The sequence below is a fragment of the Prunus mume genome, linkage group LG8 (assembly GCF_029339155.1).
Source record: "Prunus mume cultivar Tortuosa linkage group LG8, ASM2933915v1, whole genome shotgun sequence".
NCBI lineage: Eukaryota > Viridiplantae > Streptophyta > Magnoliopsida > Rosales > Rosaceae > Prunus > Prunus mume.
Window position 1 is genome coordinate 1,895,507 of NC_142705.1, and position 118,664 is coordinate 2,014,170.

The 118,664-nt window shown below is 37.4% G+C and overlaps 18 protein-coding genes and 1 long non-coding RNA gene across 25 annotated transcripts; 13 read left to right on the top strand and 6 right to left on the bottom strand.

Moving 5' to 3' along the window:
* Positions 1–24,288: 24,288 nt before the first annotated feature.
* LOC148914482 (uncharacterized) lies at positions 24,289–25,032 on the bottom strand. The gene has a single exon (XM_089043511.1). It carries the CDS (start codon positions 24,838–24,840, stop codon positions 24,454–24,456), a length of 387 nt encoding a protein of 128 aa, XP_088899637.1. The 5' UTR covers positions 24,841–25,032; the 3' UTR covers positions 24,289–24,453.
* A 1,845-nt stretch (positions 25,033–26,877) lies between these two features.
* LOC103341193 (uncharacterized) lies at positions 26,878–31,555 on the top strand. Its single transcript, XM_008244671.2, has 8 exons — positions 26,878–27,181; positions 27,550–27,680; positions 27,895–28,849; positions 29,324–29,415; positions 29,736–29,810; positions 30,253–30,314; positions 30,380–30,449; positions 30,622–31,555. The coding sequence occupies exons 1-8, from the start codon at positions 27,010–27,012 to the stop codon at positions 30,832–30,834; spliced, it is 1,770 nt and encodes a 589-aa protein (XP_008242893.2). The 5' UTR covers positions 26,878–27,009; the 3' UTR covers positions 30,835–31,555.
* LOC148914483 (uncharacterized) lies at positions 30,991–31,555 on the top strand. Its single transcript, XM_089042626.1, has one exon. It carries the CDS (start codon positions 30,991–30,993, stop codon positions 31,363–31,365), a length of 375 nt encoding a protein of 124 aa, XP_088898752.1. The 3' UTR covers positions 31,366–31,555.
* Positions 31,556–32,947: 1,392 nt separating this feature from the next.
* On the top strand, positions 32,948–35,834 carry LOC103341192 (Endomembrane protein 70 protein family). The gene is made up of 2 exons (XM_008244670.2): positions 32,948–33,305; positions 33,524–35,834. Exon 2 carries the CDS (start codon positions 33,545–33,547, stop codon positions 35,516–35,518), a length of 1,974 nt encoding a protein of 657 aa, XP_008242892.1. The 5' UTR covers positions 32,948–33,305; positions 33,524–33,544; the 3' UTR covers positions 35,519–35,834.
* A 617-nt stretch (positions 35,835–36,451) lies between these two features.
* LOC103341365 (adenylate kinase family protein) lies at positions 36,452–41,763 on the top strand. 2 transcript variants are annotated; one of them, XR_001678305.2, is made up of 19 exons: positions 36,452–36,770; positions 36,880–36,981; positions 37,122–37,250; positions 37,343–37,477; positions 37,769–37,915; positions 38,196–38,270; positions 38,376–38,469; positions 38,688–38,716; positions 38,807–38,935; positions 39,512–39,547; positions 39,613–39,693; positions 39,783–39,921; positions 40,283–40,362; positions 40,457–40,544; positions 40,838–40,867; positions 40,942–41,051; positions 41,152–41,289; positions 41,415–41,444; positions 41,532–41,763. XR_001678305.2 is itself a non-coding variant. In XM_008244878.3 (19 exons), the coding sequence occupies exons 1-19, from the start codon at positions 36,582–36,584 to the stop codon at positions 41,554–41,556; spliced, it is 1,764 nt and encodes a 587-aa protein (XP_008243100.3). In that variant the 5' UTR covers positions 36,459–36,581; the 3' UTR covers positions 41,557–41,763. The 2 variants fall into 2 exon arrangements, 1 of the variants encoding a protein (XP_008243100.3); XM_008244878.3 differs by having other exon boundaries at positions 36,459–36,770; positions 40,479–40,544.
* Positions 41,764–44,528: 2,765 nt separating this feature from the next.
* Positions 44,529–47,484, top strand: STP7 (sugar transporter protein 7). The gene is made up of 4 exons (XM_008244669.3): positions 44,529–44,914; positions 45,581–45,900; positions 46,180–46,806; positions 46,922–47,484. The coding sequence occupies exons 1-4, from the start codon at positions 44,770–44,772 to the stop codon at positions 47,381–47,383; spliced, it is 1,554 nt and encodes a 517-aa protein (XP_008242891.1). The 5' UTR covers positions 44,529–44,769; the 3' UTR covers positions 47,384–47,484.
* A 402-nt stretch (positions 47,485–47,886) lies between these two features.
* Positions 47,887–49,058, bottom strand: LOC103341189 (uncharacterized). The gene has a single exon (XM_008244668.3). It carries the CDS (start codon positions 48,953–48,955, stop codon positions 48,338–48,340), a length of 618 nt encoding a protein of 205 aa, XP_008242890.1. The 5' UTR covers positions 48,956–49,058; the 3' UTR covers positions 47,887–48,337.
* A 625-nt stretch (positions 49,059–49,683) lies between these two features.
* On the top strand, positions 49,684–52,233 carry LOC103341188 (uncharacterized). 3 transcript variants are annotated; one of them, XM_008244667.3, is made up of 3 exons: positions 49,684–49,841; positions 51,123–51,349; positions 51,770–52,233. In XM_008244667.3, exons 2-3 carry the CDS (start codon positions 51,167–51,169, stop codon positions 52,049–52,051), a joined length of 465 nt encoding a protein of 154 aa, XP_008242889.2. In that variant the 5' UTR covers positions 49,684–49,841; positions 51,123–51,166; the 3' UTR covers positions 52,052–52,233. The 3 variants fall into 3 exon arrangements, with proteins under 3 accessions (XP_008242889.2, XP_008242888.2, XP_088898446.1); XM_008244666.3 differs by lacking the exon at positions 49,684–49,841 and adding an exon at positions 50,334–50,792; XM_089042320.1 differs by lacking the exon at positions 49,684–49,841 and adding an exon at positions 50,804–50,825.
* A 1,223-nt stretch (positions 52,234–53,456) lies between these two features.
* On the top strand, positions 53,457–60,438 carry LOC103341187 (ENHANCED DISEASE RESISTANCE protein (DUF1336)). 3 transcript variants are annotated; one of them, XM_008244665.3, is made up of 22 exons: positions 53,457–54,009; positions 54,091–54,165; positions 54,302–54,355; positions 54,642–54,707; positions 54,890–54,948; positions 55,243–55,319; positions 55,647–55,772; positions 55,930–55,964; positions 56,102–56,202; positions 56,270–56,365; positions 56,585–56,649; positions 56,808–56,879; positions 57,172–57,342; positions 57,558–57,742; positions 57,873–57,909; positions 58,175–58,350; positions 58,525–58,626; positions 58,734–58,781; positions 59,017–59,160; positions 59,253–59,348; positions 59,703–59,804; positions 60,123–60,438. In XM_008244665.3, the coding sequence occupies exons 1-22, from the start codon at positions 53,716–53,718 to the stop codon at positions 60,213–60,215; spliced, it is 2,274 nt and encodes a 757-aa protein (XP_008242887.2). In that variant the 5' UTR covers positions 53,457–53,715; the 3' UTR covers positions 60,216–60,438. The 3 variants fall into 3 exon arrangements, with proteins under 3 accessions (XP_008242887.2, XP_016651894.2, XP_016651895.2); XM_016796408.2 differs by having other exon boundaries at positions 53,459–54,009; positions 56,270–56,353; XM_016796409.2 differs by lacking the exon at positions 57,172–57,342 and having other exon boundaries at positions 53,459–54,009.
* Positions 60,439–64,606: 4,168 nt separating this feature from the next.
* MOL1 (Leucine-rich repeat transmembrane protein kinase family protein) lies at positions 64,607–68,329 on the top strand. Its single transcript, XM_008244664.2, has 2 exons — positions 64,607–67,317; positions 67,763–68,329. The coding sequence occupies exons 1-2, from the start codon at positions 64,755–64,757 to the stop codon at positions 68,104–68,106; spliced, it is 2,907 nt and encodes a 968-aa protein (XP_008242886.2). The 5' UTR covers positions 64,607–64,754; the 3' UTR covers positions 68,107–68,329.
* A 107-nt stretch (positions 68,330–68,436) lies between these two features.
* LOC103341364 (uncharacterized) lies at positions 68,437–69,300 on the bottom strand. The gene has a single exon (XM_016796226.2). It carries the CDS (start codon positions 69,298–69,300, stop codon positions 68,437–68,439), a length of 864 nt encoding a protein of 287 aa, XP_016651712.2.
* Positions 69,301–70,471: 1,171 nt separating this feature from the next.
* DCL4 (dicer-like 4) lies at positions 70,472–83,494 on the top strand. The gene is given in 26 exon segments (XM_089043236.1): positions 70,472–70,953; positions 71,392–71,569; positions 72,150–72,260; positions 72,688–72,828; positions 72,943–73,015; positions 73,948–74,012; positions 74,653–74,796; positions 74,893–75,021; positions 75,212–75,269; positions 75,272–75,349; positions 75,539–75,635; positions 75,975–76,167; positions 76,271–76,431; positions 76,524–76,730; positions 76,868–77,133; positions 77,261–77,535; positions 77,610–78,040; positions 78,234–78,330; positions 78,882–79,091; positions 79,225–79,434; positions 80,009–80,473; positions 80,624–80,896; positions 81,312–81,638; positions 82,260–82,578; positions 82,649–82,775; positions 82,925–83,494. Coding segments are annotated over 26 exon segments (4,962 nt in total). The 5' UTR covers positions 70,472–70,786; the 3' UTR covers positions 83,085–83,494.
* Positions 83,495–83,892: 398 nt separating this feature from the next.
* MCM5 (Minichromosome maintenance (MCM2/3/5) family protein) lies at positions 83,893–89,319 on the top strand. The gene is made up of 18 exons (XM_008244663.2): positions 83,893–84,249; positions 84,357–84,500; positions 84,745–84,924; positions 85,031–85,129; positions 85,223–85,359; positions 85,457–85,562; positions 85,670–85,804; positions 85,886–85,963; positions 86,199–86,303; positions 86,424–86,515; positions 86,601–86,733; positions 86,828–86,923; positions 87,657–87,751; positions 87,849–87,939; positions 88,092–88,201; positions 88,374–88,503; positions 88,640–88,741; positions 89,132–89,319. The coding sequence occupies exons 1-18, from the start codon at positions 83,962–83,964 to the stop codon at positions 89,213–89,215; spliced, it is 2,205 nt and encodes a 734-aa protein (XP_008242885.2). The 5' UTR covers positions 83,893–83,961; the 3' UTR covers positions 89,216–89,319.
* A 141-nt stretch (positions 89,320–89,460) lies between these two features.
* Positions 89,461–92,169, top strand: LOC103341184 (FAD-dependent oxidoreductase family protein). The gene is made up of 6 exons (XM_008244662.3): positions 89,461–90,278; positions 90,587–90,638; positions 90,733–90,879; positions 90,985–91,096; positions 91,250–91,376; positions 91,546–92,169. The coding sequence occupies exons 1-6, from the start codon at positions 89,848–89,850 to the stop codon at positions 92,000–92,002; spliced, it is 1,326 nt and encodes a 441-aa protein (XP_008242884.2). The 5' UTR covers positions 89,461–89,847; the 3' UTR covers positions 92,003–92,169.
* Positions 92,170–93,241: 1,072 nt separating this feature from the next.
* Positions 93,242–93,856, top strand: LOC103341183 (uncharacterized). Its single transcript, XR_016122891.1, has 2 exons — positions 93,242–93,277; positions 93,409–93,856. It is a non-coding gene; the product is annotated as an uncharacterized LOC103341183 (long non-coding RNA).
* Positions 93,857–94,175: 319 nt separating this feature from the next.
* On the bottom strand, positions 94,176–101,804 carry LOC103341182 (uncharacterized). Of its 2 annotated transcripts, none has more exons than XM_008244659.3 (16): positions 101,587–101,804; positions 100,693–100,997; positions 100,436–100,564; positions 100,140–100,347; positions 99,636–99,782; positions 99,238–99,312; positions 98,785–98,856; positions 98,199–98,273; positions 97,876–97,947; positions 97,592–97,663; positions 97,030–97,101; positions 96,380–96,451; positions 95,920–96,063; positions 95,478–95,549; positions 94,914–95,060; positions 94,176–94,655 (listed from the first exon to the last, which is right to left on the bottom strand). In XM_008244659.3, exons 2-16 carry the CDS (start codon positions 100,888–100,890, stop codon positions 94,471–94,473), a joined length of 1,740 nt encoding a protein of 579 aa, XP_008242881.2. In that variant the 5' UTR covers positions 100,891–100,997; positions 101,587–101,804; the 3' UTR covers positions 94,176–94,470. The 2 variants fall into 2 exon arrangements, with proteins under 2 accessions (XP_008242881.2, XP_088899363.1); XM_089043237.1 differs by having other exon boundaries at positions 101,562–101,699.
* Positions 101,805–103,076: 1,272 nt separating this feature from the next.
* On the bottom strand, positions 103,077–109,271 carry TIP1 (Ankyrin repeat family protein with DHHC zinc finger domain-containing protein). The gene is made up of 13 exons (XM_008244658.2): positions 108,644–109,271; positions 108,124–108,264; positions 107,522–107,634; positions 106,788–106,867; positions 106,520–106,683; positions 105,990–106,128; positions 105,790–105,889; positions 105,070–105,127; positions 104,760–104,837; positions 104,565–104,663; positions 104,376–104,454; positions 104,118–104,266; positions 103,077–103,641 (listed from the first exon to the last, which is right to left on the bottom strand). Exons 1-13 carry the CDS (start codon positions 108,929–108,931, stop codon positions 103,210–103,212), a joined length of 1,920 nt encoding a protein of 639 aa, XP_008242880.2. The 5' UTR covers positions 108,932–109,271; the 3' UTR covers positions 103,077–103,209.
* A 2,451-nt stretch (positions 109,272–111,722) lies between these two features.
* LOC103341179 (uncharacterized) lies at positions 111,723–114,399 on the top strand. Its single transcript, XM_008244657.3, has 3 exons — positions 111,723–112,175; positions 113,626–113,684; positions 113,779–114,399. The coding sequence occupies exons 1-3, from the start codon at positions 112,062–112,064 to the stop codon at positions 114,122–114,124; spliced, it is 519 nt and encodes a 172-aa protein (XP_008242879.2). The 5' UTR covers positions 111,723–112,061; the 3' UTR covers positions 114,125–114,399.
* A 335-nt stretch (positions 114,400–114,734) lies between these two features.
* Positions 114,735–116,958, bottom strand: LOC103341178 (adenylate cyclase). Its single transcript, XM_089042909.1, has 2 exons — positions 116,058–116,958; positions 114,735–114,944 (listed from the first exon to the last, which is right to left on the bottom strand). Exon 1 carries the CDS (start codon positions 116,690–116,692, stop codon positions 116,063–116,065), a length of 630 nt encoding a protein of 209 aa, XP_088899035.1. The 5' UTR covers positions 116,693–116,958; the 3' UTR covers positions 114,735–114,944; positions 116,058–116,062.
* Between the last annotated feature and the right edge of the window lie 1,706 nt (positions 116,959–118,664).

Genomic DNA, 118,664 nt, shown 5'->3' on the forward strand with positions numbered 1-118,664 from the left:
CGGAGGCAGAGATAGATGAGAGACGATGGTGGAGAGAGATGGGAGGTGATGGAGGCGGAGAGAGGAGAGATAAGTGAGGTTAGGGTTCGTCCAAAAAAAGGTGAAGATATAGGGTTAGTGAAACACAGCGTTCTGCTATTTTAACTGGTATTTTCAGTTATATTGAAGAAAGGTGACAATATTGTTTAATTACAGAAGGAATATGTGCTCAGTAGAATTACACTTGGATGAAGGTAGAAGAAATCAAGAAATTAACCCCACAAAGCACCAATATTTCCTCAAAATCAATTTGATGTTTGAGTACTAGTGCTGGAGCAAGAATAAGATCATGAGAAACTTCACAATTCAAATTGCTTCTCACTTCCTAACTAACCTTTCAATTTCTTCTAACTCACCGGTAATCACCATATAATTCGAGCTAGCCTCTGAAAACCTCTGTCTATTGTCTATGTGACAAGGCAGAATTATGAACCCCATTCACACTTCCTCTGTTTCCTGTGGACGTGGACATGTCGTCTACTAGAGGAGAAGAGAATTTGGAAGAAGCTGCTGCCTGCATGCACAAGGAACCATCACTCCATGATTGTTTCTTGGGAAAAGAAATGTTCCTTTGACAAGCATTGGAGCAAACACCCCCCTCGGACTTGTGCAGAGCGCAACTGCAGTTCTTATGGTAAGGCCTTCTCTCAATTTCGGAGTCCCGCGCTGAGAGGCTTCCTTCAAACACACACTGAAACATCATCCCAGCAACTCCTGCGCTAGTCATTCTATTCTTCTCTCCTCTCTGAGTCTCTCAAGTATTTTATGTTAAGGCTGGCTGTGAACAAAGAGTGGCCACCAAGTGTTTGTGTATGGCTGTATGTTGTGTTTGAGTGTGTGGAAACTTTTGCATGCTCTCTAAAACATTTATATACAAGTTATGATAAATGGGGTGTGGGAGAAATCAAGAAAAATGTTTGTGCTATATATCATTGTTCCCACGAAGTTTAGTATGGTATTCTTGCCAAAGTGGAAAAAGAGCAAGCCGAGGGTTTTTTTCTATAAGCTTTGAACTCGACTTGGCTTTTTCTTTTGCAGCTCGGCTTTGGTATCTAATAAGTATTGGTCGGATTTATTGTTGGCTTGGCAAGAGCATAGATTGATACACAGAGGCCTTATTTACCTAACAGGTCAGAAAGGCTGCTCATTTTATTATATTATTGTGCAGGGTTGGTGGCTAAATCTATGCAACAAACTAACAAAGGTCTGAGTCAAGCATCACTTTTCGTTATACAACGACCCACTAATCACTCACGGGGAATTCTAATATGGTTGTGTGCTTTCATTATTATATTAAATTGCACCATTTAGTGTTGAGATGGTGGATCTCTTGTTTGTCAAGTTTCCATCGATAGTCCTTGCACTGCATATTTGACATCAAGTTCTAGGCGCGTAAGGGTTCCTTGACTTGGATTTTGTCTGTTTGGCATGGTATTGAAGCTACTGTTGGATTTTGGAGGCTGTTAACGTTTTTAACTTGTTTGATAGGGTTTTTATAGTTACGTTGTTAGTCTCGACAACGACTCTATTTTGAAGTGGTGTTAGTTTCTTTTATTTATATTTTTCTCTTCTGAAACCTTCTATGTGATTCAGTCCTTTGAGGAAAGAGACAGATTGCATTCAACTTAGAAATCAAAGTAGAACGTTGCTTGGTCTTGGTTTGGCTTTGAAACTCATTCTACGTACGAAGTTGTGAATTAAGTTAACTAACCTTGTTTGCTTCACCAGAAACAAATCTTTGTAACTTATTTGATTGGAACCGGGCCTTTGTTTAAACTGAAACTCCTTGTGCCAGTAGGATGACCTGGATTTATCTTTGTATGGCAGAGGGGTGACGTCATGCAGAAAAAGGAAATGAAGCCCGGTTCCATTCTCAAAAGAAGAAATTATGATGAGATGCTTTTTTTTATAACTTTTTATCATCGCAGCTTATTCTGGTGGCCATTCCTCCCTCCTACTTCTCTTTTTCCTAAGCTTTATGAGCAAGTGCAAATGAGCATATGTGTGATTTACTTTTCTTTAAAATCTTGCTTGCTGTTTTTTACATTTACATTTTTTGGAAGTGCTTTTGTTACGTATTTGTATAGAACAAGGATGGTCCCGTTGAACTCAAGAGAGGTTTACTGTAGGCACGTTGAACTCAAGAGAAGTTTGCTATGGTTGTGGTTCTTGCCAAAAAAACGTTGTTCTTTTTGGCTTTGTTTTCATGTGGTCTTGTCAAGGTAGTTAGGCAAGAAGCCAATTATGTTTGAGAAATTCAGCTCCTCAATGTAGGGACTTAAGTTAAGAGAGTCAAGACAAATAGATTGGCTTTAGCAGTCGTAATTGTGGAGTTTTAGCATAGCATTCTCCGTAATAACGTCTTTTAACTAATCTTGTTACCAATTATATCGTGACTCTTTCTATGCAACATCAATTTGGTTTTAGTAGTGTCTCTCTCTCTCTCTCTCTCTCTCTCTCTCTCTCGGCTTTAGTGAAGATCATTCTGTTACTTAATTCGAGTGGGAGACCCCACTGGTCAATGTCAAAGAACGAAAAACAAAGTCCACAAAATAATTCAAAAAATTAATAACTATTTACCAAGTAATTTACGAAATCAGTAAAATATTTAAATATTCACTAAATAAATCATAATTAAAACATAATTACTAATTAGAGTAATTTAAAAAAAGGCTAAAGTATTACCTAATTACAATTAAATTAAAGAAGTTGGTCAAAAAACAAAAGTAAAGAAACTAATTTTATATTTAAAAATTTTAAAAATAAAAAGCAAAACAAACTCTCCCGACGAAATTTCATGAACTTTCGCACAGTACAGACCTCTCCCAATGAAAATACCTTTGCTGACAAAATTTCGTCGGGAGAGGTTTTCTTAAAAAAATAAATATAAACTTAGTATCTTTAGGTCAATAATTTTTTTAAAATAAATTATTTTCAGTAATTGAATAATATCCTAGCCTGATTTAATTACTTTCATTAGTAATTATGTTCTAACTATTATTTCTCTAATGAATAATTTTTATTAAATACTAATTATTCACTAAGTAAACAATAATTAAAACATAAGTAATCAAAAAAGAGAATTTCAGATTATGGTATTTATAGAGTATAGCCGGGCGGCCGTACCTTTAAAATATTCTATTGTATAGTATCGCCTCGTGGCTATACTCTTTAATCATCTAATGGGTGCCTTTTTAAATAACTTTGGGAAAGTAAAAAATCAAAAGGGGACAATAGCTATACCTTGATAATGGCCTAAACGTAATGAGTATTGCTCCAGACTAAAGGAAAATCATGGAGAAAAAATTTAAAAAACAAAAAGGCACCGATTAGATATTTAAAGAGTATAGCCGCCCGGCTATACTCTACATATAGAATATTTTAAAGGTACGGCCGCCCGGCTATACTATAATCTGAAATTCTCTTTTTTAATTACTTATGTTTTAATTATTGTTTACTTAGTGAATAATTAGTATTTAATACAAATTATTCACTAGATAAATAATAGTTAGAACATAATTACTAATGAAAGTAATTAAATCAGGCTAGGATACTATTCAATTACTAAAAATAATTTTTTTAAAAAAAATTATTGACCTAAAGATAATAAGTTTATATTTATTTTTTTTAAGAAAACCTCTCTAGACGAACTTTTGTCAACAAAGGTCTATGCCGACAAAATTTGATGGATTAGGTTTCCCCCGACGAAATTGCGTCGGCATATGTATTTTCATCGGGAGAGGTTATTTTGCTTTTTATTTTTAAAATTTTAAAATATAAAATTAGTTTCTTTACTTTTGCTTTTTGGCCAACTTCTTTAATTTAATACATGTAATTAGGTAATACCTTAGCCTTTTTTTTAATTACTTTAATAAGTAATTATGTTTTAATTCATATTTATTTAGTGAATATTTAAATACTTTACTAATTTCGTAAATTACTTGATAAATAGTAATTAATTGTTTTGAATTATTTTGTGGACTTTGTTTTTTGTTCTTTGATATTGAATAATCATTAAAATATGTGCGTACTTGTACAATACATGTACTATATGTTTCCTTTCATTATAACAAGTCTTTAAGATGTATACGGAAAACATAAGTATTATTGAAAAATACGTATGTACGTGTATAATACGAGTATTAAATGGGGAAATGCAAAATTCTTTATCCGGGTAATAACTCTAAGAAAGTAAAAATCAAAGGGGGACAATAGCTATACCTTGGTAATGGCCTAAACGTAATGCATACTACGCAGACTAGTCTTATCGACAAAGGAAAATCATGGAGACAAAATTTAAAAAACAAAAAGGCACCCATTAGATATAAAGAGTATAGCCGGGCGGCTATACTCTACAAATAGAATATTTTAAAGGTACTGTCGCCTGGCTATACTCTATAAATACCATAATCTGAATTTCTCTTTTTTAATTATTTATATTTTAATTATTGTTTACTTAGTGAATAATTAGTATTTAATACAAATTATTCTTTAGAGAAATAATAGTTAGAACATAATTACTAATGAAAGTAATTAAATCAGGCTAGGATATTATTCAATTACTGAAAATAATTTTTTTAAAATTATTGACCTAAAGATATTAAGTTTATATTTATTTTTTTAAGAAAACCTCTCCTGACGAAATTTCATTGGCAAAGGTCTATGCCGACAAAATTTGCCGGATTAGGTTTTCCCAACTAAATTTCGTCACAGTATTTTCGTCGGAGAGATCTGTCTGTGCGAAATTTCTTGAAACTTTCGTCGGGAGAGGTTGTTTTGCCTTTTATTTTTAAAATTTTAAAATATAAAATTAGTTTCTTTACTTTGTTTTTTGGCCAACTTCTTTAATTTAATACATGTAATTAGGTAATACTTTAGCTTTTTTAAATTACTTTAATTAGTAATTATGTTTTAATTATTATTTATTTAGTGAATATTTAAATATTTTACTGATTTCGTAAATTACTTGGTAAATAGTAATTAATTGTTTTGAATTATTTTGTGGACTTTGTTTTTCGTTCTTTGATATTGAATAATCATTAAAATACGTGCGTACTTGTACAATATGTGTACTATACATTTGCTTTCATTATATGGCCTGCTAGTTTGGTATTGGCCAAAAATCACAGATCTATTGACCTAACGAGACAGGCAACAGAGACGTTGGCATGCCATTTGCATTTGTGAAAGAATTTTTAACATTGCATTATGTGATATGTGAAAGGATGTCAATGGTAACAATGAGTTTGGCTTACTGAGTGTTTCATGCAGGTAAATCCGAAATGTTAAAAATCTGCAGAAAGCTCAAACCCACCTACTTAGTGATGCTATTCAGTAGTAGACCCTTGTACGATTTCATTCGTGATTCACTGGCTTATTTACTTTTCACTCTCTCTGCATTCTGGTTTATCAATCTGCCTTGCTACATAGTTAACTGGTTTGGTGAGAGATGGCCACAGTAGAACTGCATTGGAAGAACCTCTAGAGAGGAATAGGAGTAGCCCACCACTTAAAGATACAATGTATAACAATTACTCGTAGGTCCTAGACTCACAAATTTGCTTTTAAATAATTTTTTGTCTTGTTTTGTTTTAGTTCTAGTTATATTTCATATTCTCTCTCCCCTGTTTTTTTTATTTATAAACGTTGTTTTTACCTCTGTCTCTGTCTCTGTCTCTCCGTTTAATTAGAAAACATAAAAGAAAGATAAAAACTTCATCGAACACTGTCCAGTTGATTGTATCTATGCATGAGAGAGAGAGAGAGAGAGAGAGAGAGAGAGAGAGAGAGAGAGGTAACTTGTATCAGAATGCTACAACATCAATTGCCACCATCGATCTTCTTTGTATCGTAGTTAGAAATTCTTGTCCATTAAACTAAAAATATTTGAAAGAACGAAAAGGAAAGGAAACTCCTTTCTTCTCCTTGTTTTGACTATATTTTATATAGAATTATAAAACGCCTAAAATTTTTTAATAACTCATGCCTGCATTTTGTCCATACATGATACATGCGTGTAGTTGAATTGCCTAAGCAATGCCTTGCTTTATTTGTTGTTGCCCTATGTAAATCTAATTAACAATGATCTTCATCTTGAAAACTGTGTGAAATACAATGAAGGCTAGAATATTTAAAAAGAACAAAACAAAACAAAATTTGCTTCGTTCAAATGCTAATGTTGTAGTAGAGGCATATACTGTGCCAGTGCAGAAAGAATGTTAACAGAGTAGAGTGTAGAATCAGGAATAGAAGAACATGTGAACTTCGATAGTCTGTTGTATGTATGCAGTTTGAGTTGCATTGTATTAAAGAGAGAAATGTGACAATGTTTAACTACAGGAGGAATATAAATTTACTCCGCAGAATTTACATTTGGATGAAAGAAGAAGAAGAAGAAACTAACCCACAAGCACCAATATTTCCTCAACATCAATTTGATGCTGAGTACTAGTGCTGGAGGAGTACTAATTATGGACAAGAATAAGATCATGGGAAACTTTAACAATTAAAATTGCTTCTCACTTCCTAATTAATTTCTTCCGACTCACCTGTCATCATCGAATGAAGCTAGCCTCTGAAAGGTGTCTATCTATAGTCCGTGACAAGGCCGAACTATGAACCCCCAGCCACACTTCCTCTATTTCCAGTGCATGTGGAAGTGGATGCTGCCTGCATGCACAGGGAACCGTCGGTCCATGACAGTTTCTTTGGAAAGGAAATGTTCCTTTTTTGAGGACAAGCGTTGGAGCAAACACCCCCCTTGGATTTGTGAAGCGCACAAGTGCAGTTTTTATGGTATGGCCTTCGCTCAACTTCCATGTCCTGCATTGATAGGCTTCCTTCAAACACACTCTGAAACATCATCCCAGAAACTCCCACTGTAGTCATTCTCTTTTCTTATCTGTTCTCTTGAATCTCTTGTATTAATTTGTGTAGAAGGCTGCGAGCAGCAGTGTGGGATGTGTAGCTAAATATGTTGTGTTCGAGTGTGTTGAAACTTGTGCATGCTTTCTAAAGCATTTATATAGAAGAGGGGATTAATGTAGGATAAATTATGTGTGGGGGAAATTGAGAAAGTATCTTTGTGCTATTGCTCCCACGTACCCTTGTTGAACTCGAACAAGTTTAGCATGGGATTCTTGTCAAAGTAGGGAGGAGACTAAAACAAGGTAGAAAGAGAGACAAAAAGGAGAAGTGGTCGACTTGGCCTTTTCTTTTGTGGCTTGGCTTTGGTATCAAATTATTAATTTGGTGGGGTTTCAGGTTGTTAGCATAGATTGATCCGTAAGACGTTACTTACCTAACTAGTTATTAGAAGCTCTGTTTATTTTATTGTTAAGCATGATTGGCGGTTAATTCTATGCCACTAAGTGACATAGGTCTGTGTCAAGCATCACTGTTCCGTTATTCAACCACTCAGAGTTGAGATGATGGATCTTTAGTTTATACTCCAATTTTGTTTGTGAAGTTTCCATATATTGTTCTCGCATTGCATATCTGCTTACCCTTTTCACCAATTTAGCATAAACTTTTATGTTGCAAGTTTGACATACAGTGTTGATCTATTACACAACACATTAAACTTATGGGATCACTGACATGGTATCAGAGATTCTTTGCAAGTGATCCTAAGTTCTACCCGTGTTCTCCACTTCTTTGTTGGTTTGCAATTGACGTATGGGGCTGCGCTTATATGTTTGTCCCTTTCTGGCCATACACTATTTGGAGCCTGTGCTTGTCTAATAATGGGAACTTTGAATTAGTTAGAGAATTTAGATTAAACTTTTGCATTTTGTACTACTAGCACATATAACTATACGTGAAGCAACAGATTGCACCTATATTTGTTTAATAAAACTGATATTTCCCCATTTGCCATTAAGGTTGACTTTTGAATTTGATATCTTCGTGTGGTGGCAAATGTTAATCTGTTTCTGTACAGACACAAGTGAGAAGTTATATAATCTGAAACATAATATAAGATTGTTTCTGATATCCTAGAAGAAAAGCATAGCATATGACATTTCGCAAGAGTGCCATGGTGTTTGTAGGTTTCACGTTCACCCAACTTGTGTGAGAGTTGGCAGCCTTGTAATGAGTCTCACACTTACAAAAACAATGCAAGAGGTGGTCGCATTGTGCCTGCCTCCATTGAAGACTTTTTTCGAGGGAAATGATTTTTAAAATAAAAAATATTTCATTTTGGTTCTATTTACTTTTCATCTTCTCTTATATCTGTTTTTTAAAATATAATTGAAAGCTTCTCAAAACTCTCGTTTCTCTCTCTTCTACCTCTCTCATTTAGTTAGGAAACATAAAACAAAAATAAAAACTTCATCGAAGTGATCAAAAGAAACTACCTTCTCTTCTTGATGGTATCTAGAGAGAGAGAGAGAGAGAGAGGTACCTTTCATCAGAATGCTAGAGCATCAATTGCCACCATCGATCATCTTTGTAGAGTTGTTAGCAATTATTGTGCATTAAACTAAAAGTATATGGAAAAAGAAAAGAAAAGAAAAGAAAAGAAAGAAGACACTTTTCTTCTCCTTGTTTTGCCTCTATTCTTTACATAGAATCTAGAAAGTTCAAATGACTAATGCCTGCATTTTGTCCATACATACATGCAGTTGATCATTGCCTAGGAAATGCTATGCTCTTTTTGTTGTTACCCAATGTAAGACTAATTAACAATGGTCTTCATCTTAGAAATTTTGTGCAATGAAATTAACGCTTGAATAATTCTGGTGTATGTAACGAAGCAATTTCAGTTGTATTGAAGAAAGGTGACAATGTTTAATTACAGGAGGAATATGTACCCTGTAGAATTTACATGGAGGAAGAAGGAAGAGGAAATTCATAAACTAACCCACTTTCGTCAAAATCAATTTGATCTTGAGTACAAATGCTGGAGTGGTAGTACTAATTAAAGGACAAGAATAAAATCATGAGAAACTTAACAATTAAAATTGCTTCTCATTTGCTAATTAGTTTCTTCTAACTCACCCGTAATCATCGTATAATCATAGCTAGCCTTCGAAAGGTGTCTTTCTATTGTCCATGTGACAAGGCCGGATTTTGAACACCATTCACACTTCCTCTGTTTCCTGTGGATGTGGAACTGGACGTAGACATGTCGCCGACTAGAGGAGAAGAGAATTTGGAAAAAGCTGCTGCCTGCATGCACAAGGAACCATCACTCCATGAATGTTTCTTGGGAAAGGAAATGTTCCTTTGGCAAGCATTCGAGCAAGCACCCCCTTTGGATTTGTGAAGAGCACAACTACAGTTCTTATGGTAAGGCCTTCGCTCAATTTCGGTGTCTCTCATTGACAGGCTTCCTTCAAACACACACTGAAACATCATCCCAGCAACTCCTGCGCTAGTCATTCTATTCTTTTCTCTTCTCTGAATCTCTCAACTATTTTATGTTAAGGCTGGCTGTGAGCAAGTGTAGCTAAGTGTTCTGTGTATGGCAATTGTGTGTTGTGTTTGAGTGTATTGAAACTTTTGCATGCTTTCTAAAGCATTTAAATAGAAAAGGGGAGTAATGTATGATAAATTAGGTGTGGGGGAAATCAAGAAAGTATTTTGTGCTATTGCCTTGACGCACCCGTGTTGAACTCAAGACAAGTTTAATTAGTAATGGGGTTCTTGGCAAAGTGGAAAAAAGAGCAAGACAAGCGTTTTCTTCTAGGGAGAGTTCATCTTTGTGAACAGGGCTCTAATTTTCCTGCAGAATGAGACAGAGAAATATGAAATACTCGACTTGGCTTTTTGTTTTTGCGGCTCGGCTTTGGTATCTGTAATAAGTATACTATTGGTGCGGTTTATTGTTAGCTTAGATTGATCCGCAGAGACGTTATTTACCTAACTAGTTAGAAAGGCTGCTCCTTTTATTATTAGGAATGTTTGGCGGTTAATACTATGCAACTAACATACATGTCTGGGTCAAGCATCACTTTTCGTTATACAAGTTATTGTCCTGCCAATCACTGACTTGCACACTTAACATGAATTTGTGCTTTCATTATTATATTAGCCTTCTCCACTTAGAGGTGAGATGATGAATCTTTATTTTTTACTGTAAGTTGGTTTTTCAAGTTTTTATCCAATGTTCTTGCTTTGCATATTTGCTTTCCAAGTTTCTCACCTCTTTGTTGGTTTCTAAGGTGCACAGTGGAGCTGCACCTATATGTTTGTCTCTCTCTTCTCATGTGGCTCTCCGCATGCATGACGGATTTGCACGTCTGGGATTTTAAGTTATCGGGGCAAGTGGTTGTCTAATAGTTGAAGCAGTGAATTAGTTCGAGAATTAAATCCAGCTTTGGCATTTGGTACTCGTAGCACATATAGTTTTGTACGTACAATTGAGATTTCCCCAGTTGCCACTAAGGCTGACTTTTGAATTGATATCTTTGTCTAGCTAGAAGTTATAGTTTGATACAATAAACAACTGAGTAGCCACATATTCTGATATGATCTTGCAATTTCGTCGTTTATAGCAGAAGAAAACTTAAATTGGGAGGAAGGAAGTGCTGTTGGGAATGCATATTATAAAAGTGAGCATCATTTCTCATTTTTCCACATTGCCTTTCTGTGCGTTTAAGCAACATTCTGCACAAATTGAATTGCATTTGGTTTGTCCAAGGATATTTGTCCTGTTTGACTGATCAATTTCATTCTTTTTTGGAGGTAATCTGCCTTTTGTCTCATTTCCATATTAAGAGCTGATAGAATTTCATCCTACTGTCTTTTTTTTTTGGTAATCAGGAAATGTCTTCTTTTATAGAGACAGTCCTTGCCAACAGTATACAGACACAAGTGACATAATCTGAAACAAGATTTTTTAATTTTTTTTATTTCTGGTATCCTAGAAGAAGAAATATATATGGCATTTTTATTTTTATTCTTTGGATTGAAAAAAAAAAGTGAGAAAGGAAAGGGGCTCAAAGATGTAAAAACACTGCGACAATGTGAAACTCACAATGTAAGAGATGGCTGCATTGTCTCCGCCTCCATTGAAGACTTTTTCGAGGGAAAGATGTGAAAGAATGTACAAAATAATTTTTAAATGAAAATGAAAATATTTTAATATTTCTTCTCTTACCTCTGTTTTTATTTTTATTTTTTATTGACATCTTCTCTTACGTCAGTTCTAGTTAGAAAACAGGAAACAACAAGAAAAACTTTATCAAAGTGATCAGGAGATTCCATCTTCTTCGTTTGAGGGTATCTATGCGAGCTAACTAATGATGAATTTGATCTTGGCAACTTTGTTGCAACACAAGGGACACTAGAAAAGAAAAGTCAAAATGGAAACCAAAACAAAACAACTTTGCTTGGCTAAAAAATGCTATTGACTTGTACTGTTCTAGAGCTGAAACGATGTTCACAACATACATTAATTGTATATGTGAAGATTGTATAGAATCTAGAATGTTATGTAAAGAAATAGTAGAGTGTAGAATGGGGAAGAGAAGGGCATGTTGTAGTTTCAGACAATTGTATTCAAATCTGAGAGAAATGTGACAATGTTTTATTACAGGTGGAATATGTACTCAGTAGAATTTACATGGACTGTGGTGGAAGAAATAATTCCCCAAATCAATTTGATATTGAGTAACTAGTGCACGAGAAACTAACAATTAAAATTGCTTCTCACTTCCTAATTAATCTTTTTAATTTCTTCTAACTCACCTGTAATCGTCGTATCAAGCTAGACTCTGAAAGGTGTCTGTCTATTGTCTATGTGATGAGGCCGGATTTAGAACACCACTGACACTTCCTCTGTTTCCTGTGGATGTGGAAGTGGACAGGGAGATGTTGTCTATGGGAGGAGAAGAGAATTTGGAAGAAGCTGATGCTGCCTGCATGCACAAGGAACCATCACTCCATGAATGTTTCTTGGGAAAGGATATGTTCCTTTGACAAGCATTCGAGCAAGCACCCCCTTTGGACTTGTGCAGAGCACAACTGCAGTTCTTATGGTAAGGCCTTCGCTCAATTTCGGTGTCCCTCATTGACAGGCTTCCTTCAAAACACACTGAAACATCATCCCAGCAACTCCTGCGCTAGTCATTCTCTTTTCTTTTCTCTTCTATGAGTCTCTTAACTATTTTATGCTAAGGCTGGCTGTAAGCAAGTGTAGCCAAGAGTGTTTGTGTGTGGAAATCTTGTGTTGTGTTTGAGTGTGTTGAAACTTTTGCATGCTTTCTAAAGCATTTATATACAAGTTATGAAAAATGGTGTGGGGGAAATCAAGAAAAATATTTGTGCTATTATTGTTCCCACGTACTCTTGGTGAACTCGAGACAAGTTTAGCATGGGATTCTTGCCAAAGTAAGGAGACTAAGACAAACGTTTCTTTCTAGGGTAGTTAAACTTTGTGGACAGGACCTTAGTTTTTGCACACACATGTCATAGACTTGGCTTTTTGTTTCACGGCTTGGCCTTGGTATCTAAGTATTAGTGGGGTTTGAGGCTTTTAAGCATAGATTGATCCGCAAGACGTTATTTACCTAATTAGTTATAAAAAGGCTGCTCAGAGTCATTTGATTATTAATTATGCATGCTTGACGACGGCTAAATCTATGCAGCTAATTAATTAACAAATGTATGAGTCAAGCATCATTTTTTCGTTATGCAAGTAAACGACATCCCCGCCAATCTAACGCAACTCTCGTCGAAACTTAATATGATTTTGTGATTTCATTATTATATTAGTTTGCTCCAGTTAGAGTTGAGATATTGGATCTTTAGTTTTTACTTCAATTTTGTTTTTCAAGTTTTCATCATTTTGTTCTTGCATTGCATATTTGCTTGCTGCAAGTTTGATATACATTATTTGTCCAACACCTAAGCTTTTGAAATGGTATCATATACTTTGCAAGTGGTCCTAAGTTCAGTTGCTATTCCGCATTTCCTTACTAGTTTGTATGGTGCACGTGACGTGAATTTGCGTGTCCTAACTTTTGGGACTAATGGTTGTCTAACAGTTTAGGAACTTTGAATTGGTTAGAAAATTGATTAAACGTTGGCATTTTCTACCCCTAGCACATATAACTTGCAGACAAGACAACTTATATTTCTGAACGCCGGAGAGCTGTTGTGTATCTTGTATTTTTGCACAGTTAGTTGTTCACTGATCGGTTGCTTTATGGTTGACCATGATAATTTTTTGTTTTTCAATTTTCATCCCACCCAGATGTGGCTTTTCACTTGTCTTGATCACTCTCATTTTGGCTAAGCGATTAAGGAGTTTATAAATGGCGTGATTAGCCACAGTTATCCATGGCATGATATCTTTGTTTGGACCATTTGGTATTGTCCAAAAAGCTCTGCTAATCTGTTTCCGCAGAGACACAAGTGATACACCCTTCAAGGTTTTTTTACCGGCGTCCTAGAAGATAAACAGAGCATATGACTTCTTTTTCTGTCGAAACTCACAATGGTTGAGGGTCCTAAATTCACAATGTGAGAGATGGTGGCATTTTCTATGCCCCCGTTGAAGACTTTTCGGAGAGAAAGATGTGAAATAGTACACAAAATGAGAATTAAAAATAAAAATAAAAGAAATCTTTTGTTTTTATTCTATTTACTTTTCATCTTCTCTTACCTCTGTTTTATTCATTGACATCTTCTCTCTCTCTCTCTCTCTCTCTCCTTCCTTCAGTTAGAGTTAGAAAACATAAGGCGCCTATACCGGTTTTATTAATTTTTCATAAAAATAATATCGCCGCGCAGCTCTACTTATTTTGACACATAGGCGCCTAAGCGCTGGTGGTTGTTCTTCTAGTTGCAGCTGCCATGTTCACCGTGCAGCTAGGTCTGGTCACAGCAGCAGCAGCAGGTATCTGTTAATATTTCTCATTTAATTTAATTTGGTGCATATATCTGATTCTATATATTAACTCATTAGTGTTGCATTGCGTTGCTTGCAGTTGCAGATGATAAGAATGTTATTATAATTAATACGGAACTGAGAGAACGGCGGCCACCTCCATTTCGTCCAAAATCACCACTTGCAAACCAACAACCAGGCATGAGACTTCCTGCTCCCGATCCTCCACCTCCTCCTCCTCCTCCTCCCCGCCCCGCCCTCGCTTCCAAACAACTTCAACAATAACCGTGGCTGATGATGACAATAACTCATCATCTAACATGTTGCTGCTACTTCATCCAAAACAACAAACATGTTGTTGCTATGCTATATGCTTTTCTTTTATTTCATATTTAGCAAATGGTGTTTCCTTGTTTTCTTCCTTCTGTAATTTGGCCCATAAATGGATAAGATTATTGCTGAGGGTTTTTTTTCTTTTCTTTTCTTGTCACTGGAAGCTAGGCGGGTCTTTTTTTCAATATATATATATATATATATATATATATATATATATATAGTACAGCCGACCTGCTATACTCGGTATTTTAATTTAATTTTTTTAAAAATTGTATAGCCGGGCGGCTCCACCTCTGTTGACACATAGCCGGCTAGGGCGCGTCCTTTTGGTTTTTAAATAAATAGTATCGCCGTGCGGCTAAACTTTATTTTTAATTTTTAAAATAAAATGGTATAGCCGGTCGGCTTTACTGGGTTTTGTTCTTAATTTTTCATAAAAATAGTATCGCCGTGCGGCTATACTTGGTATTTGTTTTAAAAAAATAGTATAGCCGTCCGGCGATACCCGGTTTTTTTTCAAATTTTTTTAAAATAGCATAGCCAGTCGGCTATACGAGTGTCCTAATTTTTGAAAAAATATGTATAGCCGCGCGGCTGTACTGTTTAATATAGCCGTTCGGCTATACTCGTTTCCATAATTTTTCGTAAAAATAGTATTCCCGTTCAGCTGCACTCGGTTTTTTTTTAAAGTATAGCCCACTCGGATTTTATCCAAATTTTTTTAAAAATCATATAGCCGACTACTTGTTTTGCCAATTTTTTTTTTTTAAATAAATGTATAGCCGCCCGGCGGTACCTGTCTTTGCAATTTTTTATAAAAACGTATAGCCGTTCGGCTCTGCTTTTTTACACGTGGCGCATTAGTGCTAGGCGGGTTACAATATTATAGCCGCACGGCTATACCCGGTTTTTAAATTTTTTTATAGCCGTACGGCTTAACTCGATTTTATTAATTTTTCGTGGAAGTAGTATAGCCGACCGGCTACACCCGATGTTAGCCTCTGCCATGTCCATGGTTTTTCCTAATTCTGAGATATTTGTAACAGATGGCGGGTAAAAACTTTGTCGAAGTGATCAGAAGAATCTACCTTCTCCATTTGACGGTATCTATGCCTCTGAGAGAAAGAGAAAGAGGTATCTTTCGTCAGTACCACCATTGATCTTCTTTGTAGCATAGCCTAGGTAGCAATTCTTGCAGAAAAGAAAAGGAAACTCTTTTTCTTCTTCTAGTTTTGCCTCTATTTGCATATAGCATTATCAATGGCCTAGATAATTTAAATAGCTCATGCCTGCATTTGGTCCATTCACATATGTAGTTGAACTGCCTAAGAAATTCTATGCCCTTTCTGTTGCTGCCCTATGGAAAACCTAATAAACGATAATCTTCACAGAATTTTTTCAGAACGATAGGAAAGCTAGATTGTTTTTAAGAAGGAACAGCAAAACATAGTTTCCTTGGCTGAAAATACTAATGACTTCTAAGCTATCTACCAAAAGGGAAGAAAATAAATGACTTCTAGAGCCAGGTATAAATTGTGGAATGTAGACTGTCACCAATACATAAAAGTAGACTGTCAGACTCTTTGGTACTTGAATAAGTCTGTTTGCATGTATGCAGTTTCAGTGGTATTAAAGAGAGAAATGGGACAAAGTTTAATTACAGTAGAATTTACATGGATGATGAAGGTAGAATACTAATTAAGGACAATAATAAGATCATGAGAAGCTATTCACAATTAAAATTGCTTCTCATTTCCTAATTGACCTTTTAATCTCTTCTAACTCACCCATAATCATAGTCGTATGATCAAGAAATCGTCTGAAAGCCTCTGTCTATTGTCTATGTGACAAGGCTGAATTATGAACCCCATTCACACTTCCTCTGTTTCCTGTGGATGCGGAAGTGGACGTGGACATGTCGCCTAAGAGAGGAGAAGAGAATTTGGAAGAAGCTGATGCTGCCTGCATGCACAAGGAACCATCACTCCATGACTGTTTCTTGGGAAAGGAAATGTTCCTTTGACAAGCATTGGAGCAAGCACCCTCCTTGGACTTGTGCAGAGCACAACTGCAGTTCTTATGGTAAGGCCTTCGCTCAATTTCAGTGTCCCGCATTGACAGGCTTCCTTCAAACACACACTGAAACATCATCCCAGCAACTCCTGCGCTAGTCATTCTCTTTTCTTTTCTCTTCTCTGAGTCTCTAAAGTATTTTATGTTAAGGCTGCCTGTAAGCAAGTGTAGCTAAGTGAGTTTTGTACGGCAATTGTGTGTTGTGTTTGAGTGCGTTGAAACTTTTGCATGCCCTCTAAAGCATTTATGTAGAAGAGGGGATTAATGTATGATAAATTATGTGTGGGGGAAATCAAGAAAGTATCTTTGTGCTATTGCTCCCACTGGAGACAAGCCTAATTAGTAGTGGAAAGCAGAGCAAGGCAAGCGTTTTCTACTAGGGCAGTTCAGCTTTGTGAACAGGACAGGACCCTAGTGTTTTCCACATAGAGAGAGAGAGAGAGAGAGAGAGAGAGAGAGAGAGAGAGAAGCTCGGCTTGGCTTTTTTGGTTTTCGGCTTGGCTTCGATATCTAATTAAGTATTAGTTAGTTGAGTTTCAGGCCGTTAGCATAGACTGATCCGCAGAAGAAGTTATTTAGCTAATTAGTTAGAAAGGCTGCTCATTTTATTATTAAGGCATGCATATGCTTGGCGGTTAACACCATGCAAATAACTAACATAGGTCTGAGTCAAGCATCATTTTTCGTTATGCAAAACAAGGGACCTACAAATCAATCGTGTGGAAACCTAACTAACATAGTTTTGTGCTCTTTCAATATTATTATATTAGATTCAACCACTTAGAGTTGAGCCGATGAATCTTTGGTTTTTACTACAGTTTATTTTTCTTTGCATTGCATATTTGCATACCCTTAGTTTCATTATTTAGCATCAAGTCCTAGAGGAGCTTTGCATAGGTTATAGCTTCATACAAGATCCAGCTGATTATTATTATTTAAACATACAGCAGATGTTAAAATGAAATTGCAAAGGAGTATTGTCATGTACTTGGTATTTGGCACAGATTTCTGCTGTCCTTTGATTATATGCTTTATTGACTATGAGAGTTTTATATTTTATTCTTTTATCACACCCAAATAAGAATTTCACTTCTCTGCACTCTATTTTTGGCTAAATAATTGAGGGTTTTGTAAAGAGGATGATTAGCCAAAGTTTGATGCTATAGATGATCTATCAAAGTACTTCACCAATATCCATGGCATGATGTGGCTTTGGTTTGTTGCCATTCCTTCTAGATTGTGTTATTCTGACATGCATAATCTTGCAATTTCATCTTTTGTTGCTGTGAGCTGCTTTGTAGCAGAAGAATTACTGAAATTGGAAAATGCAGATTATAAAAGTGAGCATCGTTTTCTCACTTAGTTTTGTGACAGAGACAAATGGGATTTCACTTCCACATTGCTTTTCTGTCCGTTTTAGCAGCACATTTACACTCCAGAGAGAGTACTAATTAAAATGCATTTTTACCTGCCCATTTTACCTGTTTGACTGCTCATTCTTGGCTTTGTGTCTCCCTTCCATATTAAGAACGGACAGAATTTTATTCTACTCTGAATTCTTTTTTGCTTTTTTCTTTTTTAGTCGGTAATCAGAAGATGCACGTAAAATGTTACGAATGAGACGTGAAGACTTTTGTGAGGGAAAGCTGTGAAAGAAAATGAAAAATTATTTGATAAGTTGTTTGAATGTTATTTACTTTTCACCTTCACTTACCTCTGTTTCTTCATTGACATCTTCTCTTGTTTCTATCTCTTCTTGTTTTTGAAGGAAAGAAAATAAAAGGGAACTAGTTTTCCTCTTCTTGTTTTTGACTACATTTGTGTATAGTACTCTAGAGACTTCAAATAACTCCTGCCTGCATTTTGTCCAATACATACGCGTATTTCAATTGGCTAAGAACTTTCTTTGCTTTTTTAGCTGTTGCCCTATCTAAGACTATTTAGAGATGAATTTGATCTTTGCAACTTTAAAATAAATTAAAAATATAAAAAACATAACAGAACATAACCATTTTGCTTGGCTCCTGCGATGCAATTATAAACTCAAACAGTCAGACTCTGAGGCACTTGAATAAGTCTGTTGTATGCAGTTTCAGTTGTATTGAAGAAAGACGACAATGACGTTTAATTACAGCAAGATTATGTACTCTGTAGAATTTACATGGACGAAGAAGGAAGAAGAAAATAACAAACTAACCACAATATTTTCCTCAAAATCAAAATCGAAGTACTAAATAAGGACAAGAATAAGATCATGAGAAACTATTCACAAATAAAATTGCTTCTCACTTCCTAATTAACCTTTTAATCTCTTTTAACTCACCCGTAATCATCATTGTGTTAGACAGACGTTATCTGCAACTTTGAAAGGTGTCTCCATATCTACCGTCTATGTGACAAGGCCGAATTATGAATTCCCCATTCACACTTTCTCTGTTTCCTGTAGATGTGGAAGTGGACATGGACATGTTGCCGACAAGAGAGGAGAATTTGGAAGTTGATGATGCCTGCATGCACAAGGAACCATCACTCCATGAATGTTTCTTTGGGAAGGAAATGTTCCTTTGACAAGCGTTGGAGCATGTACCCCCCTTAAACTTGTGCAGAGCACAAGTGCAGTTCTTATGGTATGGCCTCCGCTCAATTTCGGTGTCCTGCATTGACAGGCTTCCTTCAAATGCACACTGAAACATCATCCCAGCAACTCCTGCGCTAGTCATTCTCTTCTCTTTCAATCTCTTGTATAAATTTGTGTGTAAGGTAAGCTGTGTAGCTAAGTGTATTTGTTGTGTTCGACTGCTTTTAAACTTTTGCATGCGTTTCAAAAACATATATATTTATAGAAGTGGGGGATCCATCATCAATGTATGATAAATGGGGGTGGGAGAAATCAAGAAAAATCTTTGTGCTATTCCTCCCAGCCCAGGTACGTGCTCTTGTTCAGCTCGAGACAAGTTTATTGAGTAAAAGGGGTTCTTGCCAAAGTAAGAAAGACAACGTCTCTTTCTAGGACGACTGTTCAGCTTTGTAAACAGGGCCCTAGTTTTTCAACAGAGAGAGAGAGAGAGAGAGAGAGAGAGAAGGGCTTTTTTAGCATAGATTGATCCAGAAGACGTTATTTACCTAACTAGTTATTAGAAGTATATGCTGCTCTTTCTTATTTATTTATTATTAATTATGCAGGGGGTTGGTGACTAAATCTATGCAACAAACTAACAAACAACGGTCTGAGTCAAGCATCACTTTTTGTTAGTTATACAAGTAAGGCAAGTAAACGACCCACTAATCACTCATGTGGAAACCTAATATGGTTTTGTGCTTAATTAATTATTATATTAGTTTGCACCACTTAGAGTTGAGATGGTGGATCTTTAGTTTTTACTTCAATTTTGTTTTGTCTGTCAAGTTTTCATCGATGTATGGTTCTTTCTTGCATTAAAATTTGCACATTTGCTTACCCTTTTCATCACCGTTTAGCATCAAGTCGTAGAGGAACTTTGAGTTGATGAATACATATGACTGCATCTGCATGCAAAGTGTTTGATATTTCCCCTTTTTTCTTTAAGGTTGAGTTTCAAATTTGATATCTTTGTCAGTGGAGTTATAGCTTCAGACATTAATATACAAGATCTCACACAACAACTGAGTTTCTTATATAAACAGACAAACAAACAGCAGATACTCAAAAGAAAATACTGCAATTCAAGCCCTACAGAACTAGAACTAGGTATACGTACATTCAGATTTCTCTTAATGGTGCTGCTTTCACTGATCAGACTTAACTGGAATTCTTCCTTTTGTTTTGCAAATCTAGAAATATTATAAGTTCCCCACCAGACTAGGGTTCAAAACGTGCCAAGCAAGCATCAGAAGAAGAAGAACCAACCAAGGAATTGGGAGAGAGATTATAATCAGAAGGAAAGGAACAAGCGTCTGTTACTGTTAGTAGGGCACGTGAGACACCTTCTAAAACTTCAATTTAAATCAAATATTGTCCTCAATAGGCAATTATTTTCAGATACGACAAACGACCCTGGGGCCAATTCGCAAATATTGACAAGAAAAAAGAAACAAGGGTACTTTTGTCTATCCATACTTATTTTTTTACGTTTGCACGCGTGAACCCACGCGTGTTTGAAAATCACAACATTGCCCCTGCCCCCCTCTCTCTCCCCTCTCCTCTCAGTCGCAGCATCTCATCTCAACAGCCATTTTCTCGTCTTAGCAACTATTGTGTTGAGGTAAATAGCCTAGCCATGCCGAATACGAGAAAATGAGCAAAAATAAAGATTTTGATTTCGACTGCAGCAGCTGATCACAGCTCTGTTTTACAACCGACCTGACCTTTAGAGCACCTCCACCCCCAAAAGGTAAAGGCAAGGCAGAGGCAAAGGCAAAATAAAGTTTGTTACTATTTACGTGAATATTTGCTTTTTTTGTTTCCACTCCAAAGAGAAAGGGCAATTACTATTTATTTTAAAGTAAATTTAGGTAGCCTTTTTTGAAAACCAAAGTTTCAAAAAAGACAAAAATCTCTCAACTTTCAAATCAAAGGGAAAGGGAAACCAAAATAAATATGGGCAATTTTGTCCATTTACAAAATTTCCAAAGTCTCCCTTTAATTTATTTTCTATTTTTTATACTTAAACCATTAATTTTAGTGTGAAAAGTGAAGAATATGATTAAGTATTTATTTTTTGAAAAAATTATGAAATTATTGGTTTTTTTTATAGATTTGTTTCTTCTTCTTTTTTATAAAGTTCTGATGTCATTAATGACGTCAAGCAAACTTAGGCAATATTTGCCTTTGGCCTTGCTTGTGGATCCCACCACCCAGTCTTGTTGTTGCACGCTTGAGCCACTGGAGGTGCTCTTAGAGCACTTTCAATCATCATTTGGCACATAGATTCGGGGCCAATGGTGCCTAGCCCATCAAGAAAAGCTCGCCATTAGTTAGTGGACTAGGTTTGGACTAGAGTGTCCTCTCGGCTGATAAGGCCTTACTTGTAGATCATGGAGATGGTTGTAAGTGCTCTCCAGATGTTTGAAGAATTCGTCAATTGGAAGTTTATGGTCTTCTAATATTAGGATATTCAGTATTAATGTTATGTTTATCAACTTATCATATATTGTTTGTTTGTTTGTTTCTAATATCATCTAATAATATTAGGATATTCAAGAAATTGCTGAGATGAATGGGTTTGTTTGTTTCTGATATATTGTGTTTGGTATTTGAATAGGAATAAATTGTCCAGTGAGAATGCCGACAAAGTCTACAATACAATAGAAGGGTGATAAACATAGAAATACAGACCAAACCCAACAAAACAAGAAGAAGGCCCATGGCCCGACTTACTCGATGGAAGGCTAGCCCAAGCCTTCAAGCCATAAAATTTGAGTCATTTACAACCTCTTCCACCTATCTCCTGACAAAATGGGACCTAAGCTCAAAGACAACATCTACTAAGGAAAAATTATCATGACAAAAAGTGGGCCCCATAAAACTGAGCAAGCCCAAACTAATTCCCATTAACTTTCAGTTGCAGATTCATCACATACCAAGTTTTCCATTGATTTATAGCAAAGTCTACATCTTTCTATTATTTGATTGTTGATAGTTTTTATGTATGTCATATTATGTTACATGATATTTAGATTCTTTTTTTTAATATATAATTGGGGTTTTCAAATTGGTTAAATTTTGGTTAATCATTCTTAACAAATTGGTTAAATTTTGGTTAATCATTCTTAAACAATTTAATAAAGCTACAATGAGTCTGCATGGTTAGAGGAAAAAACAATTTGAATTGGGCAATACATGAATAGTTGTCTTTTATATGGTGAAAATTTGAGTTTAGCCCCAACATTGATAGAGATGGCCGTAGAGATATCATTTAGTTATAGAAATTGGCCCAATTTGTGGTTTCTGTGCTGTGTAAGTTGACTCTTCATTCATATCACTTATGGATAAACATGTGGGAAATAATTTGTAATTTTTTTCTATGTCATTGAGATGAAGTGTTCTAGAGGCTTCAATAGTTAGAATATGTTGTTTTTTTTACAAGTTGTTGGATTGTCCCTACATTTTCCCTTTAGTTTCTGTTATGTTGTCATCTAAGGCTGTGAATAGCATGTTGTTTGTTGACACTCGGCATGCACCAAGCCGGTTCGTCCAATAAAAACATTACATGTGAGCCTTGTGCACCACACCGACAGAAACGAGCAAATCTTTCTCGGCCTCGGACTCTGAGCTGCCTTAGGAAATTCAAGAAGATGCAAATCAGCCACGTCGATGACAAGACCCCCTCTTATCGCCGACCTGCCGTACCTCATCAAGAGTGCCCACGTCCCTTCAAAAGCTAGGTGTAAACTACCCAATTCACCACCTCACCAGATGAGACTACCGCCGTGCGCAACAGGCTACTCTGCCCACGTCCACCCCTAGTAGAAGTATAAAAGGGACATCATGAGCAGAGGATGTGGACGAACCCCGACCACTCATCGTCTAACAAATCTGATACAAATGGCTTGGCTCCGAGCCGAAGTGGTCGGCTTGTAAATTAATTCATTTAGATTTCTCCTATAAATAGAGTAGAAGTTTTATGTAGAAGGGGACGACTTGAACCCCTTCAATAAAAAGAGAAAAGCCTTGTTACTTCTTGGCAATCCATAACTCAATTTCCATTAAACACCTCCTCTCTTGGAGTTACGTTCAGAATAATTGTTTCTTCATATGTTAGCCAGTGGAATATCTGCGGTTCAAACACTGTTTATATTGAATTTGATGCAGAAACCAATGGCATTGGCATGGCTATTTGGTACTTCCCATGAGCACCTTTTGGCTTTACTTAAAAGGACTTAGATTGGATCCTCTTCTATATTAACATTCGCATTCCAAACATGCAGGAATTGAATATGAATATATATTTTGTTGGTAATGGTAATGAATTAGGGATTACATTGCAGTCAACAAAATGATGTAGTCCTCTCCTGTCCTTTGTCTTTGTGTTCTCCACCTTCCTATGTTGGATCATGTACTTGACGCCTTTGTCTATGATGTTTCCTTTGCTCACTACTTGTTTCAGTTTTGTTTTGGCAGCACATGTGACTCTGAGCTTTGGAACCAAGAACTATATTTGGCACCACCTGATTTCTAGTTTGTATCTTCAATGAACCATTTTCTTGATACACGCAGACAGTTTATTACAAAGACCCCTGCAATTCGAGAATCTGTGTATATTATTATTATTCATTATTTTTTTCATTGTTGTTATGTCATGTGACATTTTGTCCTTCTCTCTCTCTCTCTCTCTCTCTCTCTCCCATTCCTTGTGGTACCATCACCAACCAAGCCAGCTTCAATGAAGACTTTGAAAAAGATAGTATTTTCAATTGATAATAACAATAATCTGAATTCTGAAACGAGAGTGTGAGTGAGACCACACATGGACATCAGAACAGAACATGGATGCCATTTTCATTTCTTCTGTTTGCTTTTTATTTTCCTCTGTTTCTGTTTTTAATTTTTATTTTCCTCTGTTTCTGTTTGGTAAAAGCCGTTATGGATGGAATGGAACGTGTTGATTGAACATGGTAGTAGCCGACCAAATGAGACATCCAGCCAAGAATACACGTGTGTGGCTGTTGCTGCACCATTTGTATTCTATAATTTTATTCGCATTTGATTTGATTATTTGCTAAACACACACACACACACAATCAAAGGCTGATTATTACAATTTACAACCTGGACTGGACTGGACCACTACTCTAACTCTAGCCTTTCTTTTCTTTCTTCTACCTAACTCCACTGCAATTTAATCTTGGATCCAGGAAACTCCAGAAAAACCTGATCAAAGATCCCATCTGATCTGGGACATATATCCGTTTACATTTTTATATGTTTATGGCACTGATTCCAATGGAATATCAGCACCTAAATCCCCAGTTTTGGTTTTGAATCAAGGAGATTGAGGAATAAGAGGAGGATCCACCAAAAATCTAGAAAGTACTCAAAAATTAGATTCATAATTACAAAACTAGATTGTGAAATCTGTCAACTGGGCTCCGATAGTTATTAGAACAGAGTATATGTACTTATTTGTAATGAGGATCAAAAGAGTAGTAGTATTTAGTACTCATCAACATATATAGACTAGTACAAATCAAACCTTGAAGAAAACAATATTCTCATCTTCTTCCTCCTCCTGATCATCATCACACAAAGTACCCAATTGAGGATGCTGCTGCTGCTGCCTCCCCACCGCCACCACATGATGATGCTGAGCAGGTGAAGAAGAGGGAGAGGAGTGAGCTGAAGCAGCAGCCACCAATGCCAAAGAGCCCTCGCTCCAAGCCCGCCTCATTGGATATGACACCTTCTTGCACTTAGGCCCTCCGTGCGTACATTGTTTGTTACGTGACTTGTTATGCAGCGCGCACCCGCAGTTGCGGTGGTAAGGCCTCCGCTCCACCCCTACATCAGACCCTGCGATGCACCCCTCGTAAACACACCGGAATAGCCCGTCCGCGGCGGCTCCCGTGGAGGCCATGCGGAGGTCTTGATTTTTTTCCCTTTTGGAACAGGTCACAATGACAAAACAATAATGTTGTGCACCACCACCCTCTTGAAAAAAGAAGTTTTTAGGGGTTACTAGGAAGAGAGGTGGGCATTTATAGAATATGGCTATCGGGTAGTTATATAGTGAAAAACTACAAGGTTTCGGTGCCAAGACAAAAGTTGGTTGTCAGCTTTTGGGTTTGCTGTCTATGTATGTATGTATAATGTATCGGCATATGCGGCAGTAAATTAAGCGTTGAAGCCGTGTGTTTTGGTCGGTTAATGGACTCAGTACATGTCCACGAGGCTTGGCATGCAATTGTCCATGTGTCTACCAAGAGTTAGGAGAGAAATTAGGGTCTCAAGTTACCAACAAATACAAAACTCATAATATTAATTCAGGATATATTAATGTAGCTTGAAAATGAAGAAATGAAATGGTGCCTTGTGCAGAATTAAAGCAGATATATTCATGCATTTTAACATTTTGGTGCCTGCGCTTTCATTCCAGATTCTCAACTAACAACACCTAACAAGTTTTGTAGCATGAAAAACTGTCAAATGAGTTTTGCTTTGCTTGTTGGGATTAGGAGCCAGCCAACTTTCATTACTTAATTACATAGACGATAATGAAAATTAATATTCCTCTAAAGATAAATTAATTAGAATTTGGGATCGGATCTAGTCTAGAAACCAAGTAGCATGCAGCAGCAGCAACATATGGACGAATTGTTTATGTCATATCACGCGAGACTGGAAGCAAGCATTGTGAGAGCCACGGAAGAGGTGAGGCCAGGCCAACACTTCCTCAGGAGAGACACTTATATAATACGGAAATAACATTATTTTGTTATATTCAATTAATCATATATAATGCGTGATAATTTTTTCATATAACAAACTATAATTGACTGAAAATAACAAAACTATATCGTTTCCATTTTATACAAGTTTTTCAGCCTCAACAGGAGAAGGGGCTCCAGTGAGTCAATGCAATTTACATTTACTGCAGGACAAAAAATGGTTAAGAGTAATTGGGCCTGCCGAACCTACAAATTAGACGCGTCAAAATAAACACCCCAGTGGCTAGCAAAGTCAACATTGAACACTGATTGCAGATTGAAGTTGCCACCCCACCTGTCAGTCAGTCAGTCAGCCTAGTGAAAAAAACTTTGGAGTTAATAAAGTTGGCAAACATTGTATTTGTAGAGGGGAGGTTTTTGGGCCGTCTTATCATGTAATAATAAATTTATAAAAATATATAGTACCAATGTCAATATCTGCCCTGCCGTGCCAATATGAATCTGGTAATGCCCCACTTGGAGTACACGTCCATTTAATTCATCGGTTTTCTCCATCCAACCGCCTCTGCTCATCATTAGTCTTTACACCATTAATTGGCAACCACAACAAGTCACATAAAACGTACATGCAATATTAACAAACTAATAACCAACTAATTATCAAATCAAAGGGAGGAGAAGACCCATTTTTCTTTTACACCTCATCATCAATCAACTACCAATTTTGTGGTACGTATAAACGCCTTTGCATCTATTTAGCTGGGCTATGGTCCACTGCCCATTATGGCAGCATGATCGGATGAGATACATGCCTAATAACAATATAGTTATAGTTTGGCGAGGATAGTTTGCCGCCTCTTTCTTTGTAAATTTAATTAAGTTAGAGTTGTTTAGATTATCGCTTATATGAGAAAAAAAACAATAATAATATACTTCAATTTTAGTTGTGTGTGTGTGTTTAATAAAAAAATAAATAAATTAAGGGCAAAGAAAAAGCCGAGTACTGCTTCGGGCCAACCCGTACAGGAGAAGATTGCAGCCGCTAAATCCAAGAACGGTTCGCAAATTGAATTAGTCAGTACAGGCCCACTTTAATTTGGGCTCGGACCTTTTTACCTTGCCGGTAAGATTGGACCATTTTTCAGGCAGGCCTCATGGATTCTGCTAAGCATATTCTACTGCATGATTCTACAAGTCATCGACTGGTTTGATCTCCTCAACGGTCCAGATAGAACCGTACGCATGGGCTTTCACTGCGACTATAGAGATCCAGAAGACCCTTCTCTGTGTATCCAAAGCTCCAACTGGTCATATATCATCTGAGTTTCCGTTTCTCTGTGGAGGCAAAACGCGCAGCTATGGCGGGAGGAAGAGGAAGAAGAAGACCCAACACCAATGATAACAACAAAGTAACTTGGAGCAGCAGAAGAACATCATCGTTATCTTCATCAAAATCCAATGCTCGAGGAGCTCTGTTTGTGGATGGTGGTGTTTTATCTGATTGGTCATCCCCTCAAACCTCTCTTCGAGGTCCTTCCTTTATCTCTATCAATGATCATACTTTGCTAATTGATTCCCGGGAAAATAGAGGAAAGTGAGATGGAAAATGAAAGTTTTGATTCATTTTTAACCTATATTGAACTGAAGATTCTTACATCAGATAGCCAAAATTTGTTTGTTTTGATGAACTGGGTAAGAATTGATTTCATATTACCGTCCCAGATTGGAAAAAGTTCTTAGTTTTTTTATTATTCGTTTTTGTTGTTTCCTAAATTTTTCTGAGCGACCAAACAGGGATTTAAGAGATTGGACTTGTAATTGCTTCTATTTTTCCATTTGTTCTGATTCGATTTCCTCTGTGCTTCTGTTTTGGATTTCGTTTTGGTTTTGAATTTCAGGGAAAAATCCGAGTTCGAATAACAAATTTGCCTCAAAATCGGGAGCAAAAGTAGCTTCTGGTTCTAAAAGTGAGTCTCGGAAATCTAATGTTAATGCTATAGGATATCAGTACCCTTCCGTTGAACGTCAGGTGTGTCCTATTTCTTCTTCTTTTAAACATTTCTTTCACAGTTTATCTTGTTAAATACATTTTTAGCTGTCAGGATGCAACCTCAGCAATGTCAGAGAGCAAACGAGCTAAATTTGTGTTTAGAGGGAGACTGTTATGAGATTGAAACTGATTTTCCTGTCTTTCAATTTTTTTTTTAATGGACTTGGTTTTGATATGCTTTGATGGTGAACAGGAGGGTTTGCTTCCAGGACTACACGAGGGCAATGATGTAGGTAAAAGTATGGACGAGTCCTGCCCTTTGGTTTTAGTTGATTTCAAGAATACCCAAATTGTAGCTCATGTGGACCAGACAGTAGCTTCAAGTCCCCACGAAGTGGAATTTACATATCAATACGGTTCAAGTTTTGTGTTAGGTGAAAGCTCTCATAGAGGCTTGGGGTTCTATGATGAACTTGAGGGAACTGCAAGTGGCATTGAAGCTTCGTCAAAGCAAATGGAAGAGCCGGAAGATTCATGTTTTGATTCGTTGTCTTCTGAGAAAGACATGGATGTCAATGAAGGGATGGATTGTGAAGTTGGCGATGAGATGGCTGAAGAGCTGCCAACAAACATGTCTCCTATGAAAAACTCAGGATTTTTGTCAATTGGAGGCATGAAATTATACACCCAAGATATTTCTGATGAAGAAAGTGAAGAAGATGAAAATGGAGACTCGCCGTATGAAGGAAGCTCAGGCTCTTCTGAGCCAGGAGGAATACTTGGATCCTCTGAAAGTGAAGATTCTGAAGACACGTCTGATAGTGATTCAGATATAGATGATGAGGTTGCAGAAGATTATTTAGAGGGAATTGGAGGGAGTGACAGCATTTTAAGTTCCAAATGGTTGGTAGGACAGGAATTGGATAATCCAGATAAGCATAGCTCTTTGAGGAGTGGCTTTGATGAGACTTTACAGAAGTTGGGCGGAATTGCTCTTCAGGATGCATCTAGAGAATATGGTAGGAGGAAGGTCCATTCACAGAAGAAATACAATGTGACGGAAAGACATGCTAAGTCTTTGGCTATAGATGACATAATGCTTGTAAAGGATCCGAGAACTGTTTTTGCAAAAAAGAAGCCCGTCGCTAGGTTTCCTCAATCTTGGCCTTCAGAAGCTCAAAGGAGTAAATTCTCAAGACATTTTCCTGGTATAAGATTGCTAAGATATGCTTATCTCTATAAGTTTTGCTTTCATATATTTAACTTGGTTAACATGCGTCTCTTCCATGAAGGGGATGTGATATGGCTCTCTTTGAGCGCCAAGTTAATATGTCTCTGACATTTGCTCTTATATTCCATAATTTCTAGCAGTCCTAGTATCCTTTTTGAGATGGAATTTGATAAAAAGTAGATAGTTAGGATCTCCATTGAATTGACTGTGTGGGAAAATTTGCTCACCAACCTTGGGGTAATAAATGTCTGAGGACCTTTTGTGCATCAGAGACAGGATTCCTCTATGATATTGTAATTTTTTTGGTGGATTTTCCTTCATGCTTTTTCCTCATACTATTTATTGTTCTAACTTTGCATTCAGGTACGAAAAAGAAACGTTGTAATTTTTTTGGTGGATTGTCCTTCATGCTTTCGCCTCATACTATTTATTGTTCTAACTTTCCGTTCAGGTACGAAAAAGAAACATCGTAAAGAAATGATTGCTGTGAAGCGTAGGGAGAGAATGCTACGGCGAGGTCTTGATCTTGAGCAAATCAATTTGGTAAATTTTTTATTTTTTTTTCAGTGAAGATGTGTACCCAGTTATACTCATGTAGTATATATGGTGTAATGCGTTTTAGTTAGATTGTGAATATAAATAGAGCTGTCCACGCTGGTTCTAAACATTTGACTCTCTGAAAGAACTTAGGTAGTGTCCAGTTAACGGGAATGAACCTTGGATGGTACCAATTACATTCATTGGTGATTTTTAACTCTCTATGTTCCTTATTTTGATTCTATTTCATTCCTCTCAAAATTTCATTTTTGTTATTCATTCTAGCAATCACACACTATCTTACAGCTTTGTTCTTTCTATTGTAGAAAATAGAGCAGATTGTTTTGGATGGAGTGGATATGTTTTCTTTTCAACCTATGCATTCCCGGGATTGTGGCCAGGTACATAATTTTAATTTATCTTTTAAGTTGCAATTTGTAAATCCTTGCAGTCTCAATTTTTGCACTTTTGCTCGCATGGTTCATCTAGGAATTTTATTTAGTGGAATATTGTTTGAGGTGCTTAATTTTGTAACTTTTGTTGAAATTGAAATTGGTTTAACTCTCTCTCTCTCTCTCTCTCTCTCTCTCTCTCTCTCTCTCACACACACACACACACACACAGAGACGCAAAACTCATGCCAAAGCATTGAAATTTAGAGATTTCTTGTAAGCTTGAAGCCTAAATTTTTGTTACCATGTCTCAGATTCTTGACCGCAATATAACAAATGAAAGTTAGGGTTTAACCTAAGTTCTGTAGCCATTTTTGAGTGTGCTTAAAAATCCCTTGAAGGAGTGTCCATCAAATTCTTTCTTTGATGGATAGTGCTTTTGATATTTTAGGTGCAACGATTAGCAGCAATTTATCGCCTGAGGAGTTCCTGCCAAGGATCTGGCAAGAAGAGGTACATAATTTCCTTTTGTTTTCTACAAAAGGAAAACATGGTATTGATGTTTTTTCTTTTCCCAGATTTGTAACAGTGATGCGGACACAGCACACAGGCATGCCATCAGCAAGTGATAGACTTCGTCTTGAAAAGGTTCATTAGATTTCATAGTTATAATTACGTGTTGCCTGGTCTGGCTCTTTTTTATTCATATTTTATTTGTTTCTCATTGCCTTTCTGGTTCTGCTTTGAATTGTGTCACTATATGCTTGGATCCTATATATATCTGTGCAGCAAAATTGAATGATTATTTTCTGTATTTCAGCTGATTGGAGCTGACATGGAGGATGCTGATTTTTCTGTTGTTGAGCCCCGTGGAGACAAAAGCAGGTCAAAGAAAATTGGAAAAGGAATTGATTTAAAGCCACCAGAATCTAAACATTACACTCAAAGAAAGACACCGAAGATCGCAGCCAAGCGTGGCAGTGGCAGAGCCTATGAACAGAAACTTGGTGGAAAAATGGATTCATATGCCTAATCAACCGGTATCATTTGTGTCAAGTGGTGTGATGCAATCAGCGACTGAGAGCACAACTGTTGATTCAGTAGACCCAAGTTCTAAAAATAAGGATGTTGTTGAAGTGCAGCTGAGTTTCATTCGTTTGAGGTACACACTAAGGGTTTTGGATCAAAAATGTTGGCTAAAATGGGATTTATTGAAGGTGGTGGATTAGGAAAAGATGGACAAGGTATGGCAGCGCCCATTGAAGTGATCCAACGGCCTAAATCACTTGGGTTGGGTGTGGAATTTTCCAACACCGTTGACCTTCCAGTAAATAACACCCCAGTAAAGAGTAATCCAGTGAAAAACAAAGCTCAATCTCAAAGAGTTTCTCAACCTCAGAAAGTTGGATCTTTTGAAAAACATACCAAAGGATTTGGATCAAAGATGATGGCAAAGATGGGTTTTGTTGAAGGCATGGGTTTGGGGAAAGATTCACAAGGCATCGTCAACCCTCTGGCTGCAGTCAGGCTACCAAAATCGAGGGGATTAGGTGCCTCAGGTTAAGATATTATGTGTTGCTTAAATTGCTATGCTAATTTTAATTTCAATTTCAATTTCGTTTTCTTGTAGTTCTGCTAATTCTGCACATACATGTTTTACCATTATGTTAACTTAGTTGTCTTATACTCACACCAGAGATCTGTCTGTACGTTCTACTTTTATCATTGAAAAGAAAACGTGCTCGGTTTCGTTCCGTCTTTATTCGTGATTTTGAAGCCTTGTTGCAATTTGCAGCAAAGTTAATAAATCAAGGTCACATGGGCTTGTCTTGTGAGATATAAACATGGTCATGGAAGAACATCCGCTTTCTAATTTGACAAAATGTGAGGGAAGAATGTGTTAAACATTGGAAGGTGATTCAATCACAAATACAACACCAGCCTTTTAAAGAGAAATACTTACTTGCAACTGAGATATCATTGTTCTGCTATCTCCGATCAACGGGGAAGTCTTTTGCCCTTTAAAGGCAGTTCAAAGTGAAAGAAATATTTTAAATATTTTCTGCTGAATGCAAATAGAAAGTTGTTTTTAGCTCTTTCAGATTGCAATGGAAATATCACTATTTTGCTATTCTTAGTAATAAGATTTTCTGCCAAACGCCTTTTCAGACAGCTTTTTTCTCATAAGCAGTCTCAAATAGAATTTGAACTTTTATGTATTGCATCTTACTTTCAAATTCAATTAAAAAGAAGAAAAATTATTAAACCAGCGAGCTCAAATACTTATGGGGGTTTATCATAGTCGTGAATCGTATGTTAATGTGTGATTACTGGAATCATTTAAGATATACTTGCTATATTGTTCGATCTTGAGCCTTATTTGTCTTTACTTTCCATCTTGCCAGATTAAAAATAATTTGATCCACTGTCTCAAAAATTAAAAATTAAACAATGGATAGACGGCAGAGATACGCATTTTATATCGTGTAAAAATAGTGATTGAAGAAGTCAATATGAAGCGACTTATGGGAAAAAAAAAAAAAAAAGGTTAAATAAGATCTTCCGCCGTGACTTCCTGACAGATGGTAATACTAATACATGTAATTGTTTTAGAATTCTTCCCCTTAAGCTTCTAATTGAAATCAAAGTTTGGCAGTTTGGCATCTTGCTTTTTTTTCAAATTGATTCCAACTCACTAAAAGTTAGTCAAAAAGCATGCTTGATTAAGGAGTAAAAAGGGGATGTTATAGCATATTATGATGATAATAGGGAAATAGATACTATCATGAATATAATAGCGACTAATAAAAGATATATACTCACGTACAATGAGTGTTATGTAAAGAAAGAAATTGCGTAGTTCCGAAAACTTATTAAATTTTATTAATATTTATGTGTAGACGACTGATCGTAGCATATTTCAAGATGATTTGATGGTATATGTTGTAGTGCTAATGTTAAGCTTATGAATAACTTCACTAAACTTTTATGACACGAAAAGAAAAAGAAAAACCACAATTTATATCAACACCACACAATGACGTGTTTCATCCCAAAATTTATGAAAATGGTTTTTTTCTTTTATTTTATTCTTGTACTCTTTAAATGCCGTGTTAATGACTTACCAACAACGTTCTTAAATAATTAATAAAATAAAAAGTCTGATCCAGCCTCCAGGCAGGCAATTAGGCAAAATAGCAATTCTCGGAAAAGGACACGAATCAATGAAAATGCGACTTGAGGCGAGATCAGATCTGGCATTTCAGACATTGTGTAGGGGCATTTAGGATCCATATAGTAAAAAGGCCAAAACAGTGGCGCTCTCTCGAAGAAAGACCAACCATATATTGATTGGCTATTTGCATTGCGCCCCAATCCTCACTCCTATTTGGCCTTTTCCTTCCTAAAATCCCAAACCCAGCAGATTTCCGGAGCTCGAAGATCTCTGCTGCTTCACGTAGAGACGTCTTCTCTGGGTTGTCCATGTCTGACACTCTGCTAAAGGTCAGTTAGATCCTCACTTCATTTGAAAGAAAAAGAAAAAGAAAAAGAAACAAAACAAGTTATTTTGCTATTTGTATGGTTATTGCTGGATCTTTAATGCTGTGGCTGTTATAGTCTGATTAGATTTTGTAACTGAATCTTCCTTGAATTTGAAAACCCATATAGAGACTGCTAAATTTTGGTTTAATTTTGCTCATTTTCTCTTTTGGGTCTCCCAGATCTGACACAAACCTTGAAGAATGGAATTTTCTCATCGACTTAGGACCTGGGTTCTGACCATTTTCTTGATATTTCAATCGGGATATGGGTGGTACCTTCCCGGTAGTTACCCTCACAAGCACGTTGTCGGGGACACCTTAGGGGTGAAAGTGAACTCTCTGACCTCCATTGATACAGAAATACCCTTTAGCTATTACAGTTTGCCCTTTTGTCAGCCCCAAGATGGGGTTAAGGACAGTGCTGAGAATCTCGGTGAGCTCCTCATGGGAGACCGCATTGAGAACTCTCCATATCAGTTTAAGATGCACACCAATGAGTCTGAGATCTTCTTGTGTCACACGGGTCCATTGTCGGGAGATCAGTTTAATCTCTTGAAGAAGAGGATTGATGAGATGTATCAGGTCAATTTGATTCTCGATAATTTACCTGCGATCCGGTATACCAAGAAGGAGGGCTTTGTGTTGCGGTGGACTGGGTATCCAGTAGGAATTAAGGTTAAGGATGTGTACTATGTGTTTAATCATTTGAAGTTCAAGGTACTTGTTCATAAGTACGAGGAACCCAATGTAGCACGTGTGATGGGTACTGGTGATGGGGCGGAGGTCATCCCAACAGTTGCCAAATCAGATTCAGATGTGCCCGGGTATATTATTGTAGGATTTGAGGTGATACCTTGCAGTTTCATGCATAATGCAGACTCTGTGAAGAAGTCGAAAATGTATGAAAAGTACCCTGCTCCTATTAAATGTGATCCCACCACTGTGGCAATGCCCGTTAATGAAAAGCAGCCAATTGTCTTCACATATGAGGTTGAATTTGAGGAGAGTGACATCAAGTGGCCCTCGCGGTGGGATGCTTATTTGAAGATGGAGGGATCCAAAGTCCATTGGTTCTCTATTCTCAATTCTCTGATGGTGATCACTTTCCTTGCTGGTATTGTCCTTGTGATCTTCTTGAGGACTGTTCGGAGGGATCTTACTCGTTATGAAGAGCTTGACAAAGAGGCTCAAGCACAGATGAATGAGGAGTTGTCTGGCTGGAAGCTTGTTGTTGGAGATGTTTTCCGTGCTCCAAGCAATGCTTCCCTGTTGTGTATAATGGTTGGTGATGGGGTTCAGATCCTCGGGATGGCAGTGGTGACCATATTGTTTGCTGCTCTTGGGTTCATGTCACCAGCTTCTCGAGGGACACTTATTACAGGTATGCTATTTTTCTATATGATCCTTGGTATTGCAGCTGGTTATGTTGCCGTTCGTCTTTGGAGGACAATTGGTTGTGGAGATCACAAGGGATGGGTTTCAGTCTCATGGAAGGTTGCTTGTTTCTTCCCTGGAATTGCCTTTTTGATTCTGACCACTCTGAATTTCCTATTGTGGGGTAGTCACAGCACAGGAGCCATTCCATTTTCTCTATTTGTTATTCTCCTTTTGCTCTGGTTCTGCATCTCTGTTCCCCTTACCCTCATTGGTGGATACCTTGGGGCCAAGGCACCTCACATTGAGTACCCAGTACGAACCAATCAGATTCCTAGAGAAATCCCAGCACAGAAATACCCATCCTGGCTGTTGGTTCTTGGGGCTGGCACTCTTCCGTTTGGCACCCTATTCATTGAGCTCTTCTTTATCATGTCTAGCATTTGGATGGGCCGTGTTTATTATGTGTTTGGGTTTCTCTTCATCGTATTGATCCTTCTTGTTGTGGTTTGTGCTGAGGTTTCTCTAGTTCTAACCTACATGCATCTTTGTGTGGAGGACTGGAAATGGTGGTGGAAGTCCTTCTTTGCTTCTGGTTCGGTTGCCATTTACATTTTCTTGTACTCCATAAACTACCTTGTATTTGATCTTAAGAGCCTAAGTGGACCTGTCTCAGCCACGCTTTACTTGGGGTACTCGCTCTTCATGGTGGTGGCCATCATGCTTGCAACAGGCACAGTTGGATTCCTTTCGTCATTCTGGTTTGTGCACTACCTGTTCTCTTCGGTGAAGCTGGACTGAAGAACTTTAGCGACTCAAAGATTGGCACTTTAAAGAGTAGCAGTGAATGATATCATTAAGGGAAGAAAGAATGCAAACTCTACAGATGTGCTCTATCATGTGTTACTTTTTCATTTTGTTGTGTTAGGGAACTTAGTTCATTTTAATAACAATAATTCGTCCAGTTTTGCTAAATTCTTTAATAGACGGACATCATGGGTTATAGCTTTGATACCGAAGTTTATTTGCATTCTGGCGGATAGGAGAGTCGTATCGTTCTGTACTCGATTGGTTTATATGGTTTTTAGAATGCAAAAGCTGTTTATTATTATTTCTACATTTTGTGGCATTCTAGTGGTTTTGTTCATGTCATGCTTCTTTTATCTGATTTTTCTTCCCTGGGCGCATATCTGCCAGGCTATTTGTATGAATTAGAGCACCAATGTCTCAGTACTGGTGGACCCTTGATGGCCAAGTTGCTGCATCATAGTGCAATTTTTTATTTTTCCATTAAACATGTTCAACTATGGAGGACACAGATACAACGATAAACCAACTGAAGTTCTAACCAGTTATAGCCAATGCATGAGTAGGAAGAATAAATCGACATGAGGAAGTGTTTTTTTTTTAAAAAAAAAAAAATATTAGCTTAATGATATTTCATAAGAACCGATTAAACAAAATTGAAATAGAAGAAAATGAAGTGATGATCCCAAAATTCAGACTTTTTTGTAGAGATACCAACAACAGCTAGCTGTTCTTTCTAATTGAAGAGAGGGCTTCCCTCGGTTACAAAGCCTCGATCTTCAACAAAAAACGCAAGGCAAATAGCACAGGCCTTGCCTTGCCTTGCCTCCCAAAGGAGAGAGGCCCCTATCATATAAATGGCCAGCAGGACAAAACTGTCAAAAGCCACCAAAAAGACAGCCTTTCCAATAGAGAAAACATAACTCGTGGTGTCCGTTTTTCCGTTAGCATCAGCCGCTTAAACTTGTTGGCCTGCCTTTACCCCATTGCTTAAACTTCTACCCAAAACTCTCTCTCCTCTCTCTCTCTGTCTTTCATACACAGTGAGAGCAGAAGAATGTTGCCCACCTCACTCTCTCCAGTTCACTCCTCCAGTTTATATTCTCCCTCTCTGTTTCCTTTTTCTCCTTTTCCCTCTTCTTCTTCTTTTTCTTCTTCCTCTGTATCGCTTGAACCATCTTCTAATCGTCTCTGCTCTCTGCCACTCTACAACAATGCCCATTTGAGGATTACCTACAAATCCAATGTATAAGAAAAGAAAAAAAAACAGATATGAACCTTGTGCTTGATGTCAATTTTTTTAAAAAAATTAAACAAGAATATTAATTGTACACTTTCTGTTCTGTTTTTGACAGGGACTGAAACTCAACTGTTCTTTAAAAGAGCCTCTGAAGGTGATGATATCCGGTGCACCGGCATCAGGCAAAGGAACTCAGTGTGAATTGATTGTCCGCAAGGTAACCATTTTAATAGATATAAGTTACTTGTTCATTGTTTATGAGTTAAGTTTATATATAGAAGGGCCTGGTGTGTGTGTTTGGAATGGATAGCCCGTTTTCTATGACTGATGAGTTCTTTCTTTCTCTTGGTTCTTTAGTTTGGATTAGTACACATATCAACGGGGGACCTTCTAAGAGCTGAAGTGTCATCTGGGACAGAAATTGGAAATAAAGCCAAAGAGTTCATGAATGCTGGCCGTCTGGTCCCTGATGAAGTCGTGACTGCGGTATTCTATCAACTCATGACTCAAAATCTTACATGATGTAAGTTTCCCTTATCAAATAGTTGGTAATTGTATCGAAAACACTTGCTTTGTAGATGGTCACAGCACGATTATCACGGGAAGATGCAAAGGAAAACGGGTGGCTTCTAGATGGCTACCCCCGAAGTTTTAACCAAGCACAAAGCCTGCAAAGTTTAAAGATAATACCAGATGTTTACATTGTATTAGATGTATGTGAGTCTTGTATAGAATGGAAGCTTTCTACTTCTACTGAATTCCTTATGATGTATGTTAGCTGTTTCATTTAATTCCAGCTCATAATATCTTAGTTTTGACAAATACGGTTGGGTGTCTTTTGGTGAGTGACATTTGGGAAGGAAATTATAACTTTGCTGAAAAGAAGTAGTTTCATGCACGTGTATTTTTAAGAAGTTTTTCCCCTTAGTCATCTCAATTGCATCCATACAAGCTTTGTACAAACAGAATTGATCTTTACATAGTCGTTATTTCTTAATACTCAGGTTCCTGATGAAATTCTAATCGACAGATGTATTGGAAGAAGGCTAGACCCAGTTACAGGGAAGATTTACCATCTCAAAAGTTTCCCTCCAGAGACTGAGGAAATTAAAGCAAGACTTATTACCCGTCCTGATGACACCGAGGAAAAGGTATGGTTTGACATCATGAATTTCTGTCCTACATTGTTATTCCAAGTGATTTCTCGTAAACGTATGTAACTTGTAATTGATTTTCTAATATGCACATGTAACTTGATATTTTGTCCATTCTTCCTTTATATGTGATATGGCAATACTTTGGAGCAGATAAAATCCATTAGGATGTGTATAGTATAGTATGAAAGGATATAGGATATACTAAGTTCAGATTAGGTGAATTCCATCAAATAGGGCCTCAGAAGCTTTTGACTTCATTCCGTTTTCCATTTAGGTGAAGTCACGCCTTGAAATATACAAGCAAAATGCTGATGCAATCTCAACCACTTACTCCCACATAATGAAAAAGGTGAGTGTTTAGTGATATAGTGTTATCATTTTTCCTTTTCCGGTTTCTTTATATGAATCTGTGTAGAGGACTTCATGTTTTATACTAAAGCTCTTGAAACCACAGATCGATGGGAACCATCCTAAGGAAGTAGTTTTTGAAGTAATAGACTCTATATTGTCACAAGTGCAGAAAGATAAAGAAACGAAGATGAAATTAGGTAAGTCTGTTCAGGATCTGAAGCTCATTATATGAGTTTGTCCTAACTTAAGTGATTAATACTTATATGGAGCTGAGTTTCTCTCAGAATGTGTGCAAATTTTTTCTCCATTGATTTTGTAAGAGAGTCTTAAATCTATTTTTGTTGACGTTACTTGTTCCTAAATGAGTTTTCTAAATTACTGTGCATGATGATTTTAAGAATTTTCCATTTTCCAGGGAAATCAAATCAGTCAACTTCAGTCCAGGTATATGTTTAGTTATAGAATCAGTCATCTTTAATCCAGATAAATAATTTGTTATAGTTCCTTTCCAATTTTTCTTTTGAAATTTTACAGGATAACTGGAGGGGAATTCCTACTAAATTGAATAACATTCCACATTCTAGAGACATCAGGAAATATTTCTATGAGGATGTGCTGCAGGCCACCCAAAGAGCAATAAATGATGGAAGAACTCGACTAAAGGTTTCTTATTGGTCATTTCTACTTATAAATTATAATGCATAGGTGATCATGGATATTAACCATTGGGCCTGGTAAGGCATGTTAAGGCAACTTCAAGTACCAAGGTGAACTGTGCTTGTTACATATACAAATCTCTGTTGATTTTGTAACCTATTTTCAAGCTGGGTTGTGAGATGCTCCTGTACATTCTCAACCATTTATCATAGAGAATTATTCTTACTTTAGAAAGACGAAATTTGTCTTCCTACTTAGAACTTAGAACATATCATCTAATATAGTTTTGGAGCAGTGGACAAACTCGTAGCCTTACCATATTGTCTCTTTCTTGGGCATTTTATTTCTTTTTGGCCACTGCACTGTCAGGCGAGATGCTGTAGTTCTTGGGATCCCTTGACTGACATCAAATAACCTTGGTAAACAGGGGATTACAATTATGTCAGTTAGGACTTAGGGGTCTGGTTAATCCGGAGACATCATCCACTATGTTACACAAATTCATTTTCAGTCTTATTTTACTATCATCTTCCGTTTCGATAAGTCTATTATTTATCTTAATCAGTCTTTGAAAATTGGCAGGTGGAGATTAATATTCCAGAGCTGAACCCAGAAATGGTAAGGGACATTTACCTTAGTATTCCTAAATCTGTTTGGAGTTAACCATATCTTATGATGCACAGGATGTTTATCGAATAGGTACCTTAATGGAACTTGTTCGATCTCTTGCTCTTTCATTTGCCGATGATGGGAAACATGTCAAGGTAATTTAGTCCTGGTTGCTACTGATTTAGATTAGTGGCCAACGATAATGTAAGCTCTTCCAGGAGTCATCCAAAATTTTGCTTGTCAGGTTTGTGTTCAAGGCTCTATGGGGGAAGGCGCTCTTGCTGGAATGCCATTACAGCTTGCTGGTACTCGAAAAATCTTGGAGTTCATGGACTGGGGTGAATATGAGGCTATGGGGACGTTTATCAATATTGGTTCTATAGGTACAGAAATGTCATGCATTTGTCAGCTCGACAGTTGATGTTCATTTTACTGCATCTCTAGATATTGGTCCTCCAAATGCCTTGAGACATTTGGAATAATGCTTCTTCCATTATGAATTCGTGATGATGTGTATAACTCATTAACACAACTCTTCTCCACATCAATGATTGGTGCATTGGAGATTCAGTCCTTGTCTTCTAGTTGCTCCACTTAACATGAAAATTCTCCTCCTTTTTTTGTTTCACATATGTTCTATAGAATTTCCTTACAAAAAAATAAAAAAATAAAAGAAAGAAAGAAAAGTTCAACAGAACATGATTATGATATCCATACCCTTAGTCTCTCTTTTGGCAAGTGCAGGTGGCAAAGAGGTAGATGAGCAAGATGACCTGTTTATCTTAGTAGCTCCTCAAAATGCCGTTGGGAATTGTATTATCGATGTAAGCATCTTGATGATTGAATGTTCCACTATTATAGTTGGAGAGAGCAATTGTACTTGACATGCTTTATTTCTACCTATCTGTTGTTATTCAGAGCCCTTTTATTAAATTTACAGGATCTAAGAGCTATGACCGATGCTGCTGGGGACCGACCAGTAATTCTTATCAATCCCAGGCTCAAGGTTTAGTTTCTATGCTACATCTTGATGAAATGATTTGCAGTTATAGTTATGTGATATCCACGTGTCCAAGTAATTCTTATCCACATTTATTCCCTTTCCTTAAAACTTTGTAAAGGAAATCTAATTTAAAACCATGAAATTGTTTCACTTTGAAGTTATGGCTTATGAGTAGTACACTGACCGATCTAGGGTCTTTTCTGGTATCACATTATGCATTTGCAGAAAACCTTAAGCAACACTATGCAATTTCTTGTTTTTAAGTGGATATATTGATAGAGTTTTTTAAATTTCAGGATTTGCCTGCTTCGAGTGGAATCATGCAAGTAAGTTAAGAACTAGAGACTTCAATTAACTTGATAGAAACCAATCAATTTCTTGACTGTGTTTCCTTTTAAAGACCATGGGGCGCGACAAGAGATTGGAGTATGCTTCATCATTCGAAAATTGCTATTTCTTTCGGCTTCTCTATTATGCAGGAACCCAATATCCAATTATGGGTGCTCTCAGGTAAGCTTAGTGTCACTTGCTACTCCACTATGCCATGCCTGAAATGTTATGAACATTGACATTTGTAAGTGTACTCAACACTTTTCACCTCATGTCTTAGGATGTCTTATCCATATCGTTACGAACTGTACAAGAGGGTGGATGACCCTTCTGGGAAAGAGAAGTATGTTATCTTGTCTACATTTCCTGAAAAGCCAAGTACCGATGAAGTGAATGATGCTTTCGAAGGAAAGCCTAGGTAAATTCTCACTAAGGATCATTTGTTTTCATGAAAACACCTGCCCTTATCTTTGTTTCATTCCCTAAAATTGATAGACCAGCGCTTCCCTGACTGAATGATTCCATCTCAATCAACTTTTGCAGAAATGAGAGTAAGAAAGCCTTGGGATTCTGGTAAGAAACCTTCAACTTACAGAAGTGTTTGTAGCCACAACGCTCTGGTATGCTATTTTAACTATTTCTTTCCTTTTCAAATTGCAGGGGATTCTTAAGTGGTATATTTTGAGTGGAAACTAAAAGAAGTATATATGTAGTCTGCATCACATGTGAGTATATTAGCCAACAAGGATGAATCCTACACCTTTTAAGATGCTTTCTGTCAGTAAATTGGGGAGTTTGCTTCTAGGCATCATGGAAGCTTAAAGCAGGGGTATATAGAGAAGAGAAACAAAATGTAATCAAACCTTTCCAATGAAATGATCTGGTTGAGAAATTTCTGTTTATTGTTATGAATGCATTTGAGGATAAGAGAGAACCGCAGAAAAATCACACACAATTCAACCTTTCTGATTATTAGTATCTAATAAATTTAATATTAAATAAATTAGTGTGACTTTGTTGTGGAATTAGTAGTTGATCCACGAAAAGTCACCAACTAGGTTAGTTGGACAACAAGATAGGATCACCGCAGCACGCAACCTCATATGCCTAACCTCTCTCTCATTTCTTTTCGATTCATAATCAAAATGGTAAACGTAATCAATAAACAAGAAAACTGAGATGGTTTGGCTTTTTCTTTTCTTGATATTTGTTGATAAGACTGAGATGACAAATTGTACAATCATCTTGATGTTTGTAGAATCCACTCACTCAGCCTTGAATTAGTTGCTGTGACTTGTCTTTTTAAACCCTTGTTTTATTTACTTGTTTATATTGAGAAAAGATACCCTTCACATTGGGAAGTTCATCTATCCTAAGCCTAACTTTGATGCTATTGAATATGAGGAGGAAAATTTTCATAAAATAGCCCAACTTTCACGACCTTTTTGCTTTTTCTGGGACCTCATCTATCAGATTTGCCTGCAATACTAGAAAGAAAGAAGAGATATTTTGAAAAGAAGCCAAAATGGACAAAAATGCCTTTATTTATTTTTGGAGTTCTTGAGGAATTCCTTACATTTGCATGCTTTTTGTTTGAAAGTTGAGAGATTTTTTTATTTTTATTTTGGAAAAATTTTGGTTTTTTCCAAAAACGAAAGTTTTTTTGCGCCTAAAACCTAAATTTACTAAGAGAGAAATATTGATTGGGATATTCCCCAACAACCATTCAAGAGGCAGACTAACCAACAATCATTCAAGGGGTTCAACAGCCAGCTGCTCATCTTAAATTACAAGAATAACTTAAATCCAGAATATTAAAATAAATAAATAAATAAAGAAGAAGATTATCTTACTAAAATCCAGCACCTTTTCTTTGCCCTTTTTGTGTGTGATCCAAAGCATCGAACTTTAGTGCTAATATAATTGCGGAGTGGCTAAAGACTTGCAAAAGTAAGACTAGGACTATACCATACATGTTGTGTCTCACTCACCCAACTCCAAACAGAGCAGACAACATCTGAGATTCTGCATCAAATATGAAACTAAAAGCATGCAACAATCTGCCCAGCCCACCAAAGTGGACAGCGGAGGCTACAACTCAACATAATAGACCATCCACATTTTGACTCATCATCATCATAAAAGTGAATTGAGACCTCTCTCTCTCTCGACTCATCATCATCATAAAAGCTAATTGAGACCTCTCTCTCTCTCTCTCTCTCTCTCTTTTTCTAGTTTCATGATTTCATTCTTGAATATTGTAGATACAGCATTAAATCACTGATTCAATTCAACACTCTCTCTTTTTATTTATGCACCACAACAGGGCTATCCACACTCAAAGAAATAATAAACTCAAAATCCAAATGTAAATATTCAAGGAATTGCATTTCCTTCTGTGAAGGGATCTGTTGGTTGCTTTTTATTAATTACCATAAATGAATGTCTCATCCACTTGGGATAAGGAAAGGATAATCCGTACGGTACAATTACCAAGTAAAATCAACCAAAAAAATCCAGGTTAAGGTAAGAATTAGATATGTCGACCATTGTAATAAGTTATAACATTGCAACAAAAAAAAGGGGAGCTATTCACTCTTCCCCGCATAACTTCCGCACTCCGGTGGCATTCAACACACCACATGACAGGAGTATGACTTTACAAGGCAGCGAATATCGCCCCCGAAACAAAAAAGAAAACAAAACTACAATAAAATAGAGTTTCTTCTTTCTTCGCTCACGCACAAGGTCTAAAGTATTGATGGTATCGAAAATATCGGTAATCCAAAAATGCTGAAATTTCGATGAAAATATCGGAATATTATCGATATCGATAAAAATTGTATAAAAATCACGGAAATTGTAAGAGAAACTTGGAAATTTTTATTGAAACTTTGGAGGATGTTTATTCATTCAATTATCTATTAGTTTATCACAAAAAATTGGGATTAAATACATTGCACGATGGGTTTAACTGATTTAAGTTGATTATATAGCGAGCTGATAAACGCTGTGAGTGTAGAAAATATTTAGTAATTAATGAAAGAAGATTAAACACACCATAATCATTTATATATAACGATTTACTACAACATTTAACACTTTATACATTGCATGATAAGATATATGAGTGACTTGGTACCATACATAATTCTTATGAGGTTCAAAATTTTCACTATCTTCATCATCTCTATGTGTAGAGTAAGTGTATTATGAAAAGCAGTTATCAAATGATAAATTACAAAAATAGTTTTGCATGTAATTGTTCAAAACAAAACAATATAAATATACATATTTTAGCATATTCTCATAGAAACATAAGCAACACAGTGGTTAAGGCATTGAAGGAGTGAAATGGCAAGGTTTGAATCTCTTTTGGGCTTTTTTTTTTCCTTTTTTTCATTACATCGATATTTTCGATATTATAACGATATTATAGCGATATTTTGACAAAATATTGCTGAACTGTGACCAAAATTATCGACATCGATATTTTCCGATATTATCGATATTTATATGATATGTTCATGGATATGTTATGAAATATTCGTGATCTAAAAAACGATAATAACATCGATATTTCATCGATATTTTCGATATTTTATACTATGCTGACGCACACATCAACATAAACAAATTTTCTTTCTTCTTTTTCTAAGCTCAACGCTGCGGGATATTACTTCTGTCCTATTCAGAGAGCCAAGTGGGGATTTCATTTCATTTCATTTCAGTCAACTGGGATTTTGATATAAAAACCCGAACCAAATCCAAGTGAGCCAGGCTCATCATATTCATTCATTTCATTTCAAAAGGTTAAAAACGTTGTTTCTGTGTGTTGTACCATCAGAATCTCAGAGAAATTGGTGAAGTTTCAGAAGCAGCTCCTTTCTGTTTGGAAATGGCAGGTGGGTCTTTTGCTCCAGCCGGCGTGGCCAAGGAGAGAGCAGAGCAGTACCAAGGCAAGCTCACCGCTTATGTTATCGTTGCCTGCATTGTTGCTGCCGTTGGCGGCTCACTTTTCGGTTATGATATCGGAATTTCAGGTAACCTTTTCATTTCCTCACCGCACCCACCCACCTGCTTTTTTGCCAAGCTCTTTTCCTTAGATTCTGGGCTTTTTTTGGCTTTGATGACGTAATCTACCAAGACGTACAAGTGTAGAATGATGACACGAAAGCAAAGTTAATGTTGAAAAGTTCTGCTTTTTTACCTGGTATTATAAATTCTGCATATCTGGCTGGCTAAAAAAGAGAAGGGAGAAAAATATGCATCACTTTTCCCTGGTTAAGAAATCTGGTTGAGAAACAGAGAAATACAAGTTTAACATGCAACAAATGGTGATGAGATTAATTATCATTGAAACCAGTAACAACAGAATAGAAACTGAATTATATATGTACAACATGCAGTGTTTCCAGAGGCTGCTCTACCGAGATCTAGATTGCAATTCCTGATTTCTGCTACTTTTTGCTCTAATATAATATAAGAATTTAGGAAGTATGAAAAATGTCATGGTTAGTCTATCAGCAGATTGATTCATGTGAATTTTACTCTACTTTTTGATGGTCATGAATGAATCAATCAGCAGAAAATGAAGCTATCACAAACTATTGGAACTTCAGCATTAATTTGTAACTGAATGCGTGTGAAATATTGAGGGGATAGTCTTGCTGAAGATTTCATTTAAAATGTTGGTTAACAATCAATAGGTGGGGTTACCTCAATGGATGGATTTCTTCATAAATTCTTCAAAACGGTGTACAAACAAAAAATGCTTGCACATGAAAACAACTACTGCAAGTACGACAACCAAGGTCTTGCAGCATTCACCTCTTCTCTGTACCTCGCCGGTTTAGTTGCATCTTTGGTGGCTTCTCCAGTTACAAGAAACTATGGACGGCGCGGAAGTATAATCTGTGGTGGAATCAGTTTCCTTGTTGGAGCTACTCTAAATGCTGCAGCTGCCAATTTGGCCATGCTTCTCTTGGGTCGGATCATGCTTGGTGTTGGTATTGGATTTGGAAATCAGGTATCACACTTTGCTTATCCTTAATCACTACCAAATGTAAATTTGTTTTCCTTTAAGGCCTACCACATGAGCCAAATGGCAGGGTGAGAAGCACGAATGTGAGAATATTAATTAAGGACTTAAATGTATCTAATTTACAGAAGAGACAATGACTTCTTTCTGGCAACAATTTATTGACCATAGACTGTAGATGAATCAGAATATAACCAACTGTATGTTAAGCACCCTCAATGTTCAAATAAAACTGATTTTTTCTGCCTCCTTCTTGTGTCTTAAAAGGCTATTCCACTATATCTATCAGAGATGGCGCCAACTCATCTTCGAGGAGGCTTAAACATGATGTTTCAGTTGGCAACTACGCTAGGAATCTTCATAGCAAACATGGTAAACTATGGAACACAAAAGCTCGAACCATGGGGTTGGAGGCTCTCTCTAGGCCTGGCTATAGTACCTGCTACAGTAATGACGGTGGGAGGAATATTTCTTCCTGAGACACCAAATAGCTTAATTGAACGAGGAAGTAAAGAAGAAGGACGAAAACTTCTGGAGAGAATCAGAGGAACCGAAAATGTCAGTGCAGAGTTTCAGGACATGTTAGATGCAAGTGAGTTTGCTAGTGCAATAAAGCACCCTTTCAGGAACATCCTGGAGAGAAGGAACAGGCCTCAACTGGTTATGGCAATCTTCATGCCAACATTCCAGATCCTCACAGGCATAAATTCAATTCTCTTCTATGCTCCAGTGTTGTTTCAAAGTATGGGGTTTGGGGGAAATGCTGCTCTCTACTCCTCGGCTTTAACTGGAGCAGTTCTTGTTTCATCTACACTGATATCTATTGCAATAGTTGACAAGCTCGGTCGAAGAGTTTTGCTCATTAGTGGTGGAATAATAATGATTTTATGCCAGGTAAAATTGATCTCTCTTCATAAACACTAACAACTGATTAAAATTCCTTCTTTCCTTTGGATTTCTAGAAGGCTTTCTAAACACTTAATATTCTCTCCTCTTGAGTGTGAAACAGGTCATAGTCGCCATAATCCTGGGGGTCAAGTTAGGTGAGAATCAAGAGCTATCAAAAGGATTCTCAGTATTGGTGGTGGCAGTGATCTGCCTCTTTGTGGTAGCTTTCGGATGGTCATGGGGTCCGCTCGGCTGGACAGTGCCAAGCGAGATATTCCCACTGGAAACCCGATCAGCCGGACAAAGCGTTACAGTGGCTGTGAACCTTCTGTTCACCTTCATCATAGCACAGTCTTTTCTTGCCCTCCTATGTGCGTTAAAATTCGGGATCTTTCTCTTCTTTGCTGGGTGGATTACTGTGATGACGGTGTTCGTTTACGTGTTCCTGCCTGAAACCAAGGGAATTCCTATTGAAGAGATGATACTGATGTGGAGAAAGCACTGGTTCTGGAAGAGGATAGTGCCTGAATATCCTGAAGTTGATAGCTCTATTAGTCGTAGGCCAAACAACTCCACAGTGTGACATGTTTTAGAGTCTAGTGGATATAAACGAAGTAAGCACATGACCACCCTTACAATTAAGTCAGCAGCAATATCAAATCAATATCTATGCTTTTATTTAAATGATCTCAGGATTCTCAGCCCCAGAGCAATCTCTTGTGTTGACTGCAGCATGCAAGCAAGAAAGCAATCCTTCAAAAATAATAACGTCCATTTCTTATTAGGATTGAGCCTTGTGCCTTGCAGTGCTGCTGGCTTCTTGTCTTGTGTGTGCCTGAGGTTTTGGTTTTAACAGATTCTTTTATTTACCAACAAGAAATGAAATTGCAGCAGCCTTGTTGTAGGGGCAGGGCACCTATATTATTCCCGAAACCATTTCCAACAAGAAAAACTTCGAATCCCATTTCCCATCATCAGCACCAGAGGCTTGGCATCAACAACAACAAAGATAAGCATCCAAAGAACATTCAAACCAACGGCGGGAGAGAGAAGTTGCAAAACTTGACAAAATGATTGATAGCAACATTAAGCAGTACAAATCTAAGATTTTATTCCAACAAATGTAAAACTAACACATTCTTTTGTTCTTATGAATACACACTTCTAACATTATAGTGAGAGAATAGAAGACGAAACAGACGCAGACTCAAATTACATCATTATAACTTCTACGAGCCCATTAACTCACACACATTTACTCCTACTTGAGGATATACAAAGCAAGATCCAAACTTCCTACTACTTACTCCTTTTCTTCTTCTTCTTTCATATTCAGAAACTTAGCAACACGCTATCATTTGCTAACACTCAATATAACTTTCCTCTTGAAAAAATAAAGGAAGCAATTGAGACAAACCGAACAATTTTCAACTCTCCCTCGTATTCATCACTATCAATCGATTCAAACACCCCTACTGCCAGATTGCCAAGCCAGAACCTTTCCCCTGCTTTCCAGCCATCGAATGCCGCCGAGTGGTCACACCGAATCGAGTCGCAGCAGCCGACGCAGATCGCTTGTCGCCGTGCCGTTCCTTCCCAAAAAAGCAGGCAAAGGCACTGAGCTCGGGGGTGGAGACGCGTAGAAGGCGCTCGATCCAGCGTAAATCGCATCCATGACCTTGAATTCTGCAACCTTAATCTGCTTCTGAACAGTCTCCGGGTCGGGGCCCAAACGGTCCGTCGATCCCAGTACCAAATCTGGAACATCTTCGCTCTTTGCCCTCGGCTTGCCAGCATCGCCGGAAACAACTCCGAGTCCTCGGTTGTTCTTCTCCGGGCTCAAGGCCTCCCCGCGCCTCAGGATCTTGACCTGGCCCATCACCAGGTTTTTGGCCGGGACCTTCGCAACCATGGCGCGATCAGAGTACCGATCTCGACCGCGATCATGTTGATTGGATTGGAATCCCATCGGACTTCTCTTCCTGCGGCGAGATTGATGAAGATTAGCGTTAGAGCCATAGTTGGGGCTGTGATTAGGGTTCGGGTTAGAAAAATTAGGGCTTCGGCGTGATCCGGAGCGAGGGGTTAGGGTTAGGGCTTCGTGGCGAAGCCGCCCTCGAAGGCAATCCTGGGAACGAAGAATCGCCGTCCCCATTTTCCCTGAGGAGAAGAGAGAGCAGAAAGAACGAAAAGAAAAAGAAAAAAGAAAATGATATTACTTAGACGCTTCTGGAAATTTGTTTTAGTAGAAGGAATGCCTATACTTTGCACAGCATGTGTGAGTGTGTATTTATAGAGAGGTTTCGGTAATTCACGTGACGTGGCGTGAGGTTTGGAACCGTCCAAGGCGCGTGAGTAGGCTAGGCTTTACCCGCTTGGTGAAATTTGACCAACTTGGTTTTGCACTTTTACCAATATTCAATTACCATGTTGCACTTTCTCTTCTTAAAATTACGAATTTCGATTGGCTGTGTGTTGGTGCGTTTGTAAATTTGGTACGATAGATGGGCTAATGATATGTATGGTAAGAACCTTAGTTGCCGAGAAAGGGACCGACAAACCACGTGTCTTCAAGTGAATGGCTGTAGGGTTTGTTCTTATCAACACGTGTTGCCTTTGTCAACAGACTTTCGTTGGGCGGTTTGGGCCTTCTCTTTTTTTAATTGTTTGGGCGGTTTGAGTCTGAAACCGCCTTGTTTGAGGTCCGGCCTACGAACGGATCGATTTGAACCCCGAAAGACGCTGACTCACTGAGGCAGGCCTTTTGATCTACACGTGCCACCAACCTCTTCAACGGGGTGAGGTTAGGCCTTAGTGAGATCGTTGATCCATCAAAAAATTGGATCGGGCTGGCCTAAGGTGAAAATGTTTGGGGAACGTGGCCCATTTTCATCCGTTAGTTCATAATTTACGGGCCCAGATTTAGAGATCACAGAGAATGATATTAACTCCATTTTTATCGGCCTGTTCGCCTTCGCCTTCTCCTCCGTCTGGGCGGGCGCTCTTTGAAGCTTTCTCAGTCCCCTAAGAAAGACTACAAGGTACTGAGCTCCTTCCCCGCCCCTTTCCCCTTGGATTTTAACTTTTGGACGCAATTGTCTCATTCTTTTGATTTTAATTTTCCAATTCTTGGTTCATTTTCTGTTTGCTTTATCAGCCATTATATGGATTTCGTAGACAATAAATTGGTTTTATTTTCCCTGTAACTTCGTCTGAGTCTAATTAGGGTTGTTATTTTGGGGATTTAGGGTTGTGATGTTTTGGGATTCGTTGACGTTGGGTATGGGTTGTGGTGGTTGTGATTATGTATATGCTAATTTGTTTACATTAGTCCTTTTTATTTTTATTTTCAAGGGGGTGCTGAAAATGTTCAACTTTCATCTTTATTTGGTGCCGAATGGACCTGTGAGTGTTCGAAAAGGCGGCGCCTAGGCTCCTAGGCGGACACTAGGCGGGAGGACACCGCCTATGCGGGCGCTAGGCGGGTCTGGGCGGGTCGGGTTCTTTTAATTTTTTTTTTTCCTGACTTCAAAGAAAATCCGCACGCTGCCTCTCTCTCCTCTGAGCCGTCTCCCTCCCTCTCTCACGAAAGACCACCACCACCGGGCCGCGACCGGCTCGGAGGATATGGAGAGAAGGAAGAATTAGACTTAGAGGCCTAGCCTTTCATTTCAAGTATTTTTCTTTGTAGTACTGTTATGCTTAACTTTTTCGTTTTTCAAGGGGCTGCTGAAAATGTTCAACTTTCATCTTCTAATGGACCTGTGAGTGTTCGAAAAGGCGGCGCCTAGGCTCCTAGGCGTACACTAGGCGGAAGGACACCGCCTAGACGGGTCTGGGCGGGTGGGGTTCTTTTTAAAAAAAAAAATTCCTGACTTTAAAGAAAACCCTCACGCTGCCTCTCTCTCCTCTGAACCGTCTCTCTCTCTCTCTCACGAAAGACCACCACCACCAGGCCGCGACCGGCTCGGAGGATATGGAGAGGAGGAAGAGTTAAGACTTAGAGGCCTAGCCTTTCATTTCAAGTATTTTTCTTTGTAGTACTATTATGCTTAACTTTTTCGTTTTTCCCCCATGTTTTATATCAATTTTGGTACTTTATATATATATATATATATCCTTTTATTTTGCATGATTTTGGTATAAATTTATAATTTATAATTCTAAATAATTATGATTTTGTTTAATAATCTTCAATTTTAACTGTGAATGTAATTTATAAATTATACAACATTGTTGGAAGTTCATTTTTTCATTGATTTAGGGTTTATAATTTGCTGGCCTTGGATTTCTGTTAATGATATTTGTGTATATGCGTACAGTTTTAAAAAGCCAGTTGAGCTGCACAAAAGGAAAAGAGAAAGAAATGCCTCTGTATGATTGTATGCTTCTGGTGAAACCCCATGTAAGGAAGGAGGCTCTGATGGACTTGGTTGCTAGAGTAAGCAAACATGTTTACAGAAGAAATGGAGTTCTTACTAACATGAAGTCATTTGGCACTGTTCAGTTGGGCTATGGTATTAAGAAGCTTGATGGCAGATATTATCAGGTGGGTTTGTTTTTTCTGCAACCTAGTGAAATAGTTGTTATTGTAACTTAGATTTCGGGCCTCTTTTAGTTGTTTTGAATTGTTTCATTTTGCAATGTGAGAGCAAGCCTATTGTTTATTGCATTGCATTTGCGGATGTTTTCAAAGTGAACTTGTTAGATGCTATTTTGCTATAACTTTAGGGTCACGATGATGCCACTGAAGCTTCCTGCTGATATATTATAATTAATTTGTATTTCATACCTAGAAATTAGAAAGGACAATGTATCGTAAAATCATGGATGATACTTTCATAGGATTCTGTCCTTTTTCTATCTCCATATGTTGTCTAGTTGGTATTTCTTTCTGAATACAAACAAATTCTTATCTCATTTTGACCAGATAAAATTTTATTATAAATCAATTTGGTATATGGTATAGGGTCAACTAATGCAAATGACGATGATGGCTACACCTAACATCAACAAGGAGCTGCATTACTTGAACAAGGAAGATAGATTGCTGCGCTGGCTTTTGGTTAAACACCGAGACACGAAGTATGGACTGGAATTTCTTAGTGAAGAGGATGCAAATAGTGAAGTCAATAGGCTTCATCAGAACAGCATATATGATGATGATGAGGACGAGGATGAGGACGAGGACGAGGATGATGACGATGATGAATATGAAGTGGACCAAGGACGAAATCCAACTGAAGGTTAATGTAATTCTATCAGGGATGGCTTGTTGGCATTTTGTTGAAATTCTGGTTTTTGTTTGTCATAAGTTTAGTTAGTAGTAAGTTCTATGAACTATGTTGGGTGAGAATTGGCTTATCAATGTATTAAATGTTGTGAGCTTTTTGTTTTGATCTGGTTGGTGCACCTAAATTTATTTTTTCTTAATTGGCTAGTGTACAGAACCCTTTGAAGATGAACTTGATCATCTGATGATCTGTCATTGAAAACGTCTTCTGAGAGTTGAAAAGAGCAATGTGGAAGTGACTCTGCATTGACATGAAATGAAATAATGAAAAGTGTTTTAGCTTGAGTCTCTCTTGTCTCATCAGCTCTCTCTTGATGTTGAGTGCTCCTGGGAATTGGTTTGCTTGAATTAGAAGGATCCATGTTTGGAACTTCCTTGTATCTAAACTTTGCTGGATGAGGATGGATGGGCACCTACAACTACAAGGCAAACGGTCATGGAAAAATTATGAGCTGTAGGAATCTCACCCGCCCGAGAGGGATGGGGCAAAGCTATATTGCACGTGACTTGATCCCAATCCCTTCCCGTTTAAACCATTCAATTATGCATCTTAAAACTAACGTGGCATGTATTAACCAAAATATATAAAACGTGCCTTGCATAAAACAAAAAAGAATTAAAACCATATGAGTTATTTTTCCCATGCAGAAGCAGTAATGCCAAATTGCTACATGAAAAAACCATCTAAAAGGAAACAAGTCAGCAACAAAATATATAATTTGTCCCAATCGTCCTTCCAAAAGCAATAGTTACTTATCATCATCCATCATTAGATTTAGAGGCTAAGGGAAGTTCCAAATCAAAGATCGTTGTACTTGTTTTTAGAAGGTTGGCTATTAATGCACTTTTTTATTTGGGAGATTAGCTTATTTGGGTAAATTAGTTCATAATGTATTTTAATTCCGTATTTTATTAATTACAAGGGGATACAAATATAAGAGCATCTATAATGGAAGGGGTATATAGGGTGTATGTTAAATATACACCCTTTTTCACCGAAATCATCTCTAATGGGAGATATAAAATGTACATTTACATATATTTTTACATCTTTTACAGGCGGAACCCACCCGATAAAAGAGAAGAAAAATTATACATCTTAGATTTACATCATTTTTTATTGAAGCAAAAAACGTATTTAGACCCCCCGAGGTATAAATGGGATGTAAATCACTCCCAAAAATACACCCCTTATGTAGATGCTCTAAATAAGAGCAAGTCCGTGTACTGCCAAATTCTGCATGTTGACCCCCCTCCATCAATATGAAGTGGAGCCCACAACACCAACAACGTAAACGTACGGTCCCCACACGCCTACTAGGAGAAACGAATTACATATAAGGAAGGCCACACCGATTTTCCCGCTGGTTAATTGTAAGTTGGAAAATATAGAAAGTAGAAATTCAAAGATAGCAAATACAGAATTGCAATGGGAGAGTGATCATCATCTTCCTCCCTCTCCCTCCCTCCATGATCTCTCTCTCTCTCTTGCTCCTCTCGGACCTCCCCCGATCGTTTCCCTGAGAGAAGGATCGATCGCACAAAGCTAAGCAGCTCCCAATTAATTAATATAGCTTCCCCTGCCTCTGCCTCCTAGTAGGCTGGGCTAGCTTTTGAGCACGATGGATGCGTTACCGTCTCCGTCGTCATCGTCGTCGCCGTCGACGTTGAAGAAGGTGGGGAGCGAACGGTCCGAGGTGAGCACGATGAGCGGATTACTGGGACTCGGCGGAGGAGGAGGAGGAGGAGGAGGAGGAGAAGATCAGAGAGGGTCCTCCACATTTGAGTATTTTGGTTGGGTTTATCATTTGGGGGTCAACTCCATCGGCCACGAGTATTGTCACCTCCGCTTCCTCTTCATCCGCGGCAAGTATGTCGAGATGTACAAGCGTGACCCTCACGAGAACCCCGGCATTGTAAGCCAAATTCAATTCCTTTCTTACTTAATTAATTACCAATTCCATTTTCTTTGTAAATATATGCTCTGTGTCGACCAGAAACCCATTCGGAGGGGCGTTGTTGGGCCTACACTTATGCTGGAGGAGGTTGGGCGTCGAAAGGTCTACTATGGGGTAAATTTATATCTACTTTTAACTTTTAAGTGATTCTATACAATGCAACCATTGAATTTATTAATTAATTTGGAGCATTTTCAAGTAGAAGCGATATTTATTGTTGCTGTGGATGCTTGTTTCTCTCTTTCTGCAGGATGTTTACGTTCTACGGTTTTTCAATCGATTGGATGAATCAAAGAAGGGAGAAGTAAGTTTTGGCGCCATATTAACTATTCGTTTTTGCGGCTACTGTGCTAGAATGCGAATGTCATTGTTTCAGTTTACAAGAAATGATGCGAATATATTGTATAGAGTTACTTTTGTGAATTTTCATATACTGAATTGGTGATCTTGGCAAGTGTTTGTTAGTTTTGAGCCATTTCTCATACTCTCTGATATTCCTAGGCTTGTTGAAATGATTCTTTTTACGCATTACATTTGGGTTTCCTTTCTCTTATTTGATGAGATGGTTGACAATTAATTGGTTTCTGAAGATTGCTTGTGCTACGGCTGGAGAAGCCCAAAAATGGCTGGAGGCCTTTGATCAAGCCAAGCAACAGGTACGTCAAGTTTTGTAGAGAGTGTTCTTACTTTGCAAATTGAACATTTACCGTCGTCCTTGTGACAGAGCCGGTACTTTATTTTCCAAATGTTGAAACTGTAGTTCCGAATGCAATTGAGAATTGCATGTTTCCAGTTCATTGTTGTGTTTAATACACTGGAACTCTGCTTCTGATTACAGGCTGAGTTCGAGCTGACAAGAGGAGGTAGTGCCAGAAACAAACTGAACATGGAGACCGAGTACGCTTATAATTCCTGGATTGGTGATACACGTGCATAGTAATTCATATTAGCCATGTTGATTATGACCCACGTTTTTATTGTTGGATTCCATATACGATGATGGAATCTGTATGCTTGCATTCCACATTTATACCTATAACTTGATATATTCTATTATCGTGTTCTTTTTTTAATCTCTTTTGAATGTCCTACCATACAGGCTTATCATTAAGTCAATTAATTTGATTCTCTTCAATGCGCATATCATATTCTTTTTAAATGACCTTTTTTCTTGCTTTGTTAATATTGAAGGCTCAATCTCGATGTCCATCGACCTAGAGTAAGGCGCTATGCAAGTGGATTGAAAAAGCTTATAAGAATTGGGCAAGGTAAGGTGGTATGTAAATGGCTTATTTTTTAATGTTTACAATGGGACTGAGTTGGTTCAGGGTCCCAAAGTTCATTGGTCATTGGTCATTGAATTGACATATTTATTGAAATTTATGTTAGAGAAATAATTTTTTTACAATCTGGTTTAAAAAATAGTCTTTTTCGGTGCTTGGTTATATCGGTTGCTTATGTTCTCACATAAGTTCTTTTACATGTTTATTAAACGCATAATCATGAGCATCCTTTTTTTTTCCTTCAAATTTGAGAGTTGAGACATATAATACTAGTTCTATATTAATTTAAAAAAATTTATCTTTGTGTTACAGGACCAGAAACGCTTTTGTGCCAGTCCTCAAGCTTGGGTGCAAATGGTAGTACAGATGGATACTTCGAAAGAGATATCAATGATGCAATTGAAGCATATGAGTGGAAATGTGTGCGAACAATTAATGGTATTCTTCTCTTACTATTCACTTGATAGACATCAGCAGGCAAAGAATAGTTATCTCTTTCTCTTACTGAATTTTTAGGACTGCAGTTTGGTGATTTCAGTGAACCATGCAATCTTCTGATTTATTTTCTTCATGCGTGTGTTATTTTTGGTTTCAGGTGTTAGAATATTTGAAGATGTTGCTAACTCTGAGGTATCTCATTGTAGATAGATACGTGCATTTTTCTATATGTGTGTGTGAGCATCTGTGTGTTTGTTTCTGCGCGCATGTAAGAGAATGCATCGCATTCTCAGCATCATCTCATGCTTTATTAATTCCACTGTTGGTAGAGTGGTAAAGGTGTTATTGTCAAGGCTGTTGCTGTCATCGATGCAAGTGCAGATACTGCTTTCGAAGTACTTTTAAACCTTGAGCGACATCAGAGATATGAGTAAGTTGTCTTACGTAATAAATATATCACCATACAAATTTTCTCTGTCTAATAATTTTCGTTTCAGGTGGGATATGCTGACAGGTGACTTGGAGCTGTTAGATTCTTATGATGGGCACCTGGATGTTGTCTATGGGACATTTGATCCTAGGTATCTTACTCGGTAATGATGTTATATGTGACTAGCTCTCTCTAATCTTTGAGAAAATACCTTCGTCTTATTTCTACTGATCAAGCCCTTATTTAATGTTTTATATAATTTTGCATGGCTTCTTAACATAATAAAGTCAGTCTGCAGTCTTAACATAATAAAGTCAGTCTGCATTCTGTTTATTGTTTCATCATCGTGAGGTTTTCATTTGTTACTTAACATGTTATACAGGTGGCATTCGAAAAGAGATTTTATATTTTCTAGGCAATGGTTTTGCGGACAAGACGGAACATATAGTAAGACGATATAAATTTCAGCATTATCAATCTGAGTATAATTTCACTTTGTGAAGTAGAGAGTAGAGCTTAACTATCGCTTGCTTCATTTTTGTCCTCAAGAAAACATGGCTTTTGCCTTCCTATTTTGCTGATATCTTTTGTTAATCTTAATGCAGCAATCTTGCATTTCCCAGCTGTTCATAAGAAGAAGCCTCCAAGATCTGGATATCGTCGTACAAAAATAAACCGTAAGAGATTTTATCTGCTTTACAGAAGAAATTGATAATTAGTGAAGCTTGCTATCACAGATTTGTACCACTTTCCGTGGTTTTATAAAACCCTTGCAAATTTTAGGATGAATTGACTGGCTTGCTAGCACAGATTTGTAGCACTTGATAACATTTTTTTTCCAAATCTGATGATGCTTGTTTTTTTTTTTTTTTTTTTGTTCTCATCAATGAAGCTCAATTTCTGCTATCAGAAAGTCTCCGTTTCTTCATTAAGTTGGTGTTCTTTTTATGTTTTTAATTTGTATCGCAGCATCTACTTGGGAGGTTAGAAATTTGAACACATCCATGGGTTCAAATACTCCAAGATGTCTTGTCACTCAAATGTTAGAGATAAATTCTGCGGGCTGGTGCAGATGGAAGAAAAATCACTGCTCAAAGTTTGAAAAGAGTGTACCTTATGCATTATTGTGCCAAGTGGGAGGTTGAGACATTAATTATCTATATTTTTCTGTGTTTTGTTTTGAATTTATGATCCGAATGTTCTATGCTATAAAAAAAAAACCTTCATGTGAGAACTGTTGCTTAACCTACCCTTAAACTGGTTTCCAAAACCATATAACATGAGATATCTCAAGTATTTCGTAAAATGTTTATTGCAAAGGCAGTTATGTTTCTTTTGTTTTTGTAATTGTTCAGGTCTTAAGGAATATATTGGAGCAAATCCTGCACTCAAATTTGAATCTTCTACTACAGTTATCCAATCAAAACTATCTGAAGTTTCCGTTTCCAATGCTGAATTTGAGGAGTCAGAAGTCAAGGATGAGTTTTATGATGCAATGTCTGCGGACTCTTCATCTTCTGACGAAGAACTTGACAACAAGGTTTTCCTTTTCTGATTTTCTTCATCTTGGAATGGAACACTATTTGTGGTCCAATTGAATGCATCTCACATTTGTATTGAGATATTATTTTGAATTCCAGATATTAATAGCCACCCTCTATACTTTGCAGGATTCAAAATTGAACTTGGCCTTGAAGCGAACCTCAGGTTTGCTCACATCTAAGTACTTTTAATTATGCATTGATCTATTATGCTACTATAAATTATTATCATCAGTTTCAAGAGTGAAGCTATCTTATGTAACCTTCCTGCGTACTAGAATGGTGTCCCTTCTTTTTGCTTTCTTTTTTATAAAGCTTTTTACTTATTTAAGAACCAAAAGACATGAATACATTCAAAGACTGGTTTGTCATTATTTTTTACCGTTTTTAAAAAACTATCAGTGCTTAAGTATAGGTCATTCTGGATACAGCTGCAGATGCTAATAAGGAACTGGATTCTGAAGTGGCTCCTGTCATGATTGACCCAAGCCAATTCCGTGGTTCATTGCGCAATGGGAAGGATGAGGCTGACACAAACTGTTGGACATGTCCAAGCGGTACGGGATTTATGATCAGGGGAAAGAACTACCTAAAGGACAATTCCAAGGTGGGCTGTACTCTGCCTTGAACTAATTTGACTGAGAACTTGCACTGTGTTTGTACATTTGATCCGTATGTGGTGTTTGGTTTAGTTTCCCTTTTTTTTCCTTGGAACATTCTGCACGAAATCCGATGACTTCCGGTCATCTTCTTATGCTTATTGCTCACTCACTCTTTCAAGGTAATGGGAGGAGATCCCCTTCTCAAGCTCATAGCAGTAGATTGGTTCAAAGTTGATAAAAGCTTAGATAGGATTGCACTCCATCCACGGAGTCTTCTTCAGGTAGAGTTAGTTTTTCATGTTCGAATTGCTTTTATATTGATAAAGTAAATTGTTAATTTGAAAGTTCATTTCTGATTTCTGTCTAAGCATACCCTTCTTGATTTCAGTCACAGGCTGGAAAGAAGCTTCCATTTGTACTTGTCATTAATCTCCAGGTACGTATATGAATTCCTCCCAAACCATTCCTTTGCTAGGAAATGGGATGACTGTTTGTCATTTACAGAAGTGCAGACGGAAATGGACAAGTAGTCCCAATCTTGTCTCATATTTGATACATGTCTCATAGACCAATAAAGCTAGGTTTAGAAGATAATGAGATATACGTTGAACTATGTTGATAAGTGAACTGCCCTCTTACTATCTTTATGATATGTCGTTTTTCTGTTTCAGGTTCCCGCAAAACCTAACTATAGTTTGGCACTTTACTATGCTTCTGACAGACCTGCAAAGCCAGGTTCTTTGTTTGCTCAATTTGTGGATGGGAGTGACATGTTTCGTGATGCACGATTTAAGTTAATTCCTAGTATCGTTGAGGTATGTTATGCTTTAACTCTGAAGTATGCATAGGCACGTGGGTGTTCTACGTTTGATGGAAAAGAGTAGCTAATGGTTGTCTACTGTTACAGGGATATTGGATGGTCAAGCGTGCTGTTGGAACAAAAGCTTGCCTATTGGGGAAAGCTGTGACTTGCAAATATTTCAGACAAGACAACTTTCTAGAGGTAATTTAATCATATTATTGTGCAGTTCCCTCTATTTGAGGATCCTGAATATGTGTTCCTCAACTTTCAGTCAACTGTCAAATAATTATTTTTGAGTTTTTTCTAGTTTGAGAAGTTTAGTAACTGAACAAACTTTCAAAGAATCTACATAACTATTTGTAGCAATAACAAATCTATGAGTGGCTAGCAATTTTTCTATGATACAAGCAGAAACTTACTTGACGGTGTAGAACTAAAACTGTTATTTCAAGCATTATTAACCTTTCTTGATTGCTTATGGGGCACCTCTAATGATTGCCCTGCTATATTCTGCTTGTTTTTTTTCAAATGTAATAAACTACTACAACTTTTCAGATTGATGTGGATATTGGATCATCATCTGTAGCAAGGAGTGTCATCGGACTTGTCCTAGGATATGTCACGAGCATAGTGGTTGACCTTGCCATTTTGATAGAGGTTTGTGTCTTAATGATTGTTGCACTCTTGGGTACAGTGTTCCTTATATCAACTTTTGGTCTTCTTTTGGTATGAACGTGTTCTGAACTTGTTAAAGAGAGCTAAGTATTGGTAATACATAATTTGTACTTTCACCCATAGACATGCATGTGTGTGTGTGAGAGAGAGAGAGAGAGAGAGAGAGGTATAACCAATAGGGAGAAGGATAAATAAAGAGAGCTTCTAGTAACATTGCAAAAATATATCATAAAAAACAGAGCATAGCAAAAATATTGATGTAACCTGGTTGCATGTGATAAACACATACTTTGCTTGCAGGCAAAAGAGGAGGCGGAGTTGCCCGAGTACATTCTTGGGACTGTTCGACTAAATCGTTTGAAGCTCGACTCTGCTGTCCGTTTGGAGGTTTGATGTTGTATCAACATTCTTTAGTCATTTTTACGACCTTTGTCATGAGCTATTGCTTCAACGGGGTGGTTTTCTTTTTCCTCATTTTTTTGTAAGAGTCACCAGGGTTTTGATTTGCATTACACGGTCTACTGTAGAATAAAACATTAATTGACTGTTATCACATGAAATATGAAGTAATACAAAGATGGAAGACCATTTCTTCCACTTGTCTTCTTTATCCAAATTCCGTTAGCAGTTTCAACTTTCAAGGACCAAACTTGAGTTCATACTTTGTCAGTATATAGGCTGTTATACTTGATTTCTTCCATTTCATTTTTCTTCTCTTTACTTGAGTCCTTGATGCATGCAAAACTGGTCTTGCAGAAGATGTACTCAACAAAATGATATTTCAATTATTCCCAAATATGCTGTATGTATAATATAAGATTCTAAGCTTTGTGTGCTAAAAGATGCAGTGAAAAAAAAAAAAAAAAAGAGGCGCAAACAAGTAAATTGCAACCACATATATATAGGCTGAAACACGTACATAAAAACTCCTCTTCCTTGGCTTTCTGGGAAGTGTTATTGTCGGAGAGTTTATTATTCTTACGGAACATTACTTCTGGTGATTGAGAGTTGTATATGTGAAGGTTACACATTTACTCTGGCATTCCCTTGTCTATGTTTTAACGAAATCCTGAATGATGTTAGATCTAAGTAAGGGGATTATGCTGATGGTGGTGATGTAACGCTTAAGACAGGTTTAAGGGTTATTACTAACAATCAAAAGCACAAGTAAAAACTACCATAATTCAAAGATGGATGAGTGTTAGAGCATCCACAGTGGAGGGTGTAAATTCGGGAATGTAAAGTCACTTTTACATCCTCTTTATACATCTGGGGGGGTGTAAATATGTTTTTTGCTCCAATTGGAAAAGATGTAAATCTAAGATGTATAATTGTTTCTTTATTTTTCTTTTCTTTTCTCGGGTGGGTCCCGCCTACAAGAGATATAAAATAAAATGTATATTTACATTTAGAGACGATTCGGTGATAAGAGGTGTATATTTATATCCCTTTACATCTTTCTATTAGAGATGATTTCGGTGATAAGAGGTGTATATTTAACATACACCCTTATATATACTCCCCATGGATGCTCTTATAGAGTTAGATCATAGATGGATGAAGAGGGCCCCTTTCTTCAATCACTTTATGAACTCCACCCACTCTATCTTTGCTTTTCTTTTCTTTTTATGTATTATACAATACTTTATGCATGATTGATTGATTGATGCCTTTTTTTTAGCAAAATGTTAAATCCCATTTTGCTTATTAGTTTCTGCACCACTAATATTTTGACCAAATGTTTCCCCTATTTTAATCTCTAAATTAACAGAAAAACTTTCTTGTAATGAGGATATGATTGTTTTACTATTTTCGTCCAATAATACAATGACATGTGAAAAAATTATTCCGCGTATCATTATATTATTGATTGAAAATAACAAAAAATATTATCCTCGTTGTTGCATGAAAGTCTCCCTCCCAAATGAGACCCAACTGACTTCATGTACAGCATATCTCATTTCAAAGCAAGGTGATCAGTGGGTATCTTGCCCCACATATGAAGAATGGGTAAAACAGAATTTCTGAGAAAATCTAGGTTTAATACATTTTTAATTGTACTTCATGTATATGATTGGATGAGGGTGGTATCATATCAAATATAATAAGCTGTTAACACTTTTTCACTCTAATGGGAATCCAATTCGGGTAAATTACTTTCCTAAATAAAAAGATGTGATGTTCTCGGCACACGCAAATCCAATTCAAATCAAAGCAGATGTTGAAACTTGAAATAGTGAAGTTTGCTTTTCAATTTCAAACCTACCCTGTCGGCTGGAAACTTCTTCGGCTAGTTTTGTTTTTGTTTTTGTTTTTTTTATCAACATTCAACACCATTGCATCATCTTCCGGGCTAAAACACGATATACCATGTTTTGATCACTCATTCATACCATCACTTTTACTTGGGCCAAAAAAGAACCGTAGATTCTTAAAGCACGGTTGTGGCCACTTTTATCACAGAGCCACCACAAGCAAGCGGCAAAGTGAAATAGGAAGATGACAAAATGTGCAATGTCTTGCAGCACTGTTTATATATGGCATAGCAGCAGGTTTACATTAAGAGAATCACGAGATTTCCTGAGGGATTTAATTGTCAGGGTAGCTCTGTCTCTGTGTGTGAAGTTGGTGAACCATTGGTTGCTTGCAGGCCCCTCTGTTCTCGTGAGCCGTGATAATGGTAAACCCAAAACTTGAATTACCAATTGGCACTGTTTCCTTTGAATCAACAGAGAGCATTTTGCATGACATGTATGTTTGTAAACTTTGTACTTTGTATGTATGGCCCTAGAGTTTTCCATTTTTTTAATTAAACCAAAATAAGTGTACTGATAATAATAAGACAGGCTTTTCTGGTCCTTTTTATACACTTTTAATACATTAATTCTAAAAACTCTAATGCTTTTAGCAGTTTTACTTTCCTCTGTTCCAGTTATGTTTCCTCTTATTTGCTTTTCTTATGGGCATCACACATTTTAACCTAAAAGTAGATGTTGACCCATTTCATCACAAAACCACCCCATTCATAGGAGAAATACTTCCCTACTCCCGTTTCATTGTTCAATTCTTTCTATATCTATCATCATTTAATAAGTGACACGGGAAGACATATAGGAAGACGTGGAAGTTTTTCTCCACCCATAAGGATGTACATGATGTGTGCTTAAGGAAACCTATCTCAATTTTACCTCCATCATGATCCAACAACAATGATCTGGTTTTGTTTGAAGGGTTTCGATGCCCCTAAGCTAACTAATCCATCCCTACATACTTAACAAAGGCAAAATGTTTCCACTGTAATATAACCTCCTGGGAGGCCACTGCCATAGAGGCCACGCCACAGCATACTGCTCAATAAAATCGTTCAATTTTAGAAAATGTATAGCAAAAATGTTATGAACAAAAAAGGTTCAAGAAAACACGCATGCACGCACGCACGCACTCACCCACACGATCTCTCATCCCTGGAATTCACTGTTACGGTCAAGATTCAAGAATGGGCGAAACTCTTTTGTGAATGTCCGTCCCTCAAGGAACACAAAAGGCTCTGCTGATCATAAATCAAGAAAAAGGTGACTTCTTTTATTGAACATCAACCTTGTCTTTACTCCTTTACCTTCCCTTTCCCCCTGCACTGCACTGCTCCTCAGCACCTGCCACTGTCATTTCAAATATCTTCAATCATATTTATCAATTCTTGTACTTAATACAATCTCATTAACAACAAGTTATTACCTTGAAGCTGATTTGGCTGCATATAAATTCTTTTTTTTTTTTTAGCTTTGAAATTGTGTCCCTCCCTCCCTAATGTATGTATTGTTCATATTTCTTCTTAAAGCTTTGAAATTATTTATTGTGCCCACCTAAAAAAACTTACTTGTAATGGAGATAACATTATTTTGATATATCTGACAAATAACACAATGACATATAAAAAAGATATCCCTCGTGTCATTGTGTTAAAGTGATATCCTTCCATGAGAGTGTTTCTTGTGCCCACCCTGTGCTGATGTGCACCATGAACACTGTAGGTGACAGCCATTATTGAAAGGAAACAGCAAAAGGTAATAAACATGCATTATGGACCATCATTACTGAGAAGATTATCTTATAAGAATCACAATCAAAGAACAGTTGATAGTCCAAAAATAATAGATTAAACAATTAATCACGTATTATGATTTATGTATCGTTTGAATTGACTAATGAATCATCTCCTCAAGTTGCACTAGGAACCTTTTTTGAGTGAAACTTTGTACCTGAACATCACAGAGGTGTTGGTTACTTATTAGGCCTAAACAGAGTAGTCTTTTTATAATTACCGAAGAATACATATCTTGTTATAATATAATAGTGAGGAGCAATTTGCTTGAAGAAGCCATCCAGCCTAAAGAGACTGTACAGAATACACCTTTACTATTTTCGATAACACATAAACATGGATATTGATTGATTCTCTCTCCTGTTAACTTATGTCCCACGGTGTGCAAATACCAATTCAGAATTCAAGTCGCTCGCTCTGCTCTCTGCTCTCTGCTCTCTGCTCTCTGCTCTCTTATTGGATTCTTTCCAGTGGGAAAAAGAGATACCCTGCCTTCCTGTGAGATGAAAGCTTTATTCTTAGGAGATTTTACTTTATTCTTAATGGCCAACACCATCCAAATAAACCCAAAGCAAATAGAGGTCCCATCTCGCACCCAAAAGCAACCCAACATACAATTTAATTATATTATATTCTCATTTCAACTAATCAAAAGTATATCAGCCAATCACCATTCCCTTTCATTGTTGAGCCCTCCTCCTTTCGCTAGTTCCCATGCATCTCTCGCTAAAGTCTCACCAAAACAAACGGATACCTTATAATAATCTGACACATTTTTCTTTCTTTGGGTCTCTAAAATTGTCCCTCTCTCATCTCAACTGCGAGTTCCGATGGAGATTTTCCATTGCTTCTTCTACTTAAATTTTCTGCTCGTCCCTTTGATGTTCTTTGTGGCGGTTTCAGCAGCTGATCTCTACTCAGACACCCTTCTGAGCTTAAAATCTGAGCTTGTAGATGACCATGGTAGTTTGGAAGACTGGTTTGTGCCTTCCGGATATAACCCATCTGGGAAAATCTACGCATGTTCTTGGTCTGGTGTCAAATGTAACAAGAACTCCACTGTTACTGGTTTAGACCTGTCAATGAAGATGCTTGGTGGTGCAATTTCTGGAAAGCAATTTAACGTCTTCACTGAGCTTGTTGATCTCAACCTCAGTTACAACTCATTCTCTGGCCAGCTCCCTGTGGGAATTTTCAACCTCACCAGTCTAAGAAGCTTGGATATTAGCAGAAACAACTTTTCTGGTCACTTTCCTGGTGGAGTCTCAGGTCTTGGAAACTTGGTTGTGCTTGATGCCTTTAGCAACAGCTTTTCGGGGTCATTGCCTACTGAGGTTTCACAGCTTCCACATCTCAAGGTCCTCAATTTAGCTGGAAGTTATTTCAAGGGACCAATCCCATCAGAATATGGTTCTTTCAAGAGCCTGGAGTTTCTTCATCTTGCAGGGAATATGATCAGTGGAAGCATACCACCAGAACTGGGCAAGCTCAAAACAGTCACCCATGTGGAGATTGGCTACAATTTTTATCAGGGAAGCATCCCGTGGCAATTGGGCAACATGAGTGAGCTTCAGTATCTTGATATTGCTTATGCAAACCTCTCCGGCTCAATACCAAGGGAACTTGGCAATCTCACCAAGCTTGAGTCACTTTTTCTCTTCAGAAACCAGCTCAGTGGACTGCTACCGGGGGAATTTAGCAAAATCAGGCCTCTCACAAGCTTGGATCTTTCTGATAATCTGCTTTCTGGGCCTATCCCCGAGAGCCTTTTAGAGTTGAAGAGCCTTAGACTGCTCAGTCTTTTTTACAATGACATGAGTGGCACAGTTCCTGAAGGAATTGCAGAGCTTCCGTCACTAGAGACTCTTCTTATATGGAACAATTTCTTCTCTGGGAACCTTCCACAGAGCTTGGGCAGGAACTCAAACCTCAAGTGGGTGGATGTCTCTACAAACAACTTCAATGGCAGCATTCCAGCGGATATCTGTTTGCAAGGTGTGCTATTTAAGTTGATGCTCTTTTCAAACAATTTTACAGGCGGTCTTTCCACATCTCTCTCCAATTGTTCTTCTCTTGTTCGTCTTCGACTTGAAGATAACTCATTCTCAGGTGAGATCCCTTTGAAATTCAGCCGTCTTCCTGATATCACATATGTTGACTTATCTGGGAACAAGCTTACTGGTGGGATTCCAATAGATATATCACAAGCTCCCAAGCTTGAGTACTTCAATGTTTCTAATAATCCAGAATTAGGGGGTACAATTCCTGCACAAACATGGTCTTCGCCACTTCTTCAGAATTTTTCTGCATCTTCATGTGGTATCATTGGCTATCTTCCCCCATTCCAAAACTGCAAATCCATATCTGTTGTTGAACTGAGCATGAACAGTTTAGAAGGAACCGTTCCAGAAAGTGTTTCTAACTGCCAGGCTCTTGAGAGGTTTGCTTTAGCTAACAATAATTTATCAGGTCATATACCTGAGGAGCTTGCAGGTGTTCCTACCCTTGGTGTCCTAGACCTGTCACATAATAGTTTCAATGGACCAATACCTGCCAAGTTTGGTTCTTCTTCGAGCTTATTACTTCTAAATGTGTCTTTCAATGATATTTCTGGAACCATTCCTTCTGCAAAGCTATTAAGAGCAATGGGAAGTAGCGCATTCATTGGAAATCCAAAGCTATGTGGAAAACCTCTGAGACCATGTCCGAGTTCGGTGGCCATATTTGGAAGCAGAGGCGCCGGGAAGCTTATATGGGTCCTGCTACTGTGTGCAGGTGTAATTATGTTCATTACTCTATCAATTCTGGGGATAATTTATATCCAAAGAGGCAGCAAAAGGCAATGGAAGATGATCTCATTTGCTGGACTTCCTCAATTCACAGCAAATGATGTATTGATGAGCTTCAGTTCTATAGAATCCATGGATGCACTGCCTCCATTGTCAGCTTCAGCATGCAAAGCAGTTCTGCCCACAGGAATCACAGTTTCAGTGAAGAAGATTGAATGGGAAGCAAAGAGAATGGGAGTTATGTTGGAATTTATTACCCAAATTGGGAATGCAAGGCATAAGAATCTAGCTCGATTGCTCGGATTTTGCTACAACAAGCATCTGGCTTATCTCTTGTACGATTACGCCCCCAATGGAAATTTAGCTGAAAAGATAAGAGTGAAAAGGGAATGGGCAGCCAAGTACAAAATTGTGATCGGCATCGCAAAGGGATTATGCTTCCTTCACCATGACTGTCATCCGGCAATTGCCCATGGAGACTTGAGGTCGAGTAATATAGTGTTTGATGAAAATATGGAACCTCAACTGTCAGAATTCGGGTTCAAGCATCTGCTCGAGTTGAACAAAGGTTCATTTGCAGCAGCAACTTCCAAAAGGGATACAGGTATGCATAACAAAATGTGTTCTTTCGTGTAGTAGAGATCATCAATTATGTAATAGTTGTCTTCAAAAAGTTTTACCCTGCCATGCCAAACATATAATTTAAGGCCTTCCATCACCAGTACCATTACCAAAGTAGAGAATATATATACCTGAGCAACCTTGAGTATTTAACCCTCTGGAACTCAGTGAAGTCCTAACAAGAAAGTTTGTGATGTGCATAAAAGTAGAGTCAGTCACCTGATACAATGAAGACTAGCAAATCTAGAAGATATATATATATATATATATATATATTTTTTTGCCTGTAGAAGCTGTGAAAGAGAATTATCTGAACACCTCGATTTCTTTTGCTATTAGCCTCTGTCAATTCTGTCATTACTCATTTTCTTCTTTTGTTTGGACCCAAAAGCAGCTGTTGAAAACTTTGTTTGTAAATGTTTGAACAGGTGATACCAATAGTGCCACAAAAGAGGAGCTATACAGGGATGTATATAGCTTTGGGGACATTATGCTGGAAATTTTAAGCAATGGCAGGTTGACGAATTCAGGAGCAAGCATACAGAGCAAGTCAAGGGAAGTTGTTCTGAGAGAAATTTACAATGAGAATGAAGTTGGTACGAATGCTCCAGTGCGAGAGGAGATAAAATTGGTACTTGAGGTTGCTACACTTTGCACCATGAGTAGGCCGTCTGATCGGCCATCAATGGAGAATACATTGAAGCTTTTATCAGAGTGGAAAAGCAACAAGAAAAATAACCCAACTATTGAAGCAGCAGCAGCAGGATTATGATTTTAGATGCATATTACCAATTAAAAACAAAGATATATATATACAAGATGAAGTACTTAAGTGAGAGATTTGGCTGTTTCTGTTTGTAGTGAATTTGTTGTTCTCTAGCTTGTTTCTACCATAAGCATTAGAAATGTTTTTGCTGTATAATATTAATTTTAATATTAATAACGGCATATAAATATAATATATAATATAGTATAAGTTTGTTGTGTTTTTCCAATTTCCATAGCCCTTGGTATTGAGTTAACAGAAGCAGTTTGTTTCACATTAACATTACACTGTTACATACAAAATCTTTTTCCATGAGACTTTTGCTTCAAATCTAACTCAGCCTTGAAATCTCAGTGTGTAAAGCATCAACGACGCCTTGAAAGCTATCAAATTGAGAGCTCGCCAAATCAACTCTAACCCCAGAATGGGCCTGTGGGCCCCAGACGCCGTGATGGGCCCGTGGGCCGCAACCAACATCTTGGGACACCTCTTCTTGGCAATCTCCCAATCCAGCCCAAACTCCTTGAAGCTCTTCAGTAAGCCCTCCACCTCCGTAGTGCTCGTGAACACCATCGCATCCAACGCTCCTTCCTCAATCCTCTCCACCACGTGCTTAGCGCACCGCGGCCCGGCCCACCGCGTCTCGTAGGCATTAACCCTAACCGGAACCCATCGCTTGGCCTCCAAGTCTCGGAGAAAATCGGGGACCACAGGAGGCTCAACCAGTCCCACCACGACCGGGACTGGACACAACACCCTCCGATTGCGTCCGTCTCCTAGTGCTGCAATTAAGCCGCTCGGAGTCGCAGTCGGTGGGACTAAAATTCTAACCCGGTTAGGATTTGAACAGAGCTTATGGACGAAGTTGTCGTCCATGAGCTCGGCGTCCTTGCCCAACGCGGCGATAATGAATGCATCGCCGTGCGGCGACAGGAGAGGGTGATTGATGTCTGCGGCGGCGGCAGAAAGGGCGGTGATTGCGGTGCGTGAAGGGAAGGCGATGGCGGAGAAGAGGTCGAGGGAAGGGGGTGGCGATAGGTAGGGTTTGAGAGCGGAGATGGTGGGTGGGGTGGGCTGGACGATGAGCGTGGGAGAGGAGATTGGGTTGAATCCTTTGAGGGCGAGGAGGTGGGCCAGCCTGGCGGCGTAGTTTGGAGGGGTGGTGAAGGCAACTGTGGGCGTGGCTGTGGGCACGCTCATGATGCTCTGGTGCTAAAGCAAAAACTTGTTTGTCTGCAAAATGTTAATCCATGGCAGCCCAAAAGCGGGAGGCAACATGGTAAATGCTAGCCCATGGAAAGCGTCACTAGTCAAAGGAAAGCCCAGACCCAAGCCCAAACTACTACCTGACCCAACTAAAGAACAAAAAAAAAAGAGATAATTTGCAAAGTCGTTGGAATTTGGAGCGACCATCAAGTCATTATATGACTTCTTGTATTTTCACATTTTGGGAACATTCAAATGATTAAGTTCAACATCAAACGCAAAAAAACCTAACCTCCACAATGGCTAAGAAATCGCACGGACTTCTTTCACACATGACTTTTGGAATATATATTGTGATATGTAATATCAGTCATCAATATAGATTTATAATCCATAATTAACATAATGTATATTTTGGTGTCAATGGAAGAAAATAATGATGCAAATTAGGTGCATATGTTAAATTAACGCCTAACACGAATATATACGATGTCTTTGACAAAAAATAAAGAGTATATACGATGTCCTTATTATTCATTCACTCTCATACGTGTTGGTCATGTTATCAAAATATTATGAAAGTGTATTGCAAATTAATAAAAATTACGATATTAAGTTACAACTTACAATAAAACAATACCAAGTACGCTATCGCATGAGATGATGAATGTACGTCATGTCATGTGTTGATTAAGTTAAGTGTGATCAATTACTCATGTGTTGGTTGGTGTTTAGGTGATCGATATTTACAAAAGATACCTTATTTTCACTTCACATTCGTCATCTTACATGTAAACATTTTATCGTGTCAGTGCTAATTAGGTGATCATTTATTACAAACGATATATTCTTTATCTTTTATAGTACGTAAAGGAATTTCACATCACCCTTTCATGTGCTATTTAAGTTAAGTGATCAATTATTACAAAAGATACATTACTTTCACTTGACATTCATCCTCTCATGTATTAACATTTATCGTATCACAAAAGATACAAAAGAATATTCTTTACCCTTATAGTATGCAAAAGAATTTCTATGCTAAGGCAAGCATTTGTTATTACAAATAGATACATTCTTTACCCTAGTAGTATGCAAAAGAATTTCTATGCTTAAGGCAAAGCATCTGTTTATAGGATTTTATCACGAACATTTTTGAAAATGCAAGAAAACCCGGGAGGAGAGGGATGCTAGGAGACTCAGCAAGCCAACCAGTCAGCTCTCTAATACAAAAAATCATAATCCAGAGTGCAGAGTGCAGACCCGGACCCACTCAAAGTTGTGCTTAGTCAAGGCAAACAAGAAAAGTAAAGGCAACCAAAACCAACGCCCTTCGCAAGCAGCAGCAACAGAGGCTGCCTACGCTACGAAGTACGAACACACCGAGTCACAAGCACACAGAGCACACGCAACCTGAGCGCAACAAGAAACAACACTCTCTCAGAGCCTCACTCTCTGCTTCGGCCAACGCTCCAGTTCAATGCCTAACTGCGAACCCGATCCTCTCATCGCCACTAGCTTGGACAACGCTGGTTCTACTTCTTCACCGTCTGATCAGGGTGCCTCTTCTGGGGCTGATGATGATCGGGTTGAATCGGGTGCTGGAGCTCCGAAGTCAGACAAGGACCCGAGGAAGGTCGCCAGAAAGTATGATTGGCTCCTCTCTCCATTACATTGTTAACTTGATTTTGCTTCTTTTTTTTCGCTGTTCCTGCATTTTCTTTCATTTATTTTTGTGCACAGTACTTTTCTCTGTTCTGCTCCTGTGGAATGTGGAGGAAAATAAAGGTGAACGTAGGAAAATGTGAGATATTGAGTTTTAGTTCCGGAAAAGTAATGCTCCCATTAGACTTATCACTCGTGTTTCTGTAAGATGTGGTTTTTTGTTTTTTTGTTGTGAGAAGTTTTCTTTACCAATGACATAAACCAAATGATTCTTATCAGAAAGCATGAATGAAATGCTGGGTTTTATGTTTGATTTTGAACTTGAATATCAAAACGCTGTTTTCTAGGTTTATTATTATGTTTTTTTTTCCCAAATGTTTTTGTTTCTAATTATAGTTCTTCTAATTTTTCATTTTAAAGGTATCAATTGGAGCTATGCAAGAGAGCTTTAGAGGAGAATATAATTGTGTATCTAGGGACTGGTTGTGGGAAGACCCACATAGCAGTCTTGCTTATATACGAGTTGGGCCACTTGATACGCAAACCTGAAAAGAACAAATGCATATTTCTTGCGCCCACAGTGGCTCTGGTTCAACAGGTGCTATGCTCTTCTACCCAGTCTATTCTGTACAACTCGATAATATCTTTTTCGTTGCAATATTTGGTTACCTTTGAGATGCAACTTGTAGCTAACTGGTGGTTAGTGGTTTACTCCGAAACAATATAGAGGTGTGCCCTCGAGACTTGACTCTTATAGCAATTGGACTAACCGGGTTTGGTTTTAACAGTCGCATTCCATGCTAACTCAGAAGAAGCTATTTTGTAAAGAGGTCCATGGTGTGTTTTGTCAAACTCACCATATCACTGTTCAATAATACCTCGCAATGAAAAAGTATTTGATTTTTATTATATTAGACACGCACAAAAATACTTGTGTGAGTCCTTCCAATCTATACTGTATGTTCTTGCTATTATCTTCCCATGACTTCTTAGTGCTAATAATGCTATTTCTGTATGGTGATTCAATCAAGGTCCAGCACACATTAACAAGTTTACATTTGTATGAATCTTTTAATATACCCTTATTTTTCTTGGTAGGAATTACAATGTTTGTGAGAAAACATGTACATTTTAATTTCCATCACTACATGGTTTATTCATTTATTAAAAAATTGCAGCAAGCCAGGGTTATAGAAGATTCCCTTGATTTCAAGGTTGGGATCTATTGTGGAAGCTCTAACCAATTTAAGAATCATCGAGATTGGGGGAAAGAGATGGAACAATATGAGGTAATAATGTTAGTTGATTGATCTGAAAATTTATAATTATTTATATTTTCCTCTCACAAGGAATTTTTCACCTTCTAATAGATTTAAAGTTGATGTTGCATGTGTCTGTAATTCCACACTCACATGGCCAGCTATATGTATACTACTACATCTTTTCCTTTCAGATATTAGTGCTATTAGATTAACTTAGAGAAGGCTAAGATGAGTGAGATATCATCCGCTTCCTGTCAAGTTACCAAGTGGAATTTACTTTAAGCAATTAGAGTTTTCTAAAATTTCTGCATTGTATAGAATGTATAGAATTTTCTAGCTTTGTGAAAACTATTTGTAATTCTTCTTTCTACCAGTTGTGATACAGTTCTCACAGTTCTCACAATTCTCGATCAATTAGAATTACATTTTCATTTGTGTTGATTTCTTTGTGCAGGTTCTTGTTATGACCCCTGAAATACTGCTACGTAACTTATATCACTGTTTCATTAAGATGGAGTCAATTGCATTGTTGATTTTTGATGAGTGTCATCATGCTCAAGTCCAAAGCAACCATCCCTATGCAGAAATTATGAAAGTAAAGAGTTCTCAAACACTTCCACTACCTGTACAACACAAATCCTAATCTGCATCTTTATGAGACTTAGTTTGGTTTGTTGACATGAGTTACCTTAACAAATTTTGTCCACAGTTGTTCTACAAAACTGATGACACCAAACTTCCCCGTATATTTGGCATGACTGCGTCTCCAGTTGTAGGGAAAGGTAATGTTCGTTCAAAGTTATAAATGTTGTACCCTATGAACGTTTACCCCATGCTGATCACAATGGTCAGTTCTGTCATCATATCAATTTAGAATTTATCAGGCATAAATCATTGTAACATCCTTACGTGCCTGCTACAAGTGTTCTGGTGAGATTACATGTCATTCATACCCTAACTTGTGTGGAACTGAAGTATCTTTGTCTTAAACCAGATGCCATGCCATGTAGGAACTTCAAAAAGGTGGTTAGAGTCCCTTCTATCATTAAAGGAAATTGGAAACATTTTTGTATGCTTCTTTATTATAGCATGGGTTCATACAAATAAACTTCTTTTTTATTGGTTTATATACTGTTATGAAGTATTTAAATCATCTCCTGGGAAATGGTAGTACTTACATTCTTGGATGATTCAATGTGGGTATATATTCTGTAAAAATTTAATTTAACGAGTTTATAATTTAATTTTTGATAAGAATTTGATTAAATTCCTCAAGCAATGTATCCAGAGGTAAACAACACAGCTGGGAGATGATTATAAGCTAGGCAGCTGCTAAAATCTTTTGGTTTGTCCATTTCAGCCATCATTAGGATTGGGAGGGGAAGAGGTTTACTGTTGTTTTATGGTCCATTTGCTGCTTTTGTGTCCAAATATAGCTAGATATACACAAACAAATGAAGTAAAGGTTGTTGAAAGATCTAATAGAAGCTTCATCCAGGAATCTATAAGGAGATGGTATCTTATTATACCGATTTTCTTGTTCTATGGCATACCTCTTGGATTCCTGCCTTGCTGGTTGATGATTATCCTTTATGTTGTGTGTTTTCTAGTCATTGTTCATTTTTAGAATGCTAATGATTTTTTTTATTTTTTATTTTTGAGTGAGACTTGTCTTTTAATTTCCCAATATTTACATGCATGTTTACTCTTTCAGGTGCTTCAAGTCAAGCAAATTTATCAAAAAGCATCAATAGTCTTGAAAGTTTACTTGATGCTAAGGTGGGTGGTGGAAATTTTAAATTTGAGATATTTATGGGTTAGAATCCTTGTCTTTTATTTTCTTTGAAGTAATTCTAGAAATAGTGTCTCCGGAGTACCCATCTAGTTTATAAGGACCTGTGGAACATATGGCTGTATTCTTGTTTGACATATTTACAAGGTCTTGATTATGATCCTTGCGATGCCAAGGCTTTCTATTCAGGTTTTAAGCTCCAGTTTGTTAACAATGACTCTCTTTATAGCTTGTTGAGAGTATAGAATCCTACATCGGGAATTCTATGCCTTAAGTCACAAAATGTTAGCAATAAACATTTTGAAAACTGCTTAGCCTTTTTGAACTAAAGGTTCAAGAGAATGGAAGCAGTGGCCTGTTAATATGAAAGAATCTCTATAGCACTAAAATTTCTTAGTTAAATGTCTCTCCATCAGTACATATTCCAATGCTTTTATAACTGAGTATCATAGATAACATAATTGACTGATCAAAATATCAAGACATGCCCTAGAAGTGGCTCATTAGTTTGGAACCAAATTCTCTTTGGGCTGGCTTTCTTCAGTGGCTGGGCATGCACTATTGCTGTTACGATTCTTGTGCTTCTGATTCTCATAGCTAATCCATAACTTCGCCCTTATTTTGTAGGTTTATTCAGTTGAAGATAAGGAAGAATTAGATCATTTTGTCTCTTCTCCTGTTATCACGGTGTATGATTATGGTCCTGTTATAAGGAACACATCCAGTCACTATACCTCTTATTGTACTAAGCTTGAGCAGATCAAACGGCAGGTATGTTGTTTTGACATTTATTTTGGTTCTAGACTGGCTTTTACTTGTTCACAAAGTTTTTGTTCTCTATCGTGGTTCTTGCTTTGTCATTGACAGTGTATAGAAGAACTTAGTAAGAAGACGAATGACTACCAAAGTCTAAGAAGTGCAAAGAAACTGTTGAACAGAATGCATGATAGTATACTATTTTGCTTGGAAAGTCTTGGCCTTTGGGGAGCATTGAAAGTAAGGAACTTAAATATAATGTTTTTATTGGTTTCTCTAATTATTTTTTCCTTCCTGTCAGTTTTACTCACAAGAAAGGAGAATATTTATTAGTAATACTGTATTTGGTATTTTCTTAATTGATTTTTGTATTTTTTTAATATTTTAAAATTATATTCTCTTTCCTTCTTTTTTTGTTTCCCTTTCGAAGGCTAGTCATATTCTTCTGAATGGCGATCACTTTGAACGGAATGAACTAATGGAGGAGGAAGAAATAATGGTGATGATACTGTATGTGTTAATTATCTGACTCGGGCTGACGATATCCTTGCTACTGACTGTTTGAGAGGTAATCTAGTGTGTAACCTTATACAATCGAATTGTGTGGTTCTAATTATCTGTGGATCACTACTTTCACTGTACTTCATTTTATATTTTGATGCATAATCATTAATGAAACAATGTTTGATTTGTGAAACAACATTTAAAAAAAAATAGTAATATTAATGATGAAATTTTATTTTCTTCGTTCCCATAGATGCCATTGCAGCTGATCTATCTTGTGTAGAGATTTTAAAGGAACCATTTTTCTCAAGAAAGCTCTTACGTCTGATTGGAATTCTTTCATCCTTCAGGTTGGTATTTATGGGAGCATCTCTGTCTTCTATGACAATTATGTCATTGTGACTGTCACATGAAAGATAATGAAACATTTAAGCAGTTTCTGAGAAGCATGCAGTTGATACCATGGTTTTGAGAATCCCAAAAAACTTAAACATGGCACCATGGAAAATCTGAATGCAGTCATCACTTTTCATCTGACCCTATATATCATACTGTTTATCATTGGTTTCGTGCTCACTAAGACATTTACTCTTATTCTTGTACTCTAATCTTCCGTTGCCTTAAATCCTTGACCATATGTGTGGTAGTTAGTAACTTTTTAATTAAAAGATATTTTTTCCTTTTTTCAGGTTGCAACAAAATATGAAATGCATAATTTTTGTAAATAGGATTGTTACTGCGAGTTCCTTGTCATACATACTACAACGCCTAAAGTTTCTTGCATCTTGGAAGTGTGATTTCCTTGTAGGAGTCCACTCTAGATTGATGAGTATGTCAAGGAAGAAGATGAACATCATTCTTGATAAGTTCCGATCTGGAGAGGTAATGGTTAATATTTTTATGTCAACCATAAATTATATATACATAATATGATCCTCTGCAGACTGAGACTGGATCTAATTCCTTTAGTTTGTTGATTTGACAGTTGAATCTATTGATTGCAACTAAAGTTGGTGAAGAAGGACTAGATATTCAGACTTGCTGCCTTGTGATACGATTTGATCTTCCAGAAACTGTTGCTAGCTTTATACAATCACGAGGTCGTGCACGGATGCCTCAATCTGAATATGCATTTTTGATAAACAGGTGCTTTTCTAAAGCGTATGTTTTATGTTAGCCCATTCTTTTCGTTCCTTTTCCTTTCTAAGTCAGAGTAACTGTTATTTTTTATGTTGCAGTGGCAACCAGAAGGAGTTAGATTTAATAGAAAAGTTCAGAAAAGATGAAGATAAAATGAACATGGAAATTGCTTTCAGAACATCCAGTGAGACATTTATTGGTTCAGAGGATAGAATTTATAAAGTCGATTCATCTGGTGCTTCCATCAGTTCTGGATATAGCATCTCGTTATTACACCAGTATTGCTCAAAGCTTCCACATGATGAGTACGCCCTCGTGCTGAATTGGTCCCTTTTATTTGCTTTTGCCCATTTCCTAAATAGGTTATGACTTCATTCACTTGAAAAGCTGTGTAAAACTTGTATAATTATAAAATTGAGTTGAGATGTATCTCTTGTTGCAGGTACTTTGACCCCAATCCAAAATTCTTTTTTCTTGATGATTTAGGGGGAACTGTTTGTCATATAATTTTACCTTCCAATGCTCCAATTCATCAAATTGTCAGTACACAACAATCTTCAATGGAAGATGCCAAAAAGGATGCTTGTCTAAAAGCCATCGAAGAATTGCATAAATTGGGTGCCTTAAGTGACTATCTCTTACCACAGCAAAGCAATCCAAATGTGGAGGAGTTGATGCTAGACTCTTCTGATTCTGACAGTTCCGAAGGTTGAACATCAACTCACTTTTAAGACTTTTGTTTTGTGAGAATGTTGGACATTTTCACCTTCACATTCTCACAGGTTTCTTTTATTATTATTTTTAATTCAATTCCCTTTGTCTCCATTTATGCCAGATGAGGATTCGCGAGCAGAACTGCATGAGATGCTAGTTCCTGCTGCTCTAAAAGAGCCATGGAGTAATTTGGAGGATCATGTTTCCCTCAGCTCGTATTATCTAAAATTTAACCCGGTTCCTGAAGATAGGATCTATAAAAGCTTCGGTCTATTTGTCAAGGCACCCCTCCCAGTAGAAGCTGAATCAATGGAACTTGATCTTCATCTGGCTCATAGTAGATCTGTTATGACTGAGTTAGTTCCATCTGGATTTGCAGAATTTGGCAAAGATGAGGTAGACAGTTACTTTCAGAAAAATAATATTTTTGCTTTTGTCTCTCTCTCACCATTCTGAATTTCTTTTTGCAGATATTGCTGGCACAAAATTTTCAAGAAATGTTCCTCAAGCTTGTTCTTGACCGGACAGAATTTGTTTCTGAGTTTGTTCCATTGGGAAAGCATGATTTTAGTCGATCAAGCTCATCAACATTCTACCTGTTGCTTCCTGTAACTTTGGGTAACAATTATAAGATAGCAAGCATAGATTGGAGGACTATCAAAAAATGTTTATCATCTCCAGTTTTCAGGGCTCCAGGAGATGCTTTGGGCAGGAAAAGACATCCTTCGGATATACGACTTGCATCAGGTTACAAAAGCATAAGTGATGTTAAGAATAGTTTAGTCTATGCCCCATATAAGAGTACATTTTATTTCATCACTGATGTTGTTCAAGAAAGGAATGCCTACAGCCCATATAAAGACTCAGGCACTTTAAGCTATGTGGATCATTTAATTAAAAAGTAGGTAACTGATTTTCTGTCCCCTTGAATCCATTAATGTCAGCATGAATTCATTCTGAGCAATGTTATATTACCTTGTTCCATATATTTCTGGTTATTGGAAAGAATTTGAAGGGATATACATGAATTTTGGCATCCATCTTACGTTACTCATTTATTAATCATGGGAATTTTGCTTAAATGTTCCAAGCAGGTTTCACATTCATCTTAAATACCCTGAGCAACAGCTTCTGCACGCCAAACCACTTTTCTGTTTGCATAATTTGCTACACAACCGAAAGCAAGAAGATCAGGTAATTTGAAGTGTTGCCTTGTAGATTGCTTCATTTTTGTCATACTAATCATACATACATACTTACATCTATACATGCATTCATATTCTCATGCATATACATGTTATGCTTAATGATGCAGTAAAGTTGTGTTTTTTAATGTTAGAGGAGAAAAAACTATGGTTATCTATAGAACAGTAACAGAATTTCCAAAAAGAAAGAGTGGAAAGTGATTCAGTATGTAATTTATGTTGTTTGTGAAGAAATATGGCCTTTATGTGAATTGAGTATTACTAAATACTAATGTGCATCATAGAATGAAGATATTTATGTGCTTACAAGAAACCTATATATGATTATAATCTTCAACTTCAGTAGGCTGAAGTACTTTCATTCCAGCTTAGGTTCCTAATTTTATTCCTTTCCTTTTTCCTTTCCCATGAGAATATCAATTATAATGAACGGCCTTTTGTTTGACTTTGGACTCATCTGAATGTTTATTGCATTTGTTTGTGTTTGTGAGTGTTTTCCACTTAAGTAATAATACTGAAGTTTTTAATGTTATCAAAACAGGACCTCAACAACTAGATGAGTATTTTATTGACTTGCCTCCTGAGCTTTGCGAGTTGAAGGTAATAGGCTTTTCAAAAGATATCGGGAGTTCAATATCTTTGTTACCATCAATCATGCACCGTCTAGAAAACTTGCTTGTTGCCATCGAACTGAAGCATGTATTATCTGCTTCTTTCCCGGAGGGAGCTGAGGTTACTGCTGAGAGAGTAAGGCCTTTCTCTATAATGTTATTTGGAGTTTTGGCTTTGATAAATACTTTATTGGTCTAATTTGGCCATTACACTACCCAAATCTTCAAATGACTAATCTGAATCCTGTGGCGTTGAATCTTTATACAAGGTTCTAGAAGCACTCACAACGGAGAAGTGCCAGGAGCGATTTTCCCTTGAAAGGCTTGAAATACTTGGTGATGCTTTCCTCAAGTTTGCAGTTGGACGACACTTTTTCCTTTTGCATGATTCCCTTGATGAAGGTGGACTAACAAGGAAACGTTCTAATGTGGTAAACAATTCCAATTTATTCAAGCTAGCCACAAGAAGCAACTTGCAGGTATGATTTTATTTTTGGAAATGATTCTTATTTTCTAAATTTCGTTTATCTTATCTTTTTAATATGCTAAATATTTTTGGTTTTGTTTGCTTCTCCCTCTGCTTGATATTCTGTAATTACTTTATACTTTAATTTCTAATTATCTTTTAGTGATTCTTTAACAATTAGTGATCTTTGTCTGAAATTGATTACAAATAAAATCAACCCTTTGATGCTAATGCTCATGGTCTCTTTCCAACCGGGATGATAGGTGACAAACATGCTATCTCCGAAGTGCTTAAGAAATAAATACGTGAATTAAATTGTTAGGACTATTCTGCGGAAGTAATGATCATGTGTACAAATAAAGGAGTTTGACATGGAAGTGTTTTATTTCTGCCTAATGCTGTCCTCTCTCTGGTTCAGGGACCTCCCAACTTGTTTAATTTGAAAAATCTTTGGCAAATTTGCTTCCTCTTACCTATGCTAAATGTTCTACACTCACATTGAGATCATTCAGTGAAAAACAAAGCACTTTTTGCATTTAAGGGTTTTTTTATTTTTCTGCAATTATAGTGCATTGCTCTTTTTTCAGGTATACATACGGGATCAGTCATTTGAACCCTCTCAGTTCTTTGCTTTAGGCCGTCCTTGCCCAAGAATATGTGGGAAGGAGACAATAGGAGCTATTGATTCTCAAGGTTTATGTAGTGTTGTAAATCACACAAATTCTAGTGAGGTCAGATGTAGTAAGGGTCACCATTGGTTGTATAAGAAAACCATTGCTGATGTTGTTGAATCCCTCATTGGAGCATTTGTAGTTGACAGTGGCTTTAAAGCTGCAACTGCATTTCTTAGATGGATTGGCATACAAGTAGACTTTGAACCATCACAAGTTACCGAAGTATGCATAGCAAGCACTAGATACATCCCGCTATCTGCTTGCATGGACATTGCTGCCCTTGAAAATTCATTAGGGTATCAGTTTGTCCACAAAGGTTTGCTCTTACAGGCATTTGTACATCCTTCTTACAACAAGCATGGAGGAGGCTGCTATCAGGTGTGCCCTCTATAGTCATTTTGCTTCACTTGTGGTTGTGAAACATAAACATTTTCTTATCTGCTTAATAACCTTGTCATACTAGCCTGCACTTGTAACAATTCATATTATGCCCACTTCAATCTGCTTTGCATTGATGGTTTTGATCAGAGATTGGAGTTTCTTGGAGATGCCGTCTTGGATTACTTGATCACTTCATACCTGTATTCAGTTTATCCAAAGTTGAAGCCTGGTCAATTGACAGATTTGAGATCAGTATCTGTGAATAATAAAGCCTTTGCTAATGTTGCAGTAGATCGGTCCTTCCACAAATTTCTAATCTGTGATTCTAGTAGCCTTTCGGAGGCTATAAAAGTTTATGTGGACTTCATCGACACCCCTGCATCAGAAAAGGGTCTTCTTGATGGGCCAAAATGTCCAAAGGTATATGCATTCAGACTTCCATGTTACTAATTTTCAGAAGTAAACCCATGCCATGCCAAGTCTATGACAATAATTAAAAAGGAAAACTTCCATCCAATTCATTTTTTATTTTTAGATGATATTTCCTGTATATGCAATCAATAACATGGAGTCATAAGATGTACACCATCAACATTAAAGTGTCATGCTTGGAATTTTTTTTTCTTTTTCCATCCAGTGCCATCCTCTTTCATATAGTATGGTCTACTGACAGGAAACTTTGTAAATAAAGTTGTTTATATCCTTTCATTTTGAGTGGTGGGAAGAAGCATACCTCTGGATTTTTTTTCTCCTTTGTTTAGATGAATTGAAGCATGCCTCTGAATTAGTAATAATTCTTCATCTGAATCTTTAATGATTAAAATTAATGCTTCAGTCTCTGGGCGACTTGGTGGAGTCCTGTCTGGGTGCAATTCTTCTTGATACAGGGTTCAATTTGAACCATGTTTGGGAGATAATGCTATCCTTTCTGAAACCAATCATGAGCTTTTCCAGCTTGCAGCTTAGTCCTATTAGGGAACTACGGGAACTTTGCCAAGCTCATACATGGGATCTTCGGTTTTTACCATCAAAGAAGGGTAAAACATATTCAATTCAGGCAACAGTGGAGGGGAATAATGTTTGTGCAACTGCTTCCTCGACTAGCTTGAACAAAAAGGATGCTATTAGAATTTGTGCAAAACTGATTTTCGCTGAGTTGAAGGTAAAACTGTATGCTTTGTGTTCTTCATGCTACACTGATTATATTGTGTCTAACCGAGAGACGGACCCAGGTGGCTCACCTAGGTTCCAGCCCACCCATGTTATGAGGGATGCCTTCTATTGGTATAGGGCCATCTGAGTTTGGGTTCGAAAATATTACCCCACTTTTGTCATGCACATAATGAGCAAGCAGAAGTGTCACATAACGAAATTGTTTTCATTTTATTGCACCAACGTTTTGATGTACTGCTCCATCTTTGATGGTACCTTATTATTAGCTTCCTTTTGTGATTTAGGACGCCTTTGATTTTTATTTTTATAGTGATTATCTTGTTTAGACCTGCTGTTTTTTCTCTGAAGATACTTTCTTTTGCTAGAACTGTTAAGTTCTGTGACGAAGCCATAAACATAAAGGACTGCTTCATCAATTGTCCCAATACCTTATTTGTAATATATTGTACGTTTTAAATACACATAAGGATGACCTTTTATATCGAACATTGTGACTTACGATACTAGGATAAGCAGACAATCTCCCTTTTTTGGGGGGATATGGTACTTATTTCACTTAGATTCGATGTAATTAACTTCTAATTTTGGGGCTCATTTATTGGAATTGCAGACTCAAGGAAATATACCCAAGACAAAATCTTTGGAGGAAGTCTTAAAGTCAAGCAGTGAGATGGAAGCTAAACTTATCGGATATGACGAGACACCAATAGATGTTGTGCTTCCTGATGTGATTGGATTTGACAAATTAAATGTACAAGAACCTTGCCGAAGAAATTTTAATTCCAAAATGCATATCAAAGAAGAAAGAAATGGTGACTCCTCCTGCATTAAACCTGTACTGCAACCCCCACCTTCATTTGAAGCAGTCAAAATACAACCAAGTGAGAACAGGGGAAATCCCAGCTGTGATGCTAACTCACAAGCCAAAGGTACTGTTAATGTTTCTTGTATTAGCAGGGTATCAAGTATGGAGTATTTCTCAAATTTTCTTACCCTCAGAAAATCTTCGAGGCGGATCACACAAAGCAACAGCAAGAGCTCGTTTGTATGAAATCTGTGCCGCAAACTATTGGGAACCACCTTTGTTTGAATGCTGCAATGAAGAAGGACCAAGCCACTTAAAATTGTAAGTCTATCATATTATAGCGATAATACTAAGGTGTGTGTATTTTCGGGTTTAGGGTTGTTACTGGTAGTAAGATCTTTTTTCAAGTGAAAAATTTGCAGTTAACTTCTATACTGTTTTCTTATACACTCAATTCAAACCCTTTACAGGTTCACCTTCAAGGTTGTAGTAAAGATAGAAGAAGCTCCAGATATGATATTAGAGTGTTTTGGATCACCTCATGGGAACAAGAAGGCAGCAGCAGAGCATGCAGCAGAAGGGGCACTTTGGTACTTGAGAAACGGAGGGTATATAAGTAGTAGTGACTAAAATGGTCACAATCTTTTGCCCTGGAGACTGGAACCCAGAGAACAATTTTTGTTTTTGTTGATGATTGTGAGTTGTGTGCTGAACACAAAGATAGATGCCCGATTCTACAAAAAGTGCATGTGTGCGTCTATATATGCATATGTGAAAATGTTCTTCTGCCAATCAATATGGCACGTTATGTTGTCAAATTGTCAATCTTAATCATTAATTATGCAAAATTAATGATTCAGATTGACAACGTGATAACATAACGAGCCATAGTGTTTGGCAAGAGAACATTTTCATACATATATAGTGAGAACATTTTCATACGAATACCACATTTTCATATACATAGAACGTTTCCATACACGACAAGAGAATATTTGTACAAACAGATATTCATATCTACATGCATACACGTTTGCTAATTATGAGTGATTATTACCATAGAGACTCATTTTGTGTGGAAGGCAAAGGACTCCTATAAATATCCCAGCAGAACCAATGTACAATATAATTACTGCCTAATCAAGCTCATAATTAGATTGGCATTTATTTATTTACTCAATTTTTGTGAACAATACAACAATACAAATATGTAGCAAAACTTAATTGGAACGTATGACACGAATCACGAATCATAGAACTACATCACATTATTTTAACTTCGCCAAAATATTACACCCTTTAATTGCTGTCAACAGTCATATATCTTGATCCGACGGGTATTATAAAAGTCACGTGCTACTGCCAACTCACCCCACCACAAATTTCCCGCCAATCCTTCCCGCCAAAAAGATACTCCATCCCTCCATTGCCCTAAAGGCGATGCATATTGCATTTAGAGAGAGAGTGGTAGTTTACATTGTTGAGAGCGAGAAAGAAGAGCAGAGATATGTCAGGGTGGGACGAAGGAGCGATCTACTACAGCGACCAAGCGCAGTCGCTCGGCGGCGACAGCGGAGACCCCGGAAGCAACACGGCAGCTGCCACCCGCCACTCGGCTCTGCAGAAATTCAAGGAATTCATACGAAGCTTCGAGACCCAGAAGAATGTGTTTTCGTACAGAGAGAGCCTCCTCCACAACCCTAAATACCTGCTTGTCGACATTGAAGACCTCGACGCCTTCGATGCCGACCTCGTTGCAAAGCTCCGCAATTCCCCCGCTGATTACTTGCCTCTGGTTACCAAACCGAACCAATCTCAGCTGATTAGCCCCTTTTTTGTTTTGTTTATTTTTGTTTCGTTTTTTCAATTACCTTTTTTTTTTCCTTTCGTGTGATTTTGTAGTTTGAGAACGCAGCGGGTCAGGTTTTGGCGAATTTGAAGACGAAAGTGCCCGGAAACGAAGGGCAATTGGAGGAACGGGTGCCTGAGGATGTTCAGATTTTGCTGACCTCCAAAGAAGACCCAGCTTCAATGCGCCGGCTTGGGGTTTGAATTTTCTTCCTTGTTGTTTGATTGGCTTTTTGTGTTTTCTGTTTGGTTGATGAGAAAGTTTCGGAAGACTAGGGAAAATGAAGGTTTAGAACTAATCAATCCTTGTTTAATCAGAATGTTGAAGAGAAAAACTTATTTTCTTTCAACTACAGGGAATGAGAATTTGAGCTTTTGTAGGGATTTATTGAGGTTAGGCGATGATTTCTCTCATTTTTCTTTAACCATTGCTGATGTGCAGGCACAATGTATATCGAAACTTGTCAAGGTTGCCGGGATCACTATAGCTGCTTCAAGGGTCAAGGCAAAGGCGACTTATGTGATTGTGATGTGTAAAAACTGTAAAAATGTGCAGAGAGTACCTTGTCGGCCAGGCCTTGGCGGGGCAATTGTCCCCCGCTCTTGTAACCATATTCCTCAGGTTTATTATCCTTGTTTATTTGTTCCTGCTTTTCTCTGGTTTTTTTTGTTTTGCATTGTTTTCTTTTCTAGTTTGAAATTTAATAAAAGGGTTGGAATTTTCTTAGCCTGGAGAAGAACCTTGTCCCCTTGATCCATGGGTTGTGGTTCCTGACAAGAGCAAGTATGTTGATCAGCAAACCTTAAAATTGCAAGAGAACCCAGAGGTGATGATCTTAATTTAATGAGCAAAAGAAGTTTAAATTGAATTGCGGGGTCTTAATTTAATTAATAATTTTTTTTTTCCTTGGTTACTGAAGGATGTACCTACTGGAGAGCTTCCGAGAAATATACTTCTGTCTGTGGACCGCCATCTTGTTCAGACAATTGTGCCTGGGACAAGATTAACCATCATGGGCATTTATAGCATCTATCAAGCTTCCAATTCTTCCACTTCGTGAGAATTGTTATAATTTGAGATGAATATTTCAGTGTCTTTGTATGGTACTCTTCACTGCTGATTTTTAATGCTCAATTTATTTGGTTCTATATAGCCACAAAGGAGCAGTTGCTGTTAGGCAGCCTTACATCAGAGTGGTAGGAATAGAAGAAGCAAATGATGCCCACTCTCGAGGTCCCGCTTCTTTTACACAAGAAGAGGTATTGGTCGAACTCATTGTGATGTTTGAAGAGCACAATGTCCCTGATAAATGAAGGATTTGATTCCATGGCATGGTTTTGTCTTTCCATTTTTCATATGTTTTCAGATAGAAGAATTCAAAAAGTTTGCTGCAGAACCTGATGTCTATACAAGTATATGCTCAAAGATTGCTCCCTCTATATTTGGTCATGATGACGTAAAGAAGGCCGTGGCTTGTCTTATGTTTGGGGGATCTAGAAAGGTATATCCTGAATTTTGGTCTTTTAGTACTTGTGTGATTTACCAATGGTAACAACCAACCGACAAATTTGTCTGTAAACAGAATTTGCCTGATGGTGTGAAGCTAAGAGGTGATATCAATGTCTTACTTTTGGGGGATCCATCTACTGCTAAATCACAGGTTGGTTCTGTTAAATTTATTTTATTTTCCACAAGCTAAGTGGAAATATACAAGTCCTAGAGAACACTGTGAACGTTGTGATCTTCTCTTATCCTTCATTTTAGTGGAAAAGTATCTCCAGCTAATTTGAGACCTGTTTTTCCTAGCCACATGAAAATTTAATGAAGATAGTTTATGCTCTTCTTCCATTGCCCCAAAAGACACATGCTGATTTGATTTCAACTCATTTGTGAAGTTTCTCAAGTTTGTCGAGAAGACAGCTCCTATAGCTGTGTATACTTCAGGAAAAGGGTCATCAGCTGCTGGTCTTACAGCTTCGGTGATCAGGGATAGCAGTTCTGTAAGTTTCGATCTTCCTTGGGTTGTACATAGAAGTGCCATTGTTATCTTATTGATTAGGCAGTTGTCCTTTTTCCTTTGGTATGAAAACTTCTAATTTCAATTTATCTGTGCAACCCAGCGTGAGTTCTATCTTGAAGGAGGAGCCATGGTTTTGGCAGATGGGGGTGTTGTCTGCATTGATGAGTTTGACAAAATGAGATCGGAGGATAGGTAATGCAGACTAGATATAGATCTTGATTTGCTTCACTTTTTATTTATTTATGGAATTCTAAGAGCTTACATTAATGTGGCTTAGGGTTGCTATTCATGAAGCCATGGAGCAGCAAACCATATCCATTGCCAAAGCAGGAATAACAACTGTTCTTAATTCTAGAACCTCTGTGCTTGCAGCTGCTAACCCTCCATCTGGGCGTTATGATGATCTTAAGGTCCATTATCATCCTGGTTTATCTCTTTTAAGAGTTTAAAATGCTACTTGTGACTTCCTATTGAGAATTAATTAACACGTTTGCCTTCTTTCAGACTGCACAGGATAACATAGATTTGCAGACAACGATTCTTTCTAGATTTGACTTGATCTTTATTGTTAAAGATATCAGGATGTACAGTCAGGATAAGGTATTTATAATGATCTTGCTAGGTTAAAGTGTTTTAATGTTGAAGCATTTTTTCTCCAGAAAGGGAATGCAATTGTTTTTTCTTTGTGGCATGTCAACACCTAACATGTTCTTTTATCTTTGAATGTCTTAGTACTAATTATAAATTATGGTTGAATACGATAATGATCGGTTGCTTGGACCTGCAATGGTTAGTCCAAAGTTTGTGTTGAAGGTTCAGGTTTGGTGACATGCAACTTAACTGCAAGCCAAACGCATATTTTTATATTCTTGTTTGGCCTTCAAATGCCCATGGAGTTGGATGGTGAGAAGGGAAAGGTTTTGTTGAGAAGGCAAATATTTTGTGGAGACGCAGTGTGCTGGTGATGCTTTGGTTGGAAAATAATAACATAATTATCAAAGGCAAGGTTGGGGAGTCTTGTGTGTGTATATGGGACAAGGCTAGATTTTGGTCCTCACTTTGTGCTTTGGTTTCATCTGCATTTAGTAACTGCCCTTTCTTTCTCCTTGCAGTGTCTTAGTTTGATTGCAGTTTGGGTGGACCCTTTCTCTTTGATGTTGGGTTGAGTGTGTTTTGTCAGTTATTGTGTTATATGTTTGCTGCTTATTGTAGGTAGAGGGTTGTATAGTCCACTTTGATTGTACGGTCTTTTCATCAATATAAATATTGAGTTTCCTATTAAAAAATGCTCATTTAGTAGGTGCATCAACTCGATTCTGCTTTTCAATGACAGATTATAGCAAGTCATATCATAAAGGTTCATGCGTCTGCTGGGGCAGCTCTGGGTGACAATAGGGTAGTATCTAAAGAAGAGAATTGGCTGAAGAGGTATATAGTGTTAAGCACATGGTCGTACATTCTTTGCACAATGATGCAATTGAAATATTGACAAGATGCTGAATCTTTTTCCTTGTAACATGTGCAGATACATACAATATTGTCGTACTGAATGTCACCCCCGTTTATCAGAACCTGCATCCAAGAAGCTGCAGGATAATTATGTGAAAATCAGACAGGTACTCTTGCTGTTAGCTTATACTATTGAGGCAATTGGCATTCAAAATTCTTGAGCAGATGGCATACCAGAAATGCTCATATGGTGCTCAAAGAAATGCATATAGCTAAAAGATTTTTGGGAATCCCATCATCTTCGTGAATTTTCTTATAGGACATGAGACAGCAAGCAAATGAAACCGGGGAGGCTACTGCAATACCAATCACTGTAAGGCAGCTGGAAGCTATTGTGAGATTGAGTGAGGCCCTTGCAAAAATGAAACTGTAAGTATTTAGTGATATTGATTGGTGCTTAGAATTTCGAGTTTGGAATGTTTAATAACAGGAAAATGGGGACTGAAGCTGTAATAATAAAAACGCTACTATGTCAAATTTAGAGGGGTACTGCATCTGTTTTTATTATTGAATCGCCTCTGTTTCTGTAATTATGGTTCAGGTGCCATGTTGCTACTGAGGATAATGTTAAGGAAGCAATAAGACTATTTACCGTGTCCACAATGGATGCAGCAAAGTCTGGAATAAATCAACAAATCAATCTTACTGCTGAGATGGCAAACGAAATTAAGGTTAGTAGAAACTGTGTCACTGCCATCAATCCTAGAACAAAATAATAAAATAACTAATAAGAGATTGTCATTCCTCTGTTATCTTTCTCTTTCTCTTTTCCATGCGTGCGTAATCTTTTTTATCTCCCTTAAACAGCAAGCTGAAACTCAGATAAGGAGAAGAGTAGGCATTGGGAACCACATATCAGAGAGAAAGCTGATTGATGAGCTCACAAGAATGGGGATGAATGAATCTATTGTAAGTAGTCATTTAATTAAATATCCATTACAGTAGCGTCCGTACACGAACAACAAATTTGGAAAATCTGATTCTTTAGAACAACAGTGACTTTCTAGAAAATGATTTTCGTACCCAATAATGTCTCTACCGTTTATGCTTCCTTAACGTTTGGTGCTTTTCAATTTGAATTATTTCTTCGAATAAAATTAATGATAATGTTGTGATTGTGGAACAAGAAACAATGGACACCAGAAGAACCACTGTTTTAACCGAACAGACTATTATTAAGAAACTAATGGGCAGAAGCAATCGTATGGGTGTCCATTTGCTTCAAACCGCAGCTTTTCGTATAATCGAATCGTAAAGTCTGTATTGGTGCATTCATTGATATCATTGTTATTATGGCAGGTGAGAAGAGCTCTTATAATTATGCACCAGAGGGATGAAGTTGAATACAAGCGAGAAAGACGTCTTATTTTACGTAAAGCATAAAAGTATTTGTAATATTTTTCTAACCTTTTTCATAAACAGTGAGCTATTACGGGACAATTATCTATTGCTTGTGTAATTTTAATGAGAAATGGGGCCTTAACTTAGCTGTGCACTAGTGTCGTCAACTTATATGATGTGAAATGACAGGAGCAACTTGGACTATTTTCTAGTGCTATACAAATTTGAAATTTTGGGTGCCTCCAAAATCCGAATTCTGACATTCGTCTTCTAAGCAGTTTACACTATCACAAGCATTGGGAGCACCTTGTCAAATGCGTGAGCCATGTTTCCTCCAATTGAAACTTCAATTTCGTTAAATTTGTTGGGTTATACGTTGACTTTTCAATCTTAGCACACCATAAAACACATTGACTCCTGTTGATTTGCATTGAAATAGTTCAGTTTAGTTCCGCCCACCACCAAAGGTGGTGTGTGTTTCGTAATGAGAAAATGGACAGAAAAAAAGGCCCCAAAAAAAGGGAAAGAAAAAGGAAAACCCAAAAAAAAAAAAACACAAATGAAAAGAAAAGAGAAGGGGTAAGCTGAGCGCAGTAATAGCAGGCATAACAGAGGAAGTGGACACCATTCGAAATCCGAAGGAACCGAGTATTAGAGGAATTGGAGGAGGGAGGATGGGTCATGGTGTACACAGTACCAGAGGAACCACTTTACCATTTTCTTGTTATTCTTGTTCAGATCGGTTCTCCTCGTCGGTTTCTCTGACTCAGCGGCAGCGTCCTCCGAGTCTTGGCCCGAGTTATGTGAGGTACGCGGTGCTTGGTGCTGGCTTCGCCGGCCTCTCAGTTGCGTGGCACTTGTTAAAGCAGAGTCCCAAAGACTCGCGTATACGCATTGACATTTACGATGAAGTTGGAATCGGAGGAGGTGCATCGGGCGTTTCAGGAGGCCTTCTTCACCCTTATTCCCCTAAAGCCAAGCTTCTATGGCGTGCTGCGGACTGCTGGAATGAATCTTTAAACCTTTTGAGCGTTGCCGAAGCAGCAGCAGCTTCTGCTGCTCAAAATCCTAATGAAGACGACCTATTGCCAATTGTTAGAAGAAGGTTTGCTTTTTTCTTCATTCCATTTCAAACCTGAACACAATATTCATGTTTGTTATGTTGACATTGGGTCTCAAATTTCCATTGGATTTTTGTCCATTACGAAAAGGAATATTTGTAAATTGAATTGAATTATGGAAACTTTGAAAGTAGAGTTGAAATCTTTGGTTGTGTTCTACTTGCAGCATTTGTGGGGTTGGGGGGAGAGACGTATGCATTTTAGTCTGTCTAACATCTTGAAAGGTTTTCTTTCACTCTTTATCTTTGCATTAGTTTAGCTAATAGGCATGTCTTGTATTTGTTCTCTTCAGGGGCATCTTGAGACCAGCCCTGAGCATGAAGAACTTGATGTTGTTGAAAGATGTAATTCTCCCTCATCATTCTATTAGCACAACAGCTTCAACACTTGATTTTCGACCTCTTTATGATCCTAGTATATTTTGTTTTATGTCATTAGAATGCCCGGAATTGCCTTGCCAGTTGCAGAATAGAAACCATTGACAACGATGCTGCCCAAAATCTTCTACCCAGTATATGCGTACCTTTCAACACCTCATTTTATATGCCTGAAGCTGTTAATATTCATCCTCAACGCTATTTACAGGTCTGGATATTTATGCCCCCGACCCCTCTCCCCTCCTATCTTTTTAGTAACGTTTGTTTTCTTTTTGTTTGTGTTAATTTCTTGTTCTCATGGTTATTTTTCCAGGCACTCTTCTTAGCAAGTCAAAATTTGGTAAAGGAACTATATTCTGATGGCTTCGGAGTAAAAGAATTACATTTGCACAAGAGTTCTGTCCACAAACTCCTAGACCTAGAAGGTAATGACCCTACCACTATTTCAATCTTTAATTAGGCTCATGTTGTTAGTGTCTTAAAACACTAACTTTTTATTTAGTAACTTTGATTGTTCAATAATTTCTGAGCAGTTATCTTTTCATGTTTAGTTAGTGTCTAATTACAGTTGATGTTAGGGGAATACCAGGCAGTAATAGTATGTCTAGGTGCGAAAGCAGACTTGCTTCCTGAGCTTTGTGGGAGGCTTCCTTTGAGGACATGCAGAGGTGTCGTTGCACATCTTCAGCTTCCTGATCATTTAGGGTGAAGTTCTTCTCTGCATTATATTTGTATAAAACAGGCTTTAGTAAAGGCGATAAAATTTCATCGCTCATTTGACATTTCTGTTTTTTCTTTTGTCCTTTATAGTTTGGTAGCTGAATGACCTAATTCTATATCTACGAACTCATATTGTAAAGTTCTCTGTTTGAAGAGAGGAGTATCCAAGTCTTGGCCCCTCGATATTGTCAGATGCTTGGCTTGCTGTGCAAGGTCCTCGAAATTTATATATGGGCTCAACATGGGAATGGAAATCAAGAAACTCATCACCAAATGTATGTGCAGATGAAGCCACGGAAGCCCTTAACGAGCTTCTGCCAAAGGCATGTGCCATTTTTCCTGCTCTAAAGGATTGGAGCTTTGCTGGAGCCAGGGCTGGCCTGAGGGCAATGCCACCACTCACTCCTCATGGCTCACTTCCCCTTTTGGGTTGTGTCAATGACATTGTAGGCGAAAACCGAACCTCCAACTACTGGTTATTTGGAGGGCTTGGTTCAAGGGGATTGTTGTACCATGGTTGGCTTGGGAAGTTGATGGCACAAGCTGTGCTTTCATGTAGTGAAGAATTAATCCCAGATGAATTAACCTCCTGGAAGAAAAGAAGACAATAATTAATACATAACTCCTTGTTCATTTATGTTAGCTTTTTGAGTTAAGGTTCCGGCTTTTTATCAATGCTGAACCTTTTCTTAACAAAGGGAATGCCCTCCTCCTACAAGAAAAATAAAAAAAGCAAAATTCATATGCCACAAAATTGGGTGACTGTTTTCGTATTTTATATATTATGTGTGAGTTTAATATATTATCGCCTCCCTCAATAGGAAAAGTTCTAATAAGAGCAATGCCGAACTCCCCGAAACCCTAACGGATATATATTTTTCTTCTGTGGATTCATTTTTCCCCCTATCCGTTGGTATTTTAGTCTGCTTTGCCTTTATCCAGAGTATGTTGTCCAGCTTGCGCATGGGGGGGTTGTCTCGTTCGGAGCAGTAGGGGTACACAGTATAAATTCTGTGTTCATATTGGTGTAATCCTTAAAAAAAAACCATATCTAGGTGTGTTATACCAAGTGAAAATCCAACAAGGATCAGGAGCAATTATGGGGGGAAGACCAGGAGGATCAATTCGAGATCACGGTCAAGATCCACCTCCAGTGCTTCATCCTGTAAGTAAGGTTTTTGATAAGAATGATGATGAGGATCTCTGGATCCGTATTTGGTTGTAGGAGATAACATGTATGCTCTATCCTCCTCCAGGTTTGGGATGGTTACAAAGGTCTCCTTCGATTCTAGTATGTATTCTATAAGCAAACCCTTGACACTAGAGGGTTTGAAATACTAGGAAGAGTATTATACGTCATATAGAGAATATGCATATTGCAGAGAGTGTATGGTTCATTTGGGGAACTTGGATTTTTGTCTTGTCCAGACTGCCGTTGACTACCAATGTCGTGACGATCACCACTTTCCGAATTGTTGATGAAGGAGAAGGAAGCTGCATCATCAAGACCTTGCATTCAACTTCTACATCGGTTTCAGCTTCTCTGCGTAAGTTCCTTCCTTGAATTCATGTTTCTCTTTAATTTCTTCTTCTTCCCCTTGTACTAAATTCGATCTACATAGTTGTTGTTTATATGATTTTATAACTCAGAGATTGTGAGGATAACGAACCTAAAGGAGGAGGAGAAGAAGAAGAAGAAACAAGGTGCCAGGTAGGTAACTTTACCATCTTTCATTGCCCCTAATCAAGTTGCTTTAGAATTATTAATTATTAAAAAAAATGAGTGGAAAAGAAGAGGAACACTTGTCTTTGATGATTCCTTCATTAAATATAAGCGAATCATGCTGCAGCTTTGCTTGATATTTTTCCCCCGTCTAAAAACAAAGGTGATGTATGTGAAATCTTTTTATTTATTAATGCCAAACCATGAATCAAGTTCTGCATGTCTTTTAGAGTAGTTTTTGTTAGTCTTTGTGGTTTCTGATGATGTATAGCCTACGGGTGTGTTTCACAGCAGGGACTAGTGGAAAAGAGACGCAACGGGAAGCGCCGGACCAAAAAAAAAGCCCCCAAATCTATTAAATCCTTGGGCATCTGTTTGAAGAGACGCTTCATTTTGGGCAAACCCTCAAGTTGAATTGAATTGAATTGGAATTTGGCAGTCACACTCTTCATGCTCTCTCTCGTGAAGTTTAGTTGGGTTTGTTGTGACGCTATTAGATGAAAGACTCAGGATTAGAGAAGTGGGTCTTTACTGTCAACTCTTTTACTGCCTTGCCTGCCACTATCCGATGGAGAGAGAGTTTTCACCAGCTGCTTAATTACTTTCACCCATCATTCTGGACTTGTAATCTGCATAATGTTACTTGTTATTAGTAAATTTGTGCTCTAAAGATTGGTGATGTATTATTTTAGTAAATCGAGAATATTAATATTGATATTAAGAGTAGTTTGCGCCACCCAAACACAGGTACCCGTGTTCAAATCTCCTCCTTATAATTTAGATTATATTAAAGTATAATATTTTTAGTATTAAAAAAAAAATAGTATTTGCACTATTTGAGAGGTTTATTGGTTTCATTTGTGCGGCCGTTTGCAATGGAAAATTGCCTTTATAAACATAATTGCAAGGATAGAAACATGCTTGACTGATGCTTAGAAGTTCCAATCCAACCCAATTCGCGCCCCTAACAAAATCTACCCCTTGCTTTCATACACCTTCGTATATTTGAACTTGGCATACTCGTATGTAACAATTCTCATCGAGGTTCATTTCAAGAAATATAAACTCAACTCAACCATAGTATTCCATTCAGTTACGGCACAATATGGTTTTAATTAACATAGATACAATCCTTATATACGTTCTTATGTGAAATAGATTCAAAGTTGGAAGCTAACAAATTATCCATCCAGATATAGGCAGGCCATCTATACATTTATCAAAATGGTTTTTCCATCATGAAATCTTGGCCCCTCTGATCTTTCCATAAGCAGTTATTTACCTGTACACAAAGCTATCCAAGCAGATAGCAAGGCTATTTACATAGTATCTTCTCTTGCAAACCATCCAACCCATCTATACTGGCCGAAAGCTGACCAGATTAGGCAGGGCAGCAGACTGAAGCTTCCTGATTTCAGATGCAGTCACCTTGCAAGACTCCAAGGTTAGCGAACGTAAATTCTTCAATGGCTTTAAATACTGCAACCCCTCGTTTGTAATGCGAGAATTTGAAACATTCAATGACACCAAAGCAGTCAATCCTGCATTTTCACAGATAAGAAAAAGGTTAGACGATGAATCAAAAGTAGAATGTTAAGTTTGATCGTAAACAAAATCTTCTTTGAGTCATAAGGGAGGCTCTGAGGGCTGAATCTGGTTAGAGTTGCTACAAAAGATCCTTGACGCAATGCACCAAATGCTCTAGGAGAAGAAAATCAAACTTAGGACGACTTAATGATACCGTTTCTATATGACAACAGCTCTAGGAAAAGAAAACCAGAAAAGAGAAGCCAAAATACCAGAAATCAATTCCAAGGATTTATCCGTCAACTTGCAGTTCTGTGACAAATTTAGCCATGTCAGACCGACAAGATCTTTGATATTCTTTACACCAGCATCAGTCAGTCCTCCACCACATATTTCAAGAGATTGAAGATTCTTGAAGTCTGTTTTCACAAAAGAAAGAAAAGAAAAAGAAAACACAGAGAAAGTTATGAACTATAGAATGAGAAAATTACTGCTAAGTTGCAGAAGTTAAAATGTAAAATCAAATTCCCCATTCTATTCCACAGTCCATCTCATGATGGGGGAAAGCATGTAATGAATGAAACGAAAATATTTCTTTTCTTTTTTTCTAAAAAGGAGCAAATGTCATGCATGTACTATAACGTGAAAAATCTAAAAGAGTAATCAAAATGATTACTTCCTCAAGCGTGTAATACCCATATAGGAAGCTCAGGCTTCTCAAATGCCCTCAAGAGTTGGAGAGTAATCCAGAGAAAAGTTAGTTTACTAGACCAAGGAATGAGTACAGTTTCATTATATAAATAAATGAAGATCATACTGCAAATCTTATAGCATACATTTTAAACAGTTTGCTCCAGAATCCGAAATGTGTGCACCAAAAAGGTCGAGGTGCGTCAATCCCGTAAGACCTGTATCAGCAACGCATGGGACAAAAGGGTTCAGGCATCAACAAACACACATGAAGGGAGTGAAGCTAAAACATGTGATTACAAATGTATGAGAAATGTCTATAAAGTTTTTTCTTTAGAAGAATATTGATTTGAGTGGAACTCAATGCTTCAATCATCAGCTAGGGCTAAAAGATGAATGATACAAAAGGAATGTGCATCGCCTCCCTTGAAGCGTAAGCTTATCCCACATGAATATACAAAGTAGACCTCATGACATCTTGGCTTAAATTTAGTGATTGCGAGTCCAGAGTAGTGCATAGCCAAACCAATTATATAAAAGTTTAGCATTCAAAGGAATAGTACAGCTAAAATACACAAAAATCCTTACTTGTAATAACGGCAAGTCCAGCATCAGTAATCTGCCGAGCGTCCAGATTAATTGATTTGAGAGATGTCAGCCCAGATAACTTTTTCAAGCCACTGTCCGTTACTTGGGTGAACGACAAGTTTAAATTTTGGAGATTTCTCAAACCTGGAAGTGACAACAACCAACCAACTCAACTAATGCATTAAAAACACAGTAATGAGGAACATGCACCAAATAAACTGCAGAACAATAAATAGACAACAAAGTATTCTAAACTGGATAAACTGCGAAAAATGACAATCCTCCCAAATAAAAATCATTTAAAATTAAATGACCAATACATATGTTAGAAGCTATAGACGGGATGATGGGTTATCAATATAACAATGGGACCTTATGTAACTTTGAACATTAATGGGACCTTGTGTAAATATATAACATTCAAATAATAAAAACAGCCAACTGTGGGCAGGGTCCTCACCTGAGAGATGACGAAGCCCATTGCTTCCAACTTCAGTATCAGATAGCTCCAAGTTCTTCAAGAGTGTCAGACCTTCATATAAAAAGAACACCATAAAATCAGATAGGTTCTATTGCAAATAAAGCAAAGTCATTCACAAACTTCCCAACAAAACTTGTATTCCAAATCCTGATCTTTGAACTGATTATCCAGTTAGATTATTTCAAAAATCAGGACCACAGTTTAAAGTAACCCAAATTGGAAATATGAACACATTATTGCAATCATTTTAGCTGCTTGGTTAAATATAGGGTTGGGAATCTAATGAACACATTGAACTACACCCTGGATATTAACCTTTCACAAGCAGCCCTACTGTGAGTTCAGAAAAGAGAAGAGAGTCAAAATGAAAATGCATGCGAAATTATCAATTTAAACTGAGAAAAGAGGACACGGTCAGATTTGTTAAATGCATGCAATTGCAAATAGTTAGGGTAACAATCTTCCATCCTCGTACATTTTTTGCGCTAGTGAAAATACATATGCTAGTTATGAATGAAGCACCATGTCCCACTTCCATACCACTTAAAAATATTGGAAAAGAACCCAGCCACATGCAAACCATATTACTGCAACCCAAAACAAAAAATGGTAGAATCAGAAATGCAAACCTGCCAAATTAGCAAGCCCCTCGTCACCTATCTTACAGGAATCCAAGTTCAAGCTCTCCAAGTTCGTTAAACCTGATAGAAGCATTAGCAGTTATAAGTCAAATTTATGACTAGTACTACTACTATCAGAAAGTTGAAAACAAATGTATCTCTTGCATTCAGGTGAGCTGCGACCAGAAAATACAATATACAGAACAGTTCAGTGAAATATGTACAAGAGTATGATCTTACATAGAGGAACTTGCAACTATTGATCTAATCCAACAAAACTATAGCACAATATGGTAGTCTCCCGATCATAACAAAAATTATATACTGCTAATAAGCTCTAACTTCCACAATATAGTTTTAAGGTGAATCTTCAACTCTAAACAAAATACCCTTTTGTTTTCTAAGGTTACTATTCTAGCTGCACAGGTCAGAATACCCCTTTTCACCTAAGCAGAAAAAGTGGAAAGAACACCAGGAAAAATTGATATAAACTTTCCCAGAATGCAAACTAATATCCTTGTGTCTTGCAAAGGAAAATAAGATGTCAGAGAGAGAGAGAGAGAGAGAGAACCTTTTAGATGCATCAAGCATGCATCTGTGATATTGTTGAATCCCAAGCTCAAAACCTTCAAGTTCGTAAGTCCTGTAGAAACATAGTTCATGCGGCAAAGTCAAGGTTACCAACTATTCAACCACATAAAAATGACAAAAATTGAGTAAATCTGTTAATCAAATATGGTTAGTGTGGCAAAGTCAAGATTACCAACTACTCAGCCAGTTAAAAATATAAAAAATTGAGCAACTTGTTAAACAAATAACCAGATCCATGTGGTCACAAATCCTATTGTCACTCACCCAAAAGCTTATCGCATCCTTCATCAGATAGTTCGCATCTGTTGAGATTTAAGTAAGTCAGGGCAACAAGAGCTGCACCAGAAACAAATAATTTTAACAAAACATAGGATGCTCGTATTCTCCTAAAATAACAGTACAAAAATTGTGCCATACAGACCTTTAAGAAGTTTGTTGACATGTATGTAATACCCACAGTTGTGCACGCTTTTTTAGAAATATTAAAGTGAATCTTTTGTTTCGAAAGCTATAGCAGTCTTAAGGACAACTATCAATGTTGTTAACACAATCATTAGAAAACACAAAACAACAAAGAAAAAGCAAACCTGAAATAGACTCCAGGCATGAGGCAGTAACAGCATTGCATCCCTCTAAATTCAGCATACTAAGCTTGTGCAAGCCTGCCATGCACAAACGAAGACCAATCAACTAAGCTTCACAAACTACTGATAAACAAGCAATATGGCAGATAAACCCAAATAGTCCAGAAAATTGATAGACTAAAGAAAAGCATAAATCAGTATGAAAATGTCAAATGGGATTGCCAGTCTCTCATTGGCCGATCTCCTTGCCCTCTCATAGCAACATTCCTTTCTATATAAGATTTTTTCCCTTCTTGGTTTCTTAGCACAAACCTAATAATAAAGGAGAAATAACCTTAAAAGGAGCAGGAATTGTTGCTGCAGCTGTATAGCGTCAGCTCAGATGGTAGTGATTCATCAAAGTTGGATTTCCTCTCTATCATAGTTATGATGTAGGTAGTTGTCACCATCCTATTCTTCGAATTATATATAAGGTATTTTTTGAGGTATGTGTGTGCATCTACCACAAACACACAAATAAGAAACACAAAATTAAGGAGAGAGCAGCAGAATTTATTGGTGCATCAACATGACACCAACTATAAAATACCTTTCAAATAAGAAACACCAGTATCAGTAATGTTACAGTTGGATAACTGCAACTCATTCAGGTCAGTAAGCCCTGAGAAATAAGAAAATAAGAGTGTCAAGATGTGCTGATCCAAACTGATATTATGCAATTAAGCAAGAAAACAAAATTAATCCCAAACAAAATTCAATCTACAAGGAAAATCCTTGAAAATGAAACAGCTTTTGCAGCTTCCTCTTTCCAAACAATCAATCTGAACCTATTGGGAACATTGAACAAGAATTGGATATAGCAGGACATTAGACAATACGATCAGTAACATGATCAGTCAATGTTAGGTTCCTTCAAGTGTACATCAAACATTAAGTTGTCAAGGATACTCTGAGGAGATTCTAGAGGACTACATTTCTGTCATTAAAAAAATCATATTTTAGTTATATCACGGAAGAGTACAATGATTTTGAGATAAAATACCTGAGATGGTCTTCAAATCAGAATCCGTGATGCAATTACAACATCTAACATTAAGAGACTTTAGCTTCATCAAATCTGCAAAAAATATTACTCTAATGTGTTACACCCGAAATCAATGAGTCACTAATTTCATATAGCTACCATTAACCACTTAAATTGTAAATTCATAACAATGAAAAAGAAGGCCATAACCTCAATTAGTTAGTTTACCCTACTCCTTATTCTCATACCCATAAAAGAGATGGCCAAAAATCATCAAGGAGTTTTTGAAGCTTCCCAGCAATAGAAAAATATATGAACATCAATGCCATGTCACTTAGCTTCATGCCTTGATGATTGAGACTAAGATGACAAGTTCCATCTAATTAGACAACATAATTCATTTTTAAGCAGGGTACCTTTAAGATGAACAAATCCACCATGAATTTCTGGACACCTCTCCAGGTCCAACTTTTCCAAGTTAACTAAGCCAGAGAAAGCACGCATCCCTTCAGCACTTATTGCATTGCTCCTTTTAAAACTCAAAGATTTCAGGTTCGACAGACCTGCAGAGCAAGGTCAGAACAAGCATTTACATCATCCAATTAAAAAGCTAATTTGGAAAGTTTAACTGATACAAAAGACTATTCAAGTGAAATTAATTCAAAATAGAGAAGAAAGGCATGAATACAGAACTGCATGAGATTCCAGTATACTATAAACTAAGAGCCTATTGAATTAACAATCAGATCATCAAAGACAACAAAAAAGTTGGACCATAAGATCAAATTAAATAACATATAATCTCCAGAAACAAACCATATCATTAATGGGAAAATAAAGCACATTATAAACAACAACAGTGAACAATGGTTGAGTGCAAAAATAGCCAAGATAAAACAAATAAAAAACAGAGATTTTACCACTTATGTGTTTAAGTCCACGTTCTGACACATGGTCACAGTAATTATAAGTTAATGCTTGGAGGTTTGGGCAGTCTTTGAGAAGAGCCAATCCAGAATCTGTCACCTCAGAACTAGAAAGATCAACAGAAAGTAACGATGAACCTTGTGAAGAGATGACATCCATCCAACTGTCTTTCACATCAGGGAATTCACCCAAACCAATATCCTGCAATTACAAAAGAAAAATCTAGATAAAGACAAAGCCTTTCCAAATTTCCAAATTTCCAAATTTCAACCACCCACTAGCACATTACCTCAAGAGCGCAATCCCTAAAAGCTTCAAGAGAAACTTCAGTAAGAGAATGGGAGGAGACCAATGCGTTGAAGATCTGTTGGCTAACATCCCTTGGTAGCATTGAGAACGAACTGTATTTGTCAATGTCCTGTAACAGAGATGCATATGTAACAGCAGGCATAAATAAACGAGGACCTGAAAATTAATGCATATATAATTCTTCCCACACGTGATACACACAAGCTCAAGCTTACATGTGCCATAAAAAGCAAGTACCTGGCATATTTTACAAATGCATAATTCCAAGAGAGATGGGCAAATGCCTGCTCCTCCTGAAGACTGTTCTACAGTAGGCCGCAAAGATGAAGGTCCCAGCCATTTTGAACTGCCACTTCTTCTTCCAGACACGGCTCTACAGATGCCATCTTCGATGACTGGTTGGTTTCTCTTCCTCGAACAAATTCCCCCCATCATCTAATTTGTACTGAATTGATCACGTAATCTCATGAAATACGCAACAAAATAATATTATTGCAGCCCATTTCATAATAGAGGTTCATGGGCATGAACTCTACTCGGTCCTGGAAGGAAAAAAAACAAACAAACAACATTATTTGTATGTTAAACAATAGATGCATATCATATGTGGAACACGCTAAATAGCAGCCAAACGAAAGAAGCAATATCTAGCAAACTGTCGAGCATAGCGATTCATTTTCCCACATTGGAAATTAACGTTTATACTTGTCATACCAAAACAAACAAACAAAAACAAACCCTGAACTGAACATAAGATGTTGGGAAAATCACAAGAGCTCTTCGTGGCATGGTCACATAGCTATGGGGATGAACTATCCAGTCCAGCCAGAGCCAGTGGTAACAGAAAAAGAAATACTTTTCAGTATACTTTTTCATTAATAAAAAGAAGAAGAAGAAAAAAAGGAAAATTACCCACATCATAAATCAACTTTAGGAACAAATATAATCAAATAAGTATGATGATAATTCAAAATTTTACTCTTGGTTTGTTTCAGGTTCGTAGTTAACACAATAAGTCATATTTCTCGGATAACAAATAGAAACAGAGAGTGTAATAGTATCAGCTAAACTGTAGCGACCACTTATTGATAATCAATACAACTTACAAGGGAAGAGAAACACAAGTCTCACCCAATAATTCAACGATCAAGGAGAAGAGCGAGAGAGGGATTGAAACTGAAATAGCAATAAAGTGGAGGTTAGGAATTACGACTTGGAAGGACAAGGAAGGGAGAATAGAAGGGGAGAGAGAGTGAGGTGAGGTTGAGAACTTGAGAGAGACGAACCCCCATCTGATCTTCGCCACGTGGCCTTTCGCGCGGCATAGTCAGACTCTTCCCTACTCGCGAGTAGCTTTAGGCTTTTAGCCTTGAATGAAAAATGAATGAACAAGAAAATGAGACGTAATAAGTTAACAGCGATAGAGAGACTGACACGCCATGCGGTCATGGGCGGCTAGTGTGGGTCCCGCTCCGACGTTCCGACCCCAATTGATAGTGTTCTTTTCTTCTTCTTCTTTTCACCGGCGGGAAAAGCAAGGTATTGCCGCGTGGAAGAATTAATAATTAGTTAGTAAAAAGACCAATTGAAAAGGAACTTTAACCTAGAGGCCGCCGTCTCGGTTTAGTCTTTTGCATCAGTGAGCTTTGGGAATAAAATCAAGTTAGTTTGGTTTCATGCATACTCCACCTCCCTGGTGGGGGCCTGCCACTTTAACCTTTATTTCTCTTTCAACTTATGCCACTTATCCTTGTTTTGAAAGTTGTTTGTTATTGCAAAACACTCACCACTGGTGTAGTGATTTGATGTAATTATTTCTTAAAAAAAGATTATGAGTTTGAGTCATAACATCCGTGTAGAATGTGTAAAATTAGTATGTTATCGGCTCTCTCAATAAAAAAAGTCTTTAAAAAATGTTATTAGTTTGTATTATATTTATTATATTGGCGGAGGAATGATGGATTTTGATGTTGGTGGTTGAATATTATAAGATAGGAGGGCCTCAACATAAATTATGACGAAGAAATGAAGATTTTATCTTGCAAGAAACAATTGGAAGAATTATAGAAATAATAATGATGATTGTAACAATAAAAAAGCTTGCAGGAAAGAAACAAGTTGCGGAATTATATAATTAACTTCTAGTTTTAGATTGGCGATTGTGAGTATTTGGTTGGTGGAATAGTGCGGTTGGGGAGATGCATTTGATTTGAGTATTATTATTTTACATTAATTAATTTCAAGGTGGGTTAGTTGAAGCCCCCTGTTTTCATAGCACTACCTTCTTCAGCCAGTCAGGTATCAACCAAGGGGGGAGACTCAAGACAAAAATAAAGAAGCCTCATCATGTACTCATGCCCTTGCAAAAAGAAAAAATGAGTGCATGACGATTTATAGGAGTAATAATATCAAGATCTGATAAAAAAAAAAGGAATCATGATTTATAACAGCAGTGTTGTGTTGATTATGATAGCCAAAATAAACAAATAGAGCTCTCTTTTAATTCACCAACCAACATCTTAAGAGTATGACGCACTCAATATATATTCACAAGGCAAATGAGGTTTAATCAGTTCAATCTTACAGGCTACAGCTAATAGCATAACTCATGGAAAGGATCATTTTAAACAAATTTCTTGCAACTTATAAGGAGGAGCGACAATCAATCAAATTACAAAAAGCTGAAGTACCAAGTATGATTATAATACACAACGCATCTTCAGCTACACTAGGGCCATAAAATTTAATTTACTATCAAGAAGCTACAACAGATCGGGCAGTGTTCCGTCCAAGGCCAAGACCTAAGCCTAACGGAACGTTATCACTTTTTGTTTTCCCATGGTTATTATGGCTGCACTGGGCAGAATGAGCATGACCATGATGTGATGTTGAATTAGAATTTACATTGATTGCAACCTGACTATTGCCATTTGTGTGGTGAGAATAGGCATCACCGTTTTGCATGTTTGAGTTCTTCAGCATATGCCTCATTCCAATCCCCTCCTCCTCATCACGAGCTGATTCTTCAATGTATTCCACATCTTCGTTGTAACCTTTGATCAAGAAATCCGAACAGTTCTTCCTGATCCCGTGATCATATGGATTTCTGAACCGACCACCTGGGCCTCTAAGGTAGTTATAGCGCATCGCGTTTGCCATTTCATTAGTTGTAACATTCCGTGATATCTGTAACAAGAGAAAGATTATGGATCTAATAACAAAATCCAATGTCGCAAAATACAAACTAAATTTTTACAAAACCCTTGTAGATTTAAAAATATATATACACATATTTCCTTAACATAGGATTGCCGAGGCTGAAAGGTAGCACCAGTTCACAACACAAAACTTGAAGGAAGAAAATATGCATAAATATTAAAGTCAGGTTTGATGAAATAGTCTATCTCAAAAATTCATCAGGAAACTTCATTTTCATTACAAATGAATGGAAAGTTTCCATAAATAGAATTATTGCCTGAATAACTATGGTGCTAAGGCACTCCTTACATAGAGCATGAAGTACGTAACTTCTTTCACTGTTTTTGGGAGATATTTACTTTGCTGAACAAAGTTTGGAAATATTTACTTTGCTTATCATAACGATTTTTTCTATTATTTGATCCCTTATTTCATTAAGCAGATCAATAAAAGAAAAGACTTACCTGAGAAGCTTGTACAACTGTCAAAACTGCCACACCAAAAAAGAGGAAGAAATCCATGATAAAAAATGAAAGAGCACCAACATGACTAATGGCGACATAATTAATCCATGCTCCAAAAGTAGATGGACTGACTGGATCACTCAAAACTCCTGCAAGAAGAAATTATTTTCTTTTAGCAGGTTAAAGCACACGTGCACACACACACGAACTTATGGCCCAAGAAACTTTAAAAAATAGAATCAGAAACTTGGTACATACTCGTAAGAGTAACCCCTCCAGTGAATACCATTGCCAAAACTTCCAGAACAAGGAAAGCAAAGAAATCCCATTTGTTTTTCTGTACAACATGAAAAGAAAAGAAAAAGATTAAACTAATCAGAACATGAAAAGTTGGGTGATATTGAAAAACTAAAGTCAGAACTCCACAACTTATCAATGTCAATGTACCTTGCCAATGCAATTGGATACCCAAGGGCAATGGTGGTCAAATTGTTCAACACAACGATCACAAGTGGAACAGTGCTTTGCACGAAGAGGCCTGACAATCTGATGTCAATGCCAGCAAGTCAAGTTAGACAGATATGTTCGATAACTAAATATGAAGGTCATATATATGTTACTAAAGTCAGCAGTCAATGGCACCTTGCATGTTGCACAGAGCTGAGACCAATTACCAGCTAGCAAGGCAGGGTTATTTATCTCAATCTTCAATAGAGGTTCCTGGTAAAAGATGGCAAATAAAATATTAACATGTTAACATAACTTTTAGAAATTTTTAGTCAGGAGCACATTATGATTCTCATCTTCTATATGAGAGTTATAACAATAAGCCTTAACTTGAAAAAAATCAAAAGGGGCACGGCCAAAGATGCACAATATCATTAATTAAAAACAATAATATGTGGAAAGAGTTTGGGCAAAAGGAGAAGAAAAAGAAAAGAATGGTACGAACATCATCTTTCATATTTTGTGAATCATGGATATTCATTCGGATGTAACCTGGATCCTTGCTGCAATAAGAACAATTTTAAAAAATCAATGAAACATTTAATTAATTGACATTGCTTTAGACTGTACCATAAAACCTATGTATGCATTCATGAAACAACATGTGCATGCACAAAACAAAACATGACTTATTTAAAACAAAAATTATTTTCCATTATGTTGGCTATATCTAATTTAGTAGGTGTATGTTAGTCTACAGCCAGCTTAATCATCATAAACATCACATTTCCACAAGTCTGATTATTTGAGAGTGCTGAACAGTTCTAGGATGTTAAGCCAATAACATATAAGGAGCCAAAAAATGGCAACAATATTGGATCATATACCAATCTGATTTTAAGTTGTCTTTATCAGAGAAAATATATCAATGTTAGAAGAACTATAAATACCGCCAGTTCATAGGATACAAGAAAAAAGGAGAAAATGAAACATTCAGCCCACCAAATACAGCTTAGACCAAACCACACCGATAATCATATATAAGAAAGATACAGATCACATATTGGAATACAAACTCTATTTATAATAACTAAATACGATATACTTCACAATATAGTGAACCAGCAGCGTTCTAAGAAAGCTAATTATTTCCAACATGATGGCCAGTCCAGCTGATAAAGTCAGCAATTAACATCAAAGAACTCACAAATACTCAAAGTCATACCTGCTACACCTAAAGAACATTACAAGCCCAGAAGTTGCAAAGAAAACTCCGAGCCATGCAACAAAAACTGATCCAGCTGTTAACTTTGGCAGATTTGGTGCTGCAACCAAATTGGACAGGGGAGGAGGCATTGTAAGTATTGCATAGTCATGACATTAAGGACACATAAGGAAGTTTCAAATAGAGCTCGGGGTAGATACCCATGATCACAGAATGAGTATAGGTCACCAGGAGCACAAATATTATGCACCAAAGTACTGGTGCAAGTCCTAGTTTTGAAACTTGTCCAAGATGACTGTTCCCGTCACAACGTTTGTCAAGCAGCCTTCTAGCATTCCCCTACAAAATCACGTTATCAGAGCATGGTCAGTTCTTTCCATTCTTTCATTTATGAGTTTCTATTATATAAATTTTATAAGTAAGGCTCAAACCTGAAACAAGCACCAAACTAGGAAAAAAGTTATTCTAGGGACTTCCAGGTAAGTCTATAAACAGAAATGCTATATTGGGAACAAAGGAAGCACAAAACTGATAGTATCCACTTGTTAGACATTACCAAGGCATTCTTTCAAAACATAAGAGGAATAGAAAAGAATCAATTGAAACAAAAAGCACTTATCACATCACATCATTACACAGCACGACAACTAATGTCCTCAAATTCAATGAGCAAACAAATAAGTAGCATTACTAACCAATGTTAAAAGTGTTTTGGTTATGGAACACCTACAAGGAAAAAAGCAACTTGTCTGTGATTCTTATCAGCAGCAAGTTGTGCGGGTGTAAGGCCAGTGTTATCTGTAACCATTAAGTCCTCCTTCTTCCCAGCCTGTACCAACACTGTGCATGCCTCCAAGTTACCCCTGATAGCAGCCCAATGCAAAGGAGTGCAACCTGAAATCACACAAAATGAAGAATAAATTCATAATCATGCATAATAAGTGAAAGATTTTGGAATCCGTACAGTCATATGATAATGGAAGACAGGTGGTACTTACCCTCTTTATCTTGCCGTCCTTTATATGCATCCAGAAACAAAAGAAGACGTATACAATCAGCAAAACCTTTATAAGCAGCCCTAAACACAAAAGCAAAACAAAAAAAAGTCGAATCAAATATACATATTATAAGCAAAAATATAGTACATGTTATTTATGTAGAAAAACTTATCGTTGGAAAAGAGTAGGAAAGTAGATGAAAATGGCTGAACCAGCTTTTGCCTATAGGAACAGAGGAAGGTAAACAGAGCAAACAGCACAAGTCTTTAACTAAATAATCATGACCAACGGACATACATACAAAATTTCACACTAAAACATTCCCAGAATATAATCTACCACACAAAACTGTAGCAAGAAACATCGATGTATGTCCCATTGCAGAAGTGCACATTTCAAATTAAATAAATGTAATCATTGTGTTCAAAATTGAGGGTTTTAAGAGAACAGCTTGGTGGCGGTCAATAAGTGTCACAATTATATTGAAAATGGCCATATAGAGACCCCAAAAATAGTAAAACCAAGCTATGTGATCAGTAAAAACTAGACCATAAGTAATATATCAGAGAAAACTAGATTTACTTTCACACAATGAAAACAAGATTATGAAAACCATGCTTTGACTAGAAAAGGGTGAAAAATTCAACAGTCACTCTCAAACCATAGGAAAGAAATTTGGTATACAAATGAATATTACTAATAACAAACAATACAAAGATAATATTCTCACTTACCAATGTAAAGGGCTTCTCCCATCATTATCAGGCACATCAGGATCAGCATTCCATTTTGAAACAATATGGTACAGGAAAGCAGTCTGACCATATTGAGCTGCAACATGTGTAGTCTGTGGTCATATCAAATTAGATCAGTACAATACATATGCTTCAGGCTCTTTCAGCCAAATAATCAGCCAACATGGGGTAAAAAGCTCTTACTAAACCATGAGCCTATAATTTAAAACAAGTACTGTCATTTACTTATCCACTTCCAACCAAATACTAAACTCATTGTTGTATCAGTATATACCTTTCAGTAACCATACTCGAAGGAATCATTAATTACTGATTGCTAATGTTTGATTTGACTTAAAATATTCAAATTAAACCTGGCCTCAAAATCTTTAATTCAAGGAATAATGGCATGAAAGTCCATTTAGCAATGCAGATATTGTACTTAAAATAGCTTATACAAACACGGAGATATGAAGACAGATGGTTATGCACAAATTTTGCATCCCAATTTTTTCTCCCAGTATCTGTAGTCAACAAAACCATAACATTCCCTTAAGCAGGGTCGGTTAGAGTTGTGAAGGGGACCTAAAAGTAAAACTGACCTGATAGCCATACATATCGGCTGCATTTACCCGAGCACCCTCTTGGAGTAATAGCTCTGCAACCTGGATTGCACCCCGCACTGCACTCCAATGTAATGCTGTTTGCCCCGTATGATCTGTGGCATTCACATCTCCTCCGTGCTGGCATTTAACAAAACCAAATAACAAACTAGTTATACAAAGACACTTATCCTGGATTAAAATTTGTCTTAAGGAGAACAACAACAATCATTAATGGCCTCAACAAAAACCAATAGCAAAATGCTTAATGCTAATTCAGCATTTCTCGTTATCTTTTTCCTTTTTCTTTTAAATAAGAGAAGCAGTCTGAGCATAAGTTGGCATTTTCAGTTAACTAAGTAACATAAAGTTTAACTGTAATGACACTAATCAATAATAAATCTCAAATTTTGATATGCAATTTAAGCACAATTCACAAACGCATCAAACAAAGCAAACCCTTTTCACCGTGCTCCATGGGAAGAAAAAAAATGAAATAGGTGTAGAATAAATAAAGAACCTCAATAATATACTGTGCAGCGGCAGTGCGGTTGTTCAGAGCGGCCCACTGGAGGGCATAGTAGCCGAGCCCATCGGTCTCGGAAACAGAGCAACCTTCACACTCCACCAATCTCTGGAGCTTCTCCAAATCCCCGTACGCAGCGGCCGTGTACACGTCGTTTCGCAGACTCTCTTCCCCAATCCCATTGGCGTCGCCATTGTTCGTTGACTTGGCTGAGGCGGCACCCACAGATTCGTGATCACGGGTTTGGACCTCGTCTTCGACGACCTCGATCTCCGACGACATTTTTACGACAGCAATCACACGAAAAAATCGAGCAACACGACCGGCGGAGCTGGCGTTATTCTTCTTGTCTTTTTCTGTACGCGATTAATACATTGGGGGTTTTGGTTCGTTGACCTGTAATCTAGAATTAATAAATAAATTGACGGTTGGAAATTTATATGTGGTTCTAGGGTTTTTCTGCGTAGCCGGCCGTGTTGACTGGTGTGGTGGGAGAGAGAGGGGAGAGAAGAAGCCAAAGAATTTGCCTATGGATTGTCAGTAGGCAAATTCTAATATTTCTCAAGGCTTTGTTTGGCATTTCCTTTTTTTAGTACAAACGAGACAAAACAACAACAAGAGTGGAGATTCTAACTTTAATCTGAAATCACTTACCAAAATGAAAGGCACCACATTCTCTCTCTGGTGCTGGCCCTCACGTTCTTATCTTCATTTTCACAATTGTACACTATACTATATACACGTATGTTATGACTCGAACACATTAAAAGAGTAATTATTCCAAACTATTGCACAATATGTTTATTTTCACATTTTAAAATCGATATTGTGATTATTTTTCTGGATCTTATTTTATGCCCATAAACTTGTAAAATAATGGTTGGGTACATCAACCAAAAATCTCAGTGAATGTGAGTTTAGACTTTGATTTGATACCCAAAAAAAATAAAAGGGATAAAAATTAAAAACGTTTTTGGACCTAATAAAAAAATAAGTTCTGAAAAGTTTGAAACCTAGCTTCATATTCTAAAATTTAAATAATCTCTCCATTACAAATCAGACCTTAATTTATTTTTCATCCAGATCCAAGCACACAACTTGTAGTTTTTTTAATAAGGAACCTAAAATGAAATGAAAGCATCACAAGTCATGAATGAATTAATGCTGCTCTGCTGGGCTGGCAAAATTCATGGAGAAAGACATCCAGAATATTATATTATATTAGAATAAATAAAGAAAAATAGAGATTGACCATATTCTTATTCCAACTATCTCAACAAATGCGAAAAAAAAAACTCTTCTTCCATTGATGGAAAATCTTTATTCTAAGATATATTGAAAGGCAATTAAACACAAAAAGCAATAACAGCGAGTTGATTCCTCCAAAAGCAATGCTGATATTTATATCAAGGATGCTGATTGTAGCAGCTATTGTTGATGACATTTCGGTAAGGCTTTGGAACTCCGTTTACACACTTGATGCCGGTATCGATATTCTGTTCGCAGCACTGTCCATTAGAGCATCCACTTCCAGACGCATAATTATAAGATTCCCGACAATATCCACCACCTCCACTGCTAGGAGGTTGTTTGGCTGCAGGGGGTGAAGGTGGCGGGGTTTGTTTGGCTGCAGGAGGAGAGGGTGGTGGCTTAGGTTTAGCAGCAGGTGGGGTTGGGTTTGGCAACAGGTGCACCATGATCATCTGTACAAGTATGCCTTAAGACTTTGTTAAACGGAGTCGGTGTCGGGGTAGAACAATCCACGCCACCGTAAGTGACAGTGGTGCAGCAAAAATGGCGCTTAATGCCCATAGATTCATAAGCTTCTCTGTCATATGAACAACAATCATCTGTTACTCGTCTTTCCCAGCAATTTTTGTGTTCGGGAGATGTGGAGGGCTAAGACCATTTCCACATGGAGGAAGTGGTGGAAGTTGAATGTCAGGAATTTGAATTGGAGGAATTTGAATGTCAGAGGAAACTGGTAATCTTGATGATTTCCAGTCATCGACACGCATACATAGACTTAACAGCTGCTTAAGCTTTCACCGTCCCGTACATTGCATCCTATGAACACATACAGAGCACTAAAATGAAAAATATGGGAGCCCTCATTTTCGGCGTACATTTTGGTGGAAGATAGCTTCATCTACATTACATGTTGGGCGGATGACATGAATGAATGGACTAGCTCGATCGGTAATATTCCCTTGAGCCGCTAGCTTGTTATGTTTTTTGTTGGGCTGATAGTGACAAAATGAAACCCAACTCTGACAATGGGCCTACGTCCACATAATTCTGCACAATAATAGATCCAAGCCCGTTATTAAATCTTTGCAAATTTGGAACATATTCATGTAGTTTTTTTTTTTTTTTTTTTTCTAATGCCAGATAAAATATTTATGTAGTTGGACCTATTAAAGTAATAGGTGTCCTAAAAAGTAATAAAATCAAACAATTTACCACCTTTTATAGAAAGTGATCTCAACTAATTATATAAATAAATTCATAGTTAGACAATGAGAGTTGGTTTAGTTTGTAAGATCTTTGCATTGTGTGTGGTCCCATCAGTATTCAAGTTCCGTTGTCATCAATCCTCGTTGGTGCCCAAACTGTAATTTCTTATATAAATTTAGTGGCAATGATAGTTGAGTGCACAAGTAATGGGTCTACTTTGGCTCTAGTGATAAGAGTAGCCAATCTTCCCCTAAACTTTTTTTATTAAAAAATTAAATTAAATTCATAGTTGGAATAATTTTATTATTATTAGTTGTAATATTCCCTTGAGCTAGCTTCTCTAAATAAAAAAATAAAAAAATAACTTATAGAAATTTAAATAAATCTAAAAGAAACACTCTTCTTGTCGATTAGTTTTCTTCATTGGAAGAAAGACTAGGGATTTATAAAAGCAATTTTTGAATTTGAACTGGACCAATGACATTTGGTCCGAGAAGCAGCGAATCCTGCTTTTTGGCCAATGACATTTGGTCTCTGACACTAGATCCAGACAGAAAGCTTTCCAATTACTTCAAAACTTAAAAGTCAAATGGAGAAAGGCAAAAAAAAAACAAAAGAGAGACGCACAAAAGTACTATAACCACAACAGTTTTCACTACTTCCACGACCTTCACAGTACCGAACGAGTCAATATAATATCCTAATTAGCAATTATTCAACATAAATATATTATCCGCCGTGGAAGCAAAGAGTTTAATGTGGCAGTAGCAAATCCAGTGACAAAAACCCTAACCGGACCAAACTCCAGTGGATTCATTCATCCTAACTGGACCAAACCTTTTGCCCCAAACCCTTTCCTTCACTGTCCCTCACACAGGCACACACTCTCTTTCTCTTTGTGCAATTTTTCCTCTGATTTTTTGTGTATTTTGAGCTTCTTTTTGCAGCAACGAAGATGGACTTGTACGCCTTGGAGAAAAAGAGCATGTGGGAAGGATCTCTTTTGGAAGCAATGCTGGTCAACACTGTTCTTGTTGCTCACAACTCTCTTGCTCTGCTGCTTTTGGCGGTATATAGCATATCTCTTTCTCACTTTCTCTCCTCTCTGTGTGTCAAATTTAGTTTGGGTGGCAAATTGTGACATCGATTGAAGTTTTAAAGTTTCATGCTTTTGTTGTGTTTTTGGAGCTTGAAATCTTAATAGCGTGCATCTTTTTATTACTGAACTTATGTTTCGGAAGTTGGCCTTTGTCTTACTATTACTACTGTTCTGAAGTTTGAAAAATTAATTTTTGATAAGTTGAATGACTGAAATTTGACAGTTGTGTGGATTAGGTTGTTTGGGGAGAGAAATGCTTGCTTTGGTTAAGATGTTAATTGTGAGAGTTTGTAGAATGTGAAGTACTGACCTTTTCTGTTAGCTTTTTTTTCTTTCATTGCTTGTGAACTAGAACTTGTTGTAATTTTTTAGGTTTCTAATTTGATTTGTGACAATTTTCATAATTTTAATATTTGTTTGTGCGGCATGCAGTATTGTTTTTTCTGAAACCTGTACTTACTTATACAGGTGCTAGGAAATATTGGTTTTCTTGTGAATCCTTTTTTTTTATTCTTGCATAAATGTAACATCGTATTAAAGTGGCTTTGGTTTCTTATTGCTTGTTTAAAAACCTGTGTAGATACTATACTCAAATGCTTTGATGTACAACTGAGGTTACAAATTTCTTGAAGTTTTCTTTAGAGCTCTTAATGCTCTTGGTTTATAGTTTTTTAAGCACACAATACCTTTCTTAATCTTTTCCATGTGCCCTGGTTTCTTTAAGTTCATAAACTATGCGATTTTCTGTGGTTGCATTAATACGTTGAGTGGCCATAATTCCTTTTCCTTCTTTTAATCTTAGAGCTGTAGGTAACAAAAGGACATAATAGAACCCTGCATGAGAACAGAAGATTGCAGCAAAGAAATTTGCGCAGACATTGCAGATATGGTGTTGCCATTTCTGCTTCTAAGATAACAAATGAGCACTCTCCATCGTTCATATCATGTAAAATGTAATTGTGTGTGGGCTGTAGCATCGGATTTTGCATTGACAGAATATTTGGTAGTTTTAGTACTGAGCATGTGGCTAAAGTTTGTTTCATTTATCACTTTATTGAGTGATGTAGGCCTTGTGTTGGGGGGTTTTAATTTTGTTGTCGACCAGATTTGGTATGGTTGATAAGTTATAATGTGTATTTTGAGAATTTGTTTTGCGTTGCTGCCCGTTGCCTGCAGCATTATCGGCTGTATGTTAAATGCCCTTTGGATTCCATTTTCATCAACAGGGCTATGTATGGTATATATTGTTGAGAGCAACTAATGAAATTTTACTTTATACTCTCTGTATCCCTAACTGAAATAGCATCTCCTGTTAGGATTGGGTCTCTATTGGATTAAAATGAAAAGGAATAAATTGTCTTATTTGTTACGTTGTCTCTTTGTATACTCTATTCACCAACACTAGTTAACGTTGTTTCAGACTGGATCGGTGATAAATGATGTCAATATGGCATCAAAATTGACTGCTGTCACTGGAAGGTAATAAAGTTCTAATTGTGCTCATCCAGTACTTGCACTATTGATTTTTTAGGGTACATTCAATTAAGTGGGCGAGTATTGCTTCCGTCTGCAGGTTTCCTTTTGAAGAACTTCTCAAATTGAAAAAACCTTGTGCGGAAAACAAAGATGCTAGCGATACAGAGGATGATGAAGACGACAACGAAGATGATGATGATGTGAATGACCAGGATGATGAGGAGGGAGGAGATGAGGACTTCTCAGGTGAAGAAGGGGAAGATGAAGGAGGGGATCCTGAGGATGATCCTGAAGCCAATGGCAATGAAGGAAGTGATGATGAGGATGAGGATGATGACGACGAAGATGACGATGGTGATGATGATGAAGATGAGGATGGAGAGGAAGAAGATGAGGATGAAGAGGAAGAGGTTCCACAGCCACCTGCGAAAAGGCGGAAGTGAGAATAGGAGTCCTTATCCTTTGCCCTTGTGTTCCGATTTCGTGCAGGAGTGTTATGGAGTAGTGAGGCAGAATTTAGCTTGTCAGTTTGGTCAGTGTAGAATTTACAATCATCGTTCTGAATGAACCTCTAGTGTTATTGATTATCTATGGTACACCTGTTTGATGTAGTATTGAGAGAGTCTTCGTATGTTGTGTTAAACAGCTATTTTTCTAATGGGGTTATGTTCACATGGACGGATCAATTTATATGAAGTTGGGAATCTTTTAAGTTTAATTTGATATGATGCCTAGAACCCAACTGTTTTGGTTCTTCTTGTGTTATCTCGGAAAGAACTACATGGTACATGGTTGGGAGCTTGGTAAGATAAGGACACATGGGCGCGATTTCAATTTAAAGATGGTTAAGATCATGGATGCGAATGTGATGGGTGATCTCGCCCTTGTGTTTTCCAACCATACCTTTCTAGTTATGAACTAATCCCACATCTGTTTGTACCCATTTTCCTTTTCGTTGAAACCGTGCCCATGATATCAACCAAAAAACAAAAGCGTTGAGTTGAGGCATGGGGCCTCACATTTTCAATGAACAAACAGAAGCACTTCCAGTCATATGGTAAAATATAATATGACATTATTGCGATTCATTACAAACAACGGGAAGTAAAGAGATTAACGGAGTTTCACAAGAATAAAATGAGAAACTACGAAGCTTGGATTGGAGCAGAAGAAGAAATCACTGGTCTCGAGGGGTTCTGACTTTCATCCTTGCTTCCTTCATCACAGCATTTCTCCCACTTGGTAAAGGCTCCAATTGTGCTCCTTCAACAACCAAATAGGACGGTAAGGTAATATGGAATTATTGCTTTTCATTTCAACAAGAATTTGCATTCAACCATCAAAGTTTTAAGCTTAAAAGAGAAAGAACATGGTTGCAATGCCATGAATGAGAAACACATCATAATAATGACAATGGCAACAAAATCTGTTGATTACATATATTTGAGGATGCCAAAAACTGCACATTGACCAACCGACAATTGCTGTCTGGCCACCAAATGACAAAAGTGGATCTACTGTGGAGGAACTAAACACATATAAAACCAAAGAAGTTTAACCGAGCTATAAATGAGATGAATGATGACTCGTTAATCAAACTGAGAAACTTAAACAAATGGCTATAAACCAGAAGGAAAAAAAAAAAATTATTTGGATCAAGTAAACTACAATGACCAAAGGTGGTGAAGATTTTAATGACAATTATAGAATCAATAACTGGGTTCAAGGGTGCAAACGAAGACTTGGCAAAGGCCTGACTGATGAAGAAACTAGGAAACGTATAAGTATAAAACAGGTAACACGGTCACCTCTCTTCTTGTTTGAAGTAATCTTAAAAACTCAACATTAAAGGATCATTCTTGATGTAAAACTGAAAACAAGGAAAAAGCCACAATATATGAAATCTTCTCACAAGGCCATAGCAGCATTTTAAAGAGCTGCTGAAAGTATGCTTATTCAGTCATATGGGATATACAACTAGGAAAATCGGCAATGGACCTCAAAACTTTTTCATCATAAATGCAACTATATCAATTCTAAACCAACCTGACAATGAAACAGGCAAACGAAAAAAACCAAATCCTTCAAAGAAAACACTGCAACATAACCCAAAGTAACAGAGTTCACTCAACAAGAATAAAATCAAAAGCGAAGGCAATCCAAAATCTCTTATGCCCAGCATTCTCAAATCACTTGAAAAAACATTCCATGACAACAATAAAACATCCAAACACATAATTCCACCACAAAGTCAATAAAAAAGCAGAAACTGAATTTTGATGTCATCAAAATCCTCAAAAACCCTCGTTGTATGATCACATAAACAAACATTCCATAGAGAAACAAAAATCCAAACACTCTTATCACAAAACTTACCACATTCACTCACTAAGGGGCAGCTTGCCAGCCCGAAAAATCGCAAACTTTGATGTTTCCGAGTAGGAATACTGAACCCCATTTTCCTTCAAGAAGCCCTCAAGCACCTCCTTGACCCCTTCAGGGTCTGCACTCTCACACTCAATCTCAAAACAAGTACCAAACTCATACTTTGTCTCGTCCACCTCTAATTTCAAGCCTTTCCAATCATACACATCCCTCACATTCCTGAACCCTCCCAACCCCACAAACCCCAAAACCCCAAATTCCTCCCTCACCCTACTCAAAACCCTAGACTCCGCCGACATCAGCTTATCCGGCTGGTTAGCGCAGGCTCGGCCGATCGAGTGGTCGAGCTCCTCCTCGTCCTCCTCGACTCGGCTGACGCCGTCGACCAATACGGCTCGCGCCTTGAGGGTCACGGCGCACAGAGGGGCTCGGTCCGAGAAGCGAAGGCGAAGGGCGGCTCGGCGAGCCGAGAGCTCGGCTTTGGAGCCGTCGAAGAAGAGATTCTCTTGCCGGTGTGTGCTGACGTGGAACGGCGCGAGTAGGGTGGTGACTTGGCGGTGGGCGGCGGCGTCTGGGAGCCTAAGCTTGAGCTCAACCTCCATTAGAGGTTTGAGAATGTGAGACATAAAACGGCGGGTGTATGGAGTTATGTTTCGGTGTTTGGGGTGCGTAACTTTCAATTAGAAGGGAGGCCGATGCGGTGCGTTTTGGAGGAGGGGTCTTTAGGGCGGTCGAGGTGGTGGAGGAGAGCAGTGGCCGCCGTGGTAGCGGAGGCGGCGGCGGAGCGCTTGCGAGCTTCTTCGAGTTCCTCTTTGTCTTCGATTTTGAGTTGGATCTTGGTAGGTTTTCGTCTCAGCATTTCGGCAATTTCAACAGTTCAGATATCCACTGGACGAACGCATCTTATACGTTTTGAGTATGACTTATGAGTCAATGGGTCTTATGGCCCATCAATCATGCTTTGGGTTGGGCCTGGTGTCTGCCTTTTGGGCTTGGACTCGGTTGACTCTACTCCAGATGGGCTGGGCCTCATTGTAGTAGGCCCAATGAAGTTGTGTTCCAGTTAATTCCCTCGATTGCTGAACAAGAAGATGCAGTAGCAGTATTGCAGCTGGAAAGAGAGTTGGCATATAATCAAGAAATTCTTAATAATGATCTATTTTCTAAACTATACTAATCTTTTATTTGTTCTTTCCTTTACTCAGACGATCGAACCAACTTCGGATTAGGCCACTTTATGCTGTTTAGCATATGCATTTGCTTCATAACATTGATAAGGTATATAATATTCCACTTTCAAAACAGAACATGCATCATGCATGAAAGACAAGCATTTCATACATTTAGAAGGTGGTGTTCGTCATGATCAACCTAATCACATGTTAAAACAACCCATATTGTTTTTGGACCCCCATTTTGTCTTGCCTAATGATTTTAGCCTGCAGTGATAAGGACCTTTCCTTAGAGAGGCTTTTGATGATATTCTCTTTCCTTAATGAGTTCAAGGAAAGAAAAAGAGAGAGAGAGAGAGAGAGAGAGCATTATATTATTGCATTCGTGAACCTGATAGGGACTTGAGATAACTCAAATGATGGTCCTCATCGTTAACTCACTGTTACACAAAACTTTTCTCTTCTGTCAAGGAAATAATGATTCGCCGAAAATAAAAGAGAGGTTTGCTTAATCACATCAAGTTTACAAAATAATAATATGATATGATCTTTTGCTTAATCTAAAAACAATCCAATATGGAATGGCAGTGATGATGTAGACTAGTTGTCAGCAGATGAAAGATTCAATTCCAAATAAGAAAGAAAGGGAATAATGTTAAAAAAAGTCGACAACATCTTATCTAATCCAATGGATTAGGTTTGGTGGTTCTGTTTTGGGTGAAGAAACTCACCTGATCGCATTGACATTAACGAAAATAGGGTAAGAAAGGAAGAATATGCTTATTAATTAATTAATATATTAAAACAAATACAACAAATATGAAGGAGGAAGGGGTTGTGTGGGAGTGGGAGCAAGCAAGCAACTATAGCAAGAGTCTTATTTTATACTCAATGAACAAACATTTGGTTGAACTTGACCATCCCATGTACATGGATATTGACACTTTGATTTGATTGACTCAACAAACAAACTCTTTGGTACTTGGTAGCCTGTTACATCTTGGATTTTCATGTTTTGCTTACCCAACAAAATACCTCATCTCATTTTCATCAATGGGTAGGTAAAAATATATATATTTTGAGGAATTTTTAAATAATTTTATTTAAAAATACCCGCCGTATATACATATATGTATTTTTTTTTTTTTTTGTCGTAGTCGTAATTCAATGCTGCGATTTGGTAATTGGTTCCTTTCAAGAACACTATCAGAGCATGAAGATGAGGTATTTGATTGAAAAACATAAAGAGCAAAAGGAAAAAAAAGATTAAAGTTAAAGGGGTGAGAAATTGAATAATCATAAATCGTATTTTAATACAACTCGCGCTGATATTGCGCAAGGTTAAGGTACCATGATTGTTGTGAATCTTTTCATAAAATTGTGCACAGTGTTTTTTTTTTCTTTTCCTTTTTTGGTATAAATAACT

Bases quoted from the DNA above. Each gene is read 5' to 3' on its own strand.
- LOC103341365 (XM_008244878.3), top strand. From the start codon at position 36,582: ATGTTGCCCACCTCACTCTCTCCAGTTCACTCCTCCAGTTTATATTCT. The intron at 38,271-38,375 runs GTGAGTGTTTAG...TTGAAACCACAG, and splicing joins ACTCCCACATAATGAAAAAG to ATCGATGGGAACCATCCTAA. The intron at 41,052-41,151 runs GTAAGCTTAGTG...CTCATGTCTTAG, and splicing joins CCAATTATGGGTGCTCTCAG to GATGTCTTATCCATATCGTT.
- TIP1 (XM_008244658.2), bottom strand. From the start codon at position 108,931: ATGTCGTCGGAGATCGAGGTCGTCGAAGACGAGGTCCAAACCCGTGAT. The intron at 107,635-108,123 runs GTCAGTTTTACT...ATATGACCACAG, and splicing joins CCGATATGTATGGCTATCAG to ACTACACATGTTGCAGCTCA. The intron at 104,838-105,069 runs GTTCGTACCATT...ATCTTTTACCAG, and splicing joins CACAAAATATGAAAGATGAT to GAACCTCTATTGAAGATTGA.
- LOC103341189 (XM_008244668.3), bottom strand. From the start codon at position 48,955: ATGGGGACGGCGATTCTTCGTTCCCAGGATTGCCTTCGAGGGCGGCTT.
- LOC103341178 (XM_089042909.1), bottom strand. From the start codon at position 116,692: ATGTCTCACATTCTCAAACCTCTAATGGAGGTTGAGCTCAAGCTTAGG.
- LOC103341188 (XM_008244666.3), top strand. The intron at 51,350-51,769 runs GTGGGTTTGTTT...TATATGGTATAG, and splicing joins TTGATGGCAGATATTATCAG to GGTCAACTAATGCAAATGAC.
- LOC148914483 (XM_089042626.1), top strand. From the start codon at position 30,991: ATGTTGGCTAAAATGGGATTTATTGAAGGTGGTGGATTAGGAAAAGAT.
- LOC103341364 (XM_016796226.2), bottom strand. From the start codon at position 69,300: ATGAGCGTGCCCACAGCCACGCCCACAGTTGCCTTCACCACCCCTCCA.
- STP7 (XM_008244669.3), top strand. From the start codon at position 44,770: ATGGCAGGTGGGTCTTTTGCTCCAGCCGGCGTGGCCAAGGAGAGAGCA. The intron at 44,915-45,580 runs GTAACCTTTTCA...AACAATCAATAG, and splicing joins TTATGATATCGGAATTTCAG to GTGGGGTTACCTCAATGGAT. The intron at 46,807-46,921 runs GTAAAATTGATC...AGTGTGAAACAG, and splicing joins TAATAATGATTTTATGCCAG to GTCATAGTCGCCATAATCCT.
- LOC103341187 (XM_008244665.3), top strand. From the start codon at position 53,716: ATGGATGCGTTACCGTCTCCGTCGTCATCGTCGTCGCCGTCGACGTTG. The intron at 54,949-55,242 runs GTACGCTTATAA...TTAATATTGAAG, and splicing joins AAACTGAACATGGAGACCGA to GCTCAATCTCGATGTCCATC. The intron at 55,965-56,101 runs GTATCTCATTGT...CACTGTTGGTAG, and splicing joins AAGATGTTGCTAACTCTGAG to AGTGGTAAAGGTGTTATTGT.
- MCM5 (XM_008244663.2), top strand. From the start codon at position 83,962: ATGTCAGGGTGGGACGAAGGAGCGATCTACTACAGCGACCAAGCGCAG. The intron at 84,250-84,356 runs GTTACCAAACCG...GTGATTTTGTAG, and splicing joins CCGCTGATTACTTGCCTCTG to TTTGAGAACGCAGCGGGTCA. The intron at 85,360-85,456 runs GTGAGAATTGTT...GGTTCTATATAG, and splicing joins GCTTCCAATTCTTCCACTTC to CCACAAAGGAGCAGTTGCTG.
- LOC103341179 (XM_008244657.3), top strand. From the start codon at position 112,062: ATGGACTTGTACGCCTTGGAGAAAAAGAGCATGTGGGAAGGATCTCTT. The intron at 112,176-113,625 runs GTATATAGCATA...ACGTTGTTTCAG, and splicing joins TTGCTCTGCTGCTTTTGGCG to ACTGGATCGGTGATAAATGA. The intron at 113,685-113,778 runs GTAATAAAGTTC...TTCCGTCTGCAG, and splicing joins TTGACTGCTGTCACTGGAAG to GTTTCCTTTTGAAGAACTTC.
- MOL1 (XM_008244664.2), top strand. From the start codon at position 64,755: ATGGAGATTTTCCATTGCTTCTTCTACTTAAATTTTCTGCTCGTCCCT. The intron at 67,318-67,762 runs GTATGCATAACA...ATGTTTGAACAG, and splicing joins AACTTCCAAAAGGGATACAG to GTGATACCAATAGTGCCACA.
- LOC103341193 (XM_008244671.2), top strand. From the start codon at position 27,010: ATGGCGGGAGGAAGAGGAAGAAGAAGACCCAACACCAATGATAACAAC. The intron at 27,681-27,894 runs GTGTGTCCTATT...GATGGTGAACAG, and splicing joins ACCCTTCCGTTGAACGTCAG to GAGGGTTTGCTTCCAGGACT. The intron at 30,315-30,379 runs GTACATAATTTC...TTCTTTTCCCAG, and splicing joins CAAGGATCTGGCAAGAAGAG to ATTTGTAACAGTGATGCGGA.
- LOC103341184 (XM_008244662.3), top strand. From the start codon at position 89,848: ATGGGTCATGGTGTACACAGTACCAGAGGAACCACTTTACCATTTTCT. The intron at 90,279-90,586 runs GTTTGCTTTTTT...TGTTCTCTTCAG, and splicing joins TTGCCAATTGTTAGAAGAAG to GGGCATCTTGAGACCAGCCC. The intron at 91,097-91,249 runs GTAATGACCCTA...AGTTGATGTTAG, and splicing joins CAAACTCCTAGACCTAGAAG to GGGAATACCAGGCAGTAATA.
- LOC103341182 (XM_008244659.3), bottom strand. From the start codon at position 100,890: ATGATGGGGGGAATTTGTTCGAGGAAGAGAAACCAACCAGTCATCGAA. The intron at 96,064-96,379 runs GTGAGGACCCTG...TGTCACTTCCAG, and splicing joins TGGGCTTCGTCATCTCTCAG to GTTTGAGAAATCTCCAAAAT. The intron at 95,061-95,477 runs GTATGCTATAAG...TTGTGAAAACAG, and splicing joins TGGAGCAAACTGTTTAAAAT to ACTTCAAGAATCTTCAATCT.
- LOC148914482 (XM_089043511.1), bottom strand. From the start codon at position 24,840: ATGGCCTCCACGGGAGCCGCCGCGGACGGGCTATTCCGGTGTGTTTAC.
- LOC103341192 (XM_008244670.2), top strand. From the start codon at position 33,545: ATGGAATTTTCTCATCGACTTAGGACCTGGGTTCTGACCATTTTCTTG.